Source organism: Petromyzon marinus, chromosome 84 (genome assembly GCF_048934315.1).
Source record: "Petromyzon marinus isolate PM22_M1 ecotype Great Lakes invasive population chromosome 84, UKy_Petmar_22M1.pri1.0, whole genome shotgun sequence".
NCBI lineage: Eukaryota > Metazoa > Chordata > Hyperoartia > Petromyzontiformes > Petromyzontidae > Petromyzon > Petromyzon marinus.
Genome location: NC_133749.1, coordinates 1,507,684 through 1,636,720, shown reverse-complemented (window position 1 = coordinate 1,636,720; position 129,037 = coordinate 1,507,684). Strand labels below are relative to the sequence as shown.

General features: G+C 48.7%; 2 protein-coding genes and 1 long non-coding RNA gene across 8 annotated transcripts in view; all 3 read right to left on the bottom strand.

Moving 5' to 3' along the window:
- Window positions 1-7,347: 7,347 nt before the first annotated feature.
- DDX51 (DEAD-box helicase 51) lies at window positions 7,348-89,702 on the bottom strand. 4 transcript variants are annotated; one of them, XM_076057714.1, is made up of 13 exons: window positions 89,481-89,702; window positions 88,743-88,819; window positions 81,409-81,656; window positions 76,700-76,854; window positions 73,774-73,924; window positions 71,318-71,463; window positions 69,642-69,713; window positions 65,996-66,102; window positions 59,638-59,749; window positions 24,778-24,917; window positions 22,545-22,800; window positions 14,386-14,501; window positions 7,348-7,498 (listed from the first exon to the last, which is right to left on the bottom strand). In XM_076057714.1, exons 2-13 carry the CDS (start codon window positions 88,763-88,765, stop codon window positions 7,378-7,380), a joined length of 1,647 nt encoding a protein of 548 aa, XP_075913829.1. In that variant the 5' UTR covers window positions 88,766-88,819; window positions 89,481-89,702; the 3' UTR covers window positions 7,348-7,377. The 4 variants fall into 4 exon arrangements, with proteins under 4 accessions (XP_075913829.1, XP_075913828.1, XP_075913830.1 ...); XM_076057713.1 differs by having other exon boundaries at window positions 88,743-88,833; window positions 89,481-89,701; XM_076057715.1 differs by having other exon boundaries at window positions 81,442-81,656; window positions 88,743-88,833; window positions 89,481-89,701.
- Window positions 89,703-95,259: 5,557 nt separating this feature from the next.
- On the bottom strand, window positions 95,260-103,417 carry LOC142907856 (uncharacterized). 3 transcript variants are annotated; one of them, XR_012931296.1, is made up of 3 exons: window positions 103,391-103,417; window positions 97,874-103,360; window positions 95,260-96,867 (listed from the first exon to the last, which is right to left on the bottom strand). It is a non-coding gene; the product is annotated as an uncharacterized LOC142907856 (long non-coding RNA). The 3 variants fall into 3 exon arrangements; XR_012931297.1 differs by having other exon boundaries at window positions 95,260-101,297; window positions 101,344-103,360; XR_012931295.1 differs by having other exon boundaries at window positions 95,260-103,360.
- Window positions 103,418-114,369: 10,952 nt separating this feature from the next.
- The window catches only part of MVP (major vault protein), a 71,322-nt gene continuing 56,654 nt past the window's right edge, over window positions 114,370-129,037 (bottom strand). The window contains 5 exon segments of the mRNA XM_076057712.1: window positions 114,370-115,180; window positions 118,318-118,506; window positions 123,783-123,909; window positions 124,303-124,419; window positions 125,372-125,583. Coding sequence (XP_075913827.1) covers window positions 115,049-115,180; window positions 118,318-118,506; window positions 123,783-123,909; window positions 124,303-124,419; window positions 125,372-125,583 — 777 coding nt within the window. The 3' untranslated portion in view covers window positions 114,370-115,048.

Genomic DNA, 129,037 nt, shown 5'->3' with positions numbered 1-129,037 from the left:
TAGGTGAGAGTGAATGAGGTGTGTGAGAGTGAATGAAGTGGGTGAGAGTGAATGAGGTGGGTGAGAGTGAATGAAATGGGGGATTGAAGTAGGTGAGAGTGAATGAGGTGGGTGAATGAGGTGGGTGAATGAGGTGGGTGAGAGTGAATGAAATGGGGGATTGAAGTAGGTGAGAGTGAATGAGGTGGGTGAGAGTGAATGAGGTGGGTGAGAGTGAATGAAATGGGGGATTGAAGTAGGTGAGAGTGAATGAGGTGGGTGAGAGTGAATGAAGTAGGTGAGATTGAATGAAATGGGTGAGAGTGAATGAGGTGGGTGAGAGTGAATGAGGTGGGTGAGAGTGAATGACGTAGGTGAGAGTGAATGAAGTGGGTGAGAGTGAATGAAGTAGGTGAGAGTGAATGAGGTGTGTGAGAGTGAATGAGGTGGGTGAGAGTGAATGAGGTGGGTGAGAGTGAATGAGGTGTGTGAGAGTGAATGAGTGTGTGAGAGTGAATGAGGTGTGTGAGAGTGAATGAGGTGGGTGAGAGTGAATGAAGTAGGTGAGAGTGAATGAGGTGGGTGAGAGTGAATGAGGTGGGTGAGAGTGAATGAGGTGGGTGAGAGTGAATGAAGTTGGGTGAGACTGAATGAAGTAGGTGAGAGTGAATGAGGTGGGTGAGAGTGAATGAGGTGGGTGAGAGTGAATGAGGTGGGTGAGAGTGAATGAAGGTGGGTGAGAGTGAATGAGGTGTGGGAGAGTGAATGAAGTAGGTGAGAGTGAATGAGGTGGGTGAGAGTGAATGAGGTGGGTGAGATTAATGAATGAAATGGGTGAGAGTGAATGAGGTGGGTGAGAGTGAATGAAGTAGGTGAGAGTGAATGAAGTAGGTGAGAGTGAATGAGGTTTGTGAGAGTGAATGAAGTAGGTGAGAGTGAATGAGGTGGGTGAGAGTGAATGAGGTGGGTGAGTGGAATGAGGTGAGTGAGAGTGAATGATGTAGGGTGAGAGTGAAGGATAATGGGGTATGAAGGAGGTGAGAGTGAATGAGGTGGGTGAGAGTGAATGAGGTGGGTGAGAGTGATGAGTAGGTGGAAGTGAATGAAACGAGGGGATGAAACGTACCGATGGACGTAGTTGTGAATGAAGTCTGGGCAGTCGTAGCTGAGGACACAAGGTGACGGAGTGAACATCGATCCCACGGGCAGCACATCAAGCTCACCAGCCTGTTGAGTACCATCATCACCATCATCAACAACATCATCATCATCACCATCATCAACATCATCATCACCATCATCAACATCCACATCATCAACATCACCATCAACATCAACAACATCCACATCATCATCGTCATCATCACCATCATCAACATAACAATCATCATCATCAACATCATCACCATCACCATCATCAACATAACAATCATCATCATCAACATCACCATCATCAACATCATCATCAACATCATCATCACCATCATCATCATCAACATCATCACCATCAACATCACCATCATCATCATCATCACCATCAACATCAACACCATCATCATCATCACCATCATCATCATCACCATCATCACCATCAACATCATCACCATCAACATCATCATCACCATCATCACCATCATCATCGTCATCAACATCATCATCACCATCACCATCATCAACATAACAATCATCATCATCAACATCACCATCATCAACATCATCATCATCATCATCATCAACACCATCATCAACATCACCATCATCACCATCATCATCAACATCATCATCACCATCAACATCATCAACATCACCATCAACATCATCATCACCATCATCAACATCACCATCATCATCACCATCAACATCACCATCATCAACATAACAATCATCATCATCATCATCAACATCACCATCATCAACATCACCATCATCACCATCATCATCAACATCATCATCATCATCATCATCATCATCGTCATCATCATCATCATCATAACAATCATCACCATCATCACCATCATCAACATCATCACCATCATCACCATCATCATCAACATCATCATCACCACCATCATCAACATCATCAACAACATCATCATCATCATCACCATCATCATCACCATCATCATCACCATCATCACATCACCATCATCAACATCATCATCATCACCATCATCATCAACATCACCATCATCAACATAACAATCATCACCATCATCACCATCATCATCAACATAACAATCATCACCATCATCACCATCATCAACATAACAATCATCATCATCAACATCACCATCATCAACATCATCATCAACATCATCATCACCATCATCATCAACATCATCAACATCACCATCATCATCATCAACATCATCACCATCACCATCATCAACATCACCATCATCATCACCATCAACATCACCATCATCAACATAACAATCATCATCATCAACATCACCATCATCAACATCACCATCATCAACATCATCATCATCAACATAACAATCATCATCATCAACATCACCATCATCAACATAACAATCATCATCATCAACATCACCATCATCATCATCACCATCATCATCATCACCATCATCATCAACATCACCATCATCATCAACATCATCATCATCACCATCATCATCAACATCATCACCATCATCAACATAACAATCATCACCATCATCATCATCAACATAACAATCATCATCATCAACATCATCATCAACATCATCATCAACATCATCATCATCACCATCAACATCACCATCAACATCATCATCAACATCATCACCATCATCATCATCATCATCACCATCATCACCATCATCATCATCATCACCATCATCAACATCATCACCATCACCATCATCAACATAACAATCATCATCATCATCAACATCACCATCATCACCATCATCATCACCATCATCATCACCATCATCAACATCATCATCACCATCATCATCAACATCACCATCATCATCATCACCATCATCATCATCAACATCACCATCATAATCACCATCATCATCACCATCATCATCAACATCACCATCACCATCATCACCATCATCATCACCATCATCATCATCAACATCATCATCAACATCACCATCATCATCACCATCATCAACATCACCATCATCAACATCACCATCATCATCACCATCAACATCATCACCATCATCACCATCATCATCAACATCATCACCATCATCATCACCATCATCATCATCAACATCACCATCATCAACATCACCATCATCACCATCATCATCACCATCATCATCAACATCACCATCATCAACATCACCATCATCAACATCACCATCATCACCATCATCAACATCACCATCATCACCATCACCATCATCAACATCACCATCAACATCATCACCATCAACATCATCACCATCATCACCATCATCATCAACATCATCACCATAATCATTATCACCATCAACATCAACATCACCATCAACATCATCATCACCATCATCATCAACATCACCATCATCATCATCACCATCATCATCATCATCACCAACATCAACATCATCATCATCAACATCACCATCATCATCACCATCATCATCATCATCAACATCACCATCATCAACAACACCATCATCACCATCATCACCATCATCATCACCATCATCATCAACATCATCAACATCAACATCACCATCATCAACATCACCATCATCAACATCACCATCATCAACATCACCATCATCAACATCACCATCATCACCATCACCATCATCACCATCATCAACATCACCATCATCACCATCAACATCATCACCATCAACATCATCATCACCATCAACATCATAAACATCACCATCAACATCATCATCACCATCAACATCATCATCACCATCATCAACATCATCAACATCACCATCAACATCACCATCATCATCAACATCAACATCACCATCAACATTAACATCATCACCATCAACATCATCATCACCATCAACATCACCATCATCAACATTACCATCATCATCAACATCATCATCACAATCATCATCACCATCAACAACATCAACATCACCATCACCATCATCACCATCAACATCAACACCATCAATATCACCATCATCATCACCATCAACATCATCAACATCACCATCAACATCACCATCAACATGACCATCAACATCACCATCACCATCATCAACACCATCACCATCAACATCACCATCAACATCACCACCATCAACATCACCATCAACACCATCAACATCACCATCAATATCAACACCATCATCATCAACATCAACACCATCAACATCACCATCATCATCAAAATCATCATCACCATCATCAACAACACCATCACCATTGTCACCGTCACCACCATCACCATCAACATAGCAGCATCATCACTATCATCACCATCATCACCACCATCACTATCGTCATCACCATCGTCACCACCATCACCACCTTCACCACCATCACCACCTTCACCACCATCACTATCATCAACATAGCAGCATCATCATCATCATCACCACCATCATCACCGTCACCACCACGACCATAATTCATCATCAACACAGCAGCAGCAGAATCAGCATTGTTCATGAGATTGTCTGATATCAATGCCTGTGGTTCTGCTCATGGTGATGTTGATGGTGTTGATGGTGATGTTGACGATATTCATGGTGATGATGTTGACGGTGATGTTGATGGTGGTCATGTTGTTGATGTTGTTGATGATGTTGTTGATGATGTTGTTGATGATGTTGTTGTTGATGTTGTTGTTGATGATGTTGTTGTTGATGTTGTTGTTGATGATGTTGTTGTTGATGTTGTTGTTGATGATGTTGTTGTTGATGTTGTTGTTGATGATGTTGTTGTTGTTGATGTTGTTGTTGATGATGTTGTTGTTGTTGATGTTGTTGTTGATGATGTTGTTGTTGATGATGTTGTTGTTGATGATGTTGTTGTTGTTGTTGATGATGTTGATGATGTTGTTGATGATGTTGATGATGTTGTTGTTGATGTTGTTGATGTTGTTGATGATGTTGTTGATGTTGATGATGTTGTTGATGTTGATGATGTTGTTGATGATGTTGATGATGTTGTTGATGATGTTGATGATGTTGTTGATGTTGATGATGTTGATGATGTTGATGATGTTGTTGATGATGTTCCTGGTGATGATGTTGTTGTTGATGTTGATGATGTTGTTGATGATGTTGATGATGTTGTTGATGATGTTGATGTTGTTGATGTTGTTGTTGTTGATGTTGTTGATGTTGATGATGTTGTTGATGTTGATGATGTTGTTGATGTTGATGGTGATGATGTTGTTGTTGTTGTTGATGATGATGTTGATGTTGTTGATGTTGTTGTTGATGATGTTGTTGTTGATGATGTTGTTGTTGATGATGTTGTTGTTGATGATGTTGATGATGTTGTTGATGATGTTGATGATGTTGTTGTTGATGTTGTTGATGTTGTTGATGATGTTGTTGATGTTGATGATGTTGTTGATGTTGATGATGTTGTTGATGATGTTGATGATGTTGTTGATGTTGATGATGTTGTTGATGATGTTGATGATGTTGTTGATGATGTTGATGATGTTGTTGATGTTGATGATGTTGATGATGATGTTGATGATGTTGTTGATGATGTTCCTGGTAATGATGTTGTTGTTGATGTTGATGATGTTGTTGATGATGTTGATGATGTTGTTGATGATGTTGATGTTGTTGATGTTGTTGTTGATGTTGTTGATGTTGATGATGTTGTTGATGTTGTTGATGTTGATGATGTTGTTGATGTTGATGGTGATGATGTTGTAGTTGTTGTTGATGATGATGTTGATGTTGTTGATGTTGTTGTTGATGATGTTGTTGTTGATGATGTTGTTGTTGATGATGTTGATGATGTTGTTGATGATGTTGATGATGTTGTTGTTGATGTTGTTGATGTTGTTGATGATGTTGTTGATGTTGATGATGTTGATGATGTTGTTGATGATGTTGATGATGTTGTTGATGATGTTGATGATGTTGTTGATGTTGATGATGTTGATGATGATGTTGATGATGTTGTTGATGTTGTTGTTGTGGTTGTTGATGTTGTTGATGATGTTGATGATGTTGTTGATGATGTTGATGATGTTGTTGATGTTGATGATGTTGTTGATGTTGATGATGTTGTTGATGATGTTCCTGGTGATGATGTTGTTGTTGATGTTGATGATGTTGTTGATGATGTTGATGATGTTGTTGATGATGTTGATGTTGTTGATGTTGTTGTTGTTGATGTTGTTGATGTTGATGATGTTGTTGATGTTGATGATGTTGTTGATGTTGATGGTGATGATGTTGTTGTTGTTGTTGATGATGATGTTGATGTTGTTGATGTTGTTGTTGATGATGTTGTTGTTGATGATGTTGTTGTTGATGATGTTGTTGTTGATGATGTTGTTGTTGATGATGTTGATGATGTTGTTGATGATGTTGATGATGTTGTTGTTGATGTTGTTGATGTTGTTGATGATGTTGTTGATGTTGATGATGTTGTTGATGTTGATGATGTTGTTGATGATGTTGATGATGTTGTTGATGTTGATGATGTTGTTGATGATGTTGATGATGTTGTTGATGATGTTGATGATGTTGTTGATGTTGATGATGTTGATGATGATGTTGATGATGTTGTTGATGATGTTCCTGGTAATGATGTTGTTGTTGATGTTGATGATGTTGTTGATGATGTTGATGATGTTGTTGATGATGTTGATGTTGTTGATGTTGTTGTTGATGTTGTTGATGTTGATGATGTTGTTGATGTTGTTGATGTTGATGATGTTGTTGATGTTGATGGTGATGATGTTGTAGTTGTTGTTGATGATGATGTTGATGTTGTTGATGTTGTTGTTGATGATGTTGTTGTTGATGATGTTGTTGTTGATGATGTTGATGATGTTGTTGATGATGTTGATGATGTTGTTGTTGATGTTGTTGATGTTGTTGATGATGTTGTTGATGTTGATGATGTTGATGATGTTGTTGATGATGTTGATGATGTTGTTGATGATGTTGATGATGTTGTTGATGTTGATGATGTTGATGATGATGTTGATGATGTTGTTGATGATGTTCCTGGTGATGATGTTGTTGTTGATGTTGATGATGTTGTTGATGATGTTGATGATGTTGTTGATGATGTTGATGTTGTTGATGTTGTTTTTGTTGATGTTGTTGATGATGTTGTTGTTGTTGTTGATGATGATGTTGATGTTGTTGATGATGTTGTTGATGTTGTTGATGTTGTTGATGATGTTGTTGTTGATGATGTTGTTGATGTTGTGATGTTGTTGATGATGTTGTTGTTGATGATGTTGTTGTTGTTGTTTTCTCACAGCTGGAGGTCCCCGCCCTGAAACCTTTTCAGCGTCTTCCTCCTCATCGCCGGCGACATCATTGACGAGAACTCGGCCACCTCCACCCCCCCGTACAGCCGAACCAGATGGTACAGTCTAACAACACACCAAACACCCCCGTTCATAAACACCAGATGGTACAGTCCAACAACACACCAAACACCCCCGTCCATAAACACCAGATGGTACAGTCCAACAACACACCAACACCCCCGTTCATAAAGATCAGATGGTACAGTTCAACAATACACCAACACCCCCGTTCATAAACACCAGATGGTACAGTCCAACAACACACCAACACCCCCATTCATAAACACCAGATGGTACAGTCTAACAACACAACACCCCCGTTCATAAACACCAGATGGTACACTCTAACAACACACCAACACAGTGTATGGTGGTGGTAACGGTGGTAGTGGTGGTATTGGTGGTAATAGCAGTGGTAGCGTTGGTAGTGGTGGTAATGGTGGCGAGGGTAGTGGTGGTTGTGGTGGTGGTAGTAGTGGTGGTGGTAGTAGTGGTGGTGGTGGTTGTAGTGGTGGTGGTGGTTGTGGTGGTGTAAGTAGTAGTGGTGGTTGTGGTGGTGGTAGTGGTTGTGGTGTTAGTAGTGGTGGTGGTAGTGGTGGTAGAAGTGGTGGTTGTGGTGGTAGTGGTTGTGTTAGTATTGGTGGTGGTCGTGGTGGTGGTGGTAGTGATGGTGGTAGTGGTGGTGGTTGTAGTGGTAGTATGGGTTGTGGTGTTAGTAGTGGTGGTAGTGGTGGTGGTTGTGGTGGTAGTGGTGGTAGTGGTGGTAGTGGTGGTGTTAGTAGTGGTGGTGTTAGTAGTAGTGGTGGTTGTGGTGGTGGTGGTGGTGCTAGTGGTGGTGGTGCTAGTGGTGGTGGTTGTGGTGGTAGTGGTGGTGGGTAGTGTTGGTAGTGCTGGTGGTGGTGTTGGTAGTGGTGGTGATGTTGGTAGTGGTGGTGGTGGTTGTGGTGGTAGTGGTGGTGTTAGTAGTGGTGGTAGTGGTGGTGGTAGTAGTGGTGTTAGTAGTGGTGGTGGTGTTGGTAGTGGTGGTGGTAGTGGTGGTGGTAGTGGTAGTGGTGGTGTTAGTAGTGGTGGTAGTGGTGGTGGTAGTGGTGGTGGTAGTAGTGGTGGTGGTAGTGGTGGTGTTAGTAGTGGTGGTGGTAGTGGTGGTTGTGGTGGTAGTGGTGGTGGTAGTGGTGGTGTTAGTAGTGGTGGTGGTTGTGGTGGTAGTGGTGGTGGTAGTAGTGGTGGTGGTAGTGGTGGTGTTAGTAGTGGTGGTGGTAGTGGTGGTTGTGGTGGTAGTGGTGGTAGTAGTGTGGTGGTGGTAGTGGTGGTGTTAGTAGTGGTGGTGTTAGTAATGGTGGTCTTGGTTGTGGTGGTGGTTGTAGTGGTGGTGGTAGTGGCGGTGTTAGTAGTGGTGGTGTTAGTAGTGGTGGTGGTTGTAGTGATGGTGGTAGTGGTGGTGGTTGTAGTAGTGGTGTTAGTAGTGGTGTTAGTAGTAGTGGTGGTTGTGGTGGTGGTGGTGCTAGTGGTGGTGGTGCTAGTGGTGGTGGTTGTGGTGGTAGTGGTGGTGGGTAGTGGTGGTAGTGCTGGTGGTGGTGTTGGTAGTGGTGGTGATGTTGGTAGTGGTGGTGGTGGTTGTGGTGGTAGTGGTGGTGTTAGTAGTGGTGGTAGTGGTGGTGGTAGTAGTGGTGTTAGTAGTGGTGGTGGTGTTGGTAGTGGTGGTGGTAGTGGTGGTGGTAGTGGTAGTGGTGGTGTTAGTAGTGGTGGTAGTGGTGGTGGTAGTGGTGGTGGTAGTAGTGGTGGTGGTAGTGGTGGTGTTAGTAGTGGTGGTGGTAGTGGTGGTTGTGGTGGTAGTGGTGGTGGTAGTGGTGGTGTTAGTAGTGGTGGTGGTTGTGGTGGTAGTGGTGGTGGTAGTAGTGGTGGTGGTAGTGGTGGTGTTAGTAGTGGTGGTGGTAGTGGTGGTGGTAGTGGTGGTGGTAGTAGTGGTGGTGGTAGTGGTGGTGTTAGTAGTGGTGGTGTTAGTAATGGTGGTCTTGGTTGTGGTGGTGGTTGTAGTGGTGGTGGTAGTGGCGGTGTTAGTAGTGGTGGTGTTAGTAGTGGTGGTGGTTGTAGTGATGGTGGTAGTGGTGGTGGTTGTAGTGGTGGTGGTAGTGGTGGTAGTGGTGGTGTTAGTAGTGGTGGTGGTAGTGGTGGTTGTGGTGGTAGTTGTGGTGGTAGTGGTGGTGTTAGTAGTGGTGGTGTTAGTAATGGTGGTCTTGGTTGTGGTGGTGGTTGTAGTGGTGGTGGTAGTGGCGGTGTTAGTAGTGGTGGTGTTAGTAGTGGTGGTGGTTGTAGTGGTGGTGGTAGTGGTGGTGGTTGTAGTGGTGGTGGTAGTGTTAGTAGTGGTGGTGTTAGTGGTGGTGGTAGTGGTGGTGGTGGTGGTAGTGGTGGTGGTTGTGGTGGTAGTGGTGGTGGTTGTGGTGGTTGTGGTGGTAGTGGTGGTTGTGGTGGTAGTGGTGGTGTTAGTAGTGGTGGTGTTAGTGGTGGTGGTAGTGGTGGTAGTGGTGGTGTTAGTAGTGGTAGTGGTGGTTGTGGTGGTAGTGGTGGTGGTAGTGGTGGTGTTAGTAGTGGTGGTGGTTGTGGTGGTAGTGGTGGTGGTTGTGGTGGTAGTGGTGGTTGTGGTGGTAGTGGTGGTGTTAGTAGTGGTGGTGTTAGTGGTGGTGGTGGTAGTGGTGGTGTTAGTAGTGGTGGTGGTGGTTGTGGTGGTAGTGGTGGTGTTAGTAGTGGTGGTAGTGGTGGTGTTAGTAGTGGTGGTGTTAGTGGTGGTGGTGGTAGTAGTGGTGTTAGTAGTGGTGGTAGTTGTGGTGGTAGTGGTGGTGTTAGTAGTGGTGGTGGTTGTGGTGGTAGTGGTGGTGGTAGTAGTGGTGGTGGTAGTGGTGGTGTTAGTAGTGGTGGTGGTATTGGTGGTTGTGGTGGTAGTGGTGGTTGTGGTGGTAGTTGTGGTGTTAGTAGTGGTGTTAGTAGTGGTGGTGTTAGTAGTGGTGGTGGTGGTTGTGGTGGTGGTTGTAGTGGTGGTTGTAGTGGTGGTGGTAGTGGTGGTGTTAGTGGTGGTGGTGTTAGTAGTGGTGGTGGTTGTAGTAGTGGTGTTAGTAGTGGTGTTAGTAGTAGTGGTGGTTGTGGTGGTGGTGGTGGTGGTGCTAGTGGTGGTGGTGCTAGTGGTGGTGGTTGTGGTGGTAGTGGTGGTGGGTAGTGGTGGTAGTGCTGGTGGTGGTGTTGGTAGTGGTGGTGATGTTGGTAGTGGTGGTGGTGGTTGTGGTGGTAGTGGTGGTGTTAGTAGTGGTGGTAGTGGTGGTGGTAGTAGTGGTGTTAGTAGTGGTGGTGGTGTTGGTAGTGGTGGTGGTAGTGGTGGTGGTAGTGGTAGTGGTGGTGTTAGTAGTGGTGGTAGTGGTGGTGGTAGTGGTGGTGGTAGTAGTGGTGGTGGTAGTGGTGGTGTTAGTAGTGGTGGTGGTAGTGGTGGTTGTGGTGGTAGTGGTGGTGGTAGTGGTGGTGTTAGTAGTGGTGGTGGTTGTGGTGGTAGTGGTGGTGGTAGTAGTGGTGGTGGTAGTGGTGGTGTTAGTAGTGGTGGTGGTAGTGGTGGTGGTAGTGGTGGTGGTAGTAGTGGTGGTGGTAGTGGTGGTGTTAGTAGTGGTGGTGTTAGTAATGGTGGTCTTGGTTGTGGTGGTGGTTGTAGTGGTGGTGGTAGTGGCGGTGTTAGTAGTGGTGGTGTTAGTAGTGGTGGTGGTTGTAGTGATGGTGGTAGTGGTGGTGGTTGTAGTGGTGGTGGTAGTGGTGGTAGTGGTGGTGTTAGTAGTGGTGGTGGTAGTGGTGGTTGTGGTGGTAGTTGTGGTGGTAGTGGTGGTGTTAGTAGTGGTGGTGTTAGTAATGGTGGTCTTGGTTGTGGTGGTGGTTGTAGTGGTGGTGGTAGTGGCGGTGTTAGTAGTGGTGGTGTTAGTAGTGGTGGTGGTTGTAGTGGTGGTGGTAGTGGTGGTGGTTGTAGTGGTGGTGGTAGTGTTAGTAGTGGTGGTGTTAGTGGTGGTGGTAGTGGTGGTGGTGGTGGTAGTGGTGGTGGTTGTGGTGGTAGTGGTGGTGGTTGTGGTGGTTGTGGTGGTAGTGGTGGTTGTGGTGGTAGTGGTGGTGTTAGTAGTGGTGGTGTTAGTGGTGGTGGTAGTGGTGGTAGTGGTGGTGTTAGTAGTGGTAGTGGTGGTTGTGGTGGTAGTGGTGGTGGTAGTGGTGGTGTTAGTAGTGGTGGTGGTTGTGGTGGTAGTGGTGGTGGTTGTGGTGGTAGTGGTGGTTGTGGTGGTAGTGGTGGTGTTAGTAGTGGTGGTGTTAGTGGTGGTGGTGGTAGTGGTGGTGTTAGTAGTGGTGGTGGTGGTTGTGGTGGTAGTGGTGGTGTTAGTAGTGGTGGTAGTGGTGGTGTTAGTAGTGGTGGTGTTAGTGGTGGTGGTGGTAGTAGTGGTGTTAGTAGTGGTGGTAGTTGTGGTGGTAGTGGTGGTGTTAGTAGTGGTGGTGGTTGTGGTGGTAGTGGTGGTGGTAGTAGTGGTGGTGGTAGTGGTGGTGTTAGTAGTGGTGGTGGTATTGGTGGTTGTGGTGGTAGTGGTGGTTGTGGTGGTAGTTGTGGTGTTAGTAGTGGTGTTAGTAGTGGTGGTGTTAGTAGTGGTGGTGGTGGTTGTGGTGGTGGTTGTAGTGGTGGTTGTAGTGGTGGTGGTAGTGGTGGTGTTAGTGGTGGTGGTGTTAGTAGTGGTGGTGGTTGTAGTGGTGGTGGTGGAAGTGGTGGTGGTTGTAGTGGTGGTGGTAGTGGTGGTAGTGGTGGTGTTAGTAGTGGTGGTTGTGGTGGTAGTGGTGGTGTTAGTAGTGGTGGTGGTTGTGGTGGTTGTGGTGGTAGTGGTGGTTGTGGTGGTAGTGGTGGTGTTAGTAGTGGTGGTGTTAGTGGTGGTGGTAGTGGTGTTAGTAGTGGTAGTGGTGGTTGTGGAGTAGTGGTAGTGGTGGTTGTGGTGGTGGTAGTGGTGGTGTCAGTAGTGGTGGTGGTTGTGGTGGTGGTTGTGGTGGTTGTAGTGGTGGTGGTTGTGGTGGTAGTGGTGGTGTTAGTAGTTGTTGTGGTGGTTGTGGTGGTTGTGGTGGTGGTGGTGTTAGTAGTGGTGTTAGTAGTGGTGTTAGTAGTGGTGTTAGTAGTGGTGTTAGTAGTGGTGGTGGTAGTGGTGGTGTTAGTAGTGGTGTTAGTAGTGGTGTTAGTAGTGGTGGTGGTAGTGGTGGTAGTGGTGGTGTTAGTAGTGGTGTTAGTAGTGGTGTTAGTAGTGGTGGTGGTAGTGGTGGTAGTGGTGGTGTTAGTAGTGGTGGTTGTGGTGGTAGTTGTGGTGGTTGTGGTGGTGGTGGTGTTAGTAGTGGTGTTAGTGGTGGTGTTAGTAGTGGTGTTAGTAGTGGTGTTAGTAGTGGTGTTAGTAGTGGTGGTGGTAGTGGTGGTGTTAGTAGTGGTGTTAGTAGTGGTGTTAGTAGTGGTGGTGGTAGTGGTGTTAGTAGTGGTGTTAGTAGTGGTGGTAGTGGTGGTGTTAGTAGTGGTGTTAGTAGTGGTGGTGGTAGTGGTGGTGTTAGTAGTGGTGTTAGTAGTGGTGTTAGTAGTGGTGGTGGTAGTGGTGGTGTTAGTAGTGGTGTTAGTAGTGGTGGTGGTGGTAGTAGTGGTGTTAGTAGTGGTGTTAGTAGTGGTGGTAGTGGTGGTTGTGGTGGTAGGTGTGGTGTTAGTGGTGGTTGTGGTGGTGGTGGTGGTGGTGGTAGTGGTGGTGGTGTGGTAGTAGTGGTGTGTTAGTGGTGGTGTTGTGGTGGTGGTGTAGTAGTGTGGTTGGTGGTGGTGGTGGTGTGTGGTGGTGGTGGTGGTTTGAGTGGTGGTGAGTGTGGTGGTGGTGGTGGTGGTGGTGGTGTAGTGTGGTGGTAGTGGTGGTGTTAGTAGTGGTCGTAGTGGTGGTTGTGGTGGTGTTAGTAGTGGTGGTGGTTGTAGTGGTGGTGGTTGTGGTGGTAGTGGTGGTTGTGGTGGTAGTAGTGGTGGTGTCAGTAGTGGTGGTGGTGGTTGTGGTGGTGGTTGTAGTGGTGGTGGTTGTGGTGGTAGTGGTGGTGTTAGTAGTGGTTGTGGTAGTGGTGGTGGTTGTGGTGGTAGTGGTGTTAGTGGTGGTGTTAGTAGTGGTGTTAGTAGTGGTGTTAGTAGTGGTGTTAGTAGTGGTGTTAGTAGTGGTGTTAGTAGTGGTGTTAGTAGTGGTGGTGGTAGTGGTGGTAGTGGTGGTGTTAGTAGTGGTGTTAGTAGTGGTGTTAGTAGTGGTGGTGGTAGTGGTGGTAGTGGTGGTGTTAGTGGTGGTTGTGGTGGTGGTTGTGGTGGTAGTGGTGGTAGTAGTGGTGTTAGTAGTGGTGGTGTTAGTAGTGGTGTTAGTAGTGGTGGTGTTAGTAGTGGTGATAGTGGTGGTGTTAGTAGTGGTGGTGATAGTGGTGGTGTTAGTAGTGGTGGTGTTAGTAGTGGTGTTAGTAGTGGTGGTGTTAGTGGTGGTAGTTGTGGTGGTGGTAGTGATAGTGATGGTGGTAGTGGTGGTAGTGGTAGTGGTGGTAGTGTTAGTAGTGGTGGTGGTAGTGGTGTTAGTAGTGGTGTTAGTAGTGGTGGTGGTAGTGGTGGTGTTAGTAGTGGTGTTAGTAGTGGTGTTAGTAGTGGTGGTGGTAGTGGTGTTAGTAGTGGTGTTAGTAGTGGTGTTAGTAGTGGTGTTAGTAGTGGTGGTAGTGGTGGTGTTAGTAGTGGTGGTTGTAGTAGTGGTGGTAGTGGTGGTTGTGGTGGTTGTGGTGGTAGTTGTAGTAGTGGTGGTTGTGGTGGTGTTAGTGGTGGTGTTAGTGGTGGTGTTAGTAGTGGTGTTAGTAGTGGTGGTAGTGGTGGTGTTAGTGGTGGTTGTGGTGGTAGCGGTTGTGGTGGTGGTTGTAGTGTCGTCAACCTGTGAGCGGCCTGTCTGGTGTTGGTGAAGCAGAGAATCTTGCGGAAGCGAAGGTGGAGGGCAAAGTGCAGCACGGCGAGAGGCCTCAGCTTGAGACTCACGGGGACGTAGTACTCCTGGAAAGACACGGAGACACGGGGACACGGGGACACGGGGACACGGGGACACGGAGACACGGGGACACGGGGACACGGAGACACGGGGACAGGGAGACACGGAGACGTAGTACTCCTGGAAAGACACGGAGACACGGAGACACGGGGACACGGGGACAGGGGGACACGGGGACACGGGGACACGGGGACACGGGGACACGGAGACACGGGGACGTAGTACTCCTGGAAAGACACGGAGACACGGAGACACGGGGACACGGAGACACGGAGACACGGGGACACGGGGACACGGGGACACGGGGACGTAGTACTCCTGGAAAGACACGGAGACACGGAGACACGGAGACACGGAGACAGGGAGACACGGGGACAGGGGGACACGGGGACACGGGGACACGGGGACAGGGGGACACGGGGACACGGGGACACGGGGACACGGGGACACGGGGACACGGAGACAGGGAGACACGGGGACAGGGAGACACTGAGACGTAGTACTCCTGGGGAGACACGGAGACACGGAGACGTAGTACTCCTGGAAAGACACGGAGACACGGGGACACGGGGACACGGGGACAGGGAGACACGGGGACAGGGAGACACGGAGACACTGAGACGTAGTACTCCTGGAAAGACACGGAGACACGGGGACACGGGGACACGGGGACACGGGGACACGGGGACACTGAGACACGGGGACACGGAGACACGGGGACACGGGGACACGGAGACACGGGGACACGGGGACACGGAGACGTAGTACTCCTGGAAAGACACGGAGACACGGGGACACGGAGACACGGGGACACGGAGACACGGGGACACGGGGACACGGGGACACGGAGACGTAGTACTCCTGGAAAGACACGGAGACACGGGGACACGGAGACACGGAGACACGGGGACACGGAGACACGGAGACGTAGTACTCCTGGAAAGACACGGAGACACGGAGACACGGAGACGTAGTACTCCTGGAAAGACACGGAGACACGGGGACACGGGGACACGGGGACACGGAGACACGGAGACACGGGGACACGGGGACACGGGGACACGGGGACACGGGGACACGGAGACACGGGGACAGGGAGACGTAGTACTCCTGGAAAGACACGGAGACACGGGGACACGGGGACAGGGAGACGTAGTACTCCTGGAAAGACACGGAGACACGGAGACACGGGGACACGGAGACACGGGGACAGGGAGACACGGGGACAGGGAGACACGGAGACGTAGTACTCCTGGAAAGACACGGGGACACGGGGACACGGGGACACGGGGACACGGGGACACGGGGACACGGGGACGTAGTACTCCTGGAAAGACACGGAGACACGGGGACACGGGGACACGGGGACACGGAGACACGGGGACAGGGAGACACGGAGACACGGGGACACGGGGACACGGGGACACGGGGACACGGGGACACGGGGACGTAGTACTCCTGGAAAGACACGGAGACACGGGGACACGGGGACACGGAGACACGGGGACACGGGGACACGGAGACACGGGGACACGGGGACACGGGGACACGGGGACACGGGGACACGGGGACGTAGTACTCCTGGAAAGACACGGAGACACGGGGACACGGGGACACGGGGACACGGGGACAGGGAGACACGGGGACACGGAGACACGGGGACGTAGTACTCCTGGAAAGACACGGAGACACGGGGACACGGGGACACGGGGGACAGGGAGACACGGAGACACGGGGACACTGAGACACGGGGACACGGAGACACGGGGACGTAGTACTCCTGGAAAGACACGGAGACACGGGGACACGGGGACACGGGGACACGGAGACACGGGGACACGGGGACACGGAGACGTAGTACTCCTGGAAAGACACGGAGACACGGGGACACGGAGACACGGAGACACGGAGACACGGGGACACGGGGACACGGAGACACGGGGACACGGGGACACGGAGACGTAGTACTCCTGGAAAGACACGGAGACACGGGGACACGGGGACACGGAGACACGGGGACAGGGAGACACGGAGACGTAGTACTCCTGGAAAGACACGGAGACACGGGGACACGGGGACACGGGGACACGGAGACACGGGGACAGGGAGACACGGAGACGTAGTACTCCTGGAAAGACACGGAGACACGGGGACACGGGGACACGGAGACACGGGGACAGGGAGACACTGAGACGTAGTACTCCTGGAAAGACACGGAGACACGGGGACACGGAGACACGGAGACACGGAGACACGGGGACAGGGAGACACGGAGACGTAGTACTCCTGGAAAGACACGGAGACACGGGGACACGGGGACACGGGGACACGGAGACACGGGGACAGGGAGACACGGAGACGTAGTACTCCTGGAAAGACACGGAGACACGGGGACACGGGGACACGGAGACACGGGGACAGGGAGACACTGAGACGTAGTACTCCTGGAAAGACACGGAGACACGGGGACACGGAGACACGGAGACACGGAGACACGGGGACAGGGAGACACTGAGACGTAGTACTCCTGGAAAGACACGGAGACACGGGGACACGGGGACACGGGGACACGGAGACACGGGGACACGGAGACACGGGGACACGGAGACGTAGTACTCCTGGAAAGACACGGAGACACGGGGACACGGGGACACGGAGACAGGGAGACGTAGTACTCCTGGAAAGACACGGAGACACGGGGACACGGGGACACGGAGACAGGGGGACACGGGGACACGGAGACACGGAGACACGGGGACACTGAGACACGGAGACGTAGTACTCCTGGGGAGACACGGAGACACGGGGACACGGAGACACGGAGACACGGAGACACGGAGACACTGAGACGTAGTACTCCTGGAAAGACACGGAGACACGGGGACACGGGGACACGGAGACACGGAGACACGGAGACACGGAGACACGGAGACGTAGTACTCCTGGGGAGACACGGAGACACGGGGACACGGGGACACGGAGACAGGGGGACACGGGGACACGGAGACACGGGGACACGGAGACACGGAGACGTAGTACTCCTGGGGAGACACGGAGACACGGGGACACGGGGACACGGGGACACGGAGACACGGAGACGTAGTACTCCTGGGGAGACACGGAGACACGGGGACACTGAGACACGGAGACACGGAGACACGGGGACACGGAGACACGGAGACACGGAGACACGGAGACACGGAGACACGGAGACACTGTACTCCTGGGGAGACACGGAGACACGGGGACACGGAGACACGGAGACACGGAGACGTAGTACTCCTGGGGAGACACGGGGACACGGGGACACGGAGACACTGAGACACTGAGACAGGGAGACACTGGGACACTGAGACACTGAGACAGAGAGACACTGGGATAGTGAGACACTGAGATACGGAGACACTGAGACAGGGAGACACTGGGACACTGAGACAGGGAGACAGAGAGACACGGGGACACGGAGACAGGGAGACACTGAGAAACTGAGACAGGGAGACGTAGTACTCCTGGGGAGACACGGAGACACGGGGACACTGAGACACGGAGACACTGAGACGTAGTACTCCTGGAAAGACACGGAGACACGGGGACACGGGGACACTGAGACACGGAGACACTGAGACGTAGTACTCCTGGAAAGACACGGAGACACGGGGACACGGGGACACGGAGACACGGAGACACTGAGACGTAGTACTCCTGGAAAGACACGGAGACACTGTACTCCTGGGGAGACACGGAGACACGGGGACACGGGGGACACTGAGACACGGGGACGTAGTACTCCTGGAAAGACACGGAGACACGGGGACACGGGGGACACTGAGACACGGGGACGTAGTACTCCTGGAAAGACACGGAGACACGGGGACACGGGGGACACTGAGACACGGGGACGTAGTACTCCTGGAAAGACACGGAGACACGGGGACACGGGGGACACTGAGACACGGGGACGTAGTACTCCTGGAAAGACACGGAGACACGGGGACACGGGGGACACTGAGACACGGGGACGTAGTACTCCTGGAAAGACACGGAGACACGGGGACACGGGGACACGGGGACACGGAGACACGGAGACACGGAGACACGGAGACGTAGTACTCCTGGAAAGACACGGAGACACGGGGACACGGGGACACGGGGACACGGAGACACGGAGACACGGAGACGTAGTACTCCTGGGGAGACACGGAGACACGGGGACACTGAGACAGGGGGACACGGGGACACGGAGACACTGAGACAGGCAGACACTGAAACACTGGGACAGGGAGACAGTGAGACAGTGAGACACTGGGACACTGAGACACTGAGACAGAGAGACACTGAGACAGGGAGACAGGGAGACACTGAGACAGGGAGACAGAGAGACACTGAGACAGGGAGACAGGGAGACACTGAGACAGGGAGACAGGGAGACACTGAGACACTGTACTCCTGGGGAGACATGGGGACACTGAGACACTGAGACAGGGAGACACTGGGACACTGAGACAGGGAGACACGGGGACACGGAGACACTGAGACACTGAGACAGGGAGACACTGGGACACTGAGACAGGGAGACACGGGGACACGGAGACACTGAGACACTGAGACAGGGAGACACGGGGACACGGAGACACTGAGACACTGAGACAGGGAGACACTGGGACACTGGGACAGGGAGACACTGAGACACTGGGACACTGAGACACTGGGACAGGGAGACACTGGGACACTGGGACACTGAGACACTGAGACAGGGAGACACTGGGACACTGAGATACGGAGACACTGAGACAGGGAGACACTGGGACACTGAGACACTGAGACAGAGAGACACTGAGACACTGGAACAGGGAGACACTGGGACACTGGGACACTGGGACACTGAGACACTGAGACAGGGAGACACGGGGACACGGGGACACTGGGACACTGGGACACTGAGACACTGAGACACTGAGACACTGGGACACGGGGACACTGAAACACGGAGACACTGAGACAGGAAGACACTGAGACACTGAGACAGGGAGACACGGGGACACGGGGACACTGGGACACTGGGACACTGAGACACTGAGACACTGGGACACTGAGACACTGGGACACTGAAACACTGAGACACTGAGACACTGGGACACTGAGACAGGGAGACACTGGGACACTGAGACAGGGAGAAGAGAGACACTGAAACACTGAGACACTGAGACACTGGGACAGGGAGACACTGGGACACTGGGACACTGGGACACTGAGACACTGAGACACTGAGACAGGGAGACACTGAGACAGGGAGACACTGAGACAGGAAGACACTGAGACACTGAGACAGGGAGACAGAGAGACACTGAGACACTGGGACACTGAGACACTGGGACACGGAGACACTGAGACACTGAGACAGGGAGACACTGAGATACGGAGACACTGAGACAGGGAGACACTGGGACACTGAGACAGGGAGAAGAGAGACACTGAAACACTGAGACACTGAGACACTGGGACAGGGAGACACTGGGACACTGAGACACTGAGACACTGAGACAGGGAGACACTGAGACACGGAGACACTGAGACACTGAGACAGGGAGACAGGGAGACAGAGAGACACTGAGACACTGAGACACTGGGACACGGAGACAGTGAGACACTGGGACACTGAGACACTGGGACACTGGGACAGTGAGACACTGGGACACTGGGACACTGAGACACTGAGACACTGAGACACGGAGACACTGAGACACGGAGACAGTGAGACACTGGGACACTGAGACACTGGGACACTGGGACAGGGAGACACTGAGACAGGGAGACACTGAGACACTGAGACAGAGAGACACTGGGACACTGAGACACTGGGACACTGGGACAGGGAGACACTGAGACAGGGAGACACTGAGACACTGAGACAGAGAGACACTGTACTCCCGGGGAGACAGAGAGACACTGAGAGACAGGGAGACAGAGAGACAGGGAGGCAGAGAGACACTGAGACAGAGAGACAGAGAGACAGGGAGACAGACAGACACTGAGACACGGAGACAGAGAGACAGAGAGAGAGACAGAGAGACACGGAGACAGAGAGACAGAGAGACAGAGAGACAGAGAGAGAGACAGAGAGACACGGAGACAGGGAGACAGAGAGACACGGAGACAGGGAGACAGAGAGACACTGAGACAGGGAGACACTGAGACAGAGAGACAGGGAGACACTGAGACACTGAGACAGAGAGACACTGGGACACTGAGACACTGGGACACTGAGACACTGGGACACTGAGACACTGGGACACTGAGACAGGGAGACACGGAGACAGAGAGACACTGAGACAGAGAGACACGGAGACAGAGAGACAGAGAGACACGGAGACAGACAGACAGAGAGACAGAGAGACACTGAGACAGAGAGACACTGAGACAAAGAGACACTGAGACAGAGAGACACTGAGACAGAGAGACACTGAGACAGAGAGACACTGAGACAGAGAGACAGAGAGACAGAGAGACACTGAGACACGGAGACACGAAGACAGACAGAGAGACACGGAGACACTGAGACAGAGAGACACTGAGACAAAGAGACACTGAGACAGAGAGACACTGAGACAGGGAGACACTGAGACACTGAGACAGAGAGACACTGAGACAGGGAGACAGAGAGACACGGAGACAGAGAGACACGGAGACAGATAGACACTGGGACACGGAGACACTGAGACAGGGAGACAGGGAGACACTGGGACACGGAGACACTGAGACAGGGAGACACGGAGACACTGAGACAGGGAGACAGAGAGACACGGAGACAGAGAGACAGGGAGACACGGAGACACTGAGACAGGGAGACAGAGAGACACGGAGACAGAGAGACAGGGAGACACGGAGACAGACAGACAGAGAGACACTGAGACAGAGAGACATGGAGACAGAGAGACAGGGAGACACTGAGACACTGGGACACTGGGACACTGAGACACTGAGACACTGAGACAGGGAGACACGGAGACACTGAGACAGAGAGACACTGAGACAGAGAGACACTGAGACACTGAGACAGAGAGACACGGAGACACGGAGACACTGAGACAGGGAGACACTGAGACAGGGAGACACTGAGACAGAGAGACAGGGAGACACTGAGACACTGAGACAGAGAGACAGGGAGACACTGAGACAGAGAGACACTGAGACCCTGAGACAGAGAGACACTGAGACAGAGAGACACTGAGACACTGAGACACTGGGACACTGGGACACTGAGACACTGAGACACTGAGACAGACAGACAGAGAGACAGAGAGACACTGAGACAGAGAGACAGAGAGACACTGAGACAGAGAGACAGAGAGACACTGTACTCCCGGGGAGACAGAGAGACACTGAGAGACAGGGAGACAGAGAGACAGGGAGACAGAGTGACACTGAGACAGAGAGACACTGAGACACTGAGACACAGAGACACGGAGACACGGCGACAGACAGACAGAGAGACACTGAGACAGACAGAGAGACACTGAGACACTGAGACAGAGAGACACGGAGACACGAAGACAGACAGAGAGACACGGAGACAGAGAGACAGGGAGACACGGAGACAGAGAGACACGAAGACAGACAGAGACAGACAGAGAGACACTGAGACACTGAGACACGGAGACACGAAGACAGACAGAGACAGACAGAGAGACACTGAGACAGGGAGACACTGAGACAGGGAGACACTGAGACAGAGAGACACTGAGACACGGAGACACGGAGACACGAAGACAGACAGAGACAGACAGAGAGACACTGAGACACTGAGACACGGAGACACGAAGACAGACAGAGACAGACAGAGAGACACTGAGACAGGGAGACACTGAGACAGGGAGACACTGAGACAGGGAGACACTGAGACAGGGAGACACTGGGACACGGAGACAGACAGACAGAGAGACACTGGGACACTGAGACAGAGAGACAGAGAGACAGAGAGACAGACAGAGAGACAGAGAGACACTGTACTCCCTTACCCCCCCACCACCACCCACCCCCCCCCCACTCACGGTGAGCGACTCTGGGAAGCTGAAGAGGCCCTCCCCCCCGCACCGCTCCCCCCCCTGCAGGACGCCCCCCCCCACACCTCGCCCCCCCCGGGGAGTTTGTGGGGGGCCGTCCCCCCCCTCCCCCTCCCCCTCCCCCCCGCTGATGGCGGAGAAGAGGAGGGGCTGGAAGAGGCCCAGGGCCTGCAGGGCCTCGGGGCTGTGGGTGAGGGTGGCAGAGAGCAACAGCTTCTGTAGGGGGGCTCGGGGGGGCCACGATCTGGGGGGGGGGGGTGAGAGAGAGGGGTGGGTGGGGGGGGAGGGGTTAGAGAGGGGTGGGTGGGGTGAGGGGTTAGAGTGGGGTGGGTGGGGGGGTAAGAGAGGGGTGGGTGGGGGGGAGGGGAAGGGGTGGGGGCGAGGGAGTGGGTGGGAGGGGTGGGGGTAAGAGAGGGGTGGGGGAGATGTGAGGAGGATATGCGGGGAGACACGGGGGGAGACAGTGACACACGGAGACACGGGGGGAGACACGGGGGGAGACAGTGACACACGGAGACACGGGGCGAGACAGTGACACACGGAGACACGGGGGAGACACGGGGGGAGACACGGGGGAGACACGGGGGGAGACACGGGGGGAGACAGTGACACACGGAGACACGGGGGGAGACACGGGGGGAGACAGTGACACACGGAGACACGGGGGGAGACACGGGGGGAGACAGTGACACACGGAGACACGGGGGGAGACACGGGGGGAGACACGGGGGGAGACACGGGGGGAGACACGGGGGGAGACAGTGACACACGGAGACACAGGGGGAGACACGGGGGGAGACACGGGGGGAGACACGGGGGGAGACAGTGACACACGGAGACACGGGGGGAGACACGGGGGGAGACACGGGGGGAGACACGGGGGGAGACAGTGACACACGGAGACACAGGGGGAGACACGGGGGGAGACAGTGACACACGGAGACACGGGGGGAGACACGGGGGGAGACACGGGGGGAGACACGGGGGGAGACAGTGACACACGGAGACACAGGGGGAGACACGGGGGGAGACACGGGGGGAGACACGGGGGGAGACAGTGACACACGGAGACACAGGGGGAGACACGGGGGGAGACAGTGACACACGGAGACACGGGGGGAGACACGGGGGGAGGCACGGGGGGAGACACGGGGGGAGACAGTGACACACGGAGACACAGGGGGAGACACGGGGGGAGACACGGGGGGAGACACGGGGGGAGACAGTGACACACGGAGACACAGGGGGAGACACGGGGGGAGACAGTGACACACGGAGACACGGGGGGAGACACGGGGGGAGACAGTGACACACGGAGACACGGGGGGAGACACGGGGGGAGACACGGGGGGAGACACGGGGGGAGACAGTGACACACGGAGACACGGGGGGAGACACGGGGGGAGACAGTGACACACGGAGACACGGGGGGAGACACGGGGGGAGATACGGGGGGAGACACGGGGGGAGACAGTGACACACGGAGACACGGGGGGAGACACGGGGGGAGACAGTGACACACGGAGACACAGGGGGAGACACGGGGGGAGACAGTGACACACGGAGACACGGGGGGAGACACGGGGGGAGACAGTGACACACGGAGACACAGGGGGAGACACGGGGGGAGACACGGGGGAGACACGGGAGGAGACAGTGACACACGGAGACACGGGGGGAGACACGGGGGGAGACACGGGGGAGACACGGGGGGAGACAGTAACACACGGAGACACGGGGGGAGACACGGGGGGGAGACACGGGGGGAGACACGGGGGAGACACGGGGGGAGACAGTGACACACGGAGACACGGGGGGAGACACAGGGGGAGACACGGGGGGAGACACGGGGGGAGACAGTGACACACGGAGACACGGGGGGAGACACAGGGGGAGACACGGGGGGAGACACGGGGGGAGACACGGGGGAGACACGGGGGGAGACAGTGACACACGGAGACACGGGGGGAGACACGGGGGGAGACAGTGACACACGGAGACACGGGGGGAGACACGGGGGAGACACGGGGGGAGACACGGGGGGAGACACGGGGGAGACACGGGGGGAGACAGTGACACACGGAGACATGGGGGGAGACACGGGGGGAGACACGGGGGGAGACACGGGGGGAGACAGTGACACACGGAGACACGGGGGGAGACAGTGACACACGGAGACATGGGGGGGACCCCCAGCCACCTTCCCCCCCTCCCCCCTCACCCCCCGGGCTGAGTGGTGACCCCAGGTGCCGCCCTGCCGCACAGCATGCTGGGAGGAGCCGCCCCCATGGCGGCCCGCGTGACCTGGCTCAGCCAATCCTGGCTCAGGGAGTCCATCATGCGGTCTGCCTCGTCCACCACCTGGGCAGAGACGTGGGGGGGGTGGTCATGTGACGGGGGTAGTGCGGTTGTGTGGTGGTAGTGTGGTCGTAGTAGTAGTAGTGTAGTAGTAGTAGTAGTGTAGTAGTAGTGGTAGTAGTAGTGGTAGTAGTAGTGTAGCAGTAGTGTAGCAGTAGTGGTAGTAGTAGTGTAGTAGTAGTGTAGCAGTAGTGGTAGTAGTAGTGTAGTAGTAGTGGTAGTAGTAGTGTTAGTGTAGTGTAGCAGTAGTGGTAGTAGTAGTGTAGTAGTAGTGGTAGTAGTAGTGTAGTGGTAGTAGTAGTGGTAGTAGTAGTAGTGTAGTAGTAGTGTAGTAGTAGTAGTGTAATAGTGTAACAGTAGTGGTAGTAGTAGTGTAGTAGTAGTTTATCAGTAGTGTAGTAGTAGTTTATCAGTAGTGTAGTAGTAGTGGTAGTAGTAGTGTGGTAGTAGTTTATCAGTAGTGTAGTAGTGTAATAGTGTAGTAGTAGTGTAATAGTGTAGTAGTAGTGGTAGTAGTAGTGTAGTAATGTAGTAGTAGTGGTAGTAGTAGTGTAGTAGTAGTGGTAGTAGTAGTGTAGTAGTGGTATAAGTAGTGTAGTAGTTGTAGTGGTAGTAGTAGTGTAGTAGTAGTGTAATAGTGTAGTAGTAGTGGTAGTAGTAGTATAGTAGAGTAATAGTGTAGTAGTAGTGTAGTAGAAGTAGTGTAATAGTGTAGCAGTAGTTTATTAGTAGTAGTGGTAGTAGCAGTGTAATAGTGGTAGTAGTAGTGTACTAGTGGGAGTAGTAGTGTAGTAATGTAGTATTAGTGGTAGTAATAGTGTAATAGTGTAGTAGTAGTGGTAGTTGTAGTGTAGTGGTAATGTAATAGTGTAGTAGTAGTGGTAGTAGCAGTGTAGTAGTAGTAGTGTAGTAGTAGTAGTTTATCAGTAGCGTAGTAGTAGTGTAGTACTATAGTAGTATTATAGTAGTATAGTACTATAGTAGTAGTATAGTACTATAGTAGTAGTGTAGTACTATAGTAGTAGTAGTGTAGTACTATAGTAGTAGTGTAGTACGATAGTAGTAATAGTATAGTACTATAGTAGTAGTGTAGTACTATAGTAGTAGTGTAGTACTATAGTAGTAGTGTAATACTATAGTAGTAGTGTAGTACTATAGTAGTAGTGTAGTACTATAGTAGTGTAGTACTATAGTAGTAGTATAGTACTATAGTAGTAGTATAGTACTATAGTAGTAGTGTAGTACTATAGTAGCACTATAGTAGTAGTGGAGTACTATAGTAGTGTAATACTATAGTAGTATAGTACTATAGTAGTACTATAGTAATAGTATAGTACTATAGTAGTACTATAGTAATAGTATAGTACTATAGTAGTGGTGTTGTTACCAGAAAACGCAGGTGTGCGAGTGAGACTCCGGGTGTCCGTGCCAGGTGGTCTAGTACTATAGTAGTAATGTAGTACTATAGTAGTAGTATAGTACTATAGTAGTATTATAGTATTATACTACTATAGTAGTAGTATAGTACTATAGTAGTATAGTACTATAGTAGTGGTGTTGTTACCAGAAAACGCAGGTGTGCGAGTGAGACTCCGGGTGTCCGTGCCAGGTGGTCTAGTACTATAGTAGTAGTATAGTACTATAGTAGCAGTGTAGTACTATAGTAGTACTATAGTACTACTATAGTAGTACTGTAGTAGTAGTGTAGTACTATAGTAGTAGTGTAGTACTATACTCGTAGTATAGTACTATAGTAGTAGTGTAGTACTATAGTAGTAGTGTAGTACTATAGTAGTAGTAGTGTAGTACTATAGTAGTAGTGTAGTACTATAGTAGTAGTGTAGTACTATAGTAGTAGTGTAATACTATAGTAGTAGTGTAGTACTATAGTAGTATTGTGGTACTATAGTAGTAGTGTAGTACTATAGTAGTAGTATAGTACTATAGTAGTAGTGTAGTACTATAGTAGTAGTGTAGTACTATAGTAGTAGTGTAGTACTATACTCGTAGTATAGTACTATAGTAGTAATAGTATAGTACTATAGTAGTAGTGTAGTACTATAGTAGTAGTATAGTACTATAGTAGTGTAGTACTATAGTAGTAGTGTAGTACAATAGTAGTGTAGTACAATAGTAGTGTACTACTATAGTAGTGTAGTACTATAGTAGTAGTATAGTACTATAGTAGTGTAGTACTATAGTAGTAGTGTAGTACTATAGTAATAGTACTATAGTAGTAGTATAGTACTATAGTCGTAGTCTAATACTATAGTAGTAGTGTAGTACTATAGTAGTAGTACTATAGTAGTAGTGTAGTACTATAGTAGTAGTATAGTACTATAGTATTATAGTAGTAGTGTAGTACTATAGTAGTAGTATGGTACTATAGTAGCAGTGTAGTACTATAGTAGTAGTGCAGTACTATAGTAGTGTAGTACTATAGTAGCAGTGTAGTACTATAGTAGTAGTATAGTAGTAGTATAGTACTATAGTAGTACTATAGTAGTAGTGTAGTACTATAGTAGTAGTGTAGTACTATAGTAGTGTAGTACTATAGTAGTAGTATAGTACTATAGTAGTAGTATAGTACTATAGTAGTAGTGTAGTACTATAGTAGCACTATAGTAGTAGTGGAGTACTATAGTAGTGTAATACTATAGTAGTATAGTACTATAGTAGTACTATAGTAATAGTATAGTACTATAGTAGTACTATAGTAATAGTATAGTACTATAGTAGTGGTGTTGTTACCAGAAAACGCAGGTGTGCGAGTGAGACTCCGGGTGTCTGTGCCAGGTGGTCTAGTACTATAGTAGTAATGTAGTACTATAGTAGTAGTATAGTACTATAGTAGTACTATAGTATTATACTACTATAGTAGTAGTATAGTACTATAGTAGTATAGTACTATAGTAGTGGTGTTGTTACCAGAAAACGCAGGTGTGCGAGTGAGACTTCGGGTGTCCGTGCCAGGTGTAATACTATAGTAGTAGTATAGTACTATAGTAGTAGTGTAGTACTATAGTAGTACTATAGTACTACTATAGTAGTACTGTAGTAGTAGTGTAGTACTATAGTAGTGGTGTAGTACTATAGTAGTAGTATAGTACTATAGTAGTACTGTAGTAGTATAGTACTATAGTAGTGGTGTAGTACTATAGTAGTAGTATAGTACTATAGTAGTACTATAGTAATAGTATAGTACTATAGTAGTGGTGTTGTTACCAGAAAACGCAGGTGTGCGAGTGAGACTCCGGGTGTCCGTGCCAGGTGGTGTAGTACTATAGTAGTAGTATAGTACTATAATAGTACTATACTAGTACTATAGTAATAGTATATAGTAATAGTATAGTACTATAGTAGTGGTGTTGTTACCAGAAAACGCAGGTGTGCGAGTGAGACTCCGGGTGTCCGTGCCAGGTGGTGTAGTACTATAGTAGTAGTGTAGTACTATAGTAGTAGTATAGTACTATAGTAGTAGTATAGTACTATAGTAGTGTTGTTGTTACCAGAAAACGCAGGTGTGCGAGTGAGACTCCGGGTGTCCGTGCCAGGTGGTCTAGTACTATAGTAGTAGTGTGGTACTATAGTAGTAGTGTAGTACTATAGTAGTAGTGTAGTACTATAGTAGTAGTATAGTACTATAGTAGTGTAGTACTATAGTAGTAGTGTAGTACAATAGTAGTGTAGTACTATAGTAGTGTAGTACTATAGTAGTAGTATAGTACTATAGTAGTGTAGTACTATAGTAGTAGTGTAGTACTATAGTAATAGTACTATAGTAGTGTAGTACTATAGTAGTAGTATAGTACTATAGTAGTATAGTACTATAGTCGTAGTCTAGTACTATAGTAGTAGTACTATAGTAGTAGTGTAGTACTATAGTAGTAGTATAGTACTATAGTAGTAGTATAGTACTATAGTAGTACTATAGTAGTATAGTACTATAGTAGTAGTGTAGTACTATAGTAGTAGTATGGTACTATAGTAGCAGTGTAGTACTATAGTAGTAGTGTAGTACTATAGTAGTGTAGTACTATAGTAGCAGTGTAGTACTATAGTAGTACTATAGTAGTAGTGTAGTACTATAGTAGTAGTGTAGTACTATAGTAGTGTAGTACTATAGTAGTAGTATAGTACTATAGTAGTAGTATAGTACTATAGTAGTAGTGTAGTACTATAGTAGCACTATAGTAGTAGTGGAGTACTATAGTAGTGTAATACTATAGTAGTATAGTACTATAGTAGTACTATAGTAATAGTATAGTACTATAGTAGTACTATAGTAATAGTATAGTACTATAGTAGTGGTGTTGTTACCAGAAAACGCAGGTGTGCGAGTGAGACTCCGGGTGTCCGTGCCAGGTGGTCTAGTACTATAGTAGTAATGTAGTACTATAGTAGTAGTATAGTACTATAGTAGTATTATAGTATTATACTACTATAGTAGTAGTATAGTACTATAGTAGTATAGTACTATAGTAGTGGTGTTGTTACCAGAAAACGCAGGTGTGCGAGTGAGACTCCGGGTGTCCGTGCCAGGTGGTCTAGTACTATAGTAGTAGTATAGTACTATAGTAGCAGTGTAGTACTATAGTAGTACTATAGTACTACTATAGTAGTACTGTAGTAGTAGTGTAGTACTATAGTAGTGGTGTAGTACTATAGTAGTAGTATAGTACTATAGTAGTATTATAGTATTATACTACTATAGTAGTAGTATAGTACTATAGTAGTATAGTACTATAGTAGTGGTGTTGTTACCAGAAAACGCAGGTGTGCGAGTGAGACTCCGGGTGTCCGTGCCAGGTGGTCTAGTACTATAGTAGTAGTATAGTACTATAGTAGTAGTATAGTACTATAGTAGTACTATAGTAGTACTATAGTACTACTATAGTAGTGGTGTTGTTACCAGAAAACGCAGGTGTGCGAGTGAGACTCCGGGTGTCCGTGCCAGGTGGTCTAGTACTATAGTAGTAGTGTAGTACTATAGTAGTAGTATAGTACTATAGTAGTAGTATAGTACTATAGTAGTGGTGTTGTTACCAGAAAACGCAGGTGTGCGAGTGAGACTCCGGGTGTCCGTGCCAGGTGGTGTAGTACTATAGTAGTAGTGTAGTACTATAGTATATAGTAATAGTATAGTACTATAGTAGTGGTGTTGTTACCAGAAAACGCAGGTGTGCGAGTGAGACTCCGGGTGTCCGTGCCAGGTGGTGTAGTACTATAGTAGTAGTGTAGTACTATAGTAGTATAGTACTATAGTAGTGGTGTTGTTACCAGAAAACGCAGGTGTGCGAGTGAGACTCCGGGTGTCCGTGCCAGGTGGTGTAGTACTATAGTAGTAGTGTAGTACTACTATAGTAGTAGTATAGTAGTACTATAGTAATAGTATAGTACTATAGTAGTGGTGTTGTTACCAGAAAACGCAGGTGTGCGAGTGAGACTCCGGGTGTCCGTGCCAGGTGGTGTAGTACTATAGTAGTAGTATAGTACTATAGTAGTAGTATCGTACTATACTAGTAGTATAGTACTATAGTAGTGGTGTTGTTACCAGAAAACGCAGGTGTGCGAGTGAGACTCCGGGTGTCCGTGCCAGGTGGTGTAGTACTATAGTAGTAGTATAGTACTATAGTAGTAGTATAGTACTATACTAGTATTATAGTACTATAGTAGTGGTGTTGTTACCAGAAAACGCAGGTGTGCGAGTGAGACTCCGGGTGTCCGTGCCAGGTGGTCTAGTACTATAGTAGTAGTATAGTACTATAGTAGTAGTATAGTACTATAGTAGTACTATAGTACTACTATAGTAGTAGTATAGTACTATAGTAGTAGTATAGTACTATAGTAGTGGTGTTGTTACCAGAAAACGCAGGTGTGCGAGTGAGACTCCGGGTGTCCGTGCCAGGTGGTGTAGTACTATAGTAGTAGTGTAGTACTATAGTAGTAGTATAGTACTATAGTAGTAGTGTAGTACTATAGTAGTGGTGTTGTTACCAGAAAACGCAGGTGTGCGAGTGAGACTCCGGGTGTCCGTGCCAGGTGGTGTAGTACTATAGTAGTAGTATAGTACTATAGTAGTGGTGTTGTTACCAGAAAACGCAGGTGTGCGAGTGAGACTCCGGGTGTCCGTGCCAGGTGGTGTAGTACTATAGTAGTAGTATAGTACTATAGTAGTGGTGTTGTTACCAGAAAACGCAGGTGTGCGAGTGAGACTCCGGGTGTCCGTGCCAGGTGGTGTAGTACTATAGTAGTAGTATAGTACTATAGTAGTGGTGTTGTTACCAGAAAACGCAGGTGTGCGAGTGAGACTCCGGGTGTCCGTGCCAGGTGGTGTAGTACTATAGTAGTAGTATAGTACTATAGTAGTGGTGTTGTTACCAGAAAACGCAGGTGTGCGAGTGAGACTCCGGGTGTCCGTGCCAGGTGGTGTAGTACTATAGTAGTAGTATAGTACTATAGTAATAGTATAGTACTATAGTAATAGTATATAGTAATAGTATAGTACTATAGTAGTGGTGTTGTTACCAGAAAACGCAGGTGTGCGAGTGAGACTCCGGGTGTCCGTGCCAGGTGGTGTAGTACTATAGTAGTAGTATAGTACTATAGTAGTGGTGTTGTTACCAGAAAACGCAGGTGTGCGAGTGAGACTCCGGGTGTCCGTGCCAGGTGGTGTAGTACTATAGTAGTAGTATAGTACTATAGTAGTGGTGTTGTTACCAGAAAACGCAGGTGTGCGAGTGAGACTCCGGGTGTCCGTGCCAGGTGGTGTAGTACTATAGTAGTAGTATAGTACTATAGTAGTGGTGTTGTTACCAGAAAACGCAGGTGTGCGAGTGAGACTCCGGGTGTCCGTGCCAGGTGGTGTAGTACTATAGTAGTAGTATAGTACTATAGTAGTGGTGTTGTTACCAGAAAACGCAGGTGTGCGAGTGAGACTCCGGGTGTCCGTGCCAGGTGGTGTAGTACTATAGTAGTAGTATAGTACTATAGTAGTGGTGTTGTTACCAGAAAACGCAGGTGTGCGAGTGAGACTCCGGGTGTCCGTGCCAGGTGGTGTAGTACTATAGTAGTAGTATAGTACTATAGTAGTGGTGTTGTTACCAGAAAACGCAGGTGTGCGAGTGAGACTCCGGGTGTCCGTGCCAGGTGGTGTAGTACTATAGTAGTAGTATAGTACTATAGTAGTGGTGTTGTTACCAGAAAACGCAGGTGTGCGAGTGAGACTCCGGGTGTCCGTGCCAGGTGGTGTAGTACTATAGTAGTAGTATAGTACTATAGTAGTGGTGTTGTTACCAGAAAACGCAGGTGTGCGAGTGAGACTCCGGGTGTCCGTGCCAGGTGGTGTAGTACTATAGTAGTAGTATAGTACTATAGTAGTGGTGTTGTTACCAGAAAACGCAGGTGTGCGAGTGAGACTCCGGGTGTCCGTGCCAGGTGGTGTAGTACTATAGTAGTAGTGTAGTACTATAGTAGTAGTATAGTACTATAGTATAGTACTATAGTAGTGGTGTTGTTACCAGAAAACGCAGGTGTGCGAGTGAGACTCCGGGTGTCCGTGCCAGGTGGTGTAGTACTATAGTAGTAGTATAGTACTATAGTAGTGGTGTTGTTACCAGAAAACGCAGGTGTGCGAGTGAGACTCCGGGTGTCCGTGCCAGGTGGTGTAGTACTATAGTAGTAGTATAGTACTATAGTAGTGGTGTTGTTACCAGAAAACGCAGGTGTGCGAGTGAGACTCCGGGTGTCCGTGCCAGGTGGTGTAGTACTATAGTAGTAGTATAGTACTATAGTAGTGGTGTTGTTACCAGAAAACGCAGGTGTGCGAGTGAGACTCCGGGTGTCCGTGCCAGGTGGTGTAGTACTATAGTAGTAGTATAGTACTATAGTAGTGGTGTTGTTACCAGAAAACGCAGGTGTGCGAGTGAGACTCCGGGTGTCCGTGCCAGGTGGTGTAGTACTATAGTAGTAGTGTAGTACTATAGTAGTAGTATAGTACTATAGTATAGTACTATAGTAGTGGTGTTGTTACCAGAAAACGCAGGTGGGCGAGTGAGACTCCGGGTGTCCGTGCCAGGTGGTGTAGTACTATAGTAGTAGTATAGTACTATAGTAGTGGTGTTGTTACCAGAAAACGCAGGTGTGCGAGTGAGACTCCGGGTGTCCGTGCCAGGTGGTGTAGTACTATAGTAGTAGTATAGTACTATAGTAGTGGTGTTGTTACCAGAAAACGCAGGTGTGCGAGTGAGACTCCGGGTGTCCGTGCCAGGTGGTGTAGTACTATAGTAGTAGTATAGTACTATAGTAGTGGTGTTGTTACCAGAAAACGCAGGTGTGCGAGTGAGACTCCGGGTGTCCGTGCCAGGTGGTGTAGTACTATAGTAGTAGTATAGTACTATAGTAGTGGTGTTGTTACCAGAAAACGCAGGTGTGCGAGTGAGACTCCGGGTGTCCGTGCCAGGTGGTGTAGTACTATAGTAGTAGTATAGTACTATAGTAGTGGTGTTGTTACCAGAAAACGCAGGTGTGCGAGTGAGACTCCGGGTGTCCGTGCCAGGTGGTGTAGTACTATAGTAGTAGTGTAGTACTATGTAGTAGTATTATAGTACTATAGTATAGTACTATAGTAGTGGTGTTGTTACCAGAAAACGCAGGTGTGCGAGTGAGACTCCGGGTGTCCGTGCCAGGTGGTGTAGTACTATAGTAGTAGTGTAGTACTATAGTAGTAGTATAGTACTATAGTATAGTACTATAGTAGTGGTGTTGTTACCAGAAAACGCAGGTGTGCGAGTGAGACTCCGGGTGTCCGTGCCAGGTGGTGTAGTACTATAGTAGTAGTATAGTACTATAGTAGTGGTGTTGTTACCAGAAAACGCAGGTGTGCGAGTGAGACTCCGGGTGTCCGTGCCAGGTGGTGTAGTACTATAGTAGTAGTATAGTACTATAGTAGTGGTGTTGTTACCAGAAAACGCAGGTGTGCGAGTGAGACTCCGGGTGTCCGTGCCAGGTGGTGTAGTACTATAGTAGTAGTATAGTACTATAGTAGTGGTGTTGTTACCAGAAAACGCAGGTGTGCGAGTGAGACTCCGGGTGTCCGTGCCAGGTGGTGTAGTACTATAGTAGTAGTATAGTACTATAGTAGTGGTGTTGTTACCAGAAAACGCAGGTGTGCGAGTGAGACTCCGGGTGTCCGTGCCAGGTGGTGTAGTACTATAGTAGTAGTGTAGTACTAAGTAGTAGTATATAGTATAGTACTATAGTAGTGGTGTTGTTACCAGAAAACGCAGGTGTGCGAGTGAGACTCCGGGTGTCCGTGCCAGGTGGTGTAGTACTATAGTAGTAGTATAGTACTATAGTAGTGGTGTTGTTACCAGAAAACGCAGGTGTGGCGAGTGAGACTCCGGGTGTCCGTGCCAGGTGGTGTAGTACTATAGTAGTAGTATAGTACTATAGTAGTGGTGTTGTTACCAGAAAACGCAGGTGTGCGAGTGAGACTCCGGGTGTCCGTGCCAGGTGGTGTAGTACTATAGTAGTAGTATAGTACTATAGTAGTGGTGTTGTTACCAGAAAACGCAGGTGTGCGAGTGAGACTCCGGGTGTCCGTGCCAGGTGGTGTAGTACTATAGTAGTAGTATAGTACTATAGTAGTGGTGTTGTTACCAGAAAACGCAGGTGTGCGAGTGAGACTCCGGGTGTCCGTGCCAGGTGGTGTAGTACTATAGTAGTAGTATAGTACTATAGTAGTGGTGTTGTTACCAGAAAACGCAGGTGTGCGAGTGAGACTCCGGGTGTCCGTGCCAGGTGGTGTAGTACTATAGTAGTAGTGTAGTACTATAGTAGTAGTATAGTACTATAGTATAGTACTATAGTAGTGGTGTTGTTACCAGAAAACGCAGGTGTGCGAGTGAGACTCCGGGTGTCCCGTGCCAGGTGGTGTAGTACTATAGTAGTAGTGTAGTACTATAGTAGTAGTATAGTACTATAGTATAGTACTATAGTAGTGGTGTTGTTACCAGAAAACGCAGGTGTGCGAGTGAGACTCCGGGTGTCCGTGCCAGGTGGTGTAGTACTATAGTAGTAGTATAGTACTATAGTAGTGGTGTTGTTACCAGAAAACGCAGGTGTGCGAGTGAGACTCCGGGTGTCCGTGCCAGGTGGTGTAGTACTATAGTAGTAGTGTAGTACTATAGTAGTAGTATAGTACTATAGTATAGTACTATAGTAGTGGTGTTGTTACCAGAAAACGCAGGTGTGCGAGTGAGACTCCGGGTGTCCGTGCCAGGTGGTGTAGTACTATAGTAGTAGTGTAGTACTATAGTAGTAATAGTATAGTACTATAGTAGTGGTGTTGTTACCAGAAAACGCAGGTGTGCGAGTGAGACTCCGGGTGTCCGTGCCAGGTGGTGTAGTACTATAGTAGTAGTATAGTACTATAGTAGTGGTGTTGTTACCAGAAAACGCAGGTGTGCGAGTGAGACTCCGGGTGTCCGTGCCAGGTGGTGTAGTACTATAGTAGTAGTATAGTACTATAGTAGTGGTGTTGTTACCAGAAAACGCAGGTGTGCGAGTGAGACTCCGGGTGTCCGTGCCAGGTGGTGTAGTACTATAGTAGTAGTATAGTACTATAGTAGTGGTGTTGTTACCAGAAAACGCAGGTGTGCGAGTGAGACTCCGGGTGTCCGTGCCAGGTGGTGTAGTACTATAGTAGTAGTATAGTACTATAGTAGTGGTGTTGTTACCAGAAAACGCAGGTGTGCGAGTGAGACTCCGGGTGTCCGTGCCAGGTGGTGTAGTACTATAGTAGTAGTATAGTACTATAGTAGTGGTGTTGTTACCAGAAAACGCAGGTGTGCGAGTGAGACTCCGGGTGTCCGTGCCAGGTGGTGTAGTACTATAGTAGTAGTATAGTACTATAGTAGTGGTGTTGTTACCAGAAAACGCAGGTGTGCGAGTGAGACTCCGGGTGTCCGTGCCAGGTGGTGTAGTACTATAGTAGTAGTATAGTACTATAGTAGTGGTGTTGTTACCAGAAAACGCAGGTGTGCGAGTGAGACTCCGGGTGTCCGTGCCAGGTGGTGTAGTACTATAGTAGTAGTGTAGTACTATAGTAGTAGTATAGTACTATAGTATAGTACTATAGTAGTGGTGTTGTTACCAGAAAACGCAGGTGTGCGAGTGAGACTCCGGGTGTCCGTGCCAGGTGGTGTAGTACTATAGTAGTAGTATAGTACTATAGTAGTGGTGTTGTTACCAGAAAACGCAGGTGTGCGAGTGAGACTCCGGGTGTCCGTGCCAGGTGGTGTAGTACTATAGTAGTAGTATAGTACTATAGTAGTGGTGTTGTTACCAGAAAACGCAGGTGTGCGAGTGAGACTCCGGGTGTCCGTGCCAGGTGGTGTAGTACTATAGTAGTAGTATAGTACTATAGTAGTGGTGTTGTTACCAGAAAACGCAGGTGTGCGAGTGAGACTCCGGGTGTCCGTGCCAGGTGGTGTAGTACTATAGTAGTAGTATAGTACTATAGTAGTGGTGTTGTTACCAGAAAACGCAGGTGTGCGAGTGAGACTCCGGGTGTCCGTGCCAGGTGGTGTAGTACTATAGTAGTAGTGTAGTACTATAGTAGTAGTATAGTACTATAGTATAGTACTATAGTAGTGGTGTTGTTACCAGAAAACGCAGGTGTGCGAGTGAGACTCCGGGTGTCCGTGCCAGGTGGTGTAGTACTATAGTAGTAGTGTAGTACTATAGTAGTAGTATAGTACTATAGTATAGTACTATAGTAGTGGTGTTGTTACCAGAAAACGCAGGTGTGCGAGTGAGACTCCGGGTGTCCGTGCCAGGTGGTGTAGTACTATAGTAGTAGTGTAGTACTATAGTAGTAGTATAGTACTATAGTATAGTACTATAGTAGTGGTGTTGTTACCAGAAAACGCAGGTGTGCGAGTGAGACTCCGGGTGTCCGTGCCAGGTGGTGTAGTACTATAGTAGTAGTGTAGTACTATAGTAGTAATAGTATAGTACTATAGTAGTGGTGTTGTTACCAGAAAACGCAGGTGTGCGAGTGAGACTCCGGGTGTCCGTGCCAGGTGGTGTAGTACTATAGTAGTAGTATAGTACTATAGTAGTGGTGTTGTTACCAGAAAACGCAGGTGTGCGAGTGAGACTCCGGGTGTCCGTGCCAGGTGGTGTAGTACTATAGTAGTAGTATAGTACTATAGTAGTGGTGTTGTTACCAGAAAACGCAGGTGTGCGAGTGAGACTCCGGGTGTCCGTGCCAGGTGGTGTAGTACTATAGTAGTAGTATAGTACTATAGTAGTGGTGTTGTTACCAGAAAACGCAGGTGTGCGAGTGAGACTCCGGGTGTCCGTGCCAGGTGGTGTAGTACTATAGTAGTAGTATAGTACTATAGTAGTGGTGTTGTTACCAGAAAACGCAGGTGTGCGAGTGAGACTCCGGGTGTCCGTGCCAGGTGGTGTAGTACTATAGTAGTAGTGTAGTACTATAGTAGTAGTATAGTACTATAGTATAGTACTATAGTAGTGGTGTTGTTACCAGAAAACGCAGGTGTGCGAGTGAGACTCCGGGTGTCCGTGCCAGGTGGTGTAGTACTATAGTAGTAGTGTAGTACTATAGTAGTAGTATAGTACTATAGTATAGTACTATAGTAGTGGTGTTGTTACCAGAAAACGCAGGTGTGCGAGTGAGACTCCGGGTGTCCGTGCCAGGTGGTGTAGTACTATAGTAGTAGTATAGTACTATAGTAGTGGTGTTGTTACCAGAAAACGCAGGTGTGCGAGTGAGACTCCGGGTGTCCGTGCCAGGTGGTGTAGTACTATAGTAGTAGTGTAGTACTATAGTAGTAGTATAGTACTATAGTATAGTACTATAGTAGTGGTGTTGTTACCAGAAAACGCAGGTGTGCGAGTGAGACTCCGGGTGTCCGTGCCAGGTGGTGTAGTACTATAGTAGTAGTATAGTACTATAGTAGTAGTATAGTACTATAGTAGTGGTGTTGTTACCAGAAAACGCAGGTGTGCGAGTGAGACTCCGGGTGTCCGTGCCAGGTGGTGTAGTACTATAGTAGTAGTGTAGTACTATAGTAGTAGTATAGTACTATAGTATAGTACTATAGTAGTGGTGTTGTTACCAGAAAACGCAGGTGTGCGAGTGAGACTCCGGGTGTCCGTGCCAGGTGGTGTAGTACTATAGTAGTAGTATAGTACTATAGTAGTGGTGTTGTTACCAGAAAACGCAGGTGTGCGAGTGAGACTCCGGGTGTCCGTGCCAGGTGGTGTAGTACTATAGTAGTAGTGTAGTACTATAGTAGTAGTATAGTACTATAGTATATAGTACTATAGTAGTGGTGTTGTTACCAGAAAACGCAGGTGTGCGAGTGAGACTCCGGGTGTCCGTGCCAGGTGGTGTAGTACTATAGTAGTAGTATAGTACTATAGTAGTAGTATAGTTCTATAGTAGTGGTGTTGTTACCAGAAAACGCAGGTGTGCGAGTGAGACTCCGGGTGTCCGTGCCAGGTGGTGTAGTACTATAGTAGTAGTGTAGTACTATAGTAGTAGTATAGTACTATAGTATAGTACTATAGTAGTGGTGTTGTTACCAGAAAACGCAGGTGTGCGAGTGAGACTCCGGGTGTCCGTGCCAGGTGGTGTAGTACTATAGTAGTAGTGTAGTACTATAGTAGTAGTATAGTACTATAGTATAGTACTATAGTAGTGGTGTTGTTACCAGAAAACGCAGGTGTGCGAGTGAGACTCCGGGTGTCCGTGCCAGGTGGTGTAGTACTATAGTAGTAGTATAGTACTATAGTAGTGGTGTTGTTACCAGAAAACGCAGGTGTGCGAGTGAGACTCCGGGTGTCCGTGCCAGGTGGTGTAGTACTATAGTAGTAGTGTAGTACTATAGTAGTAGTATAGTACTATAGTATAGTACTATAGTAGTGGTGTTGTTACCAGAAAACGCAGGTGTGCGAGTGAGACTCCGGGTGTCCGTGCCAGGTGGTGTAGTACTATAGTAGTAGTATAGTACTATAGTAGTAGTATAGTACTATAGTAGTGGTGTTGTTACCAGAAAACGCAGGTGTGCGAGTGAGACTCCGGGTGTCCGTGCCAGGTGGTGTAGTACTATAGTAGTAGTGTAGTACTATAGTAGTAGTATAGTACTATAGTATAGTACTATAGTAGTGGTGTTGTTACCAGAAAACGCAGGTGTGCGAGTGAGACTCCGGGTGTCCGTGCCAGGTGGTGTAGTACTATAGTAGTATAGTACTATAGTAGTGGTGTTGTTACCAGAAAACGCAGGTGTGCGAGTGAGACTCCGGGTGTCCGTGCCAGGTGGTGTAGTACTATAGTAGTAGTGTAGTACTATAGTAGTAGTATAGTACTATAGTATAGTACTATAGTAGTGGTGTTGTTACCAGAAAACGCAGGTGTGCGAGTGAGACTCCGGGTGTCCGTGCCAGGTGGTGTAGTACTATAGTAGTAGTATAGTACTATAGTAGTAGTATAGTACTATAGTAGTGGTGTTGTTACCAGAAAACGCAGGTGTGCGAGTGAGACTCCGGGTGTCCGTGCCAGGTGGTGTAGTACTATAGTAGTAGTGTAGTACTATAGTAGTAGTATAGTACTATAGTATAGTACTATAGTAGTGGTGTTGTTACCAGAAAACGCAGGTGTGCGAGTGAGACTCCGGGTGTCCGTGCCAGGTGGTGTAGTACTATAGTAGTAGTATAGTACTATAGTAGTAGTATAGTACTATAGTAGTGGTGTTGTTACCAGAAAACGCAGGTGTGCGAGTGAGACTCCGGGTGTCCGTGCCAGGTGGTGTAGTACTATAGTAGTAGTATAGTACTATAGTAGTAGTATAGTACTATAGTAGTGGTGTTGTTACCAGAAAACGCAGGTGTGCGAGTGAGACTCCGGGTGTCCGTGCCAGGTGGTGTAGTACTATAGTAGTAGTGTAGTACTATAGTAGTAGTATAGTACTATAGTAGTGGTGTTGTTACCAGAAAACGCAGGTGTGCGAGTGAGACTCCGGGTGTCCGTGCCAGGTGGTGTAGTACTATAGTAGTAGTGTAGTACTATAGTAGTAGTATAGTACTATAGTAGTGGTGTTGTTACCAGAAAACGCAGGTGTGCGAGTGAGACTCCGGGTGTCCGTGCCAGGTGGTGTAGTACTATAGTAGTAGTATAGTACTATAGTAGTGGTGTTGTTACCAGAAAACGCAGGTGTGCGAGTGAGACTCCGGGTGTCCGTGCCAGGTGGTGTAGTACTATAGTAGTAGTATAGTACTATAGTAGTACTATAGCATAGTACTATAGTAGTAGTAGTATAGTACTATAGTAGTGGTGTTGTTACCAGAAAACGCAGGTGTGCGAGTGAGACTCCGGGTGTCCGTGCCAGGTGGTGTAGTACTATAGTAGTAGTGTAGTACTATAGTAGTAGTGTTGTTACCAGAAAACGCAGGTGTGCGAGTGAGACTCCGGGTGTCCGTGCCAGGTGGTGTAGTACTATAGTAGTAGTGTAGTACTATAGTAGTAGTGTTGTTACCAGAAAACGCAGGTGTGCGAGTGAGACTCCGGGTGTCCGTGCCAGGTGGTGTAGTACTATAGTAGTAGTATAGTACTATAGTAGTGGTGTTGTTACCAGAAAACGCAGGTGTGCGAGTGAGACTCCGGGTGTCCGTGCCAGGTGGTGTAGTACTATAGTAGTAGTATAGTACTATAGTAGTGGTGTTGTTACCAGAAAACGCAGGTGTGCGAGTGAGACTCCGGGTGTCCGTGCCAGGTGGTGTAGTACTATAGTAGTAGTATAGTACTATAGTAGTGGTGTTGTTACCAGAAAACGCAGGTGTGCGAGTGAGACTCCGGGTGTCCGTGCCAGGTGGTGTAGTACTATAGTAGTAGTATAGTACTATAGTAGTGGTGTTGTTACCAGAAAACGCAGGTGTGCGAGTGAGACTCCGGGTGTCCGTGCCAGGTGGTGTAGTACTATAGTAGTAGTGTAGTACTATAGTAGTATAGTACTATAGTAGTGGTGTTGTTACCAGAAAACGCAGGTGTGCGAGTGAGACTCCGGGTGTCCGTGCCAGGTGGTGTAGTACTATAGTAGTAGTGTAGTACTACTATAGTAGTAGTATAGTAGTACTATAGTAATAGTATAGTACTATAGTAGTGGTGTTGTTACCAGAAAACGCAGGTGTGCGAGTGAGACTCCGGGTGTCCGTGCCAGGTGGTGTAGTACTATAGTAGTAGTATAGTACTATAGTAGTAGTATAGTACTATACTATACTAGTACTATACTAGTAGTATAGTACTATACTAGTAGTATAGTACTATAGTAGTGGTGTTGTTACCAGAAAACGCAGGTGTGCGAGTGAGACTCCGGGTGTCCGTGCCAGTTGGTGTAGTACTATAGTAGTAGTATAGTACTATAGTAGTAGTATAGTACTATACTAGTATTATAGTACTATAGTAGTGGTGTTGTTACCAGAAAACGCAGGTGTGCGAGGACTCCGGGTGTCCGTGCCAGGTGGTCTAGTACTATAGTAGTAGTATAGTACTATAGTAGTAGTATAGTACTATAGTAGTACTATAGTACTACTATAGTAGTAGTATAGTACTATAGTAGTGGTGTTGTTACCAGAAAACGCAGGTGTGCGAGTGAGACTCCGGGTGTCCGTGCCAGGTGGTGTAGTACTATAGTAGTAGTGTAGTACTATAGTAGTAGTATAGTACTATAGTAGTAGTGTAGTACTATAGTAGTGGTGTTGTTACCAGAAAACGCAGGTGTGCGAGTGAGACTCCGGGTGTCCGTGCCAGGTGGTGTAGTACTATAGTAGTAGTATAGTACTATAGTAGTGGTGTTGTTACCAGAAAACGCAGGTGTGCGAGTGAGACTCCGGGTGTCCGTGCCAGGTGGTGTAGTACTATAGTAGTAGTATAGTACTATAGTAGTGGTGTTGTTACCAGAAAACGCAGGTGTGCGAGTGAGACTCCGGGTGTCCGTGCCAGGTGGTGTAGTACTATAGTAGTAGTATAGTACTATAGTAGTGGTGTTGTTACCAGAAAACGCAGGTGTGCGAGTGAGACTCCGGGTGTCCGTGCCAGGTGGTGTAGTACTATAGTAGTAGTATAGTACTATAGTAGTGGTGTTGTTACCAGAAAACGCAGGTGTGCGAGTGAGACTCCGGGTGTCCGTGCCAGGTGGTGTAGTACTATAGTAGTAGTATAGTACTATAGTAGTGGTGTTGTTACCAGAAAACGCAGGTGTGCGAGTGAGACTCCGGGTGTCCGTGCCAGGTGGTGTAGTACTATAGTAGTAGTATAGTACTATAGTAGTGGTGTTGTTACCAGAAAACGCAGGTGTGCGAGTGAGACTCCGGGTGTCCGTGCCAGGTGGTGTAGTACTATAGTAGTAGTATAGTACTATAGTAGTGGTGTTGTTACCAGAAAACGCAGGTGTGCGAGTGAGACTCCGGGTGTCCGTGCCAGGTGGTGTAGTACTATAGTAGTAGTATAGTACTATAGTAGTGGTGTTGTTACCAGAAAACGCAGGTGTGCGAGTGAGACTCCGGGTGTCCGTGCCAGGTGGTGTAGTACTATAGTAGTAGTATAGTACTATAGTAGTGGTGTTGTTACCAGAAAACGCAGGTGTGCGAGTGAGACTCCGGGTGTCCGTGCCAGGTGGTGTAGTACTATAGTAGTAGTATAGTACTATAGTAGTGGTGTTGTTACCAGAAAACGCAGGTGTGCGAGTGAGACTCCGGGTGTCCGTGCCAGGTGGTGTAGTACTATAGTAGTAGTATAGTACTATAGTAGTGGTGTTGTTACCAGAAAACGCAGGTGTGCGAGTGAGACTCCGGGTGTCCGTGCCAGGTGGTGTAGTACTATAGTAGTAGTGTAGTACTATAGTAGTAGTATAGTACTATAGTATAGTACTATAGTAGTGGTGTTGTTACCAGAAAACGCAGGTGTGCGAGTGAGACTCCGGGTGTCCGTGCCAGGTGGTGTAGTACTATAGTAGTAGTATAGTACTATAGTAGTGGTGTTGTTACCAGAAAACGCAGGTGTGCGAGTGAGACTCCGGGTGTCCGTGCCAGGTGGTGTAGTACTATAGTAGTAGTATAGTACTATAGTAGTGGTGTTGTTACCAGAAAACGCAGGTGTGCGAGTGAGACTCCGGGTGTCCGTGCCAGGTGGTGTAGTACTATAGTAGTAGTATAGTACTATAGTAGTGGTGTTGTTACCAGAAAACGCAGGTGTGCGAGTGAGACTCCGGGTGTCCGTGCCAGGTGGTGTAGTACTATAGTAGTAGTATAGTACTATAGTAGTGGTGTTGTTACCAGAAAACACAGGTGTGCGAGTGAGACTCCGGGTGTCCGTGCCAGGTGGTGTAGTACTATAGTAGTAGTATAGTACTATAGTAGTGGTGTTGTTACCAGAAAACGCAGGTGTGCGAGTGAGACTCCGGGTGTCCGTGCCAGGTGGTGTAGTACTATAGTAGTAGTATAGTACTATAGTAGTGGTGTTGTTACCAGAAAACGCAGGTGTGCGAGTGAGACTCCGGGTGTCCGTGCCAGGTGGTGTAGTACTATAGTAGTAGTGTAGTACTATAGTAGTAGTATAGTACTATAGTATAGTACTATAGTAGTGGTGTTGTCACCAGAAAACGCAGGTGTGCGAGTGAGACTCCGGGTGTCCGTGCCAGGTGGTGTAGTACTATAGTAGTAGTGTAGTACTATAGTAGTAGTATAGTACTATAGTATAGTACTATAGTAGTGGTGTTGTTACCAGAAAACGCAGGTGTGCGAGTGAGACTCCGGGTGTCCGTGCCAGGTGGTGTAGTACTATAGTAGTAGTATAGTACTATAGTAGTGGTGTTGTTACCAGAAAACGCAGGTGTGCGAGTGAGACTCCGGGTGTCCGTGCCAGGTGGTGTAGTACTATAGTAGTAGTATAGTACTATAGTAGTGGTGTTGTTACCAGAAAACGCAGGTGTGCGAGTGAGACTCCGGGTGTCCGTGCCAGGTGGTGTAGTACTATAGTAGTAGTGTAGTACTATAGTAGTAGTATAGTACTATAGTATAGTACTATAGTAGTGGTGTTGTAAAACGCAGGTGTGCGAGTGAGACTCCGGGTGTCCGTGCCAGGTGGTCTAGTACTATAGTAGTAGTGTAGTACTATAGTAGTGGTGTTGTTACCAGAAAACGCAGGTGTGCGAGTGAGACTCCGGGTGTCCGTGCCAGGTGGTGTAGTACTATAGTAGTAGTGTAGTACTATAGTACTATAGTAGTGGTGTTGTTACCAGAAAACGCAGGTGTGCGAGTGAGACTCCGGGTGTCCGTGCCAGGTGGTGTAGTACTATAGTATAGTGTAGTATATAGTACTATAGTAGTGGTGTTGTTACCAGAAAACGCAGGTGTGCGAGTGAGACTCCGGGTGTCCGTGCCAGGTGGTGTAGTACTATAGTAGTAGTGTAGTACTATAGTAGTAGTATAGTACTATAGTAGTAGTGTTGTTACCAGAAAACGCAGGTGTGCGAGTGAGACTCCGGGTGTCCGTGCCAGGTGGTGTAGTACTATAGTAGTAGTGTAGTACTATAGTAGTAGTATAGTACTATAGTATAGTATAGTACTATAGTAGTGGTGTTGTTACCAGAAAACGCAGGTGTGCGAGTGAGACTCCGGGTGTCCGTGCCAGGTGGTGTAGTACTATAGTAGTAGTGTAGTACTATAGTAGTAGTATAGTACTATAGTATAGTATAGTACTATAGTAGTGGTGTTGTTACCAGAAAACGCAGGTGTGCGAGTGAGACTCCGGGTGTCCGTGCCAGGTGGTGTAGTACTATAGTAGTAGTGTAGTACTATAGTACTATAGTAATAGTATAGTACTATAGTAGTGGTGTTGTTACCAGAAAACGCAGGTGTGCGAGTGAGACTCCGGGTGTCCGTGCCAGGTGGTGTAGTACTATAGTAGTAGTATAGTACTATAGTAGTAGTATAGTACTATAGTAGTAGTGTAGTACTATAGTAGTGGTGTTGTTACCAGAAAACGCAGGTGTGCGAGTGAGACTCCGGGTGTCCGTGCCAGGTGGTGTAGTACTATAGTAGTAGTATAGTACTATAGTAGTAGTAGTACTATAGTAGTAGTGTAGTACTATAGTAGTGGTGTTGTTACCAGAAAACGCAGGTGTGCGAGTGAGACTCCGGGTGTCCGTGCCAGGTGGTGTAGTACTATAGTAGTAGTATAGTACTATAGTAGTAGTATAGTACTATAGTAGTAGTGTAGTACTATAGTAGTGGTGTTGTTACCAGAAAACGCAGGTGTGCGAGTGAGACTCCGGGTGTCCGTGCCAGGTGGTGTAGTACTATAGTAGTAGTATAGTACTATAGTAGTAGTATAGTACTATAGTAGTAGTGTAGTACTATAGTAGTGGTGTTGTTACCAGAAAACGCAGGTGTGCGAGTGAGACTCCGGGTGTCCGTGCCAGGTGGTGTAGGTACTATAGTAGTAGTATAGTACTATAGTAGTAGTGCAGTACTATAGTAGTGGTGTTGTTACCAGAAAACGCAGGTGTGCGAGTGAGACTCCGGGTGTCCGTGCCAGGTGGTGTAGTACTATAGTAGTAGTATAGTACTATAGTAGTGGTGTTGTTACCAGAAAACGCAGGTGTGCGAGTGAGACTCCGGGTGTCCGTGCCAGGTGGTGTAGTACTATAGTAGTAGTATAGTACTATAGTAGTGGTGTTGTTACCAGAAAACGCAGGTGTGCGAGTGAGACTCCGGGTGTCCGTGCCAGGTGGTGTAGTACTATAGTAGTAGTGTAGTACTATAGTAGTAGTATAGTACTATAGTATAGTACTATAGTAGTGGTGTTGTTACCAGAAAACGCAGGTGTGCGAGTGAGACTCCGGGTGTCCGTGCCAGGTGGTGTAGTCCTATAGTAGTAGTATAGTACTATAGTAGTGGTGTTGTTACCAGAAAACGCAGGTGTGCGAGTGAGACTCCGGGTGTCCGTGCCAGGTGGTGTAGTACTATAGTAGTAGTATAGTACTATAGTAGTGGTGTTGTTACCAGAAAACGCAGGTGTGCGAGTGAGACTCCGGGTGTCCGTGCCAGGTGGTGTAGTACTATAGTAGTAGTATAGTACTATAGTAGTGGTGTTGTTACCAGAAAACGCAGGTGTGCGAGTGAGACTCCGGGTGTCCGTGCCAGGTGGTGTAGTACTATAGTAGTAGTATAGTACTATAGTAGTGGTGTTGTTACCAGAAAACGCAGGTGTGCGAGTGAGACTCCGGGTGTCCGTGCCAGGTGGTGTAGTACTATAGTAGTAGTGTAGTACTATAGTAGTAGTATAGTACTATAGTATAGTACTATAGTAGTGGTGTTGTTACCAGAAAACGCAGGTGTGCGAGTGAGACTCCGGGTGTCCGTGCCAGGTGGTGTAGTACTATAGTAGTAGTGTAGTACTATAGTAGTAGTATAGTACTATAGTATAGTACTATAGTAGTGGTGTTGTTACCAGAAAACGCAGGTGTGCGAGTGAGACTCCGGGTGTCCGTGCCAGGTGGTGTAGTACTATAGTAGTAGTATAGTACTATAGTAGTGGTGTTGTTACCAGAAAACGCAGGTGTGCGAGTGAGACTCCGGGTGTACGTGCCAGGTGGTGTAGTACTATAGTAGTAGTGTAGTACTATAGTAGTAGTATAGTACTATAGTATAGTACTATAGTAGTGGTGTTGTTACCAGAAAACGCAGGTGTGCGAGTGAGACTCCGGGTGTCCGTGCCAGGTGGTGTAGTACTATAGTAGTAGTGTAGTACTATAGTAGTAATAGTATAGTACTATAGTAGTGGTGTTGTTACCAGAAAACGCAGGTGTGCGAGTGAGACTCCGGGTGTCCGTGCCAGGTGGTGTAGTACTATAGTAGTAGTATAGTACTATAGTAGTGGTGTTGTTACCAGAAAACGCAGGTGTGCGAGTGAGACTCCGGGTGTCCGTGCCAGGTGGTGTAGTACTATAGTAGTAGTATAGTACTATAGTAGTGGTGTTGTTACCAGAAAACGCAGGTGTGCGAGTGAGACTCCGGGTGTCCGTGCCAGGTGGTGTAGTACTATAGTAGTAGTATAGTACTATAGTAGTGGTGTTGTTACCAGAAAACGCAGGTGTGCGAGTGAGACTCCGGGTGTCCGTGCCAGGTGGTGTAGTACTATAGTAGTAGTATAGTACTATAGTAGTGGTGTTGTTACCAGAAAACGCAGGTGTGCGAGTGAGACTCCGGGTGTCCGTGCCAGGTGGTGTAGTACTATAGTAGTAGTGTAGTACTATAGTAGTAGTATAGTACTATAGTATAGTACTATAGTAGTGGTGTTGTTACCAGAAAACGCAGGTGTGCGAGTGAGACTCCGGGTGTCCGTGCCAGGTGGTGTAGTACTATAGTAGTAGTGTAGTACTATAGTAGTAGTATAGTACTATAGTATAGTACTATAGTAGTGGTGTTGTTACCAGAAAACGCAGGTGTGCGAGTGAGACTCCGGGTGTCCGTGCCAGGTGGTGTAGTACTATAGTAGTAGTATAGTACTATAGTAGTGGTGTTGTTACCAGAAAACGCAGGTGTGCGAGTGAGACTCCGGGTGTCCGTGCCAGGTGGTGTAGTACTATAGTAGTAGTGTAGTACTATAGTAGTAGTATAGTACTATAGTATAGTACTATAGTAGTGGTGTTGTTACCAGAAAACGCAGGTGTGCGAGTGAGACTCCGGGTGTCCGTGCCAGGTGGTGTAGTACTATAGTAGTAGTATAGTACTATAGTAGTAGTATAGTACTATAGTAGTGGTGTTGTTACCAGAAAACGCAGGTGTGCGAGTGAGACTCCGGGTGTCCGTGCCAGGTGGTGTAGTACTATAGTAGTAGTGTAGTACTATAGTAGTAGTATAGTACTATAGTATAGTACTATAGTAGTGGTGTTGTTACCAGAAAACGCAGGTGTGCGAGTGAGACTCCGGGTGTCCGTGCCAGGTGGTGTAGTACTATAGTAGTAGTATAGTACTATAGTAGTGGTGTTGTTACCAGAAAACGCAGGTGTGCGAGTGAGACTCCGGGTGTCCGTGCCAGGTGGTGTAGTACTATAGTAGTAGTGTAGTACTATAGTAGTAGTATAGTACTATAGTATAGTACTATAGTAGTGGTGTTGTTACCAGAAAACGCAGGTGTGCGAGTGAGACTCCGGGTGTCCGTGCCAGGTGGTGTAGTACTATAGTAGTAGTATAGTACTATAGTAGTAGTATAGTTCTATAGTAGTGGTGTTGTTACCAGAAAACGCAGGTGTGCGAGTGAGACTCCGGGTGTCCGTGCCAGGTGGTGTAGTACTATAGTAGTAGTGTAGTACTATAGTAGTAGTATAGTACTATAGTATAGTACTATAGTAGTGGTGTTGTTACCAGAAAACGCAGGTGTGCGAGTGAGACTCCGGGTGTCCGTGCCAGGTGGTGTAGTACTATAGTAGTAGTGTAGTACTATAGTAGTAGTATAGTACTATAGTATAGTACTATAGTAGTGGTGTTGTTACCAGAAAACGCAGGTGTGCGAGTGAGACTCCGGGTGTCCGTGCCAGGTGGTGTAGTACTATAGTAGTAGTATAGTACTATAGTAGTGGTGTTGTTACCAGAAAACGCAGGTGTGCGAGTGAGACTCCGGGTGTCCGTGCCAGGTGGTGTAGTACTATAGTAGTAGTGTAGTACTATAGTAGTAGTATAGTACTATAGTATAGTACTATAGTAGTGGTGTTGTTACCAGAAAACGCAGGTGTGCGAGTGAGACTCCGGGTGTCCGTGCCAGGTGGTGTAGTACTATAGTAGTAGTATAGTACTATAGTAGTAGTATAGTACTAGAGTAGTGGTGTTGTTACCAGAAAACGCAGGTGTGCGAGTGAGACTCCGGGTGTCCGTGCCAGGTGGTGTAGTACTATAGTAGTAGTGTAGTACTATAGTAGTAGTATAGTACTATAGTATAGTACTATAGTAGTGGTGTTGTTACCAGAAAACGCAGGTGTGCGAGTGAGACTCCGGGTGTCCGTGCCAGGTGGTGTAGTACTATAGTAGTATAGTACTATAGTAGTGGTGTTGTTACCAGAAAACGCAGGTGTGCGAGTGAGACTCCGGGTGTCCGTGCCAGGTGGTGTAGTACTATAGTAGTAGTGTAGTACTATAGTAGTAGTATAGTACTATAGTATAGTACTATAGTAGTGGTGTTGTTACCAGAAAACGCAGGTGTGCGAGTGAGACTCCGGGTGTCCGTGCCAGGTGGTGTAGTACTATAGTAGTAGTATAGTACTATAGTAGTAGTATAGTACTATAGTAGTGGTGTTGTTACCAGAAAACGCAGGTGTGCGAGTGAGACTCCGGGTGTCCGTGCCAGGTGGTGTAGTACTATAGTAGTAGTGTAGTACTATAGTAGTAGTATAGTACTATAGTATAGTACTATAGTAGTGGTGTTGTTACCAGAAAACGCAGGTGTGCGAGTGAGACTCCGGGTGTCCGTGCCAGGTGGTGTAGTACTATAGTAGTAGTATAGTACTATAGTAGTAGTATAGTACTATAGTAGTGGTGTTGTTACCAGAAAACGCAGGTGTGCGAGTGAGACTCCGGGTGTCCGTGCCAGGTGGTGTAGTACTATAGTAGTAGTATAGTACTATAGTAGTAGTATAGTACTATAGTAGTGGTGTTGTTACCAGAAAACGCAGGTGTGCGAGTGAGACTCCGGGTGTCCGTGCCAGGTGGTGTAGTACTATAGTAGTAGTGTAGTACTATAGTAGTAGTATAGTACTATAGTAGTGGTGTTGTTACCAGAAAACGCAGGTGTGCGAGTGAGACTCCGGGTGTCCGTGCCAGGTGGTGTAGTACTATAGTAGTAGTGTAGTACTATAGTAGTAGTATAGTACTATAGTAGTGGTGTTGTTACCAGAAAACGCAGGTGTGCGAGTGAGACTCCGGGTGTCCGTGCCAGGTGGTGTAGTACTATAGTAGTAGTATAGTACTATAGTAGTGGTGTTGTTACCAGAAAACGCAGGTGTGCGAGTGAGACTCCGGGTGTCCGTGCCAGGTGGTGTAGTACTATAGTAGTAGTATAGTACTATAGTAGTACTATAGGCATAGGTACTATAGTAGTAGTAGTATAGTACTATAGTAGTGGTGTTGTTACCAGAAAACGCAGGTGTGCGAGTGAGACTCCGGGTGTCCGTGCCAGGTGGTGTAGTACTATAGTAGTAGTGTAGTACTATAGTAGTAGTGTTGTTACCAGAAAACGCAGGTGTGCGAGTGAGACTCCGGGTGTCCGTGCCAGGTGGTGTAGTACTATAGTAGTAGTGTAGTACTATAGTAGTAGTGTTGTTACCAGAAAACGCAGGTGTGCGAGTGAGACTCCGGGTGTCCGTGCCAGGTGGTGTAGTACTATAGTAGTAGTATAGTACTATAGTAGTGGTGTTGTTACCAGAAAACGCAGGTGTGCGAGTGAGACTCCGGGTGTCCGTGCCAGGTGGTGTAGTACTATAGTAGTAGTATAGTACTATAGTAGTGGTGTTGTTACCAGAAAACGCAGGTGTGCGAGTGAGACTCCGGGTGTCCGTGCCAGGTGGTGTAGTACTATAGTAGTAGTATAGTACTATAGTAGTGGTGTTGTTACCAGAAAACGCAGGTGTGCGAGTGAGACTCCGGGTGTCCGTGCCAGGTGGTGTAGTACTATAGTAGTAGTATAGTACTATAGTAGTGGTGTTGTTACCAGAAAACGCAGGTGTGCGAGTGAGACTCCGGGTGTCCGTGCCAGGTGGTGTAGTACTATAGTAGTAGTGTAGTACTATAGTAGTATAGTACTATAGTAGTGGTGTTGTTACCAGAAAACGCAGGTGTGCGAGTGAGACTCCGGGTGTCCGTGCCAGGTGGTGTAGTACTATAGTAGTAGTGTAGTACTACTATAGTAGTAGTATAGTAGTACTATAGTAATAGTATAGTACTATAGTAGTGGTGTTGTTACCAGAAAACGCAGGTGTGCGAGTGAGACTCCGGGTGTCCGTGCCAGTTGGTGTAGTACTATAGTAGTAGTATAGTACTATAGTAGTAGTATAGTACTATACTAGTATTATAGTACTATAGTAGTGGTGTTGTTACCAGAAAACGCAGGTGTGCGAGACTCCGGGTGTCCGTGCCAGGTGGTCTAGTACTATAGTAGTAGTATAGTACTATAGTAGTATAGTACTATAGTAGTACTATAGTACTACTATAGTAGTAGTATAGTACTATAGTAGTGGTGTTGTTACCAGAAAACGCAGGTGTGCGAGTGAGACTCCGGGTGTCCGTGCCAGGTGGTGTAGTACTATAGTAGTAGTGTAGTACTAATAGTAGTATTGTACTATATAGTAGTGTGTACTATAGTAGTGGTGTTGTTACCAGAAAACGCAGGTGTGCGAGTGAGACTCCGGGTGTCCGTGCCAGGTGGTGTAGTACTATAGTAGTAGTATAGTACTATAGTAGTGGTGTTGTTACCAGAAAACGCAGGTGTGCGAGTGAGACTCCGGGTGTCCGTGCCAGGTGGTGTAGTACTATAGTAGTAGTATAGTACTATAGTAGTGGTGTTGTTACCAGAAAACGCAGGTGTGCGAGTGAGACTCCGGGTGTCCGTGCCAGGTGGTGTAGTACTATAGTAGTAGTATAGTACTATAGTAGTTGGTGTTGTTACCAGAAAACGCAGGTGTGCGAGTGAGACTCCGGGTGTCCGTGCCAGGTGGTGTAGTACTATAGTAGTAGTATAGTACTATAGTAGTGGTGTTGTTACCAGAAAACGCAGGTGTGCGAGTGAGACTCCGGGTGTCCGTGCCAGGTGGTGTAGTACTATAGTAGTAGTATAGTACTATAGTAGTGGTGTTGTTACCAGAAAACGCAGGTGTGCGAGTGAGACTCCGGGTGTCCGTGCCAGGTGGTGTAGTACTATAGTAGTAGTATAGTACTATAGTAGTGGTGTTGTTACCAGAAAACGCAGGTGTGCGAGTGAGACTCCGGGTGTCCGTGCCAGGTGGTGTAGTACTATAGTAGTAGTATAGTACTATAGTAGTGGTGTTGTTACCAGAAAACGCAGGTGTGCGAGTGAGACTCCGGGTGTCCGTGCCAGGTGGTGTAGTACTATAGTAGTAGTATAGTACTATAGTAGTGGTGTTGTTACCAGAAAACGCAGGTGTGCGAGTGAGACTCCGGGTGTCCGTGCCAGGTGGTGTAGTACTATAGTAGTAGTATAGTACTATAGTAGTGGTGTTGTTACCAGAAAACGCAGGTGTGCGAGTGAGACTCCGGGTGTCCGTGCCAGGTGGTGTAGTACTATAGTAGTAGTATAGTACTATAGTAGTGGTGTTGTTACCAGAAAACGCAGGTGTGCGAGTGAGACTCCGGGTGTCCGTGCCAGGTGGTGTAGTACTATAGTAGTAGTATAGTACTATAGTAGTGGTGTTGTTACCAGAAAACGCAGGTGTGCGAGTCTCCGGGTGTCCGTGCCAGGTGGTGTAGTACTATAGTAGTAGTATAGTACTATAGTAGTGGTGTTGTTACCAGAAAACGCAGGTGTGCGAGTGAGACTCCGGGTGTCCGTGCCAGGTGGTGTAGTACTATAGTAGTAGTATAGTACTATAGTAGTGGTGTTGTTACCAGAAAACGCAGGTGTGCGAGTGAGACTCCGGGTGTCCGTGCCAGTTAGTAAAACGCAGGTGTGCGAGTGAGACTCCGGGTGTCCGTGCCAGGTGGTGTAGTACTATAGTAGTAGTATAGTACTATAGTAGTGGTGTTGTTACCAGAAAACGCAGGTGTGCGAGTGAGACTCCGGGTGTCCGTGCCAGGTGGTGTAGTACTATAGTAGTAGTATAGTACTATAGTAGTGGTGTTGTTACCAGAAAACGCAGGTGTGCGAGTGAGACTCCGGGTGTCCGTGCCAGGTGGTGTAGTACTATAGTAGTAGTATAGTACTATAGTAGTGGTGTTGTTACCAGAAAACGCAGGTGTGCGAGTGAGACTCCGGGTGTCCGTGCCAGGTGGTGTAGTACTATAGTAGTAGTATAGTACTATAGTAGTGGTGTTGTTACCAGAAAACGCAGGTGTGCGAGTGAGACTCCGGGTGTCCGTGCCAGGTGGTGTAGTACTATAGTAGTAGTATAGTACTATAGTAGTGGTGTTGTTACCAGAAAACGCAGGTGTGCGAGTGAGACTCCGGGTGTCCGTGCCAGGTGGTGTAGTACTATAGTAGTAGTGTAGTACTATAGTAGTAGTATAGTACTATAGTATAGTACTATAAGTGTTTAGTGGTGTTGTTACCAGAAAACGCAGGTGTGCGAGTGAGACTCCGGGTGTCCGTGCCAGGTGGTGTAGTACTAGTAGTATATAGTAGTAGTATTATAGTACTATAGTAGTGGTGTTGTTGCCAGAAAACGCAGGTGTGCGAGTGAGACTCCGGGTGTCCGTGCCAGGTGGTGTAGTACTATAGTAGTAGTATAGTACTATAGTAGTGGTGTTGTTACCAGAAAACGCAGGTGTGCGAGTGAGACTCCGGGTGTCCGTGCCAGGTGGTGTAGTACTATAGTAGTAGTATAGTACTATAGTAGTGGTGTTGTTACCAGAAAACGCAGGTGTGCGAGTGAGACTCCGGGTGTCCGTGCCAGGTGGTGTAGTACTATAGTAGTAGTGTAGTACTATAGTAGTAGTATAGTACTATAGTATAGTACTATAGTAGTGGTGTTGTTACCAGAAAACGCAGGTGTGCGAGTGAGACTCCGGGTGTCCGTGCCAGGTGGTCTAGTACTATAGTAGTAGTGTAGTACTATAGTAGTGGTGTTGTTACCAGAAAACGCAGGTGTGCGAGTGAGACTCCGGGTGTCCGTGCCAGGTGGTGTAGTACTATAGTAGTAGTGTAGTACTATAGTACTATAGTAGTGGTGTTGTTACCAGAAAACGCAGGTGTGCGAGTGAGACTCCGGGTGTCCGTGCCAGGTGGTGTAGTACTATAGTAGTAGTATAGTACTATAGTAGTGGTGTTGTTACCAGAAAACGCAGGTGTGCGAGTGAGACTCCGGGTGTCCGTGCCAGGTGGTGTAGTACTATAGTAGTAGTGTAGTACTATAGTAGTAGTATAGTACTATAGTAGTAGTGTTGTTACCAGAAAACGCAGGTGTGCGAGTGAGACTCCGGGTGTCCGTGCCAGGTGGTGTAGTACTATAGTAGTAGTGTAGTACTATAGTAGTAGTATAGTACTATAGTATAGTATAGTACTATAGTAGTGGTGTTGTTACCAGAAAACGCAGGTGTGCGAGTGAGACTCCGGGTGTCCGTGCCAGGTGGTGTAGTACTATAGTAGTAGTGTAGTACTATAGTAGTAGTATAGTACTATAGTATAGTATAGTACTATAGTAGTGGTGTTGTTACCAGAAAACGCAGGTGTGCGAGTGAGACTCCGGGTGTCCGTGCCAGGTGGTGTAGTACTATAGTAGTAGTGTAGTACTATAGTACTATAGTAATAGTATAGTACTATAGTAGTGGTGTTGTTACCAGAAAACGCAGGTGTGCGAGTGAGACTCCGGGTGTCCGTGCCAGGTGGTGTAGTACTATAGTAGTAGTATAGTACTATAGTAGTAGTATAGTACTATAGTAGTAGTGTAGTACTATAGTAGTGGTGTTGTTACCAGAAAACGCAGGTGTGCGAGTGAGACTCCGGGTGTCCGTGCCAGGTGGTGTAGTACTATAGTAGTAGTATAGTACTATAGTAGTAGTATAGTACTATAGTAGTAGTGTAGTACTATAGTAGTGGTGTTGTTACCAGAAAACGCAGGTGTGCGAGTGAGACTCCGGGTGTCCGTGCCAGGTGGTGTAGTACTATAGTAGTAGTATAGTACTATAGTAGTAGTATAGTACTATAGTAGTAGTGTAGTACTATAGTAGTGGTGTTGTTACCAGAAAACGCAGGTGTGCGAGTGAGACTCCGGGTGTCCGTGCCAGGTGGTGTAGTACTATAGTAGTAGTATAGTACTATAGTAGTAGTATAGTACTATAGTAGTAGTGTAGTACTATAGTAGTGGTGTTGTTACCAGAAAACGCAGGTGTGCGAGTGAGACTCCGGGTGTCCGTGCCAGGTGGTGTAGTACTATAGTAGTAGTATAGTACTATAGTAGTAGTGCAGTACTATAGTAGTGGTGTTGTTACCAGAAAACGCAGGTGTGCGAGTGAGACTCCGGGTGTCCGTGCCAGGTGGTATAGTACTATAGTAGTAGTATAGTACTATAGTAGTGGTGTTGTTACCAGAAAACGCAGGTGTGCGAGTGAGACTCCGGGTGTCCGTGCCAGGTGGTGTAGTACTATAGTAGTAGTATAGTACTATAGTAGTAGTGTAGTACTATAGTAGTGGTGTTGTTACCAGAAAACGCAGGTGTGCGAGTGAGACTCCGGGTGTCCGTGCCAGGTGGTGTAGTACTATAGTAGTAGTGTAGTACTATAGTAGTGGTGTTGTTACCAGAAAACGCAGGTGTGCGAGTGAGACTCCGGGTGTCCGTGCCAGGTGGTGTAGTACTATAGTAGTAGTGTAGTACTATAGTAGTAGTGTAGTACTATAGTAGTGGTGTTGTTACCAGAAAACGCAGGTGTGCGAGTGAGACTCCGGGTGTCCGTGCCAGGTGGTGTAGTACTATAGTAGTAGTGTAGTACTATAGTAGTAGTATAGTACTAAAGTAGTAGTGTAGTACTATAGTAGTGGTGTTTTTACCAGAAAATGCAGGTGTGCGAGTGAGACTCCGGGTGTCCGTGCCAGGTGGTGTAGTACTATAGTAGTAGTGTAGTACTATAGTAGTAGTGTAGTACTATAGTAGTGGTGTTGTTACCAGAAAACGCAGGTGTGCGAGTGAGACTCCGGGTGTCCGTGCCAGGTGGTGTAGTACTATAGTAGTAGTGTAGTACTATAGTAGTGGTGTTGTTACCAGAAAACGCAGGTGTGCGAGTGAGACTCCGGGTGTCCGTGCCAGGTGGTGTAGTACTATAGTAGTAGTATAGTACTATAGTAGTGGTGTTGTTACCAGAAAACGCAGGTGTGCGAGTGAGACTCCGGGTGTCCGTGCCAGGTGGTGTAGTACTATAGTAGTAGTGTAGTACTATAGTAGTGGTGTTGTTACCAGAAAACGCAGGTGTGCGAGTGAGACTCCGGGTGTCCGTGCCAGGTGGTGTAGTACTATAGTAGTAGTATAGTACTATAGTAGTGGTGTTGTTACCAGAAAACGCAGGTGTGCGAGTGAGACTCCGGGTGTCCGTGCCAGGTGGTGTAGTACTATAGTAGTAGTGTAGTACTATAGTAGTGGTGTTGTTACCAGAAAACGCAGGTGTGCGAGTGAGACTCCGGGTGTCCGTGCCAGGTGGTGTAGTACTATAGTAGTAGTGTAGTACTATAGTAGTGGTGTTGTTACCAGAAAACGCAGGTGTGCGAGTGAGACTCCGGGTGTCCGTGCCAGGTGGTGTAGTACTATAGTAGTAGTGTAGTACTATAGTAGTAGTATAGTACTATAGTAGTGGTGTTGTTACCAGAAAACGCAGGTGTGCGAGTGAGACTCCGGGTGTCCGTGCCACGTGGTGTAGTACTATAGTAGTAGTGTAGTACTATAGTAGTATAGTACTATAGTAGTGGTGTTGTTACCAGAAAACGCAGGTGTGTGAGTGAGACTCCGGGTGTCCGTGCCAGGTGGTGTAGTACTATAGTAGTAGTATAGTACTATAGTAGTAGTATAGTACTATAGTAGTGGTGTTGTTACCAGAAAACGCAGGTGTGCGAGTGAGACTCCGGGTGTCCGTGCCAGGTGGTGTAGTACTATAGTAGTAGTGTAGTACTATAGTAGTATAGTACTATAGTAGTGGTGTTGTTACCAGAAAACGCAGGTGTGTGAGTGAGACTCCGGGTGTCCGTGCCAGGTGGTGTAGTACTATAGTAGTAGTGTAGTACTATAGTAGTAGTATAGTACTATAGTAGTGGTGTTGTTACCAGAAAACGCAGGTGTGCGAGTGAGACTCCGGGTGTCCGTGCCAGGTGGTGTAGTACTATAGTAGTAGTGTAGTACTATAGTAGTGGTGTTGTTACCAGAAAACGCAGGTGTGCGAGTGAGACTCCGGGTGTCCGTGCCAGGTGGTGTAGTACTATAGTAGTAGTGTAGTACTATAGTAGTGGTGTTGTTACCAGAAAACGCAGGTGTGCGAGTGAGACTCCGGGTGTCCGTGCCAGGTGGTGTAGTACTATAGTAGTAGTGTAGTACTATAGTAGTGGTGTTGTTACCAGAAAACGCAGGTGTGCGAGTGAGACTCCGGGTGTCCGTGCCAGGTGGTGTAGTACTATAGTAGTAGTGTAGTACTATAGTAGTGGTGTTGTTACCAGAAAACGCAGGTGTGCGAGTGAGACTCCGGGTGTCCGTGCCAGGTGGTGTAGTACTATAGTAGTAGTGTAGTACTATAGTAGTGGTGTTGTTACCAGAAAACGCAGGTGTGCGAGTGAGACTCCGGGTGTCCGTGCCAGGTAGTGTAGTACTATAGTAGTAGTATAGTACTATAGTAGTGGTGTTGTTACCAGAAAACGCAGGTGTGCGAGTGAGACTCCGGGTGTCCGTGCCAGGTGGTGTAGTACTATAGTAGTAGTATAGTACTATAGTAGTACTATAGTAGTACTATAGTAATAGTATAGTACTATAGTAGTGGTGTTGTTACCAGAAAACGCAGGTGTGCGAGTGAGACTCCGGGTGTCCGTGCCAGGTGGTGTAGTACTATAGTAGTAGTATAGTACTATAGTAGTACTATAGTACTATAGTAGTAGTGTAGTACTATAGTAGTAGTGTAGTACTATAGTAATAGTATAGTACTATAGTAGTGGTGTTGTTACCAGAAAACGCAGGTGTGTGAGTGAGACTCCGGGTGTCCGTGCCAGGTGGTGTAGTACTATAGTAGTAGTGTAGTACTATAGTAGTGGTGTTGTTACCAGAAAACGCAGGTGTGCGAGTGAGACTCCGGGTGTCCGTGCCAGGTGGTGTAGTACTATAGTAGTAGTGTAGTACTATAGTAGTGGTGTTGTTACCAGAAAACGCAGGTGTGCGAGTGAGACTCCGGGTGTCCGTGCCAGGTGGTGTAGTACTATAGTAGTAGTATAGTACTATAGTAGTGGTGTTGTTACCAGAAAACGCAGGTGTGCGAGTGAGACTCCGGGTGTCCGTGCCAGGTGGTGTAGTACTATAGTAGTAGTATAGTACTATAGTAGTGGTGTTGTTACCAGAAAACGCAGGTGTGCGAGTGAGACTCCGGGTGTCCGTGCCAGGTGGTGTAGTACTATAGTAGTAGTATAGTACTATAGTAGTGGTGTTGTTACCAGAAAACGCAGGTGTGCGAGTGAGACTCCGGGTGTCCGTGCCAGGTGGTGTAGTACTATAGTAGTAGTATAGTACTATAGTAGTGGTGTTGTTACCAGAAAACGCAGGTGTGCGAGTGAGACTCCGGGTGTCCGTGCCAGGTGGTGTAGTACTATAGTAGTAGTATAGTACTATAGTAGTGGTGTTGTTACCAGAAAACGCAGGTGTGCGAGTGAGACTCCGGGTGTCCGTGCCAGGTGGTGTAGTACTATAGTAGTAGTATAGTACTATAGTAGTAGTATAGTACTATAGTAGTGGTGTTGTTACCAGAAAACGCAGGTGTGCGAGTGAGACTCCGGGTGTCCGTGCCAGGTGGTGTAGTACTATAGTAGTAGTGTAGTACTATAGTAGTGGTGTTGTTACCAGAAAACGCAGGTGTGCGAGTGAGACTCCGGGTGTCCGTGCCAGGTGGTGTAGTACTATAGTAGTAGTATAGTACTATAGTAGTGGTGTTGTTACCAGAAAACGCAGGTGTGCGAGTGAGACTCCGGGTGTCCGTGCCAGGTGGTGTAGTACTATAGTAGTAGTATAGTACTATAGTAGTAGTATAGTACTATAGTAGTGGTGTTGTTACCAGAAAACGCAGGTGTGCGAGTGAGACTCCGGGTGTCCGTGCCAGGTGGTGTAGTACTATAGTAGTAGTGTAGTACTATAGTAGTAGTGTAGTACTATAGTAGTGGTGTTGTTACCAGAAAACGCAGGTGTGCGAGTGAGACTCCGGGTGTCCGTGCCAGGTGGTGTAGTACTATAGTAGTAGTGTAGTACTATAGTAGTGGTGTTGTTACCAGAAAACGCAGGTGTGCGAGTGAGACTCCGGGTGTCCGTGCCAGGTGGTGTAGTACTATAGTAGTAGTGTAGTACTATAGTAGTGGTGTTGTTACCAGAAAACGCAGGTGTGCGAGTGAGACTCCGGGTGTCCGTGCCAGGTGGTGTAGTACTATAGTAGTAGTATAGTACTATAGTAGTGGTGTTGTTACCAGAAAACGCAGGTGTGCGAGTGAGACTCCGGGTGTCCGTGCCAGGTGGTGTAGTACTATAGTAGTAGTGTAGTACTATAGTAGTGGTGTTGTTACCAGAAAACGCAGGTGTGCGAGTGAGACTCCGGGTGTCCGTGCCAGGTGGTGTAGTACTATAGTAGTAGTATAGTACTATAGTAGTGGTGTTGTTACCAGAAAACGCAGGTGTGCGAGTGAGACTCCGGGTGTCCGTGCCAGGTGGTGTAGTACTATAGTAGTAGTATAGTACTATAGTAGTGGTGTTGTTACCAGAAAACGCAGGTGTGCGAGTGAGACTCCGGGTGTCCGTGCCAGGTGGTCCACGAGTCGGCCGGCGGTGGCCACCACCACGTCAGCTCGCGACACCACCAGCCCCTCCGGCCTGTCACAACAACAACAACAACGTCAACAACAACAACAACGTCAACAACAACAACGTCAACAACGTCAACAACAACGTCAACAACAACAACGTCAACAACGTCAACAACAACGTCAACAACAACGTCAACAACAACAACGTCAACAACAACGTCAACAACAACAACGTCAACAACGTCAACAACAACAACGTCAACAACAACAACAACGTCAACAACAACGTCAACAACAACGTCAACAACAACGTCAACGTCAACAACAACAACAACAACGTCAACGTCAACAACAACAATGTCAACAACGTCAACGTCAACAACGTCAACAACAACAACGTCAACAACAACGTCAACAACAACAACGTCAACAACAACGTCAACAACAACAACGTTAACAACAACAACGTCAACAACAACGTCAACAACGTCAACAACAACAACGTCAACAACGTCAACAACAACGACAACAACAACAACGTCAACAACAACGTCAACAACAACGTCAACAACAACAACGTCAACAACAACAACGTCAACAACAACAACGTCAACAACAACAACAACAACAATGTCAACAACAACGTCAACAACAACAATGTCAACAACAACAATGTCAACAACAACAACGTCAACAACGTCAACAACAACAACGTCAACAACAACAACGTCAACAACGTCAACAACAACAACAACGTCAACAACAACAACAACGTCAACAACAACGTCAACAACAACAACGTCAACAACAACAACGTCAACAACAACGTCAACAACAACAACGTCAACAACAACAACGTTAACAACAACGTCAACAACAACGTCAACAACGTCAACAACAACAACGTCAACAACGTCAACAACAACAACGTCAACAACAACAACAACGTCAACAACAACAACGTCAACAACATCAACAACAACGACAACAACAACAACAACAACGTCAACAACAACGTCAACAACAACGTCAACAACAACAATGTTAACAACAACAACAACGTCAACAACAACAACGTCAACAACAACAACGTCAACAACAACAACAACGTCAACAACAACGTCAACAACAACAACGTCAACAACAACAACGTCAACAACAACAACGTCAACAACAACAACGTCAACAACAACGTCAACAACAACGTCAACAACAACGTCAACAACAACGTCAACAACAACAACTACGTCAACAACAACAACAACGTCAACAACAACAACGTCAACAACAACAACGTCAACAACAACAACAACGTCAACAACAACGTCAACAACAACGTCAACAACAACAACGTCAACAACGTCAACAACAACAACAACGTCAACAACAACAACGTCAACAACAACAACGTCAACAACAACGTCAACAACAACAACAACGTCAACAAGAACAACGTCAACAACAACAACAACGTCAACAACAACAACAACGTCAACAACAACAACGTCAACAACAACGTCAACAACAACAACGTCAACAACAACAACGTCAACAACAACAACAACGTCAACAACAACAACAACGTCAACAACAACAACAACGTCAACAACAACGTCAACAACAACGTCAACAACAACAACGTCAACAACAACGTCAACAACAACAACGTCAACAACAACGTCAACAACAACAACGTCAACAACAACGTCAACAACGTCAACAACAACGTCAACAACGTCAACAACAACAACGTCAACAACGTCAACAACAACAACGTCAACAACAACAACAACGTCAACAACAACAACAACGTCAACAACAACAACAACGTCAACAACAACAACAACGTCAACAACAACAACGTCAACAACAACAACGTCAACAACAACAACGTCAACAACAACATCAACAACAACAACAACGTCAACAACAACAACGTCAACAACAACGTCAACAACAACATCAACAACAACGTCAACAACAACAACAACGTCAACAACAACAACGTCAACAACAACGTCAACAACAACGTCAACAACGTTAACAACAACAACAACGTCAACAACGTCAACAACAACGTCGACGTCAACAACAACGTCAACAACAACGTCAACAACAACGTCAACAACAACAACAACGTCAACAACAACGTCAACAACAACAACAACGTCAACAACAACAACGTCAACAACAACGTCAACAACAACGTCAACAACGTCAACAACAACAACAACGTCAACAACAACAACAACAACAACGTCAACAACAACGTCAACAACAACAACGTCAACAACAACAACAACGTCAACAACAACAACAACAACGTCAACAACAACGTCAACAACAACAACAACAACGTCAACAACAACGTCAACAACAACGTCAACAACAACGTCAACAACAACGTCAACAACAACAACAACGTCAACAACAACAACAACAACGTCAACAACAACGTCAACAACAACAATGTCAACAACGTCAACAACAACAACAACGTCAACAACAACAACGTCAACAACAACGTCAACAACAACGTCAACAACAACAACGTCAACAACAACAACAACGTCAACAACAACAACAACGTCAACAACAACAACGTCAACAACGTCAACAACAACGTCAACAACAACAACAACAATGTCAACAACAACGTCAACAACAACAACAACGTCAACAACAACAACAACGTCAACAACAACGTCAACAACAACGTCAACAACAACAACGTCAACAACAACGTCAACAACAACAACGTCAACAACAACAACAACGTCAACAACAACAACGTCAACAACAACGTCAACAACAACAACGTCAACAACAACAATAACAACAACAACGTCAACAACAACCCCCCCCCTCTGTGTGTGGTCTCCATAGACGCCGCTGCTGCTGCTACTGACAGCACTTGCCCCTACAGCACTGCTAGAGGCTACCTGGGGGAGCTTTGTCTTTGTGTCTATGGGCGCTGCTGCTGCTACTGACAACACTTGCCCCTACAGCCATGCTAGAGGCTACCTGGGGGAGCTTTGTCTTTGTGTCTATGGGCGCTGCAGCTGCTGACAGCACTTGCCCCTACAGCACTTCTAAAGGCTACCTGGGGGAGCTTTGTCTTTGTGTCTATAGGCGCTGCTGCTGCTACTGACAGCACTTGCCCCTACACCCATGCTAGAGGCTACCTGGGGGAGCTTTGTCTTTGTGTCTATAGGCACTGCTGTTACTGACTGCACTTGCCCCTACAGCACTGCTAGAGGCTACCTGGGGGAGCTTTGTCTTTGTGTCTATAGGCGCTGCTGTTACTGACTGCACTTGCCCCTACAGCTCTGCTAGAGGCTACCTGGGGGAGCTTTGTCTCTGTGTCTATAGGCGCTGCTGCTGCTACTGACAGCACTTGCCCCTACAGCACTGCTAGAGGCTACCTGGGGGAGCTTTGTCTTTGTGCCTATAGGCGCTGCTGCTACTACTGACAGTACATGCCCCTACAGCACTGCTAGAGGCTACCTGGGGGAGCTTTGACTTTGTGTCTATAGGCGCTACTGCTGCTACTGACAGCACTTGCCCCTACAGCACTGCTAGAGGCTACCTGGGGGAGCTTTGTCTTTGTGTCTATAGGCGCTGCTGCTGCTACTGACAGCACTTGCCCCTACAGCACTGCTAGAGGCTACCTGGGGGAGCTTTGTCTGTGTCTATAGGCGCTGCTGCTACTGACAGCACTTGCCCCTACAGCCATGCTAGAGGCTACCTGGGGGAGCTTTGTCTTTGTGTCTATAGGCGCTGCTGCTGCTACTGACAGCACTTGCCCCTACAGCACTGCTAGAGGCTACCTGGGGGAGCTTTGTCTTTGTGTCTACGGGAGCTGCTGCTACTGACTGCACTTGCCCCTACAGCACTGCTAGAGGCTACCTGGGGGCGCTTTGTCTTTGTGTCTATGGGCGCTGCTGCTACTGACAGCACTTGCCCCTACAGCACTGCTGCTACTGACTGCACTTGCCCCTACAGCACTGCTAGAGGCTACCTGGGGGAGCTTTGTCTCTGTGTCTATGGGAGCAGCTGCTACTGACAGCACTTGCCCCTACAGCACTGCTAGAGGCTACCTGGGGGAGCTTTGTCTTTGTGTCTATAGGCGCTGCTGTTACTGACTGCACTTGCCCCTATAGCACTGCTAGAGGCTACCTGGGGGAGCTTTGTCTCTGTGTCTATAGGCGCTGCTGCTGCTACTGACAGCACTTGCCCCTACAGCCATGCTAGAGGCTACCTGGGGGAGCTTTGTCTTTGTGTCTATGGGAGCTGCTGCTACTGACAGCACTTGCCCCTACAGCACTGCTAGAGGCTACCTGGGGGGGCTTTGTCTTTGTGCCTATAGGCGCTGCTGCTACTGACAGCACTTGCCCCTACAGCCATGCTAGAGGCTACCTGGGGGAGCTTTGTCTTTGTGTCTATAGGCGCTGCTGCTGCTACTGACAGCACTTGCCCCTACACCCATGCTAGAGGCTACCTGGGGGAGCTTTGTCTTTGTGTCTATGGGAGCTGCTGCTACTGACAGCACTTGCCCCTACAGCAGTGCTAGAGGCTACCTGGGGGATCTTTGTCTTTGTGTCTATAGGCGCTGCTGCTACTGACAGCACTTGCCCCTACAGCACTGCTAGAGGGTACCTGGGGGAGCTTTGTCTGTGTGTCTATGGGCACTGCTGCTGCTACTGACTGCACTTGCCCCTACAGCACTGCTAGAGGCTACCTGGGGGAGCTTTGTCTTTGTGTCTATAGGCGCTGCTGCTGCTACTGACAGCACTTGCCCCTGCAGCACTGCTAGAGGCTACCTGGGGGAGCTTTGTCTTTGTGTCTATAGACGCTGCTGCTACTGACTGCACTTGCCCCTACAGCACCGCTAGAGGCTACCTGGGGGAGCTTTGTCTTTGTGTCTATAGGCGCTGCTGCTGCTACTGACAGCACTTGCCCCTACAGCACTGCTAGAGGCTACCTGGGGGAGCTTTGTCTCTGTGTCTATGGGCGCTGCTGCTACTGACAGCACTTGCCCCTACAGCACTGCTGCTACTGACTGCACTTGCCCCTACAGCACTGCTAGAGGCTACCTGGGGGGGCTTTGTCTGTGTCTCTATAGGCACTGCTGCTGCTACTGACTGCACTTGCCCCTACAGCACTGCTGCTACTGACTGCACTTGCCCCTACAGCACCTCTAAAGGCTACCTGGGGGAGCTTTCTCTTTGTGTCTATAGGCGCTGCTGCTGCTACTGACAGCACTTGCCCCTACAGCACTGCTAGAGGCTACCTGGGGGAGCTTTGTCTTTGTGTCTATAGGCGCTGCTGCTACTGACAGCCCTTGCCCCTACAGCACTGCTAGAGGCTACCTGGGGGAGCTTTGACTTTGTGTCTATAGGCACTGCTGCTGCTACTGACAGCACTTGCCCCTACAGCACTGCTAGAGGCTACCTGGGGGAGCTTTGTCTTTGTGTCTATAGACGCTGCTGCTACTGACTGCACTTGCCCCTACAGCACTGCTAGAGGCTACCTGGGGGAGCTTTGTCTTTGTGTCTATAGGCGCTGCTGCTGCTGCTACTGACAGCACTTGCCCCTACAGCACTGCTAGAGGCTACCTGGGGGAGCTTTGTCTTTGTGTCTATGGGCGCTGCTGCTACTGACAGCACTTGCCCCTACAGCACTGCTAGAGGCTACCTGGGGGAGCTTTGTCTCTGTGTCTATAGGCGCTGCTGCTGCTACTGACTGCACTTGCCCCTATAGCACTGCTGCTACTGACTGCACTTGCCCCTATAGCACTGCTAGAGGCTACCTGGGTGAGCTTTGTCTTTGTGTCTATAGGCGCTGCTGCTGCTACTGACAGCACTTGCCCCTACAGCACTGCTAGAGGCTACCTGGGGGAGCTTTGTCTCTGTGTCTATAGGCGCTGCTGCTGCTACTGACTGCACTTGCCCCTACAGCACTGCTAGAGGCTACCTGGGGGAGCTTTGTCTTTGTGTCTATGGGCGCTGCTGCTACTGACAGCACTTGCCCCTACAGCACTGCTAGAGGCTACCTGGGGGAGCTTTGTCTTTGTGCCTACAGGCACTGCTGCTACTGACTGCACTTGCCCCTACAGCACTGCTGCTACTGACTGCACTTGCCCCTACAGCACTGCTAGAGGCTACCTGGGGGATCTTTGTCTCTGTGTCTATAGGCGCTGCTGCTGCTACTGACAGCACTTGCCCCTACAGCACTGCTGCTACTGACTGCACTTGCCCCTATAGCACTGCTAGAGGCTACCTGGGGGAGCTTTGTCTCTGTGTGTACGTACGTGGTCTCCACCAGGCTCTGCTGTTCCTCTCCAAACCTCTGGGCTCCGCAGGCGAGGGCCACGCGGAGCCCCTCGCTGTCGGCGTAGGCACGGAACTCCTTCCACACCTGGGAGACACGGGGCGTGGGGGAGGGGAGAGACACACACAGACATGCAGACACACACACACAGACACACAGAGAGAGAGAGACACACACAGACACACACACAGAGACACACACACAGAGAGAGACACACACACAGAGAGACACACACAGAGAGAGAGACACACAGAGAGATACACACACAGAGAGACACAGACACACACAGACATGCAGACACACACACAGAGACACACACACAGACAGAGAGACACACAGAGAGACACACAGAGAGACACACACACAGAGAGACACACACAGACAGACATGCAGACGACACACACACACAGAGAGAGACACAGAGACACACAGAGAGACACACAGAGACACACAGAGAGACACACAGAGACACACACACAGACACACACAGAGATACACACACAGAGACACACACACAGAGAGACACAGAGAGACACACAGAGACACACACACAGAGACACACACACACACACAGAGACACACACAGACATACAAACACACACACAGAGACACACACAGACAGAGAGACACACACACACAGAGAGACACACAGAGACACACAGAGAGACACACACAGAGAGACACACAGAGACACACACACACAGAGATACACACAGAGACACACACACAGACAGAGAGACACACACAGACAGAGAGACACACACAGACATACACACAGAGAGACACACACAGACATACAGACACACACACAGAGACACACACAGACAGAGAGACACACAGAGAGACACACAGAGAGATACACACACAGAGAGACACACACACAGAGAGACACACAGAGAGACACACAGACAGAGAGACATACATAGAGACACACAGAGAGACACACAGAGAGATACACACACAGAGAGACACACACACACAGATACACACACAGAGAGACACACACACACACAGAGACACACAGAGAGACACACACAGAGACACACACACAGACAGAGAGACACACAGAGAGACACACACAGAGAGACACACAGAGAGACACACGCACACAGAGACACACACACGGAGAGACACACAGAGAGATACACACACACAGAGAGATACACACACAGAGAGACACACACATAGAGAGACACACACACAGAGAGAGAGACACACAGAAACACACAAAGAGACACACACACAGACAGAGAAACACACAGAGAGACACACAGAGAGATACACACACAGAGAGTTTTCACACACAGAGAGACACACACACACACAGAGACACACACAGAGAGAGACACACAGAGATACAGAGACACACACAGAGACACACACACAGAAAGACACACACAGACATACAGACACACACACAGACATACAGAGACACACACAGAGACACACACAGACAGAGAGACACACAGAGAGATACACACACAGAGAGACACACACACACAGAGACACACACACACAGACAGAGACAGACAGAGATACAGAGATACACACAGAGACACACACACAGAGAGACACACACAGAGACACACACAGAGGCACACACAGAGACACACACAGAGAGACACACAGAGAGACACACACACAGACAGAGAGACACAGAGATACAGAGATACACACAGAGACACACACACACAGAGACACACACTGAGACACACACTGAGACACACTGAGACACTGACACACTGAGACACACTCTGAGACACACTGAGACACACTGAGACACACTGAGACACTGAGACACACACTGAGACACACTGAGACACACACTGAGACACTGAGACACACACTGAGACACACACTGAGACACACACTGAGACACACACTGAGACACACTGAGACACACACTGAGACACTGAGACACACACTGAGACACACTGAGACACACACTGAGACATACTGAGACACACTGAGACACACACTGAGACACTGAGACACACACTGAGACACTCTGAGACACACTGAGACACACAGAAACACTGAAACACACTGAGACACACTGAGACACACACTGAGACACTCTGAGACACACTGAGACACACTGAGACACACACTGAGACACACTGAGACACACACTGAAACACACTGAGACACACTGAGACACTCTGAGACACTGAGACACACTGAGACACACACTGAGACACACACTGAGACACACTGAGACACACACTGAGACACACTGAGACACTGAGACACACTGAGACACTGAGACACACTGAGACACACTGAGACACTGAGACACTCTGAGACACACACTGAGACACACACTGAGACACACACTGAGACACTGAGACACACACTGAGACACTGAGACACACACTGAGACACACACTGAGACACTGAGACACTCTGAGACACACACTGAGACACACACTGAGACACACACTGAGACACACACTGAGACACACACTGAGACACACACTGAGACACACACTGAGACACACTGAGACACTCACTGAGACACTGAGACACACACTGAGACACACTGAGACACACACTGAGACACACACTGAGACACACACTGAGACACACACTGAGACACACACTGAGACACACACTGAGACACACACTGAGACACACTGAGACACACTGAGACACACTGAGACACACTGAGACACTGAGACACTCTGAGACACACACTGAGACACACACTGAGACACTGAGACACACGGAGACACTGAGACACTCTGAGACACACACTGAGACACTGAGACACACACTGAGACACACACTGAGACACTGAAACACACTGAGACACTCTGAGACACTCTGAGACACACACTGAGACACACTGAGACACTGAAACACACTGAGACACTCTGAGACACTGAGACACACTGAGACACTCTGAGACACACACTGAGACACACTGAGACACTGAGACACTCTGAGACACTCTGAGACACTCACTGAGACACTCTGAGACACTCTGAGACACACTGAGACAAACTGAGACACACTGAGACACACACTGAGACACTCTGAGACACACACTGAGACACACTGAGACACTCTGAGACACACACTGAGACACTCTGAGACACACTGAGACACTCTGAGACACTCTGAGACACTCTGAGACACACTGAGACACTCTGAGACACTCTGAGACAAACTGAGACACACTGAGACACACACTGAGACACACACTGAGACACACACTGAGACACACACTGAGACACACACTGAGACACACACTGAGACACACACTGAGACACACTGAGACACACACTGAGACACTGAGACACACTGAGACACACTGAGACACTCTGAGACACTCTGAGACACACACTGAGACACTCTGAGACACACACTGAGACACTGAGACACACTGAGACACACACTGAGACACACTCTGAGACACTCTGAGACACTGAGACACACACTGAGACACTCTGAGCCACACACTGAGACACTGAGACACACTGAGACACTCTGAGACACACACTGAGACACTCTGAGACACACACTGAGACACACTGAGACACTCTGAGACACACACTGAGACACTCTGAGACACACACTGAGACACTCTGAGACACACTGAGACAGGATGTCCGTGTCCCCACCTGCTGGGCCAGCTCCTTGGTCGGCAAGACAACCAGCGCCCGGATCTGGCACACGGCACGATCCATGAGGAGCTGTGGCACGGTGGGACACACGGAGAGACAAGGAGACACAGAGAGACACAGAGAGACACGGTGAGACACAGAGAGACACGGTGAGACACACGGTGAGACACAGACAGACACACAGTGAGACACACGGTGAGAGACGCGGTGAGACACACGGTGAGACACGGTGAGACACACGGTGAGACACACGGTGAGACACACGGTGAGACACAGTGACACACAGTGAGACACAGTGAGACACACGGTGAGACACACGGTGAGACACAGTGAGACACAGAGGGACACGGTGAGACACCCAGTGAGACACACGGTGAGACACACGGTGAGACACACGGTGAGACACACGGTGAGACACGGTGAGACACGGTGGGACACACGGTGAGAGACGCGGTGAGACACACGGTGAGACACGGTGAGACACACGGTGAGACACGGAGAGACACGGAGAGACACACGGTGAGACACACGGTGAGACACACGGTGAGACACACGGTGAGACACACGGTGAGACACAGTGAGACACACGGTGACACACAGTGAGACACAGTGAGACACACGGTGAGACACACGGTGAGACACACGGTGAGACACGGTGAGACACGGTGGGACACACGGTGAGACACACGGTGAGACACACAGTGAGACACATTGAGACACGGTGAGACACGGAGAGACACAGAGAGACACGCGGTGAGACACAGAGAGACACGGTGAGACACACGGTGAGACACGGAGAGACACACGGAGAGACACGGTGAGACACACGGTGAGACACGGTGAGACACACTTAGACACGGAGAGACACAGAGAGACACAGAGACACACGGTGAGACACGGTGAGACACGGAGAGACACGGTGAGACACGGTGAGACACACGGTGGGACACGGAGAGACACGGAGAGACACGGTGAGACACACGGTGAGACACGGTGAGACACACGGTGAGACACGGTGAGACACACACACGGAGAGACACGGAGAGACACACGGTGAGACAGACGGTGAGACACGGTGGGACGCGATGCTGTTGCCGATGATGATGATGCTGCTGATGATCCTGGTAATGCTGCTGATGATGCTGCTGATGATGCTGCTGATGATGATCCTGGTAATGCTGCTGATGATGCTGCTGATGATGATGCTGCTGATGATCCTGGTAATGCTGCTGATGATGATGCTGCTGATGATCCTGGTAATGCTGCTGCTGACGATGCCACTGATGATAATGCTGCCGATGATGATGCTACTGCTGATCCTGATAATGCTGCTGATGATGATACTGCTGATGACGATGCTGCTGATGATCCTGCTGATGCTACCAATGATGACAATGCCACTTGCTGATTCTCCTGATGATGATGATGATGCTGCTGATAAAGATGCTGCTGCTGCCGCTGATGATGCTGCTGCTGCTGATGATGCTGATGATGATGCTGATGATCCTGCTGATGCTACCAATGATGATAATGCCACTTGCTGATTCTCCTGATGATGATGATGATGCTGCTGCTGCTGCCGCTGATGATGATGATGTTGATGCTGCTGCTGATGATGATGCTGATGATGATGATGCTGATGATGATGCTGCTGCTGCTGATGCGTCACCCACCTGCACAATGGGGATGACGAAGGCCAGGGTCTTCCCGCTGCCCGTGGGGGCGGAAACGCAAATGTCGCTGGGCCGCTGACCCCCCCGCCCCAGAATGAACCCTCCCGCTGCCCCCTCCAGTACAGCAGGGATCACCTGGGCCTGGACTGTACCACACACACAGGATGGGGGGGGGTTCCTTAACACATTCAATTAAACAATTAAACAATTAAAACACATCGCACCCCTATTGATTGTTGTATAATGGATGCGTCCATTTGTGCTGAATGAATGGGTAATGGATGGAAGAAACCAAATCAAATGGGAGGGGGGGGGGTTTACATTTATTTGAACCCTCCCGCCGCCCCCTTCAGCACAGCAGGGATCACCTGGGCCTGGACTGTACCACACACACAAGACGGGGGGGGGTTACTTAACACATTCAATTAAACAATTAAAACAATTAAAACACATCGCACCCCTATTGATTGTTGTATAATGGATGCGTCCATTTGCACTGAATGAATGGGTAATGGATGGAAGAAACCAAATCAAATGGGAGGGGGGGGGGGTTTACATTTATTTGAACCCTCCCGCTGCCCCCTCCAGCACAGCAGGGATCACCTGGGCCTGGACTGTACCACACACACAAGACGGGGGGGGGTTACTTAACACATTCAATTAAACAATTAAAACAATTAAAACACATCGCACCCCTATTGATTGTTGTATAATGGATGCGTCCATTTGCACTGAATGAATGGGTAATGGTTGGAAGATACCAAATCAAATGGGAGGGGGGGGGGGGTTTACATTGATTAGAACCCCGCAGCCCCCTCCAGCACAGCAGGGATCACCTGGGCCTGGACTGTACCACACACAAAAGACGGGGAGGGGTTACTTAACACATTCAATTAAACAATTAAAACAATTAAAACACATCGCACCCCTATTTATTGTTGTATAATGGATGCGTCCAATTGCACTGAATGAATGGGTAATGGTTGGAAGATACCAAATCAAATGGGAGGAGGGGGGGTTTACATTTATTTGAACCTTCCCGCCGCACCCTTCAGCACAGCAGGGATCACCTGGGCCTGGACTGTACCACACACACAAGACGGGGGGGGTTACTTAACACATTCAATTAAACAATTAAAACAATTAAAACACATCGCACCCCTATTGATTGTTGTATAATGGATGCGTCCATTTGTACTGAATGAATGGGTAATGGATGGAAGATACCAAATCAAATGGGAGGGGGGGGGGTTTACATTTATTTGAACCTTCCCGCTGCCCCCTCCAGCACAGCAGGGATCACCTGGGCCTGGACTGTACCACACACACAAGACGGGGACGGGGGGGTTACTTAACACATTCAATTAAACAATTAAAACACATCGCACCCCCATGTTTTGTTGTATAATGGATGCGTCCATTTGCACAGAATGAATGGGTAATGGATGGAAGATACCAAATCAAATGGGAGGGGGGGGGTTTACATTTATTTGAACCCTTCCGCCGCCCCCTTCAGCACAGCAGGGATCACCTGGGCCTGGACTGTACCACACACGCAGGACGGGAAGGGGGGGTTACTTAACACATTCAATTAAACAATTAAAACACATCGCACCCCTATTTTTTGTTGTATAATGGATGCGTCCATTTGTACCGAATGAATGGGTAATGGATGGAAGATACCAAATAAAATAGGGGGGGTTACATTGATTTGACCCCACCCACCACACCCCCCCATGCCGAATACAGAATGAATTCTCCCACTCTGCGCCATCCAATAGACTGCAGCGATCACCTGGGAAGTGGACTGTACCACAAGCACACGATGGAGGGGGGGTTCTTGAGACAATCAACATACACCCCCCCTACACCCCATTTTGTTGTATAATGGATCCGTCCATTGGTATTGAATGGGTAATGCTTGGAAGATACCAAATAAAATAGGGGGGTTACATTGAATTTAACCCCATCCCCTCGCCGAATACAGAATGAACTCTCCCACTCTGCACCATCCAATAGACTGCAGCGATCATTTGGGGCCTGGACTGTACCACAAGCACACGATGGAGGGGGGGGGGGTTGGTGGGGTTCTTGAGACAATCAACATTTACCCCCCCCCCCAAAAACACCCCATTTTGTTGTATAATGGATCCGTCCATTGGTATTGAATGGGTAATGCTTGGAAGATACCAAATAAAATAGGGGGGGTTACATTGAATTTAACCCCCCCCACCCCCCCCGCCGAATACAGAATGAACTCTCCCACTCTGCGCCATCCAATAGACTGCAGCGATCACCTGGGAAGCGGACTGTACCACACGTACACAGGGTGATTGATGGAGGTGGTGGTGGTGGTCAGTTCTCCTCTGGCTACAGCTAACAAAATAAGCGGTAACATTGCTAAACCACCCCCTCTCCCCCCCCCCAATGAACTAGTCCGGAGCGCGAGGCCTCACCGGGGAAGAGGCTGTGGATTCCGTTGGCGGCCATCTTGGAGTACAGGCGCGGGTGGAGCCAGGGGAGGTCGGAGGTCGGCACGGAGCGGTGGCGGATGCTGCGGGACACCACGCGGGGCCTCGCCAGCCAATCGGGGAGCACCCTGTCCACCTGGGGGAGGGCGGGTTCCAGCCGTGTTGGGTGGGTGGGTTCACGATGGCCGTGTGGTGGGTGGGTTCACGATGGCCGTGTGGTGGGTGGGGTTCACGATGGCTGTGTGGTGGGTGGGTTCACGATGGCCGTGTGGGTGGGTTGGCCATGTGGGTGGGTTCACGATGGCCGTGTGGGTGGGTTCATGATGGCCGTGTGGGTGGGTTCATGAAGGCCGTGTGGGTGGGTGGGTTCACGATGGCCATGTGGTGGGTGGGTTCACGATGGCCGTGTGGTGGGTGGGTTCACGATGGCCGTGTCTCTGTGTTCACGATGGCAGTGTGGTGGGTGGGTTCACGATGGCCGTGTGGTGGGTGGGTTCACGATGGCCGTGTCTCTGTGTTCACGATGGCAGTGTGGTGGGTGGGTTCACGATGGCCGTGTGGGTGGGGTTCACGATGGCCGTGTGGGTGGGGTTCACGATGGCGGTGTGGTGGGTGGGGTTCACGATGACCGTTGGTGGGTGGGGTTCACGATGGCCGTGTGGGTGGGTGGGGTTCACGATGGCCGTGTGGTGGGTGGGGTTCACGATGGCCGTGTGGTGGGTGGGTTCACAATGGCCGTGTGGTGGGTGGGTTCACGATGGCTGTGTGGTGGGTGGGTTCACGATGGCCGTGTGGGTGGGTTGGCCATGTGGGTGGGTTCACGATGGCCGTGTGGGTGGGTTCATGATGGCCGTGTGGTGGGTGGGTTTACTACAGCCGTGTGGGTGGGTTCACGATGGCCGTGTGGTGGGTGGGTTCACGATGGCCGTGTGGTGGGTGGGTTCACAATGGCCGTGTGGTGGGTGGGTTCACGATGGCCGTGTGGGTGGGTGGGTTCATGATGGCCGTGTGGTGGGTGGGTTCACGATGGCCGTGTGGTGGGTGGGTTCAAGATGGCCGTGTGGTGGGTGGGTTCACGATGGTCGTGTGGTGGGTGGGTTCACGATGGTCGTGTGGTGGGTGGGTTCATGATGGCCGTGTGGGTGGGTGGGGTTCACGATGGCCGTGTGGTGGGTGGGTTCAAGATGGCCGTGTGGTGGGTGGGTTCACGATGGTCGTGTGGTGGGTGGGTTCACGATGGCCGTGTGGTGGGTGGGTTCACGATGGCCGTGTGGTGGGTGGGTTCAAGATGGCCGTGTGGTGGGTGGGTTCACGATGGTCGTGTGGTGTGTGGGTTCACGATGGCCGTGTGGTGGGTGGGTTCACGATGGCCGTGTGGGTGGGTGGGGTTCACGATGGCCGTGTGGTGGGTGGGTTCAAGATGGCCGTGTGGTGGGTGGGTTCACGATGGTCGTGTGGTGGGTGGGTTCACGATGGCCGTGTGGTGGGTGGGGTTCACGATGGCCGTGTGGTGGGTGGGTTCACGATGGCCGTGTGGGTGGGTGGGTTCACGATGGCCGTGTGGTGGGTGGGTTCACGATGGCCGTGTGGGTGGGTTGACGATGGCCGTGTGGTGGGTGGGTTGACGATGGCCGTGTGGTGGGTGGGTTCACGATGGCCGTGTGGTGGGTGGGTTCACGATGGCCGTGTGGGTGGGTGGGTTCACGATGGCCGTGTGGGTGGGTGGGTTCACAATGGCCGTGTGGTGGGTGGGTTCACGATGGCCGTGTGTGGTGGGTGGGTTCACGATGGCCGTGTGGGTGGGTGGGGTTCACGATGGCCGTGTGGGTGGGTGGGTTCACGATGGCCGTGTGGGTGGGTGGGTTCACGATGGCCGTGTGGTGGGTGGGTTCACGATGGCCGTGTGGTGGGTGGGTTCACGATGGCCGTGTGGGTGGGTGGGTTCACGATGGCCGTGTGGGTGGGTGGGTTCACGATGGCCGTGTGGGTGGGTGGGTTCACGATGGCCGTGTGGGTGGGTGGGTTCACGATGGCCGTGTGGGTGGGTGGGTTCACGATGGCCGTGTGGGTGGGTGGGTTCACGATGGCCGTGTGGGTGGGTGGGTTCACGATGGCCGTGTGGGTGGGTGGGTTCACGATGGCCGTGTGGGTGGGTGGGTTCACGATGGCCGTGTGGGTGGGTGGGTTCACGATGGCCGTGTGGGTGGGTGGGTTAACGATGGCCGTGTGGGTGGGTGGGTTCACGATGGCCGTGTGGGTGGGTGGGTTCACGATGGCCGTGTGGGTGGGTGGGTTCACGATGGCCGTGTGGGTGGGTGGGTTCACGATGGCCGTGTGTGGTGGGTGGGTTCACGATGGCCGTGTGGGTGGGTGGGTTCACGATGGCCGTGTGGGTGGGTGGGTTCACGATGGCCGTGTGGGTGGGTGGGTTCACGATGGCCGTGTGGGTGGGTGGGTTCACGATGGCCGTGTGGTGGGTGGGTTCACGATGGCCGTGTGGGTGGGTGGGTTCACGATGGCCGTGTGGGTGGGTGGGTTCACGATGGCCGTGTGGGTGGGTGGGTTCACGATGGCCGTGTGGGTGGGTGGGTTCACGATGGCCGTGTGGTGGGTGGGTTGACGATGGCCGTGTGGTGGGTGGGTTCACGATGGCCGTGTGGTGGGTGGGTTCACGATGGCCGTGTGGGTGGGTGGGTTCACGATGGCCGTGTGGGTGGGGTTCACGATGGCCGTGTGGGTGGGTGGGTTCACGATGGCCGTGTGGGTGGGTGGGTTCACGATGGCCGTGTGGGTGGGTGGGTTCACGATGGCCGTGTGGGTGGGTGGGTTCACGATGGCCGTGTGGGTGGGTGGGTTCACGATGGCCGTGTGGGTGGGTGGGTTCACGATGGCCGTGTCTTCGTCCGGGCACCTTGGCTTTGGCTGTCTTCTTGCCGACGTCCGCAAGCACCGTGAACGTCGACCCGGCAGTCGCTTTCGTCGCCACGGCAACCGGCTTCGTCGTCGCCGCGGCAACCGGCTCCGTCGCCGCGGCAACCGCCTCCGGGGCGTCGTCGCCGTGGCGACCTGCAGGAGAAAATGATTAAGACGCCACGAAGAGGGAGACTGCAACAGACGCACTGACAAGGCCATCGTGAACCCCACACACTCACTCACTCACACGGCCATCGTGAACCCCACTCACTCACTCACACGGCCAACATGAACCCCACTCACTCACTCACCCACACGGCCATCGTGAACCCCACTCACTCACTCACTCACACGGCCATCGTGAACCCCACTCACTCACTCACACGGCCATCGTGAACCCCACTCACTCACTCACTCACACGGCCATCGTGAACCCCACTCACTCACCCACTCACTCACACGGCCATCGTGAACCCCACTCACTCACTCACACGGCCAACATGAACCCCACCCACTCACTCACACGTCCATCGTGAACCCCACTCACTCACTCACTCACACGGCCATCGTGAACCCCACCCACTCACTCACACGGCCATCGTGAACCCCACTCACTCACTCACTCACACAGCCAACGTGAACCCCACCCACTCACTCACTCACACAGCCATCGTGAACCCCACCCACTCACTCACACGGCCAACGTGAACCCCACTCACTCACTCACACGGCCAACGTGAACCCCACTCACTCACTCACACGGCCAACGTGAACCCCACTCACTCACTCACACGGCCATCGTGAACCCCACTCACTCACTCACTCACACGGCCATCGTGAACCCCACTCACTCACTCACACGGCCATCGTGAACCCCACTCACTCACTCACACGGCCATCGTGAACCCCACTCACTCACTCACTCACACGGCCATCGTGAACCCCACTCACTCACTCACTCACACGGCCATCGTGAACCCCACTCACTCACTCACTCACACGGCCATCGTGAACCCCCCTCACTCACTCACTCACACGGCCATCGTGAACCCCACTCACTCACTCACACGGCCATCGTGAACCCCACTCACCCACTCACTCACACGGCCAACGTGAACCCCACTCACTCACTCACTCACACGGCCATCGTGAACCCCACTCACTCACTCACTCACACGGCCAACGTGAACCCCACTCACTCACTCACTCACACAGCCATCGTGAACCCCACTCACTCACACGGCCATCGTGAACCCCACTCACTCACTCACTCACACGGCCATCGTGAACCCCACTCACTCACTCACTCACACGGCCAACATGAACCCCACTCACTCACTCACACGGCCATCGTGAACCCCACCCACTCACTCACACGGCCATCGTGAACCCCACTCACTCACTCACACGGCCATCGTGAACCCCACTCACTCACTCACTCACACGGCCAACGTGAACCCCACTCACTCACTCACTCACACGGCCATCGTGAACCCCACTCACTCACTCACTCACACGGCCATCGTGAACCCCACTCACTCACTCACACGGCCATCGTGAACCCCACTCACTCACTCACACGGCCATCGTGAACCCCACTCACTCACTCACTCACACGGCCATCGTGAACCCCACTCACTCACTCACTCACACGGCCATCGTGAACCTCACTCACCCACTCACTCACACAGCCATCGTGAACCCCACTCACTCACTCACTCACACGGCCATCGTGAACCCCACTCACTCACTCACACGGCCATCGCGAACCCCACTCACTCACTCACTCACACGGCCATCGTGAACCCCACTCACCCACTCACTCACACGGCCATCGTGAACCCCACTCACTCACTCACACGGCCATCGTGAACCCCACTCACTCACTCACTCACACGGCCATCGTGAACCCCACTCACCCACTCACTCACACGGCCATCGTGAACCCCACTCACTCACTCACTCAGCCATCGTGAACCCCACTCACTCACTCACTCACACGGCCATCGTGAACCCCACTCACTCACTCACACGGCCAACGTGAACCCCACTCACTCACTCACACGGCCAACGTGAACCCCACTCACTCACTCACACGGCCATCGTGAACCCCACTCACTCACTCACACGGCCATCGCGAACCCCACTCACTCACTCACTCACACGGCCAACGTGAACCCCACTCACTCACTCACACGGCCATCGTGAACCCCACCCACTCACTCACACGGCCAACGTGAACCCCACTCACTCACACACACGGCCATCGTGAACCCCACTCACTCACTCACACGGCCATCGTGAACCCCACTCACTCACTTACACGGCCATCGTGAACCCCACTCACTCACTCACTCACACGGCCATCGTGAACCCCACTCACTCACTCACTAACACGGCCATCGTGAACCCCACCCACTCACACGGCCAACGTGAACCCCACTCACTCACTCACTCACACGGCCATCGCGAACCCCACTCACTCACTCACTCACACGGCCATCGTGAACCCCACTCACTCACTCACTCACACGGCCATCGTGAACCCCACTCACTCACTCTCTCACACGGCCATCGTGAACCCCACTCACTCACTCACTAACACGGCCATCGTGAACCCCACCCACTCACATGGCCATCGTGAACCCCACTCACTCACTCACACGGCCAACGTGAACCCCACTCACTCACTCACACGGCCAACGTGAACCCCACTCACTCACTCACACGGCCATCGCGAACCCCACTCACTCACTCACTCACACGGCCAACGTGAACCCCACTCACTCACTCACTCACACGGCCATCGTGAACCCCACTCACTCACCCACACGGCCATCGTGAACCCCACTCACTCACTCACTCATCCATCGTGAACCCCACTCACTCACTCACACGTCCATCGTGAACCCCACTCACTCACTCACTCACACGGCCATCGTGAACCCCACTCACCCACTCACTCACACGGCCATCGTGAACCCCACTCACTCACTCACTCACACGGCCATCGTGAACCCCACTCACTCACTCACTCACACGGCCATCGTGAACCCCACACACTCACTCACTCACACGGCCATCGTGAACCCCACTCACTCACTCACTCACACGGCCATCGTGAACCCCACTCACTCACTCACACAGCCATCGTGAACCCCACTCACTCACACGGCCATCGTGAACCCCACACACTCACTCACTCACACGGCCATCGTGAACCCCACTCACTCACTCACCCACACGGCCATCGTGAACCCCACTCACTCACTCACACGGCCATCGTGAACCCCACTCACTCACTCACTCACACGGCCATCGTGAACCCCACTCACTCACTCACTCACACAGCCATCGTGAACCCCACTCACTCACTCACCCACACGGCCATCGTGAACCCCACTCACTCACTCACCCACACGGCCATCGTGAACCCCACTCACTCACTCACACGGCCAACGTGAACCCCACTCACTCACTCACACGGCCATCGTGAACCCCACTCACCCACTCACTCACACGGCCATCGTGAACCCCACTCACTCACTCACTCACACGGCCATTGTGAACCCCACTCACTCACTCACTCACACGGCCATCGTGAACCCCACTCACTCACTCACTCACACGGCCATCGTGAACCCCACTCACTCACACACACATCCATCGTGAACCCCACTCACTCACTCACTCACACGGCCATCGTGAACCCCACTCACTCACTCACTCACACGGCCATCGTGAACCCCACTCACCCACTCACTCACACGGCCATCGTGAACCCCACTCACTCACTCACACGGCCATCGTGAACCCCACCCACTCACTCACTCACACGGCCATCGTGAACCCCACTCACTCACTCACTCACACGGCCATCGTGAACCCCACCCACTCACTCACTCACACGGCCATCGTGAACCCCACTCACTCACTCACTCACACGGCCATCGTGAACCCCACTCACTCACTCACACGGCCATCGTGAACCCCACTCACTCACTCACACGTCCATCGTGAACCCCACTCACTCACTCACTCACACGGCCATCGTGAACCCCACTCACTCACTCACTCACACGGCCATCGTGAACCCCACTCACTCACTCACTCACACGGCCATCGTGAACCCCACTCACTCACTCACACGACCATCGTGAACCCCACTCACTCACTCACTCACACGGCCATCGTGAACCCCACTCACTCACACGGCCAACGTGAACCCCACTCACTCACTCACACGGCCATCGTGAACCCCACTCACTCACTCACACGGCCATCGTGAACCCCACTCACTCACTCACACGGCCATCGTGAACCCCACTCACTCACTCACACGGCCATCGTGAACCCCACTCACTCACTCACACGGCCATCGTGAACCCCACTCACTCACTCACACGGCCATCGTGAACCCCACTCACTCACTCACACGGCCATCGTGAACCCCACTCACTCACTCACTCACACGGCCATCGTGAACCCCACTCACTCACTCACTCACACGGCCATCGTGAACCCCACTCACTCACTCACACGGCCAACGTGAACCCCACTCACTCACTCACTCACACGGCCATCGTGAACCCCACTCACTCACTCACTCACACGGCCATCGTGAACCCCACTCACTCACTCACCCACACGGCCAACGTGAACCCCACTCACTCACTCACTCACACGGCCATCGTGAACCCCACTCACCCACACCGACAAGGCCGTCACCCTCAGCGTCACCTTTCCATTTCCTCGAGGGCCTCGGTTGCCCCCCGTGGCTCGAAGGATCCGGGGCTTGAGGCGTCCGCGGCTCCTTGGCGGGGTGGTGCCCGTCCACACCGCCGCCAGCCACCGCAGCCGCCGCCCCCTCGTTCAACCTACGCAGAATCAGCCGGGCGCGGCCGTCGCTGCCTTCCCCGTGCCCAACATCAGCCTCCTCCTCATCGCCCAGAAACCTGAGGGAGGGCAGTGGGGGGGGGGGGGGGGGGGTGGCAGGGTGGGGGAGACATTTGTAGCCGTAGACTCACTCACACAGAGAGCCGTAGACTCAGTCACACAGAGAGCCATAGACTCACTCACACAGAGAGCCATAGACTCACACAGAGACCCATAGACTCACACAGAGACCCATAGATTCACTCACACAGAGAGCCATAGACTCACTCACACAGAGAGCCATAGACTCACTCACACAGAGAGCCATAGACTCACTCACACAGAGAGCCATAGACTCACTCACACACAGAGCCATAGACTCACTCACACAGAGAGCCATAGACTCACTCACACAGAGAGCCATAGACTCACTCACACAGAGAGCCATAGACTCACTCACACAGAGACCCATAGACTCACTCACACAGAGAGCCATAGACTCACTCACACAGAGAGCCATAGACTCACTCACACAGAGAGCCATAGACTCACTCACACAGAGAGCCATAGACTCACTCACACAGAGACCCATAGACTCACTCACACAGAGAGCCATAGACTCACTCACACAGAGAGCCATAGACTCACTCACACAGAGAGCCATAGACTCACTCACACAGAGAGCCATAGACTCACTCACACAGAGAGCCATAGACTCACTCACACAGAGAGCCATAGACTCACTCACACAGAGAGCCATAGACTCACTCACACAGAGAGCCATAGACTCACTCACACAGAGAGCCATAGACTCACTCAAGAGAGCCATAGACTCACTCACACAGAGAGCCATAGACTCACTCACACAGACAGCCATAGACTCACTCACACAGAGAGCCATAGACTCACTCACACATAGAGCCATAGACTCACTCACACAGAGAGCCATAGACTCACTCACACAGAGAGCCATAGACTCACTCAGAGACCCATAGACTCACACAGAGAGCCATAGACTCAGTCACACAGAGAGCCATAGACTCACACAGAGACCCATAAACTCACACAGAGAGCCATAGACTCAGTCACACAGAGGGCCATAGACTCACACAGAGACCCATAGACTCACACAGAGACCCATAGATTCACTCACACAGAGAGCCATAGACTCACTCACACAGAGAGCCATAGACTCACTCACACAGAGAGCCATAGACTCACTCACACAGAGAGCCGTAGACTCACTCACACAGAGAGCCATAGACTCACTCGCACAGAGACCCATAGACTCACTCACACAGAGAGCCATAGACTCACTCACACAGAGAGCCATAGACTCACTCACACAGAGAGCCATAGACTCACTCACACAGAGACCCATAGACTCACTCACACAGAGAGCCATAGACTCACTCACACAGAGAGCTATAGACTCACTCACACAGAGACCCATAGACTCACTCACACAGAGAGCCATAGACTCACTCACACAGAGAGCCATAGACTCACTCACACAGAGAGCCATAGACTCACTCAGAGACCCATAGACTCACACAGAGAGCCATAGACTCAGTCACACAGAGAGCCATAGACTCACACAGAGACCCATAAACTCACACAGAGAGCCATAGACTCAGTCACACAGAGGGCCATAGACTCACACAGAGACCCATAGACTCACACAGAGACCCATAGATTCACTCACACAGAGAGCCATAGACTCACTCACACAGAGAGCCATAGACTCACTAACACAGAGAGCCATAGACTCACTCACACAGAGAGCCATAGACTCACTCACACAGAGAGCCATAGACTCACTCACACAGAGAGCCATAGACTCACACAGAGAGCCATAGACTCACTCACCCAGAGAGCCATAGACTCACTCACACAGAGAGCCATAGACTCACTCACACAGAGACCCATACTCACTCAAACAGAGAGCCATAGACTCACTCACACAGAGAGCCATAGACTCACTCACACAGAGAGCCATAGACTCACTCACACAGAGAGCCATAGACTCACTCACACAGAGAGCCATAGACTCACTCACACAGACAGCCATAGACTCACTCACACAGAGAGCCATAGACTCACTCACACAGACAGCCATAGACTCACTCACACGGAGACCCATACAATCCCTCACACAGAGACCCATAGAATCACTCACACAGAGAGCCATAGACTCACTCACACAGAGAGCCATAGACTCACTCACACAGAGAGCCATAGACTCACTCACACAGAGAGCCATAGACTCACTCACACAGAGAGCCATAGACTCACTCACACAGAGAGCCATAGACTTACTCACACAGAGAGCCATAGACTTACTCACACATAGAGCCATAGACTTACTCACACATAGAGCCATAGACTCACTCACACAGAGAGCCATAGACTCACTCACACAGAGAGCCATAGACTCACTCACACAGAGAGCCATAGACTCACTCACACAGAGAGCCATAGACTCACTCACACAAAGAGCCATAGATTCACTCACACAGAGAGCCATAGACTCACTCACACAGAGAGCCATAGACTCACTCACACAGAGAGCCATAGACTCACTCACACAGAGAGCCATAGACTCACTCACACAGAGAGCCATAGACTCACTCACACAGAGAGCCATAGACTCACTCACACAGAGACCCATAGACTCACTCACACAGAGAGCCATAGACTCACTCACACAGAGACCCATAGACTCACTCACACAGAGAGCCATAGACTCACTCACACAGAGAGCCGTAGACTCACTCACACAGAGAGCCATAGACTCAGTCACACAGAGAGCCATAGACTCACACAGAGACCCATAAACTCACACAGAGAGTCATAGACTCAGTCACACAGAGAGCCATAGACTCACACAGACCCATAGACTCACACAGAGACCCATAGATTCACTCACACAGAGAGCCATAGACTCACTCACACAGAGAGCCATAGACTCACTCACACAGAGAGCCATAGACTCACTCACACAGAGAGCCATAGACTCACTCACACAGAGAGCCATAGACTCACTCACACAGAGAGCCATAGACTCACTCACACAGAGAGCCATAGACTCACTCACACAGAGAGCCATAGACTCACTCACACAGAGAGCCATAGACTCACTCACACACAGAGACCCATAGACTCACTCACACAGAGACCCATAGACTCACTCACACAGAGACCCATACACTACTGACACAGAGACGCATAGACTACTCACACAGAGACCCATAGACTCACTCACACAGAGACCCATAGACTCACTCACACAGAGACCCATAGACTCACTCACACAGAGACCCATAGACTCACACAGAGACCCACAGACTCACTCACACAGAGACCCATGAACTCACTCACACAGAGACCCATAGACTCACTCACACAGACAGCCATAGACTCACTCACACAGAGACCGATAGACTCACTCACACATAGAGACCCATAGACTCACTCACACAGAGAGCCATAGACTCACTCACACACAGAGACCCATAGACTCACTCACACAGAGAGCCATAGACTCACTCACACAGAGAGCCATAGACTCACTCACACAGAGAGCCATAGACTCACTCACACAGAGAGCCATAGACTCACTCACACAGAGAGCCATAGACTCACTCACACAGAGAGCCATAGACTCACTCACACAGAGAGCCATAGACTCACTCACACACAGAGACCCATAGACTCACTCACACAGAGACCCATAGACTCACTCACACAGAGACCCATACACTACTGACACAGAGACGCATAGACTACTCACACAGAGACCCATAGACTCACTCACACAGAGACCCATAGACTCACTCACACAGAGACCCATAGACTCACTCACACAGAGACCCATAGACTCACACAGAGACCCACAGACTCACTCACACAGAGACCCATGAACTCACTCACACAGAGACCCATAGACTCACTCACACAGACAGCCATAGACTCACTCACACAGAGACCGATAGACTCACTCACACATAGAGACCCATAGACTCACTCACACAGAGACCCATAGACTCACTCACACAGAGAGCCATAGACTCACTCACACAGAGACCCATAGAATCACTCACACAGAGAGCCATAGACTCACTCACACAGAGAGCCATAGACTCACTCACACAGAGAGCCATAGACTCACTCACACAGAGACCCATAGACTCACTCACACAGAGAGCCATAGACTCACTCACACAGAGAGCCATAGACTCACTCACACAGAGACCCATAGACTCACTCACACAGAGAGCCATAGACTCACTCACACAGAGACCCATAGACTCACACAGAGAGCCATAGACTCACTCACACAGAGACCCATAGACTCACTCGCACAAAGAGCCATAGACTCACTCACACAGAGAGCCATAGACTCACTCACACAGAGAGCCATAGACTTACTCACACAGAGACCCATAGAATCACTCACACAGAGAGCCATAGACTCACTCACACAGAGACCCATAGACTCACACAGAGACCCACAGACTCACTCACACAGAGACCCACAGACTCACTCACACAGAGACCCATAGACTACTCACACAGAGAGCCATAGACTCACTCACACAGAGAGCCATAGACTCACTCACACAGAGAGCCATAGACTCACTCACACAGAGAGCCATAGACTCACTCACACAGAGACCCATAGACTCACTCACACAGAGAGCCATAGACTCACTCACACAGAGACCCATAGACTCACTCACACAGAGAGCCATAGACTCACTCACACAGAGAGCCGTAGACTCACTCACACAGAGAGCCATAGACTCACTCACACAGAGAGCCATAGACTCACTCACACACAGAGACCCATAGACTCACTCACACAGAGACCCATAGACTCACTCACACAGAGACCCATACACTACTGACACAGAGACGCATAGACTACTCACACAGAGACCCATAGACTCACTCACACAGAGACCCATAGACTCACTCACACAGAGACCCATAGACTCACTCACACAGAGACCCATAGACTCACACAGAGACCCACAGACTCACTCACACAGAGACCCATGAACTCACTCACACAGAGACCCATAGACTCACTCACACAGACAGCCATAGACTCACTCACACAGAGACCGATAGACTCACTCACACATAGAGACCCATAGACTCACTCACACAGAGACCCATAGACTCACTCACACAGAGAGCCATAGACTCACTCACACAGAGACCCATAGAATCACTCACACAGAGAGCCATAGACTCACTCACACAGAGAGCCCAAGACTCACTCACACAGAGAGCCATAGACTCACTCACACAGAGAGCCATAGACTCACTCACACAGAGAGCCATAGACTCACTCATACAGAGAGCCATAGACTCACTCACACAGAGACCCATAGACTCACTCACACAGAGAGCCATAGACTCACTCACACAGAGACCCATAGACTCACACAGAGAGCCATAGACTCACTCACACAGAGACCCATAGACTCACTCACACAGAGAGCCATAGACTCACTCACAGAGAGCCATAGACTTACTCACACAGAGACCCATAGAATCACTCACACAGAGAGCCATAGACTCACTCACACAGAGACCCATAGACTCACACAGAGACCCACAGACTCACTCACACAGAGACCCACAGACTCACTCACACAGAGACCCATAGACTACTCACACAGAGACCCATAGACTCACTCACACAGAGACCCACAGACTCACTCACACAGAGACCCACAGACTAACTCACACAGAGACCCACAGACTCACACAGAGACCCATAGACTCACTCACACAGCCAGACTGATATATGAATGTGTGTATATATACGTGGGGAGCGGTAGTGTAGAGGTTAGCGCGCTGCACTACGAACCCAGCGACCCGAGTTCGATTCCCGCTGACGGTCAACACCGGTGACGAACCGGTCCCGGGCCTCCCCTAAGTCGACTCAGCCTCAAATGGGGAGACAAAGGCGGTCGGGCGTGGTGCTGGCCACCCACCCCCTCGTGTGCCGTGCCTGTTGCTCGCTAACAGCACTTGCCCCTACAGTCTGTTACAGGCTACACGGGGGCTCATTGTCTTTGTATATATGTGTGTGTATGTATGTATAGTATGAATGTATACATGTACGTGTGTATGTGAGAGTATGTATACATGTGTGTATGTGTCAGTCGAGCGGCAATATATTTTCATCGGTTGCGTAACGCTGTGTGGAAGCTACCTGGTCTGTCGCTCCGCACTAAGCTTCAGGTCTTCTCGGCCACGGTCATTCCCTCTCTTTTCTACGCTTGCGAAACGTGGACCCCCCTAATGGAACATCTTCGCCGGTTAGAAACATTTAGGCTGGCCTGCCTACGATGCATCCTGGGTTTAACCAGGCTGGATTGTGTGAGGAGCTCACAAATCCTTGAAAGATCTGGGCAAGGTCCCATCGGTGAGCTCCTCCGGCGGGCAAGGCTGCGATGGCTGGGTCATGTAGCCCGCATGCCCAGCCACCGCATGCCGAAACAGCTTTTGTTCGGCCGGATTGAGGGGGCTAAGCGGGCGCGGCACGGGCTAGAGAAGAGATGGAGTGATGTGGTACAGGAGGACGTGGAGCTGAGTGGACTTGCCGATGACTGGTACCAGCGTTGTCAAGATCGGCCTCTGTGGAGGAGGCTCGTGAAGGACGCTACTGGGCAGTTGGAGGCAGTCGCCCTCCAACAACAACGGAGGGCGGAGGAGCGACGCTCACAACAACGAGCGGAGCGCCGGGTGGCTAAAGCACAGCAGGTTGGCACAGTAGGGGGGCACAGGTGGTGCATCAGCCAGTCATCTCAGTCAGTCGACCCGTGGCACCTGCTGGGTCTGCCCCGTGACCTCCTGCCCGCGGGTGTTCGACACTTCACGTGGCCTCAAGGTGCACATGGCCTGGCACAAGCAACGTGGTGACGTCACCGCCACTTAGTGGCGAATGGCGGTTGTTGTTGTATGTAAACATGTGTGTATGTGAGTGTGTATGCAAACGTGTGTATGTATATGTGTGTATGTAAACATGTATGTATGTGTGTATGTAAACATGTGTGTATGTATATGTGTGTGTATGTAAACATATGTGTATGTGAGTGTGTGAATGTAAACACAGTTACACACGTGTCTACCACCACCACGTGTACCTTTTCACTGGGAACAGCGCCATTCCTTTGCCAAAGGCAGCGTGGACCGCGACGAACGGGGACAATCTCTCCGAGACCTTTTAAAACCCCCCTCAGGGGAAGATACGAACACAAAAAAGGTAACAAACTTTGAAAACAAAATTAACTGAACACTTTATATTTACTGCCGAGCAAAGGCCTAAACGAGCCCTAGGGCCTTTCCTAGTCTCTCTCGCCCCAAAACCCTCAACCCCACCGACCACACCACCACATGAACTAGGCCTGAACGAGCCCTAGGGCCTTTCCTAGTCTCTCGCCCCCAAACCCTCAACCCCACCACAACCTGGACTAGGCCTGAACGAGCCCTAGGGCCTTTCCTAGTCTCTCTCGCCCCAAAACCCTCAACCCCACCGACCGCACCACAATATGAACTCGGCCTGAACGAGCCCTAGGTCCTTTCCTAGTCTCTCTCGCCCCAAAACCCTCAACCCCACCGACCGCACCACAATCTGAACTCGGCCTGAACGAGCCCTAGGTCCTTTCCTAGCTTCTGTCGCCCCCAAACCCTCAACCCCACTGACCGCACCACAACCTGGACTAGGCCTGAACGAGCCCTAGGGCCTTTCCTAGCTTCTCTCGCCCCAAAACCCTCAACCCCACTGACCGCACCACAACCTGAACTAGGCCTGAACGAGCCCTAAGGCCTTTCCTAGTCTCTCTCGCACCCAAACCCTCAACCCCACCGACCGCACCACTCACCCCCTCAAGGGAGTCCCGCGTAACCCTGAAGGCGAGTCACGCAGACGGACGATCGCCAGAGACTGGATAAAAATAAAATTTTAACGAAACCCGCTGCTAAATTGTCGATAAATTAATTCGATAAAACGCCGACCGCGAAGCTTCACTTAAAAACCGCGGGTGAGGAGAAACCGGCGACGTAGTGACGTCACCGCGTCGTGCAACGAAACCCTCGACGCGGTGACGTCACCGCGCCGTACGTAAAAACCGGGCGCGGTGACGTCATCGGAGCATCGTACGTGAAAAAATCCCGGCGCGGTGACGTCATCGCGTCGTACAACAACCACCCCCCCCCCGGCACGGTGGCAGGTCTCTATGAGTCTCTGTGGGTCTCTATGAGTCTCTGTGGGTCTCTATGAGTCTCTGTGGGTCTCTATGAGTATATGTTTCTTTATGAGTCCATGGGTCTCTATGGGTCTCTATGAGTATATGTTTCTCTGTGAGTCCATGGGTCTCTATGGGTCTCTATGAGTCTATGGGTCTCTATGGGTCTCTATGTGTCTCTATGGGTCTCTATGAGTCTATGGGTCTCTATGGGTCTGTATGGGTCTATGGGTCTCTGTGGGTCTCTATGAATCTATGGGTCTCTATGGGTCTCTATGTGTCTCTATGGGTCTCTATGGGTTTTTATGAGTCTATGGATCTCTATGACTGCATGGGTCTCTATGGGTCTCTATGTGTCTATGGGTCTCTATGGTTCTCTATGGGTCTCTATGGGTCTCTATGTGTCTATGGGTCTCTATGGTTCTCTATGGGTTTCTATGGGTCTCTATGAGTCTATGGGTCTCTATGGGTCTCTATGGGTCTCTATGGTTCTCTATGGGTCTCTATGGGTCTCTATGGGTCTATGGGTCTCTATGGTTCTCTATGGGTCTCTATGGGTCTCTATGTGTCTATGTGTCTATGGGTCTCTATGGTTCTCTATGTATCTATGGGTCTCTATGGCTCTCTATGGGTCTATGGGTCTCTATGGGTCTCTATGAGTCTATGGGTCTCTATGGGTCTCTATGTGTCTATGGGTCTCTATGGTTCTCTATGGGTTTCTATGGGTCTCTATGTGTCTATGGGTCTCTATGGTTCTCTATGGGTCTCTATGGGTCTCTATGTAAGTATCTGTGGTTCTCTATGGGTCTCAATGAGTCGATGGGTCTCTATAAGTCTATGGGTCTCTATGCGTCTCTATGAGTCTCTATGGGTCTATATGGGTCTATATGGGTCTCTATGAGTCTATGGGTCTCTATGGGTCTCTATGGGTCTATAGGTCTCTATGGGTCTCTATAAGTCTATGGGTCTCTATGTGTCTCTATGGGTCTCTATGGGTCTCTATGGGTCTATGGGTCTCAATGGGTCTCTATAAGTCTATGGGTCTCTATGGGTCTCTATGGGTCTCTATGGGTTTCTATGAGTCTATGGATCTCTATGAATGTATGGGTCTCTATGGGTCTCTATGAGTCTATGGGTCTCTATGGGTCTCTATGTGTCTATGGGTCTCTATGGTTCTCTATGGGTCATCTATGGGTCTCTATGTATGTATCTATGGTTCTCTATGGGTCTCTATGAGTCTATGAGTCTCTATGGGTCTCTATGAGTCTATGGGTCTCTATGGGTCTCTATGAGTCTATGGGTCTCTATGTGTCTATGGGTCTCTATGGGTCTCTATGGGTCTCTATGTATGTATCTATGGTTCTCTATGGGTCTCTATGAGTCGATGGGTCTCTATAAGTCTATGGGTTTCTATGCGTCTCTATGAGTCTCTATGGGTCTCTATGGGTCTATATGGGTCTCTATGGGTCTCTATGAGTCTATGGGTCTCTATGGGTCTCTATGGGTCTATGGGTCTCTATGGGTCTCTATAAGTCTATGGATCTCTATGGGTCTCTATGTGTCTCTATGGGTCTCTATGGGTTTCTATGAGTCTATGGATCTCTATGACTGTATGGGTCTCTATGTGTCTCTATGGGTCTCTATAGGTTTCTATGAGTCTATGGATCTCTATGACTGTATGGGTCTCTATGGGTCTCTATGAGTCTATGGGTCTCTATGGGTCTCTATGTGTCTATGGGTCTCTTTGGTTCTCTATGGGTCTCTATGGGTCTCTATGTATGTATCTATGGTTCTTTATGGGTCTCTATGAGTCGATGGGTCTCTATGAGTCTATGGGTCTCTATGCGTCTCTATGAGTCTCTATGGGTCTCTATGGGTCTATATGGGTCTATATGGGTCTCTATGGGTCTTTATGTGTCTATGGGTCTCTATGGGTCTCTATGGGCCTCTATGGGTTTCTATGGGTCTATGGGTCTCTATGGGTCTCTATGGGTCTATGGGTCTTTATGGATCTCTATGAGTCTATGTGTCTCTATGTGTCTCTATGGGCGTCTATGGGTTTCTATGGGTCTCTATGAGTCTATGGGTCTCTATGGGTCTCTATGTGTCTCTATTGGTCTCTATGGGTTTCTATGAGTCTATGGGTCTCTATGTGTCTATGGGTCTCCATGGTTCTCTATGGATCTCTATGGGTCTCTATGTATGTATCCATGGTTGTTTATGGGTCTCTATGAGTCTATGGGCCTCTATGAGTCTATGGGTCTCTATGCGTCTCTTTGAGTGTCTATGGTTTCTATGGGTCTCTGTGAGTCTATGGGTCTCTATGGGTCTCTATGGGTCTCTATGGGTCTCTATGAGTCTATGGGTCTCTATGGGTCTATGGGTCTCTATGGGTCTATATGGGTCTCTATGTGTCTCTATGGGTCTCTATGGGTCTATGGGTCTCTATGAGTCTATGGGTCTCTATGGGTCTCTATGGGTCTATGGGTCTCTATGGGTCTATATGGGTCTATATGGGTCTCTATGTGTCTCTATGGGTCTCTATGGGTCTATGGGTCTCTATGTGTCTATATGGGCGTCTATGGGTTTCTATGGGTCTCTATGAGTCTATGGGTCTCTGGGTCTCTATGTGTCTCTATTGGTCTCTATGGGTTTCTATGAGTCTATGGGTCTCTATGTGTCTATGGGTCTCCATGGTTCTCTATGGATCTCTATGGGTCTCTATGTATGTATCCATGGTTGTTTATGGGTCTCTATGAGTCTATGGGCCTCTATGAGTCTATGGGTCTCTATGCGTCTCTTTGAGTGTCTATGGTTTCTATGGGTCTCTGTGAGTCTATGGGTCTCTATGGGTCTCTATGAGTCTATGGGTCTCTATGGGTCTATGGGTCTATATGGGTCTATATGGGTCTCTATGTGTCTCTATGGGTCTATGGGTCTCTATGGGTCTCTATGAGTCTATGGGTCTCTATGGGTCTATATGGGTCTATATGGGTCTCTATGTGTCTCTATGGGTCTATGGGTCTCTATGTGTCTCTATGGGCGTCTATGGGTTTCTATGGGTCTCTATGAGTCTATGGGTCTCTATGGGTCTCTATGGGTCTCTATGTGTCTCTATTGGTCTCTATGGGTTTCTATGAGTCTATGGGTCTCTATGTGTCTATGGGTCTCCATGGTTCTCTATGGATCTCTATGGGTCTCTATGTATGTATCCATGGTTGTTTATGGGTCTCTATGAGTCTATGGGCCTCTATGAGTCTATGGGTCTCTATGCGTCTCTTTGAGTGTCTATGGTTTCTATGGGTCTCTGTTAGTCTATGGGTCTCTATGGGTCTATGGGTCTCTATGGGTCTATATGGGTCTATATGGGTCTATGGGTCTCTATGAGTCTATGGGTCTCTATGGGTTTCTATGGGTTTCTATGAGTCTATATGTGTCTCTATGACTGTATGGGTCTCTAATTATTCACCTGATTTCCGCGGGACCCGCAAGATGCTTCAAGTGTCCCTCGCCAGGTGAGACAACCTCTCCAAGGGACAAACTGCCAAAAGTTGGCAAAAGGGGTAGTCACGTTGCTCATGGACGGGGCCATGTACCGTCAAATCTTGGGTGAGAACCTCCTTCCCTCAGCCAGGGCATTGAAAATGGGTTCCGTGGATGGGTATATTCCAGCATGGAAATGACCCAATGCACACGGCCAAGGCAACAGAGGAGTGGCTCAAGAAGAAGCACATTAAGGTCCTGGAGTGCGCCTCGCCAGTCTCCAGACCTTAATCCCGTAGGAAATCTGTGGAGGGAGCTGAAGGTTCGAGTTGCCAAACGTCAGCCTCGAAACCTTAACGACTTGGAGAAGGTCTGCAAAGAGGAGTGGGACAAAATCCCTCCTGAGATGTGTGCAAACCTGGTGGCCAACTACAAGAAACGTCTGACCTCTGTGATTGCCAACAAGGGGTTTTGCCACCAAGTACTAAGTCATGTTTTGCAGAGGGGTCAAATACTTATTTCCCTCATTGAAATGCAAATCAATTCATAACATTTTTGACGTGCGTTTTTCTGGATTTTTGTTGTTGTTATTCTGTCTCTCACTTTTAAAATAAACCTACCATTAAAATTATAGGCGTCCCTTGGTGTGGACCAATCAGTTTCAAGGACAATGCCACAAATATTATCATAGTGTGTGGTTTTATTTATTTATAAATGTGTCAAAACACACACGTGTGTGTATTATAATTGACACGTGTGTGTGTGTTATGAATGACACGTGTGTATATTATAAATGACACGTGTGTGTATATTATAATTGACACGTGTGTGTGTGCATATTATGAATGACACGTGTGTGTATTATAATTGACACGTGTGTATATATTATAATTGACACGTGCGTGTGTATTATAATTGACACGTGTGTATATTATAAATGACACGTGTGTGTATATTATAATTGACACGTGTGTGTGTATATATTATTAATGACACGTGTGTGTTTATATTATAATTGACACGTGTGTGTGCATATTATGAATGACACGTGTGTATATTATAATTGACACGTGTGTATATTATAATTGACACGTGTGTGTATTATAATTGACACGTGTGTGTATATTATAATTGACACGTGCGTGTGTATTATAATTGACACGTGTGTGTGTGTATTATGAATGACACGTGTGTTTGTGTGTATATTATAATTGACACGTGTGTGTGTATTATAATTGACACGTGTGTATTATAATTGACACGTGTGTGTATATTATAATTGACACGTGTGTGTATTATAAATGACACGTGTGTATATTATAATTGACACGTGTGTGTATTATAATTGACACGTGTGTGTATTATAATTGACACGTGTGTATATTATGAATGACACGTGTGTGTGTATTATAATTGACACGTGTATATTATAATTGACACGTGTTTATATTATGATTGACACGTGTGTTTATATTATGAATGACACGTGTGTATATTATAATTGACACGTGTGTGTGTGTATTATAATTGACACGTGTGTGTGTGTGTGTATTATAATTGACACGTGTGTATATTATAATTGACACGTGTGTGTTTATATTATGAATGACACGTGTGTGTATGTATATTATGAATGACACGTGTGTATATTATAATTGACACGTGTGTGTGTGTGTATTATAATTGACACGTGTGTGTGTGTCTTCTTTGGTTCTTTCGGTAAAGTCACCACGTAGAATGAGAATAAAATAATGAATTGATCAAATAAAATAACGCAATCAAATCCTCACGACGTTTCGGCCACAACACAAGCGGCCTTCATCAGGTTGAAGGGACAAGACTGTCTGGAGGACAGCGCTGGAGCGAACACAGCCAAGCTCAGACCGCGACCTTTAAGCTGTGTGAGAAGAAACAGAGCCCCTTGACAAAGGAATTTAGCATAAAAATTAGCATTTAATTGGCGGACTTAGCATGATGAACGGTGTAGAGAGTTTACATAATGATGGTTGTGAAAAGGAAATTTTAAGCTGCTGCAAAAGTTTGGGATACCACTACTTGAAAAAATATACTGTACCGTTGAAAATTGGTTTAATGTTTGGTTCGGATAATTTAGCATTGAAATAACTGAGGTATTAGCTTGTGACTGGTCATAGAAACAGCTATGTTAAAGTCAAAGCCTACACGTCCACAGAGGCACTTAGTACAAATCAAACAGGAGAATTTAGCATTGAAATAGCTGAGTGATTAGCTTGTGAATGGTCGCAGAAATGGCTATGTTAAAGTCAAAGCCTACACGTCCACAGAGGCACTTAGTACAAATCAAACAGGAGAATTTAGCATTGAAATAGCTGAGTGATTAGCTTGTGAATGGTCGCAGAAATGGCTATGTTAAAGTCAAAGCCTACACATCCACAGAGGCACCTAGTACAAATCAAACAGGAGAATTTAGCATTGAAATAGCTGAGTGATTAGCTTGTGAATGGCCATAGAAATAGCTATGTTAAAGTCAAAGCCTACACATCCACAGAGGCACTTAGTACAAATCAAACAGGAGAATTTAGCATTGAAATAGCTGAGTGATTAGCTTGTGAATGGTCGCAGAAATGGCTATGTTAAAGTCAAAGCCTACACATCCGCAGAGGCACCTAGTACAAATCAAACAGGAGAATTTAGCATTGAAATAGCTGAGTGATTAGCTTGTGAATGGTCATAGAAATAGCTATGTTAAAGTCAAAGCCTACACATCCACAGAGGCACTTAGTACAAATCAAACAGGAGAATTTAGCATTGAAATAGCTGAGTGATTAGCTTGTGACTGGTCACAGAAATGGCTATGTTAAAGTCAAAGCCTACACATCCACAGAGGCACCTAGTATAAATTAAACAGGATAATTTAGCATTGAAATAGCTGAGTGGTTAGCTTGTGACTGGTCGCAGAAATAGCTATGTTAAAGTCAAAGCCTACACATCCACAGAGGCACCTAGTATAAATCAAACAGGAGAATTTAGAATTGAAATAGCTGAGTGATTAGCTTGTGACTGATCACAGAAATGGCTATGTTAAAGTCAAAGCCTACACATCCACAGAGGCACTTAGTACAAATCAAACAGGAGAATTTAGCATTGAAATAACTGAGGTATTAGCTTGTGACTGGTCATAGAAATAGCTATGTTAAAGTCAAAGCCTACACCTCCACAGAGGCACCTAGTACAAATCAAACAGGATAATTTAGCATTGAAATAGCTGAGTGATTAGCTTGTGACTGGTCACAGAAATGGCTATGTTAAAGTCAAAGCCTACACATCCACAGAGGCACCTAGTAAAAATCAAACAGGAGAATGTAGAATTGAAATAGCTGAGTGATTAGCTTGTGACTGGTCGCAGAAATGGCTATGTTAAAGTCAAAGCCTACACATCCACAGAGGCACCTAGTACAAATCAAACAGGAGAATTTAGCATTGAAATAGCTGAGTGATTAGCTTGTGAATGGTCATAGAAATAGCTATGTTAAAGTCAAAGCCTACACATCCACAGAGGCACCTAGTACAAATCAAACAGGAGAATTTAGCATTGAAATAGCTGAGTGATTAGCTTGTGACTGGTCACAGAAATGGCTATGTTAAAGTCAAAGCCTACACATCCACAGAGGCACTTAGTACAAATCAAACAGGAGAATTTAGCATTGAAATAGCTGAGTGATTAGCTTGTGACTGGTCACAGAAATGGCTATGTTAAAGTCAAAGCCTACACATCCACAGAGGCACCTAGTAAAAATCAAACAGGAGAATTTAGAATTGAAATAGCTGAGTGATTAGCTTGTGACTGGTCACAGAAATGGCTATGTTAAAGTCAAAGCCTACACATCCACAGAGGCACCTAGTATAAATCAAACAGGAGAATTTAGCATTGAAATAACTGAGGTATTAGCTTGTGACTGGTCATAGAAATAGCTATGTTAAAGTCAAAGCCTACACATCCACAGAGGCACCTAGTACAAATCAAACAGAAGAATTTAGCATTGAAATAGCTGAGTGATTAGCTTGTGACTGGTCACAGAAATGGCTATGTTAAAGTCAAAGCCTACACATCCACAGAGGCACCTAGTACAAATCAAACAGGAGAATTTAGCATTGAAATAGCTGAGTGATTAGCTTGTGAATGGTCATAGAAATAGCTATGTTATGATGACGTCATGATGACGTCGCCCTGCTGCTCTATATAAAAACCGGGAGCAAGCGAGGGCTTTACCATTCTGGCGAATAGCCCGATGATGCTGGATGTATTTACCAGCGAAACGTCGTACTCAAACTGTAAATGTGGATTAACTCTTCAACACACCGGTGGGCTGAAGTAGTGAATTATTTGTCTTTTGTCAACGTGACACTTTTTTTGCTGATTGGCCGTGTTGGGTGGTGGAGGGTTACGACACATTTATAAATAAACGCGATCTAACCCAAAAACCTTTATTATGAATAATATTGGTCGCGAAAGCCTACGTGTTAAACCAGCTATGTTAAAGTCAAAGCCTACACATCTACAGAGGCACCTAGTACATGGACGCCAAAGGGGCTGCAAACACACACACACGTGTGTGTGTGTTTATATTATAATTGACACGTGTGTGTGTATTATAATTGACACGTGTGTGTATATTATGAATGACACGTGTGTATATATTATAATTGACACGTGCGTGTGTGTATTATAGTTGACACGTGTGTATATTATAATTGACATGTGTGTGTATATTATAATTGACACGTGTGTGTGTATATTATAATTCACACGTGTGTATATTATGATTGACACGTGTGTATATTATAATTGACACGTGTGTGTATATTATGATTGACACGTGTGTATATTATAATTGACACGTGTGTATGTTGATTTATTTGCCGATATGAGTCGACATCCATGCTTGTTGAGTATAGATACATTCATCTCTATGAGTCTCTATGAGTTGCTATGCATCTCTACGAGTCTCTATGCATCTCTATGAGTCTATATAGATCTCTATGAGCCTCTATGAGTCTCTATGCATCTCTATGAGTCTCTATGCATCTCTATGAATCTCTATGCATGTCTATGAGTCTCTATGCATCTCTATGAGTTGCTATGCATCTCTATGAGTCTCTATAGATCTCTATGCGTCTCTCTGCATCTCTGAGTCTCCATGCATCTCTATGAGTCTCTATAGATCTCTATGAGTCTCTATGTATCTCTATGAGTCTCCATGCATCTCTATGAGTCTCTCTGAGTCTCTATGCGCCTCTATGCATCTCTACGAGTCTCTATGAGTCTCTATGCATCTCTATGAGTCTCTATGCATGTTTATGAGTCTCTGTCTGTATGGGTCTCTATGAGTCTCTATGAGTCTCTGTGTGTCTGTATGGGTCTCTATGCATCTCTATGAGTCTCTATGCATCTCTATGAGTCTCTGTGTGTCTGTATGGGTCTCTATGCATCTCTACGAGTCTCTATGCATGTCTATGAGTCTCTATAGATCTCTATGAGTCTCTGTGTGTGTCTGTATGGGCCTCTATGGAACTCTATGAGTCTCTATGTATCTCTATGAGTCTATATGCATGTATGAGTCTCTATGAGTCTCTATGAGTCTGTGTGTGTCTGTATGGGTCTCTATGCATGTCTATGAGTCTCTATGAGTCTCTATGCATCTCTATGAGTTGCTATGCATCTCTATGAGTCTCTATGCATCTCTATGAGTCTCTATGCATCTCTATGAGTCTCTATGCATCTCTATGAATCTTTATGCATGTCTGAGTCTCTATGCATCTCTGAGTTGCTATGCATCTCTATGAGTCTCTATAGATCTCTATGAGTCTCTCTGCATCTCTGAGTCTCCATGCATCTCTATGAGTCTCTATAGATCTCTATGAGTCTCTATGTATCTCTATGAGTCTCCATGCATCTCTATGAGTCTCTCTGAGTCTCTATGCGCCTCTATGCACCTCTACGAGTCTCTATGAGTCTCTATGCATCTCTATGAGTCTCTATGCATGTTTATGAGTCTGTCTGTATGGGTCTCTATGAGTCTCTATGAGTCTCTGTGTGTGTCTGTATGGGTCTCTATGCATCTCTATGAGTCTCTATGCATCTCTACGAGTCTCTATGCATGTCTATGAGTCTCTATAGATCTCTATGAGTCTCTGTGTGTGTCTGTATGGGCCTCTATGGAACTCTATGAGTCTCTATGTATCTCTATGAGTCTATATGCATGTATGAGTCTCTGTGTGTGTCTGTATGGGTCTCTATGCATGTCTATGAGTCTCTATGTATCTCTATGAGTCTCTATGGAACTCTAATTGTATCTATGCATCTCTATGAGTCTCTATGGGTCTCTATGCATCTCTATGAGTCTATGCATCTCTATGAGTCTCTATGTATCTCTATGGGTCTCTGTGTCTGTATGGGTCTCTATGCATCTCTACGAGTCTCTATGCATCTCTATGAGTCTATATGCATGTATGAGTCTCTATCTATCTCTATGAGTCTCTGTGTGTGTCTGTATGGGCCTCTATGGAACTCTATGAGTCTCTATGTATCTCTGAGTCTATATGCATGTATGAGTCTCTATGAGTCTCTGTGTGTCTGTATGGGTCTCTATGCATCTCTATGAGTCTCTATGCATCTCTACGAGTCTCTATGCATGTCTATGAGTCTCTATAGATCTCTATGAGTCTCTGTGTGTGTCTGTATGGGCCTCTATAGAACTCTATGAGTCTCTATGTATCTCTATGAGTCTATATGCATGTATGAGTCTGTGTGTGTCTGTATGGGTCTCTATGCATGTCTATGAGTCTCTATGTATCTCTATGAGTCTCTATGGAACTCTAATTGTATCTATGCATCTCTATGAGTCTCTATGGGTCTCTATGCATCTCTATGAGTCTCTATGTATCTCTATGGGTCTCTGTGTCTGTATGGGTCTCTATGCATCTCTACGAGTCTCTATGTATCTCTGAGTCTATATGCATGTATGAGTCTCTATGAGTCTCTGTGTGTCTGTATGGGTCTCTATGCATGTCTATGAGTCTCTATGTATCTCTATGGGTCTCTGTGTGTCTGTATGCATCTCTATGAGTCTCTATGGGTCTCTGTGTATCTGTATGGGTCTCTATGCATGTCTATGAGTCTCTATGTGTGTCTGTATGGGTCTCTATGCATGTCTATGAGTCTCTGTGTGTCTGTATGCATCTGTATGCATCTCTATGAGTCTCTATGGGTCTCTGTGTGTGTCTGTATGGGTCTCTATGGAACTCTACGAGTCTGTCTGTATGGGCCTCTATGGAACTATATGAGTCTCTATGTATCTCTATGAGTCTCTGTGTGTGTCTGTATGGGTGTCTATGTATCGCTATGAGTCTCTGTATGTCTGTATGGGTCTCTTTGTATGGGTTTCTATGGAACTCTCCGAGTCTCTATGCATCTCTATGGGCCTCTGTGTGTCTGTATGGGCCTCTGTGTGTCTGTATGGGCCTCTATGGAACTCTATGGGTCTCTGTGTGTCTGTATGGGTCTCTATGAGTCTCTATGCATGTCTATGAGTCTGTGTGTCTGTATGGGTCTCTATGCATTTCTATGAGTCTCTATGCATGTCTGAGTCTCTATTGGTCTCTGTGTGTCTGTATGGGTCTCTATAGATCTCTATGGAACTCTGAGTCTCTATGCATCTATGAGTCTGTGTGTGTCTGTATGAGTCTATGAGTCTCTATGCATCTCGATGAGTCTCTGTGTGTGTCTGTATGGGGCTCTATGCATCTCTATGTATCTCAATGAGTCTCTAGGAGTCTGTGTCTGTATGGACCTCTATGAGTCTCTATGCATCTCTATGAGTCTCTATGCATGTCTATGAGTCTGTGTCTGTATGGGTCTCTATGAGTCTCTGTGAGTCTGTATGGGTCTCTATGCATGTCTATGAGTCTGTGTCTGTATGGGTCTCTATGCATCTCTATGTATCTCAATGAGTCTCTAGGAGTCTGTGTCTGTATGGACCTCTATGAGTCTCTATGCATCTCTATGAGTCTCTATGCATGTTTATGAGTCTCTGTCTGTATGGGTCTCTATGAGTCTCTATGAGTCTGTGTGTCTGTATGGGTCTCGATGCATCTCTATGAGTCTCTATGCATCTCTATGAGTCTCTGTGTGTCTGTATGGGTATCTATGCATCTCTACGAGTCTCTATGCATCTCTATGAGTCTCTATGCATGTCTATGAGTCTCTATAGATCTCTATGGGTCGCTGTTTGTGTCTGTATGGGTCTCTATGTATCTCTATGAGTCTCTATGGAACTCTATTTGTCTCTATGCATCTCTATGAGTCTCTGTGTGTCTGTATGAGTCTCTATGAGTATCTATGCATGTCTATGAGTCTCTATGTATCTCTATGGGTCTCTGTGTGTCTGTATGGGCCTCTATGTATCTCTATGAGTCCCTATGCATGTCTATGAGTCTGTGTGTCTGTATGGGTCTCTATGAGTCTCTATGAGTCTCTATGAGTCTGTATGGGTCTCTATGAGTCTCTGAGTCTCTATGCATGTCTATGAGTCTCTGTGTGTCTGTATGGGTCTCTATGCATCTGTAGGGGTGCTATGGCGAGTAAACACAATGGCACGGGAAGGTGTGGTTCACCCACACCTTGGTGGCTACAACAACGTCCGCTAAGGCTCCAGTGGGTATAAAGTGTGGGGAGCCAGGCAGCTCGGGGGCAGAGCGTTGGGGCCCGAGGCTGAAGCAACCGGTGAAGAAAGAAGGCCGGCTAGGCGAGACCCTGGGACTCCTGTGACCGCTGCCCCTTCTCAGGGCAGCGGTCACAGCAGACCGGTGGTGCGGCCCCAGAACCCCAGAGTCGGAGGCCTTCTAAGGGCCGGTCCGGTCGGCGGGGTGCCCAGATCTGTGCCTAACCAGGGCCGGATGATCTGATAGCCTCCCTTAGAGCCCTAGCAGGAGGAGGAACTGGGGGCCTAGAGCTTAGGCTTTAGAGAGAGCCTGGGGTGTGTGTGTGTTCCTGAGTTTCACGGGTGGAGGGGCCGCTACCCCTTCTAGTGTAACCCTTGTTAAGGTTTAAATAAATAGTGCTGCTTCTACTCTGACGTCTCCGTGTCCTGGAACCCACTACACATGTCTATGAGTCTCTATGCATGTCTATGAGTCTCTATGTATCTCTATGGGTCTCTGTGTGTCTGTATGGGTCTATGTATCTCTATGAGTCTCTATGGAACTCTATGCATCTCTATGCATCTATGAGTCTCTGTGTGTCTCTATGAGTCTCTATGCATCTCTAGGAGTCTCTATGCATCTCTATGAGTCTCTGTGTGTGTCTCTATGCATCTCTATGTATCTCAATGAGTCTCTGTGTGTGTCTATATGGACCTCTATGGAACTCTATGAGTAGCTATGCATGTCTATGAGTCTCTATGCATCTCTAGGAGTCTCTATGCATCTCTATGAGTCTCTGTGTGTGTCTCTATGCATCTCTATGTATCTCAATGAGTCTCTGTGTGTGTCTATATGGACCTCTATGGAACTCTATGAGTAGCTATGCATGTCTATGAGTCTCTATGTATCTCTATGGGTCTCTGTGTGTCTGTATGAGTCTCTATGAGTCGCTATGCATCTCTATGAGTCTCTATGCATCTCTATGAGTCTCTGTGTCTGTATGGGTCTCTGTGTGTCTCTATGAGTCTCTATGCATCTCTATGAGTCTCTATGCATCTCTATGAGTCTCTGTGTGTCTGTATGGGTCTCTATGCATCTCTATGAGTCTCTATGCATCTCTATGAGTCTCTTGTGTGTGTCTGTATGGGCCTCTATGGAACTCTCCGGGTTCAAAGGTCACTTCCCCGCTGCTGCCCGCTTTAAACAGCCGTCAAAGTCTCTTAAACAAACAAACGAAAGTCATTAAAGGTTTCCCCCACTCAAAATATAACAATAATAAGAAGAATAAGACATTCCCCCCCCCTCCTCCCTCAAAAGATTGTTTACTTTTCACCTCCAAAAACAAACATTCCCACCTCTTCACCTCCAAAAACAAACATTCCCACCTCGTGACTAAATAATAACAACAACAAAGATTTTGATTTAAAGCTTTCGTGACTGCAGTAATTCATATTCTTAGTTTTTTCGGTAAAGTCACGTTGAAGAGAAACAACAAAATAACAAAATATATATAAAACAATAAAAAATTCTCACGACGTTTCGACCATAACTCAAACGGTCATCATCAGGTGTGTCGGTTTGCATAAATTTATTTTGAAAACGGCATATTTATTTATATATATAAAAATAACGTTTGCGTCACGCGCAACGATGGCAGTTTGCCAGGACTAGTCCATCTATTTTTTGAAAAGAGGAGGGGGGAGACGAAATTTGTTTTTATGTAAGCTGTCTGAAAGGCACTGTAAGCGTGAACAATCAATCAAGAACTGAAATGATTTATCAAATCTTTCCAATGATTGCTAAGATAGAATCCATCTTCTCGGTTGAAATTGTCTCTGTGTTTGTATATGTGGATAGCCTCATGAACGAATCTCTCATGGAAGCCAGATGGCTTACAAAGAACCTCCGTCTTGGAAAAGTCAATGGCATGTGAGCCTACTGAATTAGAACAATGATCTGCTACGGCCGAGGTGTTGGTCCTACCGTGTTTAAGGTCTGCTTTATGTTCACGAATGCGGTCCGAGATATGGCGTTTGGTTTCTCCAATGTAACTACTACCACAGAGGCAACTTAGTTTGTAGACACCAGGGTATTGTATGTCCGGAATCACATCTTTTACAGACGGAACCAGATCACGGATTTTATGTAATGTGTTGAAACGGACCTGGATCTTGTGTTTATTCAAGATTTTGGAGATCTTTTTTGTGATCCCAGCAATGTAGGGTAAAGTGATGGTTTTGAAAGGCTCCTCAAGAGGGTTCTTCTTCATGGTTTGAGTGATAGCTTTGCGGATTGTATAGTCGGAGTAACCATTAGCCCTAAGAGCTTGGTGTACGTGCTTGAGTTCACTGCTTATGTGTTCCTGGTCGGATATGCATTGGGCTCTATGATACAGAGTCTTGATGAGAGAATTCTTCTGTGATGGATGGTGGTGGGAATCCGGTTTCAGATAAGCATCCGTATGGGTAGCTTTCCTGTAGACAGAGTGGCTCATTGAACCATCAGGTCTCTTTTTAATTAGGACATCCAAAAAAGGTATCTTGCCATCTATTTCGACTTCCATGGTAAATCTGATGGCTGGGTGTATGGAATTGATGTGGTCGAAGAATTTGTCTAGAGCAGGCCGGCCATGTGGCCAGATGACAAAAGTGTCATCCACGTACCTCTTCCATAAGGTTGGGCGCAGAGTGGCAGTCTGGATGGCGTCAGTCTCAAATTTCTCCATGAAAATGTTAGCTATAACTGGAGAAAGGGGGGAGCCCATTGGGGTGCCCTCAGTTTGTTTGTAGAAAGTTCCATTCCAAGTGAAGTATGTATTGGTTAAACAGTGTCTCACCAGGGGGGGTACCTCAGTGTTTAGTCCTTGATGAACCAAGTCTTCAATGATTGCAATGGTGTCAGGTACAGGAACCTTGGTGAATAAGGAAACTACATCAAAACTGACAAGCAGGTCGTCTGGGGACAGGGAAATACCCTTGATTGTTGATACCAGGTGAGTAGAATTTTGTACCGCAGAGGTGGTCTTTCCAGTGAAAGGACGCAGGATTTCAGACAAAAAACGAGCTAGTTTGTAGGTGGGGGAGCTGATAGTAGAGACTATGGGACGAAGAGGTGTATCAACTTTATGTATTTTTGGTAAGCCGTATAATCTTGGTGGCCTGGCAGCAGAAGGTTTCAACGAAAACTGTTTAGATTGATCAATTAATGTGGTTGAATCAGAAATTATTTTGTTGGTTTGTGTGACGAGGCTGTTGGTGGGATCTCTTTTTATTTTTGTATAACTACCATCGTCGAGTAATTCTTTAATTTTGTTGTTGTATTCTATTTTATCCATGATAACAGTAGCATTGCCTTTGTCAGCTGAGAGAACTACAATATCATTCCTCTTTTTTAATTTATATAATTCAAAACGCTCATCTTTGCTGAGGTTGCTAGCTGGCATCTTAGCGTTTTTGAGGGTTGCAGCGATTTCAGATCTTGCTACGTCTGCAGCGATGTGACCCAGGCCCCTGAGAGCAACGTCTACTTGGGCAATTATATCATTAACTGGTATGTGTTTAGGTGTGACTGCAAAGTTTAGACCTTTAGCTAAAACGGATTTCAGACCATCGGAAATAGAACTGTTACTGCGATTAATTACGACTTTATTAACGTCTAACTTTTTGGTGTGTGGGTCCGGTCTTTTGTTTAAGAGGAGGTTAAATTTGGAAATCAGGTTTTCCTTACATTTGGTCGACATCGTAGCAGCTGAAGAGGCAGTCATATTGTCTACATGTTCCCAATCCGATGTGGACATTATTGCCGTCAATGATAAGTGTGATTTGTAGAGTGTCTTGTCTAACTGATCTAGTTCTGTGCGTATAAGTCTGATTTTTTCTGAGATAAGAGCTAAACTAGTTTTGAAAAGAATTCGTTTCGCATTAGAAGAAGTTACAGTAGCAGAGGTGAGTGTAAATGCGATTGGTATTACCCCAGAGTCGCGGCATCTCTTCAGGAAGGTGAGAGACTCGATCAGCTGAGCTTTCTTATCCCGGAGTTTGTTGAAAGATCTTAAAGTTATGTGAAAACCCTCCCCGTAGAGGCGATTAAATTTTGATTTAAAGCTTTCGTGACTGCAGTAATTCATATTCTTAGTTTTTTCGGTAAAGTCACGTTGAAGAGAAACAACAAAATAACAAAATATATATAAAACAATAAAAAATTCTCACGACGTTTCGACCATAACTCAAACGGTCATCATCAGGTGTGTCGGTTTGCATAAATTTATTTTGAAAACGGCATATTTATTTATATATATAAAAATAACGTTTGCGTCACGCGTAACGATGGCAGTTTGCCAGGACTAGTCCATCTATTTTTTGAAAAGAGGAGGGGGGAGACGAAATTTGTTTTTATGTAAGCTGTCTGAAAGGCACTGTAAGCGTGAACAATCAATCAAGAACTGAAATGATTTATCAAATCTTTCCAATGATTGCTAAGATAGAATCCATCTTCTCGGTTGAAATTGTCTCTGTGTTTGTATATGTGGATAGCCTCATGAACGAATCTCTCATGGAAGCCAGATGGCTTACAAAGAACCTCCGTCTTGGAAAAGTCAATGGCATGTGAGCCTACTGAATTAGAACAATGATCTGCTACGGCCGAGGTGTTGGTCCTACCGTGTTTAAGGTCTGCTTTATGTTCACGAATGCGGTCCGAGATATGGCGTTTGGTTTCTCCAATGTAACTACTACCACAGAGGCAACTTAGTTTGTAGACACCAGGGTATTGTATGTCCGGAATCACATCTTTTACAGACGGAACCAGATCACGGATTTTATGTAATGTGTTGAAACGGACCTGGATCTTGTGTTTATTCAAGATTTTGGAGATCTTTTTTGTGATCCCAGCAATGTAGGGTAAAGTGATGGTTTTGAAAGGCTCCTCAAGAGGGTTCTTCTTCATGGTTTGAGTGATAGCTTTGCGGATTGTATAGTCGGAGTAACCATTAGCCCTAAGAGCTTGGTGTACGTGCTTGAGTTCACTGCTTATGTGTTCCTGGTCGGATATGCATTGGGCTCTATGATACAGAGTCTTGATGAGAGAATTCTTCTGTGATGGATGGTGGTGGGAATCCGGTTTCAGATAAGCATCCGTATGGGTAGCTTTCCTGTAGACAGAGTGGCTCATTGAACCATCAGGTCTCTTTTTAATTAGGACATCCAAAAAAGGTATCTTGCCATCTATTTCGACTTCCATGGTAAATCTGATGGCTGGGTGTATGGAATTGATGTGGTCGAAGAATTTGTCTAGAGCAGGCCGGCCATGTGGCCAGATGACAAAAGTGTCATCCACGTACCTCTTCCATAAGGTTGGGCGCAGAGTGGCAGTCTGGATGGCGTCAGTCTCAAATTTCTCCATGAAAATGTTAGCTATAACTGGAGAAAGGGGGGAGCCCATTGGGGTGCCCTCAGTTTGTTTGTAGAAAGTTCCATTCCAAGTGAAGTATGTATTGGTTAAACAGTGTCTCACCAGGGGGGGTACCTCAGTGTCTCCAAAATCTTGAATAAACACAAGATCCAGGTCCGTTTCAACACATTACATAAAATCCGTGATCTGGTTCCGTCTGTAAAAGATGTGATTCCGGACATACAATACCCTGGTGTCTACAAACTAAGTTGCCTCTGTGGTAGTAGTTACATTGGAGAAACCAAACGCCATATCTCGGACCGCATTCGTGAACATAAAGCAGACCTTAAACACGGTAGGACCAACACCTCGGCCGTAGCAGATCATTGTTCTAATTCAGTAGGCTCACATGCCATTGACTTTTCCAAGACGGAGGTTCTTTGTAAGCCATCTGGCTTCCATGAGAGATTCGTTCATGAGGCTATCCACATATACAAACACAGAGACAATTTCAACCGAGAAGATGGATTCTATCTTAGCAATCATTGGAAAGATTTGATAAATCATTTCAGTTCTTGATTGATTGTTCACGCTTACAGTGCCTTTCAGACAGCTTACATAAAAACAAATTTCGTCTCCCCCCTCCTCTTTTCAAAAAATAGATGGACTAGTCCTGGCAAACTGCCATCGTTGCGCGTGACGCAAACGTTATTTTTATATATATAAATAAATATGCCGTTTTCAAAATAAATTTATGCAAACCGACACACCTGATGATGACCGTTTGAGTTATGGTCGAAACGTCGTGAGAATTTTTTATTGTTTTATATATATTTTGTTATTTTGTTGTTTCTCTTCAACGTGACTTTACCGAAAAAACTAAGAATATGAATTACTGCAGTCACGAAAGCTTTAAATCAAAATTTAATCGCCTCTACGGGGAGGGTTTTCACATAACTTTAAGATCTTTCAACAAACTCCGGGATAAGAAAGCTCAGCTGATCGAGTCTCTCACCTTCCTGAAGAGATGCCGCGACTCTGGGGTAATACCAATCGCATTTACACTCACCTCTGCTACTGTAACTTCTTCTAATGCGAAACGAATTCTTTTCAAAACTAGTTTAGCTCTTATCTCAGAAAAAATCAGACTTATACGCACAGAACTAGATCAGTTAGACAAGACACTCTACAAATCACACTTATCATTGACGGCAATAATGTCCACATCGGATTGGGAACATGTAGACAATATGACTGCCTCTTCAGCTGCTACGATGTCGACCAAATGTAAGGAAAACCTGATTTCCAAATTTAACCTCCTCTTAAACAAAAGACCGGACCCACACACCAAAAAGTTAGACGTTAATAAAGTCGTAATTAATCGCAGTAACAGTTCTATTTCCGATGGTCTGAAATCCGTTTTAGCTAAAGGTCTAAACTTTGCAGTCACACCTAAACACATACCAGTTAATGATATAATTGCCCAAGTAGACGTTGCTCTCAGGGGCCTGGGTCACATCGCTGCAGACGTAGCAAGATCTGAAATCGCTGCAACCCTCAAAAACGCTAAGATGCCAGCTAGCAACCTCAGCAAAGATGAGCGTTTTGAATTATATAAATTAAAAAAGAGGAATGATATTGTAGTTCTCTCAGCTGACAAAGGCAATGCTACTGTTATCATGGATAAAATAGAATACAACAACAAAATTAAAGAATTACTCGACGATGGTAGTTATACAAAAATAAAAAGAGATCCCACCAACAGCCTCGTCACACAAACCAACAAAATAATTTCTGATTCAACCACATTAATTGATCAATCTAAACAGTTTTCGTTGAAACCTTCTGCTGCCAGGCCACCAAGATTATACGGCTTACCAAAAATACATAAAGTTGATACACCTCTTCGTCCCATAGTCTCTACTATCAGCTCCCCCACCTACAAACTAGCTCGTTTTTTGTCTGAAATCCTGCGTCCTTTCACTGGAAAGACCACCTCTGCGGTACAAAATTCTACTCACCTGGTATCAACAATCAAGGGTATTTCCCTGTCCCCAGACGACCTGCTTGTCAGTTTTGATGTAGTTTCCTTATTCACCAAGGTTCCTGTACCTGACACCATTGCAATCATTGAAGACTTGGTTCATCAAGGACTAAACACTGAGGTACCCCCCCTGGTGAGACACTGTTTAACCAATACATACTTCACTTGGAATGGAACTTTCTACAAACAAACTGAGGGCACCCCAATGGGCTCCCCCCTTTCTCCAGTTATAGCTAACATTTTCATGGAGAAATTTGAGACTGACGCCATCCAGACTGCCACTCTGCGCCCAACCTTATGGAAGAGGTACGTGGATGACACTTTTGTCATCTGGCCACATGGCCGGCCTGCTCTAGACAAATTCTTCGACCACATCAATTCCATACACCCAGCCATCAGATTTACCATGGAAGTCGAAATAGATGGCAAGATACCTTTTTTGGATGTCCTAATTAAAAAGAGACCTGATGGTTCAATGAGCCACTCTGTCTACAGGAAAGCTACCCATACGGATGCTTATCTGAAACCGGATTCCCACCACCATCCATCACAGAAGAATTCTCTCATCAAGACTCTGTATCATAGAGCCCAATGCATATCCGACCAGGAACACATAAGCAGTGAACTCAAGCACGTACACCAAGCTCTTAGGGCTAATGGTTACTCCGACTATACAATCCGCAAAGCTATCACTCAAACCATGAAGAAGAACCCTCTTGAGGAGCCTTTCAAAACCATCACTTTACCCTACATTGCTGGGATCACAAAAAAGATCTCCAAAATCTTGAATAAACACAAGATCCAGGTCCGTTTCAACACATTACATAAAATCCGTGATCTGGTTCCGTCTGTAAAAGATGTGATTCCGGACATACAATACCCTGGTGTCTACAAACTAAGTTGCCTCTGTGGTAGTAGTTACATTGGAGAAACCAAACGCCATATCTCGGACCGCATTCGTGAACATAAAGCAGACCTTAAACACGGTAGGACCAACACCTCGGCCGTAGCAGATCATTGTTCTAATTCAGTAGGCTCACATGCCATTGACTTTTCCAAGACGGAGGTTCTTTGTAAGCCATCTGGCTTCCATGAGAGATTCGTTCATGAGGCTATCCACATATACAAACACAGAGACAATTTCAACCGAGAAGATGGATTCTATCTTAGCAATCATTGGAAAGATTTGATAAATCATTTCAGTTCTTGATTGATTGTTCACGCTTACAGTGCCTTTCAGACAGCTTACATAAAAACAAATTTCGTCTCCCCCCTCCTCTTTTCAAAAAATAGATGGACTAGTCCTGGCAAACTGCCATCGTTGCGCGTGACGCAAACGTTATTTTTATATATATAAATAAATATGCCGTTTTCAAAATAAATTTATGCAAACCGACACACCTGATGATGACCGTTTGAGTTATGGTCGAAACGTCGTGAGAATTTTTTATTGTTTTATATATATTTTGTTATTTTGTTGTTTCTCTTCAACGTGACTTTACCGAAAAAACTAAGAATATGAATTACTGCAGTCACGAAAGCTTTAAATCAAAATTTAATCGCCTCTACGGGGAGGGTTTTCACATAACTTTAAGATCTTTCAACAAACTCCGGGATAAGAAAGCTCAGCTGATCGAGTCTCTCACCTTCCTGAAGAGATGCCGCGACTCTGGGGTAATACCAATCGCATTTACACTCACCTCTGCTACTGTAACTTCTTCTAATGCGAAACGAATTCTTTTCAAAACTAGTTTAGCTCTTATCTCAGAAAAAATCAGACTTATACGCACAGAACTAGATCAGTTAGACAAGACACTCTACAAATCACACTTATCATTGACGGCAATAATGTCCACATCGGATTGGGAACATGTAGACAATATGACTGCCTCTTCAGCTGCTACGATGTCGACCAAATGTAAGGAAAACCTGATTTCCAAATTTAACCTCCTCTTAAACAAAAGACCGGACCCACACACCAAAAAGTTAGACGTTAATAAAGTCGTAATTAATCGCAGTAACAGTTCTATTTCCGATGGTCTGAAATCCGTTTTAGCTAAAGGTCTAAACTTTGCAGTCACACCTAAACACATACCAGTTAATGATATAATTGCCCAAGTAGACGTTGCTCTCAGGGGCCTGGGTCACATCGCTGCAGACGTAGCAAGATCTGAAATCGCTGCAACCCTCAAAAACGCTAAGATGCCAGCTAGCAACCTCAGCAAAGATGAGCGTTTTGAATTATATAAATTAAAAAAGAGGAATGATATTGTAGTTCTCTCAGCTGACAAAGGCAATGCTACTGTTATCATGGATAAAATAGAATACAACAACAAAATTAAAGAATTACTCGACGATGGTAGTTATACAAAAATAAAAAGAGATCCCACCAACAGCCTCGTCACACAAACCAACAAAATAATTTCTGATTCAACCACATTAATTGATCAATCTAAACAGTTTTCGTTGAAACCTTCTGCTGCCAGGCCACCAAGATTATACGGCTTACCAAAAATACATAAAGTTGATACACCTCTTCGTCCCATAGTCTCTACTATCAGCTCCCCCACCTACAAACTAGCTCGTTTTTTGTCTGAAATCCTGCGTCCTTTCACTGGAAAGACCACCTCTGCGGTACAAAATTCTACTCACCTGGTATCAACAATCAAGGGTATTTCCCTGTCCCCAGACGACCTGCTTGTCAGTTTTGATGTAGTTTCCTTATTCACCAAGGTTCCTGTACCTGACACCATTGCAATCATTGAAGACTTGGTTCATCAAGGACTAAACACTGAGGTACCCCCCCTGGTGAGACACTGTTTAACCAATACATACTTCACTTGGAATGGAACTTTCTACAAACAAACTGAGGGCACCCCAATGGGCTCCCCCCTTTCTCCAGTTATAGCTAACATTTTCATGGAGAAATTTGAGACTGACGCCATCCAGACTGCCACTCTGCGCCCAACCTTATGGAAGAGGTACGTGGATGACACTTTTGTCATCTGGCCACATGGCCGGCCTGCTCTAGACAAATTCTTCGACCACATCAATTCCATACACCCAGCCATCAGATTTACCATGGAAGTCGAAATAGATGGCAAGATACCTTTTTTGGATGTCCTAATTAAAAAGAGACCTGATGGTTCAATGAGCCACTCTGTCTACAGGAAAGCTACCCATACGGATGCTTATCTGAAACCGGATTCCCACCACCATCCATCACAGAAGAATTCTCTCATCAAGACTCTGTATCATAGAGCCCAATGCATATCCGACCAGGAACACATAAGCAGTGAACTCAAGCACGTACACCAAGCTCTTAGGGCTAATGGTTACTCCGACTATACAATCCGCAAAGCTATCACTCAAACCATGAAGAAGAACCCTCTTGAGGAGCCTTTCAAAACCATCACTTTACCCTACATTGCTGGGATCACAAAAAAGATCTCCAAAATCTTGAATAAACACAAGATCCAGGTCCGTTTCAACACATTACATAAAATCCGTGATCTGGTTCCGTCTGTAAAAGATGTGATTCCGGACATACAATACCCTGGTGTCTACAAACTAAGTTGCCTCTGTGGTAGTAGTTACATTGGAGAAACCAAACGCCATATCTCGGACCGCATTCGTGAACATAAAGCAGACCTTAAACACGGTAGGACCAACACCTCGGCCGTAGCAGATCATTGTTCTAATTCAGTAGGCTCACATGCCATTGACTTTTCCAAGACGGAGGTTCTTTGTAAGCCATCTGGCTTCCATGAGAGATTCGTTCATGAGGCTATCCACATATACAAACACAGAGACAATTTCAACCGAGAAGATGGATTCTATCTTAGCAATCATTGGAAAGATTTGATAAATCATTTCAGTTCTTGATTGATTGTTCACGCTTACAGTGCCTTTCAGACAGCTTACATAAAAACAAATTTCGTCTCCCCCCTCCTCTTTTCAAAAAATAGATGGACTAGTCCTGGCAAACTGCCATCGTTGCGCGTGACGCAAACGTTATTTTTATATATATAAATAAATATGCCGTTTTCAAAATAAATTTATGCAAACCGACACACCTGATGATGACCGTTTGAGTTATGGTCGAAACGTCGTGAGAATTTTTTATTGTTTTATATATATTTTGTTATTTTGTTGTTTCTCTTCAACGTGACTTTACCGAAAAAACTAAGAATATGAACAACAAAGATTTAAATCAACCACCAAAAGGGGGGCACAACAAACACCACAAAAGCAAACAAGGCCGACGACAACTTTCTACTCTCGTCAGCCGGGATTGGCCGAGCCCGACCTCATCCACCCGCTGCCCAGCGCCGTGATTGGCTACCGGACGGGGTGGGGAATGGGGGCGGGGCACCCGGTGCGACTGTTGCTGGGCGATTGCCAATGGTCATTTTAATTTTCCCTGCCAAATTTCCCCTCAGGTTTTCCCCCTGGAACCAGCCTGATTGGCCGAGCCCGACCTCATCCACCCGCTGCCCAGCGCCGTGATTGGCTACCGGACGGGGTGGGGAATGGGGGCGGGGCACCCGGTGCGACTGTTGCTGGGCGATTGCCAATGGTCATTTTAATTTTCCCTGCCAAATTTCCCCTCAGGTTTTCCCCCTGGAACCAGCCTGATTGGCCGAGCCCGACCTCATCCACCCGCTGCCCCACGCCGTGATTGGCTACCGGACGGGGTGGGGAATGGGGGCGGGGCACCCGGTGCGACTGTTGCTGGGCGATTGCCAACGGCCATTTTAATTTTCCCGCCAAATTTCCCCTCAGGTTTTCCCCCTGGAACCAACCTGATTGGCCGAGCCCGACCTCATACACCCGCTGCCCCGCGCCGTGATTGGCTACCGGACGGGGTGAGGAATGGGGGCGGGGCACCCGGTGCGACTGTTGCTGGGCGATTGCCAACGGCCATTTTAATTTTCCCTGCCAAATTTCCCCTCAGGTTTTCCCCCTGGAACCAGCCTGATTGGCCGAGCCCGACCTCATCCACCCGCTGCCCCGCGCCGTGATTGGCTACCGGATGGAGTGGGGTGGGGGCGGGGCACCCGGTACGACTGTTGCTGGGCGATTGCCAACGGCCATTTTAATTTTCCCCGCCAAATTTCCCCTCAGGTTTTCCCCCTGGAACCAACCTGATTGGCCGAGCCCGACCTCATCCACCCGCTGCCCCGCGCGGTGATTGGCTACCGGACGGGGTGGGGAATGGGGGCGGGGCACCCGGTGCGACTGTTGCTGGGCGATTGCCAACGGCCATTTAAATTTTCCCCGCCAAATTTCCCCTCAGGTTTTCCCCCTGGAACCAACCTGATTGGCTGAGCCCGACCTCATCCACCCGCTGCCCCGCGCCGTGATTGGCTGCCGGACGGGATGGGGGCAGGGAATGGGCGGCGGGGGCACCCGGGGCGACTGTTGCTGGGCTATTTGCCGGCGGCCACTTAAATTTCCCCCCACGCCAAATTTCCCTATTTCGACACCTCTACCCCAGCCCCGATTGGCCGAAGCCCTCCTTCAAACTCCCCCCCCCCCACCCCCTCCCACCCCAACTCCATCCCCACGTCGTGATTGGCTGCCGGGCGGGGGTCGGAGGGCGGGTCGCTCATTGCGACTGTTGGTGGGCGATGGCCGGCAGGCCTCCTATGAGGCCCGCGGCGGTGGTGAAGAGGTTGATGGGGTTCGAGCCGTCGGTGATGAGCGTCGACTGCAGGCCCAGCGACTGGAGGAGCTTCACCTGGACAGGCGGGGCCGGGGAAGGGGAGGGTGGGGACGAGGATTAAGGTCACCTGCTCGCTCGTTCGCCTGATGTCAGTTCTCCCGGCAGGTACGCCCGTACCGGATTGGCCAGGCGAAAGCCGATAACACCGGCGGGGGAGGGGGGGCCCTTTAGGATGGGGGGCTCTGGGCGTCGTGCAAAACAACGCCCAGGCTTTCGCGACCAATATTATTCACAATAAAGGTTGTTTTTTGGGTTAGATCGCGTTTATTTATAAATGTGTCGTAACCCTCCACCACCCGGACACGGCCAATCAGCAAACAAACAAAAAAAAAAGTGTCACGTTGACCAAAAGACAAAAATAGTTCACTTACTTTAGCCCACCGGTGTGTTGAAGAGTGAATCCACATTTACAGTTTGAGTACTGTGACGTTTCGCTGGTAAATACATCCAGCATCTTTTGACTTAAAGCTTTCGTGACTGCAGTAATTCATATTCTTAGTTTTTTCGGTAAAGTCACCACGTTGAAGGGAAACAACAAAATATTATTGTTTTATATATATTTTTTATTATTTTGTTGTTTCTCTTCAACGTGACTTTACCGAAAAAAACTAAGAATACATCCAGCATCATCGGGCAAATTCGCCCAGTGATGCTGGATGCAAATTGCCCGATGATGATGCTGGATGCATTTACCAGCGAAACGTCACAGTACAACTCAAACTGTAAATGTTGTAGAGATTCACTCTTCAACACACCGGTGGGCTAAAGTAGTGAACTATTTTTGTCTTTTTGTCAACGTGACACTTCTGATTTTTTTTGCTGATTGGCCGTGTCCGGGTGGTGGAGGGTCACGACACATTTATAAATAAGCGCGATCTAACCCAAAAACAACCTTTATTATGAAAAAACAACGCCCGCCCGCCCGCCCGCCCGCCCGCCCCCCGTGCCAACGGAATCGAGCAATTCATAACGAAGGTTGTCTTTGGGTTAGATCGCGTTTATTTATAAATGTGTCGTAACCCCCCCCGCCAACCCTACCCGGGACACGGCCAATGGGCAAAATATAAAAGTGTCGCGTTGACAGAAGGCAAATTCAATTTTGATTTAAAGCTTTCGTGGACTGCAGTAATTCATATTCTTAGCTCTTTCGGTAAAGTCTCCACGTTGAAGGGAAACAATCAAGTAATAACATTTATATATAAAACAATAAAAATTCTCACGGCGTTTCGACCGTAACATGTGCATTAATGTATTAATGATGGTCGAAACGTCGTGAGAATTTTTATTGTTTTACATATATATTTTATTATTGTATTGTTTCCCTTCGACGTGACTTTACCGAAAGAGTCTAAGAATAAGAAGACAAATTAGTTCACTACTTTATTAGCTCCCCAAACCGGTGTCCTGTTGTTGAAGAGCGAATCCACAACATTTACAGTTTGAGTAGTACTGTGACGTTTCGCTGGTCATTGCATCCCCAGCATCGTGAGACCTCCCCTTTGCCAGTAACAAGATATAGTAATAGGTTTTACCCTTTTAACTGGCGCAAAAAGAAGACGCCTTTTGGCGTCTTCTGGTCCAACACCAGTGGAGAGACTAAAGGGGCTCTAAGAAAAGCCGTCTCGGGTGTGGACCAATCAAATTCAAGGACAGTGCCAATATTATTATCATCAGAGTTGTCTTTTTTGTTTGCATTTTGACTGCTTGTGCTGTGGTCATTGCAGACACGATGCCTTGAATAAAGGTGTCAGTTTTTCGTGCAAGTTAAAAGCGTAAAAACCTATTACTATATCTTGTTACTGGCAAAGGAGGTCTCATAATGTAAGTGCTCACCCCGAGCCCTCAATAACTCTGATAGTGCGCTGTTTTTGAGTTGTACGCCTTTTGGCGTCTTCTGATCCAACACCAGTGGAGAGACTAAAGGGGCTCTAAGAAAAGCCGTCTCGGGTGTGGACCAATCAAATTCAAGGACAGTGCCAATATTATCATTATCAGAGTTGTCTCTTTTTGTTTGCATTTTGACTGCTTGTGTTGTGGTCATTGCAGACACGATGCCTTGAATAAAGGTGTCAGTTTTTGTGCCAGTTAAAAGGGTAAAAACCTATTACTATATCTTGTTACTTGTAAAGGAGGTCTCATAATGTAAATGCTCACCCCGAGCCCTCAATAACTCTGATAGTGCGCTGTTTTTGAGTTGTACGCCTTTTGGCGTCTTCTGGTCCAACACCAGTGGAGACTAAAGGGGCTCTAAAGAAAAGCCGTCTCGGGTGTGGACCAATCAAATTCAAGGACAGTGCCAATATTATCATTATCAGAGTTGTCTTTTTTGTTTGCATTTTGACTGCTTGTGTTGTGGTCATTGCAGACACGACGCCTTGAATAAAGTTGTCAGTTTTTCGTGCCAGTTAAAAGGGTAAAAACCTATTTACTATCCCCAGCATCATCGGGCAAATTCGCTGGATGCAATGACCAGCGAAACGTCACAGTACTACTCAAGCTGTAAATGTTGCGGATTCGCTCTTCGACAACACCACCGGTGTGCGGGGCTAATAAAGTAGTGAACTAATTTCCTCTCGTGTCAACGCGACGCTTCATATTTCGCCGACTGGCCACGTCGGGTGGTGGAGGGTTTACGACACATCCATAAATGACGCGGTCTAACCCAAAAGACCACCTTTCTTCACGAATAATATCGGTCGCGAAAGCCTGCCCCACGTGTTCAACTGAAACCTAGCAAGCTAAACAAAACGGGAGGCTCCCCGGATAACGCCAACGAGATTATGGCCTAGGGCGGCCGGTACCATCGGTCCCGATGAAATGCCAGCCGCGCGAAAGACAGTCTTGTTAAACGACACGGTAGAGGGCCTTGGAGGGTTGTTGCTGTTGTTGTTGTTGTAGTTGTTTTGGGCATCAGCGGGAAACCTGAATAGAAAAGCGGTCGCAAACGCCCGCCGCCGGCAAAACCCTTGCCAATTGGCCCGACCTAGGGGAGGGCCCCCGGGTACCGGTGACGTTGGCCTCCAACGGGAATTGAACTCGGCGATGCGCTGATCCGCTGCACCACCGCTCACCCCCCCCCCCCGCCCCCCCCCCCACCCCCTCGCTCACCCCCCCCACCTTCGCTCACCACCCTCACCACGCCAACAACTCACCTGCGCGTCCGGCCCGGCCGTGGCGATGGCCCTGATGGTCTCCGTGCCGAGGGCCTGCACCGAGTCCTGGAACTTCTGAACCTCGATGGCTGCCAGGGCCCTTGCGCGGGCGATCTCCAGCTCGTCCCTGACACGCATGAACTCCAGCTCGGCCTCACGCGCCTTGCGGAGGCGGTCCAGCTCCGAGGCCTGGCGAAGAGGGGATTTGGTGACAGCTGAGGGAGATTTGGTGACAGCTGAGGGAGATTTGGTGACAGCTGAGGGAGATTTGGTGACAGCTGAGGGAGATTTGGTGACAGCTGAGGGAGATTTGGTGACAGCTGAGGGAGATTTGGTGACAGAGAGGGAGATTTGGTGACAGCGAGGGAGATTTGGTGACAGCGAGGGAGATTTGGTGACAGCGAGGGAGATTTGGTGACAGCGAGGGAGATTTGGTGACAGCGAGGGAGATTTGGTGACAGAGAGGGAGATTTGGTGACAGCGAGGGAGATTTGGTGACAGCGAGGGAGATTTGGTGACAGAGAGGGAGATTTGGTGACAGCGAGGGAGATTTGGTGACAGCGAGGGAGATTTGGTGACAGAGAGGGAGATTTGGTGACAGAGAGGGAGATTTGGTGACAGCGAGGGAGATTTGGTGACAGCGAGGGAGATTTGGTGACAGAGAGGGAGATTTGGTGACAGAGAGGGAGATTCGGTGACAGCGAGGGAGATTCGGTGACAGCGAGGGAGATTCGGTGACAGCGAGGGAGATTCGGTGACAGCGAGGGAGATTCGGTGACAGCGAGGGAGATTCGGTGACAGCGAGGGAGATTTGGTGACAGCGAGGGAGATTTGGTGACAGCGAGGGAGATTTGGTGACAGCGAGGGAGATTTGGTGACAGCGAGGGAGATTTGGTGACAGCGAGGGAGATTTGGTGACAGCGAGGGAGATTTGGTGACAGCGAGGGAGATTTGGTGACAGCGAGGGAGATTTGGTGACAGCGAGGGAGATTTGGTGACAGCGAGGGAGATTTGGTGACAGAGAGGGAGATTTGGTGACAGCGAGGGAGATTTGGTGACAGCGAGGGAGATTTGGTGACAGCGAGGGAGATTTGGTGACAGCGAGGGAGATTCGGTGACAGCGAGGGAGATTTGGTGACAGCTGAGGGAGATTTGGTGACAGCGAGGGAGATTTGGTGACAGCGAGGGAGATTTGGTGACAGAGAGGGAGATTTGGTGACAGCGAGGGAGATTTGGTGACAGCGAGGGAGATTTGGTGACAGAGAGGGAGATTTGGTGACAGCGAGGGAGATTTGGTGACAGCGAGGGAGATTTGGTGACAGCGAGGGAGATTTGGTGACAGCGAGGGAGATTTGGTGACAGAGAGGGAGATTTGGTGACAGAGAGGGAGATTTGGTGACAGCGAGGGAGATTTGGTGACAGCGAGGGAGATTTGGTGACAGCGAGGGAGATTTGGTGACAGCGAGGGAGATTTGGTGACAGCGAGGGAGATTTGGTGACAGCGAGGGAGATTTGGTGACAGCGAGGGAGATTTGGTGACAGCTGAGGGAGATTCGGTGACAGCGAGGGAGATTCGGTGACAGCGAGGGAGATTCGGTGACAGCGAGGGAGATTCGGTGACAGCGAGGGAGATTCGGTGACAGCGAGGGAGATTCGGTGACAGCGAGGGAGATTTGGTGACAGCGAGGGAGATTTGGTGACAGCGAGGGAGATTTGGTGACAGAGAGGGAGATTTGGTGACAGCGAGGGAGATTTGGTGACAGCGAGGGAGATTTGGTGACAGAGAGGGAGATTTGGTGACAGAGAGGGATATTTGGTGACAGCGAGAGAGATTTGGTGACAGCGAGGGAGATTTGGTGACAGCGAGGGAGATTTGGTGACAGCGAGGGAGATTTGGTGACAGCGAGGGAGATTTGGTGACAGCTGAGGGAGATTTGGTGACAGCGAGGGAGATTCGGTGACAGCGAGGGAGATTCGGTGACAGCGAGGGAGATTCGGTGACAGCGAGGGAGATTCGGTGACAGCGAGGGAGATTCGGTGACAGCGAGGGAGATTCGGTGACAGCGAGGGAGATTCGGTGACAGCGAGGGAGATTTGGTGACAGCGAGGGAGATTTGGTGACAGCGAGGGAGATTTGGTGACAGCGAGGGAGATTTGGTGACAGCGAGGGAGATTTGGTGACAGCGAGGGAGATTTGGTGACAGCGAGGGAGATTTGGTGACAGCGAGGGAGATTTGGTGACAGCGAGGGAGATTTGGTGACAGCGAGGGAGATTTGGTGACAGAGAGGGAGATTTGGTGACAGCGAGGGAGATTTGGTGACAGCGAGGGAGATTTGGTGACAGAGAGGGAGATTTGGTGACAGCGAGGGAGATTTGGTGACAGCGAGGGAGATTTGGTGACAGAGAGGGAGATTTGGTGACAGAGAGGGAGATTTGGTGACAGCGAGGGAGATTTGGTGACAGCGAGGGAGATTTGGTGACAGCGAGGGAGATTTGGTGACAGCGAGGGAGATTTGGTGACAGCGAGGGAGATTTGGTGACAGCGAGGGAGATTTGGTGACAGAGAGGGAGATTTGGTGACAGCGAGGGAGATTTGGTGACAGCTGAGGGAGATTTGGTGACAGCGAGGGAGATTTGGTGACAGCGAGGGAGATTTGGTGACAGCGAGGGAGATTTGGTGACAGAGAGGGAGATTTGGTGACAGAGAGGGAGATTTGGTGACAGCGAGGGAGATTTGGTGACAGAGAGGGAGATTTGGTGACAGCGAGGGAGATTTGGTGACAGCGAGGGAGATTTGGTGACAGCGAGGGAGATTTGGTGACAGCGAGGGAGATTTGGTGACAGCGAGGGAGATTTGGTGACAGCGAGGGAGATTTGGTGACAGCGAGGGAGATTTGGTGACAGCGAGGGAGATTTGGTGACAGCGAGGGAGATTTGGTGACAGCGAGGGAGATTTGGTGACAGCGAGGGAGATTTGGTGACAGCGAGGGAGATTTGGTGACAGCGAGGGAGATTTGGTGACAGCGAGGGAGATTTGGTGACAGCGAGGGAGATTTGGTGACAGCGAGGGAGATTTGGTGACAGCGAGGGAGATTTGGTGACAGCGAGGGAGATTTGGTGACAGCGAGGGAGATTTGGTGACAGCGAGGGAGATTTGGTGACAGCGAGGGAGATTTGGTGACAGCGAGGGAGATTTGGTGACAGCGAGGGAGATTTGGTGACAGCGAGGGAGATTTGGTGACAGCGAGGGAGATTTGGTGACAGCGAGGGAGATTTGGTGACAGCGAGGGAGATTTGGTGACAGCGAGGGAGATTTGGTGACAGCGAGGGAGATTTGGTGACAGCGAGGGAGATTTGGTGACAGCGAGGGAGATTTGGTGACAGCGAGGGAGATTTGGTGACAGCGAGGGAGATTTGGTGACAGCGAGGGAGATTTGGTGACAGCGAGGGAGATTTGGTGACAGCGAGGGAGATTTGGTGACAGCGAGGGAGATTTGGTGACAGCGAGGGAGATTTGGTGACAGCGAGGGAGATTTGGTGACAGCGAGGGAGATTTGGTGACAGCGAGGGAGATTTGGTGACAGCGAGGGAGATTTGGTGACAGCGAGGGAGATTTGGTGACAGCGAGGGAGATTTGGTGACAGCGAGGGAGATTTGGTGACAGCGAGGGAGATTTGGTGACAGCGAGGGAGATTTGGTGACAGCGAGGGAGATTTGGTGACAGCGAGGGAGATTTGGTGACAGAGAGGGAGATTTGGTGACAGCGAGGGAGATTTGGTGACAGCGAGGGAGATTTGGTGACAGAGAGGGCGCTCGAATGCCGAATTTTGTCGGCGTTTCCGAGCCGCGGGCCGGGCGTTAGGGCCGGGGGGAGGCTTCGGGGCCTACGCCCGCGCGCCGTGCAAGGAGCGAGCGGTGAGTGAGTGGTGAGCGAGCGGTGAGCGAGTTGAGAGTGGTGAGTGAGTGGTGAGCGAGTGGTGAGCGAGTGGTGAGTGGTGAGCGAGCGGTGAGCGAGTGAGTGGTGAGCGAGCGGTGAGCGAGTGGTGAGCGAGTGGTGAGTGGTGAGCGAGTGGTGAGTGGTGAGCGAGTGGTGAGCGAGCGAGCGGTGAGCGAGCGGTGAGTGAGTGAGTGGTGAGCGAGTGGTGAGCGAGTGGTGAGTGGTGAGCGAGCGGTGAGCGAGTGAGTGGTGAGCGAGTGGTGAGCGAGCGAGCGGTGAGCGAGTGAGTGGTGAGCGAGTGGTGAGCGAGTGGTGAGCGAGTGGTGAGCGAGTGGTGAGCGAGCGAGCGGTGAGCGAGCGGTGAGTGAGTGAGTGGTGAGCGAGTGGTGAGCGAGTGGTGAGTGGTGAGCGAGTGGTGAGCGAGCGAGCGGTGAGCGAGTGGTGAACGAGTGGTGAGCAAGCGAGCGAGTGGTGAGTGGTGAGCGAGTGGTGAGCGAGTGGTGAGTGGTGAGCGAGTGGTGAGCGAGTGGTGAGCGAGTGGTGAGCGAGCGAGTGGTGAGCGAGTGGTGAGCGAGTGGTGAGTGGCGAGCGAGTGGCGAGCGAGTGGCGAGTGAGTGCTGAGCGAGTGGTGAGCGAGCGGTGAACGAGTGGTGAGCGAGTGAGTGGTGAGCGAGTGGTGAGTGAGTGGTAGTGGTGAGCGAGTGGTGAGCGAGTGGTAGTGGTGAGCGAGTTGTGAGCGAGTGGTGAGCGAGTGGTGAGCGAGTGGTAGTGGTGAGCGAGTTGTGAGCGAGTGGTGAGCGAGTGGTGAGCGAGCGGTGAGTGAGTGAGCGGTGAGTGAGTGAGTGAGCGGTGAGTGAGTGGTGGGTGAGTGAGTGGTGAGTGAGTGAGCGAGTGGTGAGCGAGCGGTGAGTGAGCGGTGGGTGAGTGAGTGAGTGAGTGGTGAGCGAGCGGTGAGTGAGCGGTGGGTGAGTGAGTGAGTGGTGAGTGAGTGGTGGGTGAGTGAGTGAGTGGTGAGTGAGCGGTGAGTGGTGAGTGAGCGAGTGGTAGTGGTGAGCGAGTGGTGAGTGAGTGAGTGAGTGGTGAGTGGTGAGCGAGTGGTGAGTGAGTGAGTGAGTGGTGAGCGAGTGAGTGAGCGAGTGGTGAGTGAGTGGTGAGTGAGTGAGCGGTGAGTGAGTGGTAGTGGTGAGCGAGTGGTGAGTGAGTGGTAGTGGTGAGTGAGTGGTGAGCGAGTGGTAGTGGTGAGCGAGTGGTGAGTGAGTGAGTGGTAGTGGTGAGTGAGCGGTGAGCGAGCGGTGAGCGAGTGGTAGTGGTGAGCGAGTGGTGAGCGAGTGGTAGTGGTGAGCGAGCGGTGAGTGAGTGGTAGTGGTGAGCGAGTGGTGAGCGAGTGGTAGTGGTGAGCGAGCGGTGAGCGAGTGGTAGTGGTGAGCGAGTGGTGAGCGAGTGGTAGTGGTGAGCGAGCGGTGAGCGAGTGGTAGTGGTGAGCGAGTGGTGAGTGAGTGGTGAGCGAGCGGTGAGTGAGCGGCGTACGGCGTCGATGATGGCCGCCTCCGCCCTGAGCTTGGCCTGCTCCACGGAGGCTTCGCCTTCAATCCTCGCAGACTCGGCCCTCGACATCGCCTCAGCCTTCGCCTCGCCTGTGCTCTCAACCGCAGCGCTGTAGCACAACAACAACAACAATAAACAACAACAATAAACAACAACAACAATAAACAACAACAATAAACAACAACAACAATAAACAACAACAACAATAAACAACCACAATAAACAACAACAACAATAAACAACAATAAACAACAACAACAATAAACAACAACAACAACAATAAACAACAACAACAATAAACAACAACAACAATAAACAACAACAACAATAAACAACAACAACAATAAACAACAACAATAAGTAACACCCCCACCCATCTCTCCACCAACCCCCGTGCCCCCCCCTTCCACCTCGCCCCCCACCTCGCCCCCCACCTCCCCCCCCACCCCCCCCCACCTCCCCCCCCCCACCTCGCCCCCCCCCCCCCCCCCCCCGCCCCCACCTGTAGGCCTGCAGCTGTAACAGCTCCTTCCGCGCCTTCTCAGCCTCCGCCTGGTCGCTGATTCGCTGCCGCTCCAAACGTCCACGGGCCTCCTGCTCCAGACGCTCAGCCTCGTGCCTGGGGGGGAGGGGGGGGGGGACACGGGGGGGGGACACGGGGGGGGAGACACGGGGGGGGGGGAGGAGACACGTGGGGTGGAGACACGTGGGGTGGAGACACGTGGTGAGATGTAGGGAGTGTTGAGTCCCTCCGTTGTCTCTCCCCCCCCGCATCTCCAACCCCTGTGTCTCCCCCTCCGTGTCTCCCCCCCCCCTCCCCGTGTCTCCCTCCCGTGTCTCTCACCACGTGTCTCACCCCCCGTGTCCCCCCCTCCGTGTCTCCCTCTCCCCCGTGTCTCTCACCCCGTGTCTCTCACCCCGTGTCTCTCACCCCCCGTGTCTCCCCCCTCCATGTCTCTCACCACGTGTCTCCCCCTCCTCCGTGTCTCTCACCCCGCGTGTCTCTCACCCCGTGTCTCCCCCTCCGTGTCTCCCCCCCGTGTCTCCCCTCTCCCTCCCCGTGTGTCTCACCCCCGTGTCTCCCCCTCCGTGTCTCCCTCTCCTCCGTGTCTCTCACCCCGTGTCTCTCACCCCCGTGTCTCTCACCCCGTGTCTCTCACCCCGTGTCTCCCCCTCCGTGTCTCCCCCCCGTGTCTCACTCTCCCCCGTGTCTCTCACCCCGTGTCTCTCACCCCGTGTCTCACCCCCCGTGTCTCTCACCCCGTGTCTCTCACCCCGTGTCTCACCCTCCCCCGTGTCTCCCCCGTGTCTCACCCTCCATGTCTCCCTCTCCCCCGTGTCTCTCACCCCGTGTCTCTCCCGTGTCTCACCCTCCGTGTCTCCCTCTCCTCCGTGTCTCTCACCCCGTGTCTCACCCCCCGTGTCTCACCCCCCGTGTCTCTCACCCCGTGTCTCCCCCTCCGTGTCTCACCCCCGTGTCTCTCCCCCCCATGTCTCCCCCTTCCCCGTGTCTCCCCTCTCCCTCCCCGTGTCTCTCCCTCCTCCTCCCCGTGTCTCTCCCACCGCCCTACCGCGCGGTGGCTTCCTGCGAGTTGGTGGTGATCTCGATGGCCAGCTGGACGCTCTTCTGCAGAGCGTCGCGAGTGCGCTGGTCCACGGGCTCAACGCCCTGCACGTCGACGCTGCTGATGACAAGGCCGTTCTGCGGGAAGCGCAGCTGAGGGCGGACCCGCAGGGACTCGTCCAGCCCAAACACAGACGTGCGGATGATCTTGCTCGAGTTCTGTGTTGGGGGGTAGGGTGGGTGGGTGGTGGTGGTGGTGGTGAAGGTGAGAGATGGTGAGAGATGGTGAGAGGTGGTGAGAGATGGTGAGAGATGGTGAGAGATGGTGAGAGATGATGGTGAGAGATGGTGAGAGATGGTGAGAGATGGTGAGAGATGGTGAGAGGTGGTGAGAGATGGCGAGAGATGGTGAGAGATGATGAGAGATGGTGAGAGGTGGTGAGAGATGGTGAGAGATGGTGAGAGATGGCGAGAGATGGTGAGTAGATGGTGAGAGATGGTGAGAGATGGTGAGAGATGGTGAGAGGTGGTGAGAGATGGTGAGAGGTGGTGAGAGATGGTGAGAGATGGTGAGAGGTGGTGAGAGATGGTGAGAGATGGTGAGAGGTGGTGAGAGATGGTGAGAGATGGTGAGAGGTGGTGAGAGATGGTGAGAGATGGTGAGAGATGGTGAGAGATGATGGTGAGAGATGGTGAGAGATGGTGAGAGATGGTGAGAGATGGTGAGAGGTGGTGAGAGATGGCGAGAGATGGTGAGAGATGATGAGAGATGGTGAGAGGTGGTGAGAGATGGTGAGAGATGGTGAGAGCTGGCGAGAGATGGTGAGTAGATGGTGAGAGATGGTGAGAGATGGTGAGAGATGGTGAGAGGTGGTGAGAGATGGTGAGAGGTGGTGAGAGATGGTGAGAGATGGTGAGAGGTGGTGAGAGATGGTGAGAGATGGTGAGAGGTGGTGAGAGATGGTGAGAGATGGTGAGAGATGGCGAGAGATGGCGAGAGATGGTGAGAGATGGTGAGAGATGGTGAGAGATGGTGAGAGATGGTGGAATGGTGAGAGGTGGTGAGAGGTGGTGAGAGATGGCGAGAGGTGGCGAGAGATGGCGAGAGATGGTGAGAGAGGGTGATAGATGGTGAGAGATGGTGAGAGGTGGTGAGAGATGGTGAGAGATGGTGAGAGATGGCGAGAGATGGTGAGAGATGGCGAGAGATGGCGAGAGATGGCGAGAGATGGCGAGAGATGGCGAGAGGATGGGAGAGATGGTGAGAGATGGCGAGAGATGGTGAGAGTTGGGGGAGATGGTGAGAGATGGCGAGAGAGGGCGAGAGATGGCGAGAGATGGTGAGAGATGGCGAGAGATGGCGAGAGATGGCGAGAGATGGTGAGAGATGGTGAGAGATGGCGAGAGATGGCGAGAGATGGCGAGAGGTGGCGAGAGATGGTGAGAGATGGTGAGAGATGGCGAGAGATGGCGAGAGATGGCGAGAGGTGGTGAGAGATGGTGAGAGATGGTGAGAGGTGGTGAGAGATGGTGAGAGATGGCGAGAGATGGTGAGAGATGGCGAGAGATGGCGAGAGATGGTGATGATGTACAATTATGGTGATAGATGGTGAGAGATGGTGAGAGATGGTGAGAGATGGTGAGAGATGGTGAGAGATGGTGAGAGATGGCGAGAGATGGCGAGAGATGGTGAGAGATGGTGATGATGTACAATTATGGTGATAGATGGTGAGAGATGGTGAGAGATGGTGAGAGATGGTGAGAGATGGTGAGAGATGGCGAGCGATGGCGAGAGATGGCGAGAGATGGTGAGAGATGGTGAGAGATGGTGATGATGTACAATTATGGTGATAGATGGTGATAGATGGTGAGAGATGGCGAGAGATGGCGAGAGATGGCGAGAGATGGCGAGAGATGGCGAGAGATGGCGAGAGATGGCGAGAGATGGCGAGAGATGGTGAGAGATGGTGAGAGATGGTGAGAGATGGTGAGAGATGGCGAGAGATGGCGAGAGATGGCGAGAGATGGTGAGAGATGGCGAGAGATGGCGAGAGATGGCGAGAGATGGTGAGAGATGGTGAGAGATGGTGATGATGTACAATTATGGTGATAGATGGTGATAGATGGTGAGAGATGGTGAGAGATGGTGAGAGATGGCGAGAGATGGCGAGAGATGGTGAGAGATGGTGATGATGTACAATTATGGTGATAGATGGTGATAGATGGTGAGAGATGGTGATGATGTACAATTATGGTGATAGATGGTGATAGATGGTGAGAGATGGTGAGAGATGGTGAGAGATGGAGAGAGATGGCGAGAGATGGTGAGAGATGGTGATGATGTACAATTATGGTGATAGATGGTGAGAGATGGCGAGAGATGGTGAGAGATGGTGAGAGATGGCGAGAGATGGCGAGAGATGGCGAGAGATGGCGAGAGATGGTGAGAGATGGTGAGAGATGGCGAGAGATGGCGAGACATGGTGAGAGATGGTGAGAGATGGTGAGAGATGGCGAGAGATGGCGAGAGATGGCGAGAGATGGCGAGACATGGTGAGAGATGGTGAGAGATGGTGAGAGATGGTGAGAGATGGTGAGAGATGGTGAGAGGTGGTGAGAGATGGTGAGAGATGGTGAGAGATGGTGAGAGATGGTGAGAGATGGCGAGAGATAGGTAGAGATGGTGAGAGATGGTGAGAGATGGTGAGAGATGGTGAGAGATGGCGAGAGATGGCGAGAGATGGTGAGAGATGGTGAGAGATGGTGAGAGATGGCGAGAGATGGTGAGAGGTGGTGAAAGATGGTGAGAGATGGTGAGAGATGGTGAGAGATGGCGAGAGATGGCGAGAGATGGCGAGAGATGGCGAGAGATGGTGAGAGGTGGTGAGAGATGGTGAGAGATGGTGAGAGATGGTGAGAGGTGGTGAGAGATGGTGAGAGATGGCGAGAGATGGCGAGAGATGGCGAGAGATGGCGAGAGATGGCGAGAGATGGTGATGATGTACAATTATGGTGATAGATGGTGAGAGATGGTGAGAGATGGTGAGAGATGGTGAGAGATGGTGAGAGATGGCGAGAGATGGCGAGAGATGGTGAGAGATGGCGAGAGATGGTGAGAGGATGGTGATGTTGTACAATTATGGTGATAGATGGTGATAGATGGTGAGAGCTGGTGAGAGATGGCGAGAGATGGTGAGAGATGGCGAGAGATGGTGAGAGATGGTGAGAGATGGTGAGAGATGGCGAGAGATGGCGAGAGATGGCGAGAGATGGCGAGAGATGGTGAGAGATGGTGATGATGTACAATTATGGTGATAGATGGTGATAGATGGTGAGAGATTGGTGAGAGATGGCGAGAGATGGTGAGAGATGGCGAGAGATGGCGAGAGATGGTGAGAGATGGTGAGAGATGGCGAGAATGGCGAGAGATGGCGAGAGATGGTGAGAGATGGTGAGAGATGGCGAGAGATGGCGAGAGATGGTGAGAGATGGTGAGAGATGGTGAGAGATGGTGAGAGATGGCGAGAGATGGCGAGAGGTGGCGAGAGATGGCGAGAGATGGCGAGAGATGGTGAGAGATGGTGAGAGAAGGTGCGAGAGGTGGCGAGAGATGGCGAGAGATGGCGAGAGATGGTGAGAGATGGTGAGAGATGGTGAGAGATGGTGAGAGATG

Excerpts from the sequence above, each read along its gene's own strand:
- DDX51 (XM_076057714.1), bottom strand. The coding sequence starts at position 88,765 with ATGGCGCTGTTCCCAGTGAAAAG. Across the intron at positions 59,750-65,995 it reads CAGAGCCTGGTGGAGACCAC|GCCGGAGGGGCTGGTGGTGT; the intron begins GTACGTACACAC and ends TTGTTGTGACAG. Across the intron at positions 14,502-22,544 it reads GCTTCCCAGAGTCGCTCACC|GAGTACTACGTCCCCGTGAG; the intron begins GTGAGTGGGGGG and ends GTGTCTTTCCAG.